The 144,179-nt window shown below is 42.1% G+C and overlaps 1 protein-coding gene and 2 long non-coding RNA genes across 5 annotated transcripts; all 3 read left to right on the top strand.

Annotated features, from left to right (window-relative positions):
- Positions 1-38,347: 38,347 nt before the first annotated feature.
- Positions 38,348-93,949, top strand: LOC123652609. Of its 3 annotated transcripts, none has more exons than XR_006742050.1 (3): positions 38,348-38,767; positions 86,240-86,377; positions 93,128-93,949. It is a non-coding gene; the product is annotated as an uncharacterized LOC123652609 (long non-coding RNA). The 3 variants fall into 3 exon arrangements; XR_006742048.1 differs by having other exon boundaries at positions 38,350-38,767; positions 93,125-93,949; XR_006742049.1 differs by lacking the exon at positions 38,348-38,767 and adding an exon at positions 54,666-54,770 and having other exon boundaries at positions 93,125-93,949.
- SOX2 (SRY-box transcription factor 2) lies at positions 51,530-53,931 on the top strand. Its single transcript, XM_036446574.2, has one exon. It carries the CDS (start codon positions 51,721-51,723, stop codon positions 52,726-52,728), a length of 1,008 nt encoding a protein of 335 aa, XP_036302467.1. The 5' UTR covers positions 51,530-51,720; the 3' UTR covers positions 52,729-53,931.
- A 2,423-nt stretch (positions 93,950-96,372) lies between the features above and the next one.
- Positions 96,373-110,672, top strand: LOC123652610. Its single transcript, XR_006742051.1, has 2 exons — positions 96,373-96,656; positions 110,288-110,672. It is a non-coding gene; the product is annotated as an uncharacterized LOC123652610 (long non-coding RNA).
- The last annotated feature ends 33,507 nt before the right edge of the window (positions 110,673-144,179 follow it).

A 144,179-nucleotide genomic window follows, 5' to 3' on the forward strand; every position in this document is an offset into this window, starting at 1 on the left:
TTCTAGTTAGTCCTTTTTCATATCCTCAAGGGTCTCACTGAAGTTATCGGGCTTTTCTAGAAAATTCTTGAAAAACCTTATAACTGTGGTTTTGAACTCTATATTCCTTAGTTTGCTTTCTTCCATTTCTTTCATTTGTGACCTGTTTCTCTGTCTCTGCATTTTGGATGCTTCCCTGAATTGATAGAGTGGATTTGTGTGCCAAGTGTCCTATAGGGCCTTTATAGGTTCAGTCTCCTCAGTTACCTGAGGTGGACACTCTTGGTGCACCTCTTTGTGGGCTGTGTGCACAGTCTTGTTGTAGTTAAGCCTTGATTGTTGTTGGTATCACTGGGAGGAATTGACCCCCAGGCCAATTGGTTGTGAGGATCAGCTGTGTCTATGATGGGAGAACTTCAGTGCAGAAAACACCCTTATGGGACAGGACTTGCTCTAGTGGGGCTTTGATGCTCACTAAGTCTGCCCCCTGAGTGTGTCCTTTATGGATCTGAGGAGTTATAATCTGGATGGTCCTATTCTGACCCCTGGGCACACTGGTTGTTGGATCTCCAAAGAGGTGCTAATTTAGCCCCTGCTTGAGGCCACCCAGCAAGAGCTACAGAGAGATCTTCAAATTCCTCTTCTTTGTTTGGGTTTTGGAGGTGCCCAGATGAGGCCCAGCTGTGAAGCAATGCAAGCTACTGTGGGGCCTTGAGCTTTTTTTTTTTTTTTTTTTTGACATTCTGGGCCTCTCTGACCCAGCTGCAGTTTGATAGGTAAGTTTAGATTTCAAAGGACCAGACCATTCATATGCAAAAGCCTCTGAGCACAGCTTGCATGGGGCGAAGTCTCAGGACAGAGAAAACAGCAATGGCTTCCTATCAGCCCTGCCTTAAGAGGCCCCCAGCTTTAGGTGCCCCTCGGTAATCGCTGCAAGCACCTCTGAGAGAAAGCCACCCTCGCGTTCTGCCTGCTGCCAGATAGTCCAGCCTCTCCCCATATGAGTCTGGGTCTCCCGAGTTTCATCCAGAACTGGAGTTCAGACCAGTTGGGCACTTGTGTCTCCCTGCAGATTGAAAAATCCAGCCACGTACTCAGTTGCCAGCCCTCTCTGTGCACCTTCATACCTCTGCACTTTACTTCCATAACTCCTCTGAGTTTCAGTGTGCTTTTCTCTTTCCTTCTAGTTGTAGAATATCTACTTATCCAGCCTTCCTGTGGTTTTGGATGATGTCTGTTTTGTCTTTTAGTTGTAGTTTTGAGTTTTGAAGTGGTTGTATGAGGCAGCAAGTTCAAATGTTTACCTATGCTGCCATCTTGCTTTCTCCTCTCTGCCACCATTTTCTGTAGTGATTTTTAAAAAGTTGTGAATTCTGGTCCCATTTCAATAAGGTATCTGAAGCCACCATATGAGTTTGAGCAAGGGTCAGAAAGTCCATGGTTATCCCAAGGGCAGCCTCTCTCAGCCAGACACTTCCTATGAGGCTCCAAACAATCCTAGCTGAGAGAGAAGCAATTCAGCTCCTTCTCAGGCAAATACAATGAAGTTTTTCCTATCAACTCTGTGTATTCAGGCCATGGACTTGGGCAGAACTATAACCTGGTCACTTCATACAAAGATCTAGCTAATAAGGATTTATTGAATATGGGGTGGCCTTAGTTTTTCAGTGAGTCTTCAGGAAGAATATGGACTTTGTAATTTTATTCAGGATGATGAGAAACAATAGCAACATCAAGAATACAAGAAATCACCTTGAGCCGAAACCGGTTTGGCTCAGTGGATAGAGCGTCAGCCTGCAGACTAAAAGGTCCCGGGTTTGATTCCAGTCAAGGGCATGTACCTAGGTTGCGGGCACATCCCCAGTAGGGGGTGTGCAAGAGGCAGCTGATCCATGATTCTCTCTCATTGATGTTTCTAACTCTCTATCCCTCTCCTTTCCTTTCTGTAAAAAATCAATAAAATATATACTTTTTTTAAAAAATCACCTTGAGATTTGATAGCATTAGGGACTCATTTCATCCAGAAATGTCTTAGTGAAAAGGATGAAATGTATGATAAAAGTGATTTATGTGACATTTTGAAAATGTTCTGAAATATTATAAAAAATATAGAATATGCCGGGACTGGTTTGGCTCAGTGGATAGAGCGTCGGCCTACGGACTGAAAGGTCCCGGGTTCGATTCCGGGCAAGGGCATGTACCTTGGTTGCGGGCACATCCTCAGTAGGGGGTATGCAAGAGGCAGCTGATCGATGATTCTCTCTCATCAATTTTTCTAACTATCTCTCTCTTCCCCTCTGTGAAAAATCAATAAAATATATTTTTAAAATATATATATATAGAATATATTATAGAATATTATAGAAATATTTATATAAAAATATTATAGAAATCATTTATAATGGCACCATCCCCAACTGACATTTGCTGCTTTTCTATAATATGTGATACAATGAAATATTAAGAAACAGATTAATCCACTGATCTCATGGGAATATTGTTAATGTGGCTAATTCCACATAATCTATTCCAAACCTTCTCTAATTAAGGAAAAAATCATTAAGAAGTCTATTATTTATAAATGACTTGGAATCAATTTTTTTTTTTACATAAATAAATGTTAAAGGTGTTTATGATATCTATTTTTCCATGGGACAGAGAAATTTGAACTCAACTTATCCAAAGATTAAAGGGTCTAGAAACAGCTTTTTTTTTTTTTAATGATTATGAGATAAAGTTCTAAGGACTTGTAGCACTACTTCACACAGCAACCAAGTGTGTATGTGTGTGTGTGTGTGTGTGTGTGTGTGTGTGTGTGTGTCTAGAAACTGTGAATCAGAGCAAGGGACCCAGGGTACAACTTATGAGTAATTGGGGAGATAGATAGGTACTGTGTTTCCCCGAAAATAAGACATCCTTCGAAAATAAGACCTAGTGCATGGAAAGATAAGACATCCCCTGAAAATAAGACCTAGCGCAACTTTGGGAGAAAAAAATTAATATAAGACACTGTCTTATTTTTGGGGAAACTGGGTAGATATCAATGAAAATTCTGAAGGCAAATTATTATTTCACAGTATGTCCTGGTGATCTGATTACATATACACATACCCACATATGTATGCATACACATAGGTCAATTTAATGCCCACTGACACCTGAGTTCAAATTCAGTCAGGTGATCTTGGGAAAGTTACGTGGAATCTCTGAAGCTAACTTCCTCATCCACAAAAGAACATAGTACCTATATTCCTGGGTTATAGGCACTGTGTTCTTTCAGAGCATTTGTGGAAGTGCATGTACAGATCCTACACGATCTGGCACAGAGTAGGCACTCGAGAGTGGTATTATTGTTGCTGTTCCTGTTCCTAAAACTCCTTGTGACCATAGCCTATCTCCCTTGATCTCAAGAACATGGCAGGAGCTGCTTGAATGTGGTCACACTCAGTGGCTGGATCAGGCTAACAAGGTTCCGGCTACTATAATAGTTCCTAGTCATTACTCACAGTACTTTCTTCATAGTTCAGCCTTGAGTGCTACACAAAACCTGGAATCTATGTGTATTTCTGTGAAAATAACCTATTGATCTGCACAAAACAAAGAAGAAACATCAAGTTAATGTATCTTTATAGCAGTATAGATCTGGTTACTTCGAAATAGTTTGGGTCTGGACTGAATAAATGAGTTTTCAGGATAGTAATTGGTATCATGCACACGTGGTCTCTGTTCCTCCTGTTGCATGTAGACCAATTTATAGCTAAGCTCATCTTGTGATCTGGTAATCCCAGAAGCCATCAGGCTGCAAAACTTGGAATGAATCATTTCCTCTCTTCTCTTTGTCCTCCTTTTCCTCTTCTTTGTCCTCCATCTTCATTTTCTTCCTTCTCCTCCTCTTTTTCCTTTTTTTTTTTCTTTTTCTCCCCTGACCAAGCTATTGAAATTTTTATTCACTTCCCTTAAAAACTAGACCTTACTCTAGCTTGTGCTGCTTAATAAATGACTAAGTCAGTTTGACATCTTATATAAATGATAAGGCAGTCAAAATAGTGGTTGTCTAATACTATCTCATAGTCCTTAATAGTTCTTCATAATATATAAAAGAAACCTGACAGTAATTTTTAAATGTTCAGGGCTCATAACGTAGGAGACATTGTGCCTTGCTATTTCTCTAGAGAAAAATAAGAAAGTATCTCATAGCCCAAAAGATTCTAAAAAACAAGAAGGTAAGGAAAAAGTCTTGACAATTACTCTTAGAGCTCAAAGTATCTGGTTTTCCAATGGATAGATCCACATAGGGCAATCCCCATATGATCAACATTGCCATGAAGTTAGGGTGATCATATACCTGATTGCTTCTAACTCTTTTAACAATGAAGGGGATGCTATTAATAATTGTAATAAGTATTAATCCAGGATGGGCCTGGGAAACAGGGATGTATAGTCATCCTATCTAAAGGCAGCAAGACTAGCCGAAACCGGTTTGGCTCAGAGGTAGAGCGTCAGTCTGCGGACTGAAAGGTCCCAGGTTCAATTCCAGTCAGGGGCATGTACATTGGTTGCGGGCACATCCCCAGTAGGGATGTGCAAGAGGCAGCTGGTCAATGATTCTCTCTCATTGACATTTCTAGCTCTCTATCTCTCTCTTCCTCTCTGTAAAAAATCAGTAAAATATATTTTTAAATAAATAAATAAATAAATAAATAAATAAAGGCAGCAAGACTAAGATTTGGGCCCAGCCAGTGTGTCTCAGTAGTTGAATGTTGGTCCGTGAACCAGGAGATCATGATTGGATTCCCAGTCAGGGCACATATCAGCATCATAGGCTCTATCCTCAGTAGGAGGTGTGCAGGAGGCAAACAATTGGTGTGTGTTCTCACATTGATGTTTTTCTCCCTCTTTCTTCCTCTCCTTTCCTCTCTAAAAACAATAAACTAAAAGAAGAAGAAAGTTATAATTTAAGCAGAGAAACAGTGTAGTGATATAGAAAAAAACACACACAAAAAACCTATTGACAATGGGATCAGAACGACCTGGTTTATAGATCTAACTCTGTCATTCACTAGCTTTGTGACCTTGGATAAATTATTGTATTTAATCCCTCCAAACATTGGTAGCACTAGCATTACCTACAGAATGCGTAGACTACCTATCTAGGGATGATAATAATAATGAAGTGTGATCATGTTTTAAAAAGTCCAGCACTGTGTCTACCATATGGAAGCAGCTCAATCAATGGAAGTTATTAAGAATAATAAAATGTTCAGTATGTTCTATTTAAGAAGAATGTTATTCTGAATGGCAAGACACATTACCAGATTTACCACATCGGGGACCTTTCCCAATGAGATGCTCACTGAGCCCATTTAGGGCAGCAGATAGTCACGGCTTTCTGAGGCATAAAAACCAACCAGGCGTAGTCATGCAAGTAAGAAGAATATGAGTAGTAGACACTCATAGACAGGCCAGAAAGTGATTGAAGTAGGACAAAGCTCAGAGGCTGAGTTCGGGCAGTAATAAAAATGCCTGGAAAACAAGGTCCTTTTTCCAAAATCAGGGCCTAGAATCCAGTGGCAAATCATTTGACCAGTACATGAGACTGATTAAAAAATAATAATAGAATAAAATGTTCTTTTGGTAAAATATTAGGCTTTGGAATTTCTTAGAGTAAAAGAATGTTTAGAAATGGGTTGTACTGCCTTAAGATGCAGTGAATTTTCCATAAACAAAAGAGCATTCAGATATATCTATAAAGCTTCTTCTGTGGGCATTGTTGAGTGGAGTTTAGCATTGTCTGGAAAACTGAATTAAATCACCTACCTAGCCGAAGCCAGTTTGGCTCAGTGGATAGAGCGACAGCCTGCAGACTGAAAGGTCCCGGGTTCGATTCCGGTCAAGGGCATGTACCTTGGTTGCGGGCACGTCCCCGGTGGGGGGTGTGCAGGAGGCATCTGATAGATGATTCTCTCTCATCAATGTTTCTAACTCTCTGTCCCTCTTTCTTTCTCTCTGTAAAAATTCAATAAAATATATTTTTAAAAATTTACCTACCTAATGATAGTCCTTTCCAAAACTGAAACAATATTTCACTTATGTGGAATAATTTAGAGATTCATAAAAATGCTAAGCAAATGAGATGCTATTGTAAATAGTGTGTTTTTTCTTATTATAAAGTGAATATAAGTTAATTTAAGAAATTCATAAGGTATAAAAAATATATACAACAAGAAAAAATAATCCTGATTCTACTGTTCCAGAGACAACCATCATAAACATTTTCTCCAATCTCCCTTCTATATATTTTCCCCCAAATAGAGATATATTGCACATACAATTTTATTATACTTTTTTTTTTACTTTATTATATCATAATCATACTTGTGAAATCAAAATTCTTTTAGACAGAGTTTTAACATTGCAAAACATTACAAACTCCTCAGCCATTTTTTGTTTGTTTCAGCTCTTTGCTTAACTAAATATAAAGCAATAGATGAATAGATGCTATTGATCTGGAAGCAATGGCTTGCTCAACATGGTTTTTTAAAGGAAAGACAATATCTATTTCTGTTGTTTTATTTCCTTTTTTATTGTGATACAATGCACATAAAATTGACTATTACTGACATTTAGTGCATTCATAGTGTTGTATAACTTCCCACTATGTTTTCAGGCCACATTTCTCAAAGGTAGTCAAACATAATGTACAGAAAAGAAGACAGCGAATAAAAAAGGTTTAGCCTTAAAATACCTTTCATGAAAAAGGAAAAATAACTTCCTCATTCTCAAATTTCATTAAGAAATCATTGGCTCCAATCACCAAATTATAACCATTTTAAATCTTTTCTGTTAATATGTACACTTATTAAAACTTCAGCCGAAACCGGTTTGGCTCAGTGGATAAGTGTTAGCCTGTGGACTGAAGGGTCCCAGGTTCGATTCTGGTCAAGGGCATGTACCTTTGGTTGTGGGCACATCCGCAGTGGGAGGTGTGCAGAAGGCAGCTGATCGATGTTTCTACCGTGTTTCCCCGAAAATAAGACCTACTTACAGGTTTCCTTCTGAGTGAAATATAAGGCATCCCTCGAAAATAAAACCTATCTCCAAACTCTTGATATTGCAATAAACAAGCCATTCAAAGACAATTTGCGCATGGAAATTAATGACTACATTGAAAATAGAATGGAGAGAAATCAGCGTGGAAACTTTGTGAAACCTAAACTGCAAGAAGTTGTGACTTGTTTAAAGAATTCATGGGAGAAAATCACTGACAGTTGCATTGCAAATACACTGCGAGCAGGCTACCTTGACAAGAAGTACTCATTTAAAGACAGTGCTATTGCTAAACATGAGAGATTTGGTCCACTGATTCTGAAAGAAATGGAGTCACAAGAAATTCACCAGGAAATTCAGGAATTGGATTGTTATGATGATGTTCCAGAAGATGATGTCATGATTGTCATTGAATAAATGAGTAAATTCTTGATACTGTAGGATTCACAGTTTGTCTGATTTGTGTTGACAACTACCATACTACCGTACCATACACAGGTAATAAATTTTCTTTATTTTCATTTAACAATAAATGTGTACTGTATTCTTCTTCATGGAAAAATAAGACATCCCCTGAAAATAAGACCTAACACATCTTTGGGAGCAAAAATTAATATAAGACACTGTCTTATTTTGGGGAAAACAGGGTAGCTCTCTATTCCTCTCCCTTCCTCTCTGTAAAAAATCAATAAAATAAAAAAGATTTTTTTAAAAAAAACTTCAGCTGCCTATATCTGTGTCATCAGGAAGAGGACAGCTGAGAGGGGACTCCCCCTCAAGGAGTCCCATTATAGTTCAGGTGCTGTGGAAGGTGGTTAATGAAAATGTAGACCCTGAGACTACAAGTGATAACTCTCATTCTCCATGTTACAGATGAGGAAACTGAGGTTTGAAGATGTACAGTAATTTGCCTAAATTTACACAGCTAAAAAGTGGCAGAGATGGGATTCAAACTCAAATCTAACTGATCCCCAAGTCCCATGGTCTTTTCATTATACCACACTGTTTTGTCATTGTAAGTGTGCAATAGTATCCTAAGAGAAAGAGATTCTCTGAAAGTTACAGCAAAAATTCCAATAACCACCTAGATTTAAAAAAAAAAAAAAAATCATGAGTCTACGAACTTGAGAATCCTGTTTTCGTAGTCTTTCTTGGTAGTTGATACAGTTCTAACATTTTGTTCTCTTCTATTGCTGTCAGTGTATCGCCTGGATATTTCAGATCTCTGAAAGGGTTATTCTGAATGGATTAGACATTGGCACTCTCAATTCTGTGCCAAAATACACACAGGCTTGTTGACCCAACAAGAAACTACTTGTAGAACAGCTTTACATAAACTGAAATCACAGATCTCAAAAGCTTTCTCTCTTCTTCTATCGCAGCTTTTTCCCCCCCCATATCTGACAATAGACATACAACAGACTACCAAGAAGAAAGGAAAAAATTTTTTCATGGGGCCACTAGAATTTAGTGATATAAATTAGCAGTGAAAAATAAGAGTCTTGTGTTCAGTCTCATTTTACCCAAAGCTTTGGTTTTTATTTGCTCTTGTTCTTGAGTTTTCTGTAATTTGCAACACAGGAATAATGTAAATGGGTGGCTTTGGAGCACGTAAAATTATATTCGTAGAGAACTTTGCTTTGAGAAGGATTAGAAAGTGAGGCGTGTGGGTATGGAGCCCCTAACACTGTGCTAAGCACAGTTAAAGCGAAATACTAATGCTGAGTGGTGCCTTATGAACATGGCTCCCCCATTTCAGCATCCCTGAGTGGATTAGTATGTGTGGCTGCCAACTTCAACTTCCCTGACACTAATAGAGCTGGGCTGCAAAAATGGCCTATATTATAATTCACTGTTATTGGAAGCAATTAAACTCCTAAGTGTCTTATATTTTAAATAGGTTGTATATTTATGCCATTCTATTTCTTTGTCCCTAAAGTTTTTATATAGAGGTCCCTTTCTGCTTCCTCTGCTCTTACCTTACTTTCATTACATCCCTCACTGCCTCACCCTCTTAAGCAGTGCATAACTTCCTTGAGATATTACTAACCTTCTTAAGGAAAAAGGAAAAAACCTTAGGGGACATCCTTCCTAGGTGACCACATTTGACACTCTACTATGTAGTCTAAACAAAATTTATCAATTTTAAGTTACCCATCAACTTTTTCTTTAGGTATTTTTATTGATTTTTTTATATTTTTATTTTTATTTATTTATTCTTCAGAAGGAGAGGAGGGGAAGAAGGAGATAGAGAAACACTGATTGGTTGCCTCCAGGACACACCCTGACTGGGGATCAAACTCGCAGCCTAGGCATGTTCCCTGAGGGAAAATCAAACCAGTGACTATTCAGTGCACAACACTGGCCAGGGCAACCTTCAACTTTAGGTGGGGTCAGAGTTCCCCACTCCTATATCAAGTTCAGTGCTTTGGGTCAGGGATCAGCATGTATCTAGAGAGCACAGTACTATTTTTTTCAGTGACATTCATCTGCCCAGACAAAATTAATTCCATCAGCAGGAACAAGTTTACAAACTGTGTGGATTCACAATGGAATCTCCATTAAAATCTAGAATCTTCTAGGGCATTTTAACCAAAAATAAAAACTGTGAAGAATTAAGTTTCTATTTCCCTCATCCCTCTCTTCCTCCCTACCCACCCCAAAATGATATCAATATTTGGTGTAACTTTTTAATGCTCTATGTGTTGTAATAGTCAAAAGGCCAGGGGATGTCACTTCAGTCTTTCCATAGATAAGGAAGATGTATACACAAGAAAAAGGAAAGTAGCAGAGAGGCATTTTATAGTTTATCAAGATATGAATACTAGTGCCCTGGCTGGGAAGCTCAAATTATTGGAGTGTTGTACCATAAACCAAAAGGTTGCAGGTACAATCCCCATGTGAGGTGAGTTGGGAGGCAACCAATCAATGTCTCTTTTTCCTCTCTCTCTCTCTCTCTCTCTCTCTCTCTCTCTCTCTCTCTCTCTCTCTTCCCCCCTCTCCCCCCGATTCCTCTATCTAAAATCAATGAACATATCCTCAGGTGAGGAGATATATTTTCCTATATATATATATATAGGAAAATAAAGCATTGGGCATGGTTATCATATAAAAAAATCTCTAAGCACTAGTTCAAATGACAGGGTGCTGCCTTCTGGATATTTGGACTGGTGGGACACTCAGTGCTCCCTGAGTCACTGCACCAAGATGGTTGTTTATTTTACCTAGGACTACAGCTTCAATCTTCTGGAATGACTACAGAATTAAAATTAAAAAAAAACTCATAGAATAGTTTGGGTCAAGCAAATTGTTAAAAAAAAAAAAAATCATTGAAACCTATCCTTTAGGTAATTTGGAAAATATTCAATATCTATCAAAATTATAGATGCATGTACCTTTAATATAACAATTCTACATCTGGAATTTATTGTAATGAAATACATGTATGTAGAATGACATATATACAAAGTTATTTATGACAGCATGGTTTGTTATAGGAAAATATTAGAAATAAATGTTCATTAATAAGGAATTGTTTAAACACATTGTAATACATCAATATAGCAGAATGTGAAGCTATAAAAAAGAATGAAAAAGCTTTACATGAATTGATATAGAAAACTCCACAAGAGCTAAATTTAAATTAGCTGTTAAGTTTTAAAAGCATAGATTATTTCTGGAAAACTACACAAGAAACTAATGTTGTGAAGAGAGGAATTAGGAAGTTGGAGGTCCAAGATGGGAGAGAAATTTTCCCATGGTTTGAATTTTGAACTATCAGAGATAGTTTGGTCAGTTAGATCAAAACAATTGATGTGCACAAGGTCTCAAAAGTAAAATATTATAATTCATGTATGTTTCAAACTGCAATGCACAGAAAGAACTGCTGAAAATATTCCTCTTATAAGTGCTTTCAGACACCAAGATTTAAAAAAAATAGTAAAAAAAAAAAGATAAATAGGCATATCAACAATAAAAAGGCTTTAATTGTATAGTTTGTTTATAATATATGCATATTCACAAACACAATGAAAGGCAATTTAATTTTTTGCCTTTCACATAGCTTAATCATATCATATAGGCATCATTATTTATTTGATCAATTAGGACAGCAATGATTCTTTATTCTCTTAAATATATTTTACACACCTAAAAGATATCAAGTGCCAGGCTGGATTTTGGAAAGTCTGTATTGAATAGGACAGTTATGGATTCTGACCTGCTAGACAGTTTTGGTACTTTAGCTCCTCAGGACAGAAGTTCCTTTTTTAGAATGATACATGCAACACTCAATAGCTGCTTTCCCAGCCCAGGAAAATAGTAAACATTCAAATGTGAAATGAAAACAGCTGGAGCAGCTGGAGACAATTTAACTTTACATGAAAAAAAAATCCCCAGACATAGACTACTTCTCTGCATACACACCAATCACTCCCATTTGGGAGGCTCAGTGTGTAAGGACAGTGGGAAAGGCCCCTCTCTTGCTCATGTCTCCATCTCCTTCCTGTGCGTGCACACCCTCCTCAGCTCAGAAAGCGGAAAAACAAGAGTGCTTTTAACAAGGTTCCTCAATCTATGGTTGGATTGAATGATAGTTTGCTGGATAGAAACTGTTTGTGTGATGTGTGCTGACTTTTAGAGTCTAGAAACATGTTGCTTGAAACTTGTGAGGAAATAAATGGTTGTACGGGCCATATTAGGGTTCATTAGCAGACTCGATCTTGTTATGGAGTTTAGACATATAATCATAGATCTCCCCTAACTAGCCAAGCATACTTTGGTGAAAGGTGGCATAGAGAATGGTCTTTTAAAAAAAGTAACAGCACTGAAGGGAGAATGGAGGGAAGGTGGTGAGAGTAACTTCATCCTCAAGTGCCTCCTTCACACATGAGAGCATGATCCTTCAAATATAAGATGCTTCCCCACCTGAGACAATCAGAGTCAGGGAGAAGCATGGTCCATAGTGAGAACATTAACAAAAGACACCAATGACTAGTTCACGTACGTGACCTTCAAGCCTGAGCAAGTCACAGGGAGGGGACATGCGTGAGGCCCACTGCCTGGGGAGTACCTGGACCTCAAGGGTTGGAGAACAGCATAATCACAAACAGGACATCCAGAACATGTTGAGTAGCTTAACTGGTCTTATTGCTGATCACTTGATCAAGTGAATTTCTTTCTTTGCTTCCATGATTCTTTTGAACAGTTATTGGACATACACATTTCTGCAGGTATGCATAAGTTTCACAAGCAAAAAAAGCCTACAGGAAAACAATTTATACTTTACAAACCCAAGTTCCTCTGCTGAATGAGAGAGATCAGTTTCTAAGTGTTTGGTGGGGGGAACCATTAATTACATACAGAAAAGGAAACAGCCTCTATTATATCATTGTGTTTCTTTTGCTACCAGAATAGTGGATATGATTTGAAGCAACTGTATGTCAGTAACTTTATGGTATAAAGAATTCCAAACTGCCTCATAGTTTGTAAGACCACACACTTGCAAATGTCTAGTACACACAATAGAAATAATTAGTGAGTGTTGTCCCTCATGCATTGAGATGGGGTAGTGGGGCATGGACATAAATATGCTAATGTTGAGATGAACTGGTGAAGACCAATTTACTCTTGAAAATTCTAATATTCCACGGAAATAGTACAGTTGTTGTCTACTTATCACATATATATGGGGCACCAAAATGTATTTATTAGAACCATATGGACTTTTGTGTATTTGAGGATTAAAACATTAAGATGCCATTGCAATTCTCTTATGGCAACAGCCCACAAAGTGGCATGTATCTCTTTTGTTTATGGGGAAATTAAGTCCTGTGAAGAGAAATGAAAGCTAGATTGTATACTTATTCATTCTTCAAAAGGCTACTATGAGAAAACAGTACATTTTAATGTATCTCATTAATGCTTATTCCTTATTAATTTTTGACAGTTTAACCACACAACTTCTAAGAAACAATAATAAGCAATTTGTTTTGATAGGTATAATCAATCTAAAAGTAGGCCTGATGCAATACAGTGCAGAAAGTCAGTAAGATCTTTGAAAAATTTGTTTGTATAAACAGGAAAGATGATATAGATTATCTTTGGAATCATTTTTCAACTCTATTACAATTTAAGGAGTTGATAATGATTTTAAGTCCATAAATATGAGACTAGAAATGAAATTCTTTACATAAAGAAAAAGTTTACTAAAGTTTTACAATTCTTAGGGGATTTAGGGCCATCTTAAGCCACAAATTCTGTTGTCTTCTAGTTATCATGTAAATGCCAGTAGTAGCAGCTAATGGCCAATACAAAATTTTTCTAAATGAATGACTTGAGCATCACCATCCTATCTAATAAAAGAGTAATATGCAAATTGACCATCACTCCAACACACAAGATGGCTGCCCCCATCTGGTCAAAGATGGCTGCCTCCATGTGGACACAAGATGGCCACCACAAGATGGCCAGCAGGGAGGGCAGTTGGGGGGGACCAAGCCTGCAGGGGAGGGCAATTAGGGGCAATCAGGCTGGTAGGGGAACAGTTAGGTATCCATCAAGCTGCCAAGGGAGTAGTTAGGGGGTGGTCAGGCTGGCAGGCAGAAGCAGTTAGGGCAATCAGGAGGGCAGGCAAGCAAACAATTGGGAGCCAGCAGTCCTGCATTGTGAGAGGGATGTCTGACTGCCCGTTTAGGCCCGATCCCGGTATAAGATGATTATTAATGTCCTTTCCCAGTGTCCTTTCCTTTTCCCTTTGGGATCGGGCTTAAACGGACAGTTGGACATCCCTTGAGGGGTCCCAGATTAGAGAGGGTGCAGGCTGGGCTAAGGGACACAATGCCCCTCCTGTGCATGAATTTTGTGCACCAGGCCTCTAGTCTATATTATAGTTGAAAAAGCAACTGTTGTCTGATTAAGAGGCCTTCAAAAATGAATTTATTAGCTATTCCTAAAATTCAACTTCTTGGGAATGCTCACAGTTTTCTGCTGCTATTTCCCTAGTAGCTACCTTTTCTCTTCTTTCATGTTCTTCATTCACCAAATATTTATGGAGCACCTGTAGGCACTAGGACCAAAGCAGCAAATGAGACAAAGATCCTGTAGTCCAGGTTTAATTACCTTTGGTCCTTCATTAATCACTAGCTACTCACTCATACCATTCCTAATTCATCAAGGTTGCCAAAGTGATGTCTCCTTTCTTAAATCCTATATTTAGTTGACTAAACATAAAATCTCTTTCTTAAAGCCAAACCTACAAAGTTATTTCAGAAGTATGTGAAGTGTGACCTTTCAGTCTGTCAGCTTCTTCCTGAGCCCATCCATCCCAGGCCAAGGTTTTTTTTTGTTTGTTTGTTTGTCTTTTTTTTATATTTTTTTTATTAAGTTATTATTTTTGTACATATACCAATGCCCCCCCTCCCGTACATACCTTCCCTCCCCAGAGTTTTGTGTCCATTGGTTGTACTTATATGCATGTATACAAGTCCTTCAGTTGATCTCTTATCTCCTCCAGATCTCCCCAGCCTCCCCACTGTAATTTGACAGTCTGCTTGTTGCTTTACTGTCTCTATATCTATCTTTTGGTTCTTCAGTTTATAATGTTCTTTATCATCCATAAATAAGTGAGGTCATGTGGTGTCTCTCTTTCATTGACTGGCTTGTTTCACTCAGCATGATGTTCTCCAATTCCATCCAGGTTGCTGCAAACGATGAGAATTTTTTTTTATGGCTGCATAATATTCCTTTGTGTAAATGTACCATAGTTTTTGGATCCAATCATCTGCTGATGGGCACCTAGGCTGTTTCCAAATCCTAGCTATTGTAAATTGTGCTGCTATGAACATAGGGGTGCATATATTCTTTCTGTTTGATGTTTCTAGCTTCTTGGGATATATTCCTAGGAGTGGGATTGCTGGGTCAAATGGGAGTTCCATTTTCAGTTTGTTGAGGAAGCTCCATACTGTTCTCCACAGTGGTTGCACCAGTCTATATTCCCACCAGCAATGCACGAGGGTTCCTTTTTCTCCGCGACCTCGCCAACACTTGTCATTTGTTGATTTGTTGATGTTGGCCATTCTGACAGGTATGAGATGGTACCGCATTGTTGTTTTGATTTGCATTTCTCGGATAATTAGTGACTTTGAGCATGTTTTCATGTGCCTCTTGGCCTTCCTTCTGTCTTCTTTTGAGAAGATTCTATTTAGATCCATTGCCCATTTTTTAATTGGGTCATTTATCTTCCTTTTATTAAGTTGTGTAAGCTGTCTGTAGATGTTGGAGATTAAACCTTTATCAGTGATAACATTTGCAAATATGTTCTCCCATACAGAGGGATTTCTTGTTGTTTTGTTGATGGTTTCCTTTGCTGTAAAAAAGCTTTTTATTTTGATATAGTCCCATTTGTTTATTGCCCAAGGGGAAGTATTGAAGAAGTTCTTTTGGCATATGTGTGAGATTTTGCTGCCTGGGGATGCCTCTAGTATTTTTATGGTTTCCTGTCTTATGTTTAAATCCTGTATCCATTTTGAGTTTATTTTTGTGTATGGTGTAAGTTGGTGATCCATTTTCATTCTTTTGCATGTATCTGTTCAATTTTCCCAACACCATTTATTGAAGAGACTGTCTTGACTCCATTGTATGTTCGTGCATCCCAGGCCAAGGTTTTTAATACATTTTTATTGATTTCAGAGAGGAAGAGAGAGGGAGAGAGAGAGAGAAGCATCAATGATGCGAGAGAATCATTGATTGGCTGCCTCCTATATGCCTTATATGAGGGATCAAGCCTGCAGTCTGGGCATGTGCTCTTGACTGGAATTGAACCCGGGACCTTAAAGAGTCCTCAGGACAACACTCTCTGCAGCTAGGGTTTTACATATATATATATTTGAAATTCACCCCATCTTATATGTTGGCCATTTGAATATTTATTCATAGGTTAATATTATACATATGTATATATATGGCTAGATTTAACTGTTCATTTAAAGCAAATGTCCCAATGCTCTGGTGAAAAATGAAATATTTGGTAAATTAAATGTTTATTTGCACTAATTTCTGATTTTTAACTCTTTAGGTAGATGTTTTAATATGGCATAAAATATGGCTCCTACATTTCTGGATTTCAAAACCAGTAAACTTCCAAAACACTACAGAAACCAGAAGACTGCCACCAAAAAGACTTTAAAACAATCTATCACTATAATTATAATAAAAGAATGAACTTTTTAACATTTAAAATGTTGGCCCAGAAAGGTACTCACTACAGACTGATTCATTTGCCTCTCAGCATAATCATATGGCTTGTTGCAGCTTAGGTTCTTACAAGGGTATTTTTGGATCACATGATCTCACACATCTAGAGGAAATAATGAACAACATAAACAGACCCAGAGAAAGAGAACCAGCGATCAGACTCTCAAACCTCAGAGGGAAAGTAAGGGAGGATGGGGGTAAGGGGAAGAGATCAACCAAAGGACTTGTGTGCATACATATGGACCTAGCCAATGGCCATGGACAACGGGTGTTTTTTGGGGGGGCGGGGGGCATATCTAGGGAGGGGTTTGGGATGAGAATAGGGGAATAAGGACAATTATGTGAGACCATAATCGATAAAAAAAAAAATTTTTAAAGTAAGAAATGACAGCCGTAGCTGGTTTGGCTCAGTGGATAGAGAGTTGTCCTGTGGACTGAAGGGTCCCTAGTTGGATTCCGGTCAAGGGCACATGTCTGGGCTGTGGGCTTGATCCCCAGTATGGGGCGTACAGGAGGCAGCCAATCAATGATTTTCATCTTTGATGTTTCTCTTTCTCCCTTCCTCTCTGAAATCAATAAAAATATATTTAAAAATTAGAAATAATATAATCTCAGTGTAAAGGGTAGTCCTTACTTGAAATGGATCAATTTAATAATGAAAACTTTACTATGTGGTTCTAATTGTTCTGTTTCACCACAGGTGGGGGAAATTTTCTCATATTCATTACTTAGGAACCACTGCTATAGATAATGCCAAGTCTAGATGTATCAATTATTTTAAGAATTTCATTTGAAAGGTATTTGTGACTTTTTGCTGCCTTTATTTTTATAATCCTCACTGGAGAGTATTTTTTACTGATTTTAGAGAGCGGGGAAGGCAGAGGAAGAGAGAAATGTTGATGTATAAGAGAAACATCGAGCCAAAAAACCGGTTTGGCTCAGTGGATAGAGCATTGGCCTGCGGACTGAAAGGTCCCAGGTTCAATTCTGGTCAAGGGCATGTACCTTGGCTGCTGGCACATCCCCAGTAGGGGGTGTGCAGGCAGAAGCTGATGGATGTTTCTCTCTCGTTGATGTTTCTAACTCTCTATCCCTCTCTCTTCCTCGCTGTAAAAAAATCAATAAAATATATATTTAAAAAAAAAAAAAAAGAAAGAAAGAAAGAGAGAGAAACATCAATTGGTTGCCTCCTGTACATGGCCCCACCAGGGATCAACCCACAACCTAAAGTTAATGTTCACCAAAAGAAAGAGGATAGTGTCCCCAGGAGGTAAGAAAGTAGAAATAAAAATGAAATTTAGCCCTCACTAGTTTGGTAGATAGAGCATCAGTCTATAGACTGAAAGGTCCTGAGTTTGATTACTGGTCAGAGGCACATGCCAGGGTTGTGGGCTTCATCCCCAATAGGAGGCGTGCAGGAGGCAGCCAATCAATTATTCTTTCTCATCATTGATGTTTCTATCTCTCCCTCTATCTTCCTCTCTGAAATCAATAAAGATATTTTTAATGTGAACATTAACTAAAAGAGTACCATTATCATAAAATCTACCTCATAGCAATACAATGTCATTGACTATTTGTTTCATTCATTAAATCAATATGTATCAGATGACTACTGAAAATAAGATACTATTAGGTATATAATTTTGATTTCTTTTCAGCAGAAAACAGATTAATTCTTTTCCTTCCCATTTTCTATCTTAGTAACTGCAAAGAAGAAATTTAATACTTGACATGTAATATAAAGACATTTTTTAGTTCTTTAAAACATTTCATGGGTAATATATTTTTAATTTCAAAATACAATATATGAAGATAAAATATACAATGAAAAGTATTTCTCCTATTCCTGCCCATAGTATGCCCATTATCATTACCAATAACTATTGAACCACTGTTATTATTTCCCTCTGCATTAAGAGTTAGTTGTTTCTACACTTTTGCAAATATAACCAAAATAAAACCAACTTTGTTTAAATGTCATTTCACATATCTGCATATGCAAGTCTATCTACTGGAAAAGTTCCCAGAAGTGAAATTGCTGGGACAAAGGATAATTTGTAATTTTTATAGGTGTTTCTAAATTGCCCTCCATAGTGGCTATACCAATTTATACTTCTACAAGCATTGTACAAGAATATCCTTTTCCCTATAGTCTTTTCAATATATTGTCAAATTTAAGGATCTTGTCAATTTGATAAGTGGGAAATGGCATTTCATTGTAGATGTAATTTGTACTTATAAAGTATAAGGTTGAACATTTTAAAAAATTATTTTTATTGATTTCAAAGAGGAAGAGAGAGGGAGAAAGAGAGAAACATCAATGATGAGAGAGAATCGCTGATTGGCAGCCTCCCACATGCCCCCCATTGGGGGTCAAGCCTGCATCTCAGGCATGTGCCCTTGATCAGAATAAAACCTCAGACCCCAGTATTACCACTTATTACTTCTTTTACATCTCAGTTCTTTAATACAACTCATTCTAATATTCTGTTGCAAAATGGGGAGTACGCATGAAGCCCTTCTGCACAACTGAACAAAGTTGCAAGCCAGGCAGCTAGCAACTTTTTTCACTTTTATTTGAAAGAATAATTGGTAAACAAGCCATGTTTTGTTCAGACTTGGGTATTTGGTACTTTCTCAAAAAATAAACAAAGTGACTCTGTAACCTCAAGGGGGGTGGGAGGCGGAATGACAGTATTATAGCCAATAACTTGCAAGTGAAATTTGAATTTTGGAAAGCTTGCATTTACCATTGTGAGCATTACCACTTCCCAATACTGGAGCACTTTTCTGATGAGAGCAACATTATGCATAATTAACAAATGTGTTTTGTGTTTTTTTAATATTATGTAATGATATGCGTAACTCAGTGAACCACTGTTTTCCAATTGACCAATGAATGAAATGTCAAAATCATGTATGGTTAAAGGATTTGTCAAAGTACAAGACATGCCACTAGATTTTAACATAGCAAACTAGAAAGCTCATTGGGAATGGTTTCAGATTTCACAATGAAAATCACCTTCAAGAAACTACCACTTGTCGAGCTTTAGTGCAATATCAAAGAACTATATCCACAATTACCTGAAAAGTCTGTTAAAATACTCCTCTCTTTTCCAACTACATGTCTGTGTGAAGCGGGGTTTTTTAGATGTACTTCAATCAGAACAACATTTCACAAGAGATGAATGCAGAAGCAAATATGAGAATCCAGCTGTCTTCTATTAAGTCAGACATTAAAGAGATTCAAACACATGTAAAATGACGCCGCTCTTTGTACTAATTGTTTGTGTTGCAAAATATAATTATTTAAAAATTATATTGCACTGTATTTTATATTTTTTATTGAATCTATTGGGGTGACATTGGTCAATAAAATTATATAGGTTTCAGATGTACCATTTAATAATACATCATCTGTATTTTGTATTGTGTGTTCACCACCCCACATATTTTTTTAACCCTCACCCCAGGATAACTTTATTGATTTTAGAAAGAGAGGAAGAAAGAGAGAAAGAGACAAAGAGAGAGAGAGAGAGGAAGAGAGAAAAACATTGATGTCAGAGAGAAACATCCATCATTTGCCTCTTATATGCACCCCAACCAGGCATTGAACCTGCAACTTAGGGATATACCTTTACCAGGAATCAAACCTACAACTTTTTTGGTGTATGGGATGACACTCCAACCCACTGAGCCACCCAACCAGACCACTGCAATTATTTTTTTAATGTTTTGTTAACATTTTATGGTTTTATGATTGTTATTTTTAAATTATTAAATATTTCAGTTTTTAAAACTTAATATGTTAAATAACAAAAGCTCTTCAGCATCCTTGATAATTTTATGAGTGTGAAGGGATCCTGAGACCAAAATATTTGAAAGCTATGGAATAGAGTTTGTCTCTCAGATCATTGAAAGTTCCCATCAGTCAGGGAACCCATGTCAACACCCTCAATGCAATGTTTGCTAGACACATAACTATAACTTTATCTCTGTCTGAAATGCCATGAGTCTCCTTTAGGAAAGAATAGGAGTAAAGGAGATGCATAGTAAAAATATGTTTTATTGTTTTTATTATGAAACTAGAGACCCAGTGCACAAAATTCATGCAGGGGGTTCCCCTCAGCCCATACTGCATCCTCTCCAATCTTGGACCCCTCGGGGGATGTCCAACTGCCAGTTTAGGCCCAATACCGAAGGTACTGTATCTTCCGGCGTATAAGACGACCCCCTAATTTTACAGTTAAAACATAGGTTTAGGCCTATATTCACTGTATAAGACTACCCCCCACTTCAAAGAAAAGACTTATTTTACCGTCAAGATCTGCAGGTAATTTTTGTGCAATTTTGGTCTTTTGTCCCTGATTTTCAGTTGACTTTTTTTGTTTCAAACGTCGTCTTATACGCCGGAAAATACGGGTATGTCCTCTTTCTAAAAGTGTCTATTTAGATCCTTTGACCTTCCATTTATCTTCCATTTATCTTCCATTTGTTAAGTTGTATCGGTGCTCTGTAAATTTTGGAGATTACAATCTTGCTAAGCTTTTGGTAGCACTCATAGTATGTTGATTCGATTGGATTTTCTGTACAGATAATCATATCATCTGCTAATAATGATTTTTATCTCTCCCATCCTAACATGCCTTCTGACTTTATCCTGCCTTAAACAAGAGGACCTCTTTCTGAGTTCCAAAACTTTCTCCCTCTCCTCATCTTTTTGGGCCTAGGAATGTTAGCAATCCCTGCCATTGCTCCTGGGATACTACACGCATCTTTGCAGTGTCCCACAGCTTGAAAATAGTCTCTTTAGTAAACCGTTCTTGGTTATCTGAATTTGAACATGCCATCTGTTTCCTCCTGGTATCCTGACTGATACACCCTTGTATACTTGTACAGAGAGAGTCTATCCCCCCAACTCTCCACATTAGTAATTAGTAAATGTTTGGTGTGCATCCTCCCAAACACAGAACATATTTGTGAGATATATAACATAAAAACATGCACATAAAGTAGAAACCATATTTTTAAAAGGAGAACCTTTTATAAAAAAAAATAAAAAAATAAACACTGAACATTTCTAGTTGCTAATGACATCACTTCATTTTTAAAACTCTTTTTTTTTTCTTGGTCTCAGTAACTCTCAGTCTGGTATCTCTGTCTCCTCTGTGGGCTTATCTTCTTAACTTTGAGTATCCAGGTTCTGACTGTGGTTCTCTTCTCTCACCATCCTCTCTCCTTTTTATTTATTTTTTTAATCTTTATTGTTGAAAGAATTACATAGGTTCTCCTTTTTCCCCCCATTAACCTCTTCCAGCCAGCTGCTGTCCCCTCCCCACCACAGGCCCTCACCACCCCATTGTCTGTGTCCAGAGTTATACATATATGATATAAGTTCATTGGTTGATCTCTTCCCATCCACCCTTCCCTGTTTCTCTCTTTTTTTGAGACCTATGCTCTGGGTAATTGCAGTTATTACAATGCAAATAATTTTAAAGTTCTAAACAACAAAATGGTAACAAACACATTCCTATCAACAATTGAATCTAAAAATCAAAATAAATGAATATGAAACCTAATGAACAGAATAAACTGGTGAATAAAATAGAATCAGAGGCATGGGAATGGAATGATTTTCAGAGGGAAGGGGGTGGGAAGTGGGAAGCGATTAAACAAAGATCTTATATGCATACTAAAGGCCCAATGAAAATTCATGTACTGGAGTGGGGATCCCTCAGCCCCACCTTCCCCCTCTTACAGTCCGGGAGCTCTCAGGGGCAGGAGGTGACCAGGCAATCATGCGAAGGCAAAGCCCCCATCACTCCTCTGCTGCTACCACTGTCAGCAGCGCAAGCCTCAGCCGGCAGCCATTGGATACGAGGCTTGCTTGCACCTCAGATGGGCCCTGGGTTGCTGAGGGGGTGAGGGGACTGGAGACTTCTGAAGCAGGCATGCCAGGGGCAGGCCCAGCCATGCTGCATGCCTGCCACCCTGGCAGGGCTGAAGAGACTGGGCACTGCCATCTTGTGGCTGTGGGTGCCTCCATCTTTGAAGGCATGGTAGTTGATTAGCATATTTCCTCCTTATTGGCTGTGGGAACTGCCATCTTTGTGAGGATGTGATGGTCAATTAGCAAATTCCCTCTTTATTAGATAGGATATGCATTACCTGTGGAAACAGACAATGGGGTGGTGAAGACCTGGAGCAGGTTGGGAACAAGGTAGAGGGGGGCAATGAGGGGAAAAAGAGAGACATCTGTAATAGTCTCAACAATAAAGATTTTTATTTATTTATTTTTTAATAAATATATTTTATTGGTTTTTCACAGAGAGGAAGAAAGAGGGATAGAGAGCTAGAAACATTGATGAGAGAGAAACATCTTTCAGCTGCCTCTTGCACATCCCCAACTGGGGATGTGCCCGCAACCAATGACCATGCCCTTGACCGGAATCGAACCTGGGACCTTTCAGTCCACAGCCCGATGCTCTACCCACTGAGCCAAACCTGTTTTGGCAAGATTTTTAAATAATAATAATAATTCTAAAATGTGTCTCTAGCTCTGACTTTTCTCCCAAGTCCCTCCATTTTCTTACTCTCTGATGGCTATCCCAACATGAATGTACTGACAACACTTCAAATCCAATAGGATCAAACCCAAATTCATATCTTTCCCACTAAACCACTTCCTCCATCTGAGTTTCCTCTCCCCATTCCTAATAGCTTCTGTCTCACTGCCTTCCAAGCTCAACAGTTTGGCACCATACTTGATTCGTTTTCATTGCTTTTCATCACTGCTATTTAGGACAGGTGTTAGCAACTTGTATAGCGACAGCATTCATCCAGTATTCATCTCCTTCTTTCAGTCAGCACAGCTAAAACCCAAGGTGATACTCCTCCTTGGAATCTCACAACACCCTCTCAACTTAGCTCCCACCACTAGTTTTCCCTCCTGTTGTACCTAGCCATCCATCAGATTAAGAGCCTAATCCTCCTATTTCTACATTCTGCATACCCAGTATTCCCTGAATTTAAGTTTAAGCTTCACAGTGTGTATCCAGATGTCTCTGTTACCTGACCTTACCCTACTCAGGCTTTATCCCAATACTTCCACCCTGTGCTAGTCATGGAGCTTTGGGATGTTCTGCTCCTCTGCTTAGAAAGTCATCCTCATATCTCTGCTGGTTTAAATTATTCAAGGTGCAGCTAATCTGGTTTTCTGTAGCTTACTCTAAAATATCATCCACTGGACAAGACCAGGAAAAAAAGAACATATAAGACTTGAGCATTTGAGTAATTTATAATGGCTACACTGTTTATAAAACTTCCATTCATTTTGGCATCATGATGACATTGCTGTTCTCAAAGTCGAAGAAAAAGCATACAGCATTGCAGGGCCTGAGGAGAACATAAGGTTGCATTTAAAAGCAAGTTCTAGCCGAGACCGGTTTGGCTCAATGGATAGAGCGTCGGCTTGGGGACTGAAGGGTCCCGGGTTCAATTCCGGTCAAGGGCATGTACCTTGGTTGCGGGCATATCACCGGTGGAGGGTGTGCAAGAGGCAGCTGATCGATGACTCTCTCTCATCGATGTTTCTAGCTCTCTGTCTCTCTCTCTTCCTCTCTACACAAAATCAATAAAATATTCAAAAAAAAAAGAGGCAAATATTTTAAATAAATAAATTAATTAATTAATTAAATTAAATTAATAAAAAAATAAAAAATAAAAGCAAGTGCTAGTTGCCTGGCCAGTGTAGCTCAGTGGTTAAGCATTGACCTATGAACAAGGAGGTCATGGTTTGATTCCCATCAGGGCACATACCCACATTTCAGGCTTGATCCCCAGGATATTCAGGAGGCAGCCTATCAATGATTCTTTCTTATCATTGGCATTTCTCTCTCATCCTCTCTTTTCCTTTCTGAAATCAATAAAAAAATATATTTTTTTAAATAAAATAAAAGCAAGTGCTAGTCATCATTATTTTCTGTAGTCAGAAGGGGAAGTGTTTGCTTACTTCCCCTCCTGACTACAGATTTTAATAGCATATTACTACCTCAGATTTCTTATCTCAGAGCTAAACATTTTAACTTCAAGCAAAGCCACAGAGAATTATTGCTCTGAATACATATTTAATTAATTGCTTATTTTCTTGGCTCTCTCTGTGAGCTTCTTTTAGGACGAAGACTATTTCCTATTCATCATCACATCTAATGCCTAAGCACAATTCCTGGCACCTAGTAGGCAATAAATACTTGTTCAATGAAAAATGTAAATTCAGACCTTTAAATCTTTACCAGCTCTCAACATTCAATTTATTTTGTGCTCTTCATTTGCACCTTTTTCTTATCCTCATTCTACCAATCAAAATAAGAATCAGGAAGGATTTCCAATCAGCCTAACATGTGGTGTATGGGTGCTTCAACAAACGAAAGCCTCAAGATGAGCCAGGAAACTTTAATTCTAAAAAAAAAAAAAAAAATGAGAGAGAGAGAGAGAGAACTCCTCATTTATATTTCAACTCAAAATTGCACACTTCCTAAATATGTTGGATATCTGGTCGATGCCTTGAGCAAATAGAAAACCATAGACATGGCCCTCAACTTCACTTAAAATGATTGTATTCATTATTTTTATTTTTCGCCTCACTTTTTTGCTGTAGTTGCTGTGAATGGCTTGGAACATGCAAAATAAGCTAAGCAAGAAACACAGCGTACCTGAAGAGTTAGCAGTTGAAAGGCGCAAAGAGGTACAATGGATATAAAAACCTCTTGAAGAACAGCCTTTTGCTGCATATGTGCCAGGCAAGACAGTATGTGGCAGGAAAAGAGTTGGGGAAACTGCTTTAAAAACCTATTAACTAGGAATGTGAAAAAGCAGGGAACAATTGGGAGAGGAGGGAGGTGCTCGCTGCTTTAAAAGGCTTTTAAATGTGACCATATTTTTGTTGGCTTTTTGCCTGCGACATAAAATGAGGATGGTGTGCTGAATGGCTAGCAGGGCCACTGGAGGTAGAGTGAATGGAAGCGAGGCTAGGAAGTCAAGGCTGAATTTTTAGACGCCACTCTGGGTCCGTGTGCAGCTGGTGAGACAACTCTCAGCAATGATTTAGTGCAGGAAACACAAGACTCAGTCAGCCCGTTCAATCACCCTTTCATTCAAATGATTTTCTTGACCCCATAAACATTTGCTTATATGATCTCTGCTGCAGATATTAAGGAGTTAATGAATTAGCCAGCCAACAGGCAGGAGGAGAGAAAAGCCACAGAACTTAGGATTGAACAGCTGACAGCGGATTCTGCAGGTGTGAGATGGGAATCAGCTCTGCATTTTCTCTGCAGCACAATTTGCTCTGTGCTGTGGCCTGATTTTCTCGCCTCTTCAGGACAAGCTGGGTTATACAGCTTGTTGCAAATAGTATGGGGTGAGGGGGTGGGGGATTCCAGAGGGTCTTGCTCTATGATCTTGAGAACTTTGACCTTTAAAACCACCTCCCTCTATGTTCACACTGATAACATTACACATTAGTGGTGGTCTTGTAGGATTTTAGTTTCATATTAGGGAAAGAAAAATACTCTAGAGGCCATCCTGCTTAAATAAGAAATGGTGGATTAAATTGCATAGCACAATAAATCAGCCTCCTTCAATTGGTGTCAAGAGATGAGCCTGCTGTGTGTGTGTGTGTGTGTGTGTGTGTGTGTGTGTGTGTGTCTGAGGTAAGGGGATAGCTGCTTGCATTGAATATATAAGTGCCATAGCAAAACAGAGTGGGGAAAGGAGAGAAATGGACTGCCTCAAAGTGCATGTTTCTTATTGACTAGTTTATCATGTTCTTCCAGTCATTCCATTTACTGCTAATGGACAGTCAAGGATAAACTCCACACTGTGGCAGTTCTTCCAAATCTTTTTGATTTATAGTGGTAAAAATACTACTTATGTAACCCAAAAATATTCAACATGATCCCTTGATTAATAAAACATTCTAGTGTTTCTCCTGTAAAGGGCTTTAGATTGCCTGCAAGAGTGATAGAGACTGACTAGAGAAAAATAATGTGATTTTTTGTATGTGTGTGCTGGTGAATATAACATGTACATCCACACCTTTTTGACCAAACCCTATTATGAGGAACATATTTGGAATAAGGGTAGAAGCACTCAGAGATCTGAGAGTTTTTCTAGATAGGTTCCAGGAAGGACAAATAAATGCCTTCAGTTATCGACAGTCAAATTGAAAGCTATTACCTACCATTCAATCTCATTTAGAATCTTCTCTTTCTCTCAGACCTATTTTACATTTCTGAAGTCCTATGTTTCCAATTTCTCCTTCTGAAAATAAAGATCCTATGTTTTAGACCATAAAAGATTGGCTAATTTCTCGCCTGAAACCTATATAATTTTTTAACCAATGTTATCCCAATAAATTATTTTTAAAAGTAAAAAAAAAAAAAAAAAAGATTGCTACCTTCAGGAATACTGGCCTTAAGAGAGCTCTGAAAAAATCCCCCCAACCTGAAAATGTCTTCTCAGACTTATTTTAAGACTCTTAAAATTCCACCATTAGAAATTTTAATACTCACAATAAGCTTTTGTCCTTTACTGATAAATTCATTTCCAAAACACAGCAAAATTAAATGAACATAAAACCCCAAAGGTGTGTGTACTACATAGTTTTTAAGTATGTGTGGGCCAAAGATCAGAAAGGAATATAGAAAATGTTAAGTTATTTATGGTGTTATGGTGGTAGTATTACAGATTGCATTTTCCTTTTTACATTTCCTTTTAGTGTTCTTGAAATAAACATCAGTAAGAAAAATATTAACATTACTTTTAAAGATTCCAATTCTGCTTGACCACTGTATCTAGCTGTTGGGACTTAAAATGTAAATACATTTTTCAAATGTACAAGTTCACTCTCAGTGATATAGATTGATGATTGATGGATGGATGGATTGATTTAGGGAGAAAAATATAAAACAACAAATAACTCACAAGTTGATGTTTATTATAGGGAAGGCATTTGTTAGGTGGCACAGATGAAACAAAAACAACTAAGGTCTGTGCCATGTCCCCCTTCTAGCATAAAGCTAGTAATTTTGAAGAAAGAACCCATTGTTTTTATCAGTCATTAGTACTTTATGGCAAATCCATTTATTAGCCATTTGTTTCAGATTTTGAAAAGCGGAAGGATGGGGCAAGCCTGGGACACTTCCTAGGGAAGATCACCCTGGATTAAGGCCCTTAATGAAGGAAGAGGAGGGCAGTGGACACAGCCGGGGGAGACACCAGCACAAAAGAGGGAAGGAGATGAAGAGCATGCTGACTGCAAACTGTATCTGTCTCAGAGGGTTGATCAGAGCCAGCTCTGACTTTTGAATATAATTTTTAACATATAAAATGATGAACCCTAACAAAGTATTATTCCTATCAGTTGAGGAGTACCACGTAATCAAGAAGGAATATTTATAGACAAATATGCCTTCACATTCACAATATAAACTCTGAAGTAGTATATATTTTCTTATAAGCCACCACTGCAGTGAAGATTGTTTTAGTCCAATAATTTTTGAAGCATCCTCTAGTATCTGATGTCCCAGATATCCTTGTTCGATTATTTTGTTCCAAGTATTTGAAACCAGGTGGATCCTGGCCCATGTGGCTCAGTGGTTGAGCGTCAACTTAAGAACCAGGAGCTCATAGTTCAATTCCTGGTCAGGGCATATGCCTGAGTTGTGGACTGGGTCCAGGGAGGGGGTTAGGAATGGGGGAAGGCACCTGCAGGAGGCAGCCAATCGATAATTCTCTCATCATTGATGTTTCTATCTCTCTCCCTCTTCCTTCTTTCCTGAAATCAATAAAAATATTTTTTTTAAATAGGAATTGTGCTAACTGTTGAAAAAATAAAAACAGGCGCGAAAAAGTATTGGAGAATGAGTTACTTTCTCTTTTTCCCCACCTTTTCTAGACATAACATATATTGATTTTTTTTCCTTGCTGGTAAAGAAATATGACATTGGCAAATATCAAATAAACCCATTTTAACAGACTTCAAAACAACACTACTTGGGTATTATTTTTAAATGTTTCACTTTCCTACACTTATTTCTTACAGCTGACCTCTCTCTTTAGAAAACAATAACACTCACAGGCCCTTAATTTTCATTTGGTCTCTAAACTCCATCTGGTCATCAATTTTGCATTCTCCCACCCCACCCCCAGTCTTATTCTCTGTCAGTTTTTCCTCACAGTTTTCTTTTCCTTTTAGCCACTTTCTTTCATTTTTAATCTGCCTTTTGGACCAAGTTGTCTGCCTTTTTATATCTACATTTACTTCCTCCCTCTTATTTGACCTTCTCTAGACCTTTAGATTATGAATGTTGAAATTTGGCTTACTTTTTTGCCATGGTGACCTCCCATTAATAAAATTTCCCTCCTCCTGAATTGTTCTAAGAAAGCATAATTTCAAGCATCCATAACTGTTGCCCAAATAGAGATTCACTTCATTTCATTCTTCACATGTGTTAAATCCAATGTGTTCAAGGATATGATTTCCTACTCCTATTTTTACTCGGTATTTTCTGTGAGTCTCCTTTATTATACCTTTCAATTGCAGTGTGGAAATCTTAGCTATCTGTGGCCGACTCTGAACTGTACATGGGACAGTGGTAATGACCTTCTGACCTACAGTTCTTCCTGGCTGTGGGTAGAATTGATAGCACTTTTTCAATTTCTCCCTTGTCTTTGCTTGAACATACTGGAATTACAACCTCTGCCAAAGGTAACATCCCTTTTGTCGTGGAAACAAAAGAAGTGTGTAATGAATTGGTTAAGATTACATTGCATGTTTAGATGATGAAATCCAACTGCAGCTCAATTCCTTTATTTTCTTGAGCTGGGCCCTGTCTTTCAATAAGACATTATTGACTGGCATCTTCCCCAGAACAGGTGCTTTGGAATATAGTCTTGCTGCTTCGAGTTCTTTAGGCTGAAAAATAACTCTAGTATATATCAAGGGAATCAGATATGCCTAGTACCTTAGGGGGAATACTATAGATGATCCATATTTAAGTGCACTAAAAGAATGAAGGGTCCTTTGATTTATATGATGTGCTAACCCTGTTAAAATTAACTTTAGTTATAAGATGTCAGGATGTGAATTATAGTTTTATATGTCATTTTGCTGCAAAATTCTAAAACTGAGAGGAGCATGGAAAAATGAGGAAGACAATTTTTTTATAACTCATCACTATAGATTTTGGTATGCTGACATTATAAAGTGAATTTTTAATCTTTATGAATATGGAATCAATTAATGCCATGATTGTGGGGTATTCACAAACTATTTTTTCATCAGAAAACATACCATGTTTGGTTGCTTCAAATAGCAAATTATTGGCCTCTCTCTACCTTTCCCCTTATTTTACATGTACTTGTATCTTTACTTTAAAAAAAAATCACTTAGAATTTTTGCTTTTCAAAATGGTATAATACTGGCATGGCCTGCAGAAAATATTTAAAATGTGTGTTTTTCAAAAAAATGATCAGATCATTTATTTGTCTTTTAGAGAAAAATTATTCTATTCAACTCAATTATTTTTGCCAAGGACTGTAACACTAATTTTACTCTTTCTAAAAATTAAAATAGCGAACAGTTTATGTAAGGTGTTGATAATTACCTATATTATTGTACTGCTGTGACATATGTTGGGGGAAAAAGCCTAAAATGCCTACAGCTGTGCACTCCATGACATCTAGTTTATACTCAGACAGAAGGCTAACAGATGTTCTGAACTGTCACTTTGCCTAAATGTTTTTTAGTCTAAGGACCTGCTTTATAATTCACCAGGGTCTGGTTTGGTTTCACAGAGGTCCTCAAATCCCCATCTGTGACAATTAATGTTAAGGACATTGATAAATCAGGTCGTGTTTTTCTCTCTTCTTCAATAAACAGGCATCAGTTCATAGATGAATTGTAGATGCAAAAGCTACTTTTATATACATCCTAGTTGTGCAAATCTTTCCTGAAACACAAATAGAATTCATGAGGATCTGTTTTGAGCTGGGTGTATGGAAAGAGCCAGGGAATTACCCATCTTTTTTTTTTTTCCACCTTGGAAGTAACATTAACTATTTCCTAATTAATAAGTTATATTTTTTCCTAGTAAATAAAGAAGTGATTTTTTTATTTGGTATTTTAGTAACTCTGTTCATAATAATAATGATTAATTGTGCAGCCTGTTAGGGTAATGGAAGCATTCGCAAAGCATGCAGCACATCTTCTCCTGCTTGGCACCCTAATACCCCCTCTTCCCAAACATACCTTCAGATCCTCCCTACAGAATGACTGCCCCATGCAAAGGCCATCAATGCCTTATTTGCTGTTGCTCTTAATTTTTAACAAGTTGGATTCCTGTAATACACTTGCTTAATAGTTTAAACATTCTGTTAACAATCAGATGTTTGGCCTATCCTGTTTCTCCTCCATTCTGTATAAAAATATAACTCCAAATAGTACATCTTCCTGCGTTTGTTTCTAAATTAGTCCCCACACTTAATTATGAGGATGAGAGGGATGCCTTATTCCTCTTTGTTATGAGCTAAGCTCTCAGTAATCCCAAACAAAAGAGCCAGTTCTGGAAGATATAGGATTTGCTAGCAGGATTATGGTCTCATAGATAATGATGTGCAGTCAGCAGAAGCGAAGCTTTATTTTAATTCAAATAAGCTAGTAAACAAACCACTGACAAGTCTGCTGGTGAGAGTAACTGGCTGCTGTTGCCACATTGGCATCTAAATTATAGAAAATCTATTATACCCTGTTCACCATATGTTTAATTTAATACAAGATACAAATTAAACTACCCACAGTGCCTATTAAAACAACAATACTTTCTTTTATATTTGAATGTCTTAAAATAATTTCTACTGACCTTTTAAAGGATGGTTTTTATATAGGTGATTATTTGGGGGAGGGGGATAGTTAATAGAAGGCCAAAATTTTTTAATTGTCTTTTTTGAGAAAATAAAAATATAAATGTTCACTGGTTTGCAGTTGTTAATAAGGTTAATTAGTAGTCGTGTGTTCTGCTATTACTATATGTCCCTCCCACTCTTTTGGTTTCTGAGGCTGGGGTTTTAAGAGTGATATATAATTTGACCTATGTGTGAAAACTGCCCTTGTGAAATCACTACCCTGATCAACTCCACCTATGGATAGCCTTAATCAGATAGCTGGATGCCAATTGAGACCTATGTTAGGAAAATTGACTTTCAATTCTAAATCCAACTTTGGTATGGCACAGGAAAAAGACGTAGCCTTTTCTATTTCTGCCCCAACTCAATCTCTTCATAGCCAGAGATTCTTTTTTTTTTAAATATATTTTATTGATTTTTTACAGAGAAGAAGAGAGAGGGATAGAGAGTTAGAAACATCAATGAGAGAGAATCATTGATCAGCTGCCTCTTGCACACCCCCTACTGGGGATGTGCCCACAACCAAGGTACATGCCCTTGACCGGAATCAAACCTGGGACCTTTCAGTCCGCAGGCTGATGCTCTATCCACTGAGCCAAACCGGTTTCTGCCATAGCCAGAGATTCTAAGGAGAGCCAGAATTTACAGGTGACCTTCCAGGGAAAGGAGAGAAGGAAAAAAAGAAAAAGAAAAAAGAAAAAAAAAAAGACCACACACTGTTCACAACCAATTTCCTCCTGTATCAACAACTGCCAGTAACCAATGATTCTTGCTTGAGTCCATTTGGACTTAGTCAACCAGATTCTAAAGACTAGGCTCAGTTTTAGAACTTCGGAGCTAGATTAGAAACCCACACCTACTATTTCCCAGCTGTGTAACCATAGATATTTAACCCAGCAGGATATTCCCCTCACTCTGTTAAATAAAAAGGGGGAGATGTTCATTCCAATTTTATAGGATTATAATGAGAACTAGATAAGAGAAGGCAACTGGTACATAATCAATGCTCCTCAAAGGTTCGTTCTTTTCTTCTTTTCAATCATCAACCAAATGGAATGTTCCTATAATATTTATTTAAGGCTGAGGGAAGAATGTGAGAAGGAGGGATGGGAAGAGATGGTACAAATAGAAATTCTCCCTAGGATCAGTTTTCTTGGGTCATTAATTTCTCTCCAGAGGCAAAACCCAAAATGGCAGGCTCCTTTTCTCCCAATACTCACCACACTATTGACTCTCCTTTAAGAATGTATCAGTAAGCCCTAGCTGGTTTGACTCACTGACTAGAGTATCAGCCTGTGGACTGAAGGGTCCCAGGGTGGATTCAGGTCAAGGGCACATGCCAGGGTTGCAGGCTCCATCCCCAGTAGGGGGCGGGCAGGAGGCAGGCAATCAATGATGTTTCTATCTCTCTCTCCCTCTCCCTTCCTCTGAAATCAATAAAAATATTTTTAAGCCCTGGCTGGTTTGGCTCAGTGGGTAGAGTATTGGCCTGCGGACTGAAAGGTTCCAGGTTCGATTCCGGTCAAGGGCATGTAACTTGGTTGCAGGCACATGCCCAGTAGGAGGTGTGCAGGAGGCAGCTGATCGATGTTTCTCTCCCATCGATGTTTTTAACTCTCTATCCTTCTCCCTTCCTCTCTATAAAAAAATCAATTATATATATATATATATATATATATATATATATATATATAGAGAGAGAGAGAGAGAGAGAGAGAGAGAGAGAGAGAGAGAGAGAGAGAGAATGTATCAGTAAGCCACCCAAACCAACTGCCTACTCCTTGGACCTCTGAGAAATAAGCAGTGATTATTACACTTCAGTATACATAACTTTTCAAACTTGTATGCACATACAGCTTTTGTACTGGCTCTACCAGTGTGTCCATGGGGCTTCACAATATGAATTTTGGTTCAAATACATGCCTATCAAATCCATCTGTGTAGTGGAAGTTACAATACTGGATGAGGTGTACATGTGTAAAATGTGCATGGTTATTCTTTTTATAAAATTGATTTCAGGGAGGAGTGGAGAAGGAGAGAGAAATGAAGACATCAATGATGAGAGAGAATCATTGATTGCCTCCTGTATGCCCCACACGCAGCATCCAGCCTGAAACCAGGGCACCCTGAACTGTGACCTTCTGGTTCATAGGTTGACACTTAACCACTGAGACAGGCCAGCCAGGCTACATGGGTATTCTTGAAGTCCAGCTAATGACAATATTCTATCCAAAATGCAACTTAATTTGCCTTAAATTGATACAAGAGGTAATTTCGGAAGCATGGTACTGGTGAGCATATGCCAGAGGGACAAGGACAAGACAAATGTCCCATGGTCCCTTCCCTCTCTCCACTCTGTTACTCCCAGGCTGAGAGACTGGAGGTATTTCCACTTATAAAACCTCAGAAATAGTGATAAAGTAAGAAACTGAGCAAAAGGGGTCACAAAATGTGTGGCATGTTTCAATGTTTAACATTTTAAGATTAATACTGTTCACACATAAGCACAAAACCTGTGGTTGCATGTATAGCTTCGTTTGAGAAATAACAAGGAAATGTAAGAGAATTCTCCCCAGAGGCCTCGCTGCCACCTCCGATTTTCCTTAGTTATAAAAGGACACCCTTCCCTTGTCCGTGGTGCTGTCAGTCTTAGCGTAACCTAAAGACTGATGGAACCGAAACTGGTTTGGCTCAGTGGATAGAGCACGGTCTGCGGACTGAAAGGTCCCAGGTTCTATTCCGATCAAGGGCATGTACCTTGGTTGGGGGCGCATCCCCAGTAAGGGGTGTGCAGGAAGCAGCTGATCAATGTTTCTCTCTCATCGACGTTTCTAGCTCTTTATTCCTCTCCCTTCCTCTCTGTAAAAAAATCAATAAAATATATTTTAAAAAGTCTGATGGAACCACCTGGCGTTCCAGAGGTTTGGACACGGGTGGGAAGGAAGGCCATGCCGGGGTATGTGGCCGCTAGGAGAGCAGGCCACCTTCCACACTCTTGCCAGATGCCCTCTGCCCCGCCCTGGGCTCCCCACTCTCCCTCCCTGAACCCTCCAGGCCGTGGGGGACACACACGACACCCTGGTTCAACCCCAGGAGCTCCCCAGTGTGGCCAGGGCCGCGCGGGAGGGGAGGAGGGGGTGCGCGCTGGGGAACAAACCTCGCCGGCCTCGCCGAGCGCGCGGAGCGAGCGGCTCCCAGGGTCACTCTGACATTGGAGTCCAGCCGGGGGCGCGGCGCGGCGAGGCGCGGAGTGGGTGGCGTGGGAAGCTGGGGGGCTGGGCCCGAGCAGAGAGCGGGAAACCCGGCGGCGCGCGAGGGCGGCGGGCCGCTGGGGGCGCAGCTCCTCCCGAGCTCCGGGGGACCCCGATGCCCTCCAGCCTCCGCTTCCCAGCGCGAGCGACATCGGGCGGGGGCTGCTCATCCCGAGGGCCCGGCAAACAGCCCCAGCTCCCCTCGGTTTCCACTGCCGAGGCCGGGATTGGGGGTGCGGGGGAGGGGAGCCCAGAGGCCTGGAGAAAGGAGGGCCCGTCCCGGCCCGCGCGCGCCCGGGTAGGAGGGGAGAGCTGGGCGTGTGGCTGGGGAGCCACCCTGCCCGGCCTGGGAGCGCGCATCCTGGGCGGCGAGGCGCGGTGGCATTCTGTCTGCGCGGACGGCTGGATGGCGAGGGGGGCGAGGAGAGCGGCCACCTGGGCTTCTGGCTGCCAGCACCCCGCGGCCCTGACGCCCCCGCGGGCAGCGGGAGCCGCCCCCGCCGGCCCGGAGCGGCCGCTCCCCTTGGCGCCTCCAGCGGGGCTGTGCAGCCGGGAGGCGGGGAGCGGGAGGTTCGGCCGCCGCCCCCCGTCCCACCCCCCGAGGCTTCCCCCGGACCCCGGCAGGCCTCCCGGGGGGCTGCGGCCAGACCCCCGGGAGCCAGGCCCACCAGAGGCTGACTTACTGCCTCGCGGGGAGGCCGGGGCGGCCCGTTGGGGAATGATGGATTGCCTAAGGAGAGGGAAGCTACAGCTTTCCCCGGAGCTGGTGGCTAAAACGGGGCACGATGCCACCTCGGGGGAACTCCCGGTTTGTAGGGGCATTTGGTTCGCTGGGACACCCAGACCCTGATAGTGCGTAGAGTGTTGTTGCCTTAGAAGCACTCGCCAGTGTAAAACCAGGGCGGGGTGCCCCTTGCTAATCACCTCTGCCTTTAGTCCTTTTGCATCCCCGTTTTGATCCCTTCTCTACCTTCCCTTCCTCCTCCCCCAGTCTTTTCTCACTCCCTCTCTCCCTTTCCCTTCCCCCCTCCCAACCTTCCCTCCGCGGCCTTGAGTGGTCCGTGCTGAAGGCCACTCCCTCACCGACACCCCAGTCCGGGAGCAGCGGGGTGAATCCCCACACCTCCCAGTGCGGCTCGCACTGGGAGAACTGGAGCGCACAGGTTGGACCCCAGAGCACTTTGGATTGGTGACGTTTCCTATCAGAGCCCATACACACAGGTGGACACGGATTTTCCCTGCCCCTCAGAAAGCCTGTTCTGTAACCTTGGGGTCGTTTTGGTTGTGTGTTTGCTCCAACAAGAAAGGAACTGACCAGCCGGCTCGTTTACGTGCTGGACACAGAGAGATGATTTTAAAGGTGGTTTTCCAGGTGCAGACAACCGATTCATTCTTGATTCCCTCACCTACCAAGGCAGATTGTCATTTTGGCCCTTCGCCTCAACACACCCCACTTTTCTTCAAGGCTCAAGTCTTCCCCCACATCGGCTAGAACTCACTACAGCTTTTGAGACAACTTTTGGGCCCTTGCCTACAAAACTCTTTCTGCTCCTTCAACCAGAGAGTAAGGCCAACGGAGAGATGTTAAACTTTCTTACGTCTGGGCCTGGACAGATTTGATTGCTAAGATGGGTGAGGTTTGCTCACCGCTGGCTACTTACTCACTGATGACTTAGATTCAGCCCCAGCCCCCTCCCTCAGTGGAGAAAGCACAGCAGTTCAGATGCTTATTTCAGGTCATCATGAAAAGGAAAATAGCTCTAAACAGGTTGGGCATCCTTTATAAGTTTTCCCTTCAGGAAATATATATATATATACATATATATATATGTATATATATATATGTATATATATATATATATATGACAAGGGAAGCAGGAAGAGAGCGTTCCATTATTTCAGGGGATTCTTTTTTAGAACAAAGTTAGAAAAACACTGGATTCAACATCTTACATTGGCCTCTCCCACTACACCTTTTTTTTACTATTGACTTTTGCATAATGCCCCTCACCTCCTTTCCTACAAGGCCAAGGTTAACAAGTGCACCTTCCTTAGCCTGCTCTCTTAGAGGTCACCCTTGATTTACACTCTTCATCCCCCCCCCCCCACACACACACACACACGCACACTTAGACAAGCACCATTTCCTTGATCCAGAGAGCAATAAGATATGCATAACTTTTTTTTTTTTTAGTATTGCCCCACTTTCATGTTTTTCCATCAGACATTAACGCATTCACCTGTTTTGTACGTGCGTTTGTTTTTTCAAATTTCACAGGAAAGGTTTGAATTGGTGTCTTAACTAATAGTCACCAAGAATCCCTTCTTAGATGCCTTCCAGACCACTTGTAAACCAATAACATCATTGGTGCCACCTGGAAAGTCGAAGCGAAGATCGGTTTTGTCAAGATATTCATTTGAGCATTCATCTTCCTTTTGATCCCGGGTGGTTTGTGGGAAGAGAGGGTAGACTGAATGGGGCAGGGGACCAATGAGATAGAGAACCGACAGAGACTTCTTTGTAAAGTTGAAGGCACTTCCCCAGGCTGCTGTCTTGCCACCAATGAAAACATACAGAGCAGAAGCCATGAAAGTGGATTGTTGTCCCTCTGGGCTACGGGAGGCCTGGAGAGCCCTGGCCTGAATTCCTAGAGAAACGTAGACAACCCTAGCCACCTTCTTCTTCCCTCGCAGCATGCTCACCGCCTAAGGATTCGGGGCTCTCTCAAAGTTACGGACCTCAGACCTTGCCTGGGTCTGGGTGAAAGGAGGCAGAAGCTCTCCATGGAACTGAGGAAGAAGGAGACTGGAAGGAGAAGCCTGAGCGGGTGGGGCGCTCTAACCAGAGGGCTGTGGCCACTGTCAGGATGGATCCAAACTAGCTAGGAGTCAAAACGAGCTATCAGCGTAATGCAAGAGAGTCAAGAGTAGGAAGACCCTTTAGGTGCTAGAGATCAAGGGTTAGCTGGTTCCACTCCTCCCCCTGGGCTCCCAACCTAGCTTTTCTGGAATTGGAGACCCATCCAGACGAGAAGGTTATGGACACACGCCTAGCTCCTGCCCAACACGCAGGCACCGTGGGCAGTCGGCGCTTGCAGAGGTCAGGAGACACATCTCAAGTCCTCAGTGATCTGTGGGTCTGGCTCATGCAGTTGTGCATCATCATCACCAGGGGAGGGGAGAGGAAAGCCTCGCTGGGTTTCCTTAGTTGCTCTCCCTGGGGCTGTTACCTCTCCTCTCCCCCCAGTCCTCTGCCTCACCTCATCAGGACCAAAGAGCATTGAAACCCTTTTGCCTTTGCCTGCACGAAGCCTAAAAATTCAGGTTTTTGATAAGATTACTGCACCATCGATACAATTGCAGATTTTTTTTTTAAAAGCCTCCTCAAAGAGACAGATGTTTGGGCTGATTAAGAATTCAGGAGAAAACCTGCAGCTGCACCAAGGAATGATCTAGTGGACAAATATTTTAATAAAAAAGATATGAAGAGATCAGCCCGACCTTGCAAGGTCTTCTGCTTTAAAAAAAAAAAAATCTTTATCAAACCTCTATTCTATGGCTTCAATAAACAGAACCCATTACCTCACGGCATCTTTTGTTGGCCCCATACAAGAGAGAACAAAATGGTTATTCAGGGGAACGCTTTCGATTTTTATTGTGGGTAGCCTGCACAAAGAGCTGTGTTATTGTATTTAAAAGAACCATCTGTAGCAGAAACAATGGCATCAAATTATCTTTGAATACCCACTGAAAAAACATAAAGCTTTTTTTTTTATTCTTCTGTACGGTTGGGGGGGGGGGAATAGAGCAGTGTTAGGATAACTGACTTTTTTGTTGTTCTCTGGGTGCATTCTTCTCGCTCCCCCTCTCTCCCCCTCACCCTCTCACTCCTCTCTCTCTCTCTCTCTCTCCCTCTCTCTCTCTTTTAAAAAATCAGCCATTTGGGGTTTTAAGCCATAAACGATTTTTTCTTGTTGCAGGGGATTGCAGTGGCAAAGCTAGGCTAGGTCTTGGAGGCTGGTGTGAGGCGAAGCGGGTGAAGGCAGGAGGCTGGTGGAGAGACTGGGGGGAAGAAAAGCTGAAATGGATTCACGGTGGTGGTGCCTCGGATGGAGGATGAGAAAGGAATTGCCAGCTCCTTCAACGGCTCTGTCCGGTGAGAAGTGATCTAGCCTGGGCTGACAAGAGGCTGAGGGAGCCCTCACGTCCTTTCACTTTTTTACCTGCCAATCAAACTGCTACAAGACAACACCCTGATCTGCCATGGACATGTAAGTAGTTTGCAACCCAACTTTGACATTCAACTGCTAGCTCCCTCCTCTCTGCCCACCCCACCCCCAACTCACTTTATTCCCCTCTCATTCCTTTTTTTTTCCCTTCTTCTTCTTCTTTTGACCTTTAAGAGATCTGGAAATATACCCTGGGTGACAGTCCTTTAACACAGGCAGACTTAAGTCTGAGAGCATTAAGTTTTTGGAATTAAACGCTAATGTTGGTTTCTTTAACAAATGCAGACGTGAAGCGGCATTATTTTTTATTCTCCTAACAGTGTTAGTGCTGAACATAACCAGCTGCCTTGCAAGGGTGTGCTTGTTTCCTTTTTTTTTTTTTTTTTTTTTTTACGAACGCGAAGAAATCTCTGAGCCCCCAAAGAGAAATGCAGAAATGAAAGATTCAGGCTTCCATTTTAAGAATGTTACATTCTAGCATTTCATCCCTACAAAGAACCTTCTCCAGGACCAAGATTACAAAGAATGGAAAGAGTGATTTGAGCCCAAAGATACATGTCCTTAAGGGGTTGGTTGCTACTATTTCACCTGGCATCTTCCTATTTTGGTAGTGGGTGGGTGGGGGGGAGTTGGAAAAAAAAAAGAGAGAAGGAAAAGGACGTGGCGACACCTCGTTCTTTAGGAGAGGTTGTCATTGTCATCTAGAGATGCAAGAGGGCAGGATGAGCAGGAAATATTACCTGAGAGAAAGAATTACAGAGCATGGGGAAGCTGGAGGCTGGAAGCTGGAGGGGTTGGGGGGGGGGGGGCGGATTCTGTGGGAAGTTGTGTGCGGGCGGATAGGGGCTTGTTCTCTGGCGCCCTCTAATGGCAATTAGAACCACTGTTTTATTAATACTTTCTTAATTCAGTACTGGGAAAAGCAGCTGGTTTTTTTGTTGTTGCTGATGTTGATGGTTTTTTCCCTCCTCAGTCTTAGACACTAGAGACTATTCGTGGATTAAATTGATTCTTTTCATCCCAGAAACTTATGCATCTGTTTTTCAATGATCAAGGTTTTCTCCCCAAACATCCCCTTCTCTCCCAAAATTTTGTTAGACTAATAGACTAATGGTAAATTGATTTATGGAAGAAGGTGGCCCATGCCCAATTAGTAACTCGGAGAATAGGATTCCTTTGCTACCTGAACATCATTCGGAGTCTTCTAGGAGGGTAGGGTGTGGGGTAGAGTGGGGAGCGGTGATTTGGAAATTGCAGATTCTGACATGGGCTCATTATAATACAATTTAAAGGGGGGCTCTTAGGAACCTCTGTTATTGCGACATGTGGTGGTCAGGGGGCTTTCCTTACCGCCTCCTTTTTCTTTTTTCTTTTTCTTCTTTCTTTCTTTCTTTTTTTTTAATTTAGTAGATAAAGGTTAATCTTGGGCTGAATGATAGAGCTATGATTGACAAGAGAAAAGGTGTTGAGGGCAGGTCGCGCTGTCTTATTTACAGCCCACTGCTTGCTGTAGAGTCTTTGTTAGGACTGGAAAGCTAATTTAGTGCTGATCAAAAGCACCACAGAGTTAAAGGACTGGTAATGACTGCTAATTTCATTTCAGCCTCATGCATTCCCAACTGCTGTAATTAAAGACACGCTATTTAAATACAGGTGAAGGTTTTTTGGTTGTTGGTGTGTTGTTGTGTTTTTTTTTATGTTGGGGTGGGGGTGGGTGGATTACAATTTTATTTAGATTTCATTTTATCCATGGGTGTTATGTAGTCCAACACCAGATTTGTTTTTAAGAGCCATTTCATGTCATCTACGCCTGGCTTTGCAGAATGGACAGTTTGAAATGTGTCAATTCATAAAAGCTCCCATTTAAAGAAAGAAGAAAGAAAGAAAAGGGGGGAGGATGCAGAGGAGTAACTGTTGGGGGGATTTCAATATTTGGGTCTTTTCCCCCCACCCCCTTCCAATTAATAGAAGGGCCTTCGAAATAGCTAAAGTATTTGAAACTTGGGTCAAGGTTAACAGGCCAGAGGGATATGTGTCAGCTTTTAAGACTTCTAAAAAGCTGATCATGTGGACAGATGGAAAAAAATATATTTTTAATTAAATAATTTCCCTCACACTGTAGCTACAGAGTCGGCTCAGAAACCGTGTAATTCCTCAACCGATAGGAGTTTCTTTATGAGAACATCAAAGCATAAAAAGCTCTACATTTTCGGAGTTGGTTAAAATTGATAACCACCCCCCACCCCCACCCACCCACACACACACCCCAAAAAAGAATTTAGTCTTTAATCTCTTTTTATCCCCAGAGACTAAAGCTCAGTACTCGACCCGGCAAGCGGCTTTCACCTTCCGGGGCTGGAACCCGGCTCAGATGTGAAGCGGCAGTGAGCCGCCGTGCAGGTTCGTGCCCAGCGCCCCCTGTTGGACATAGTAGAAGCAGCGCAGCGCCAGTCCTGGAAATCGCTAGAACCTTGCTCTGGGGTTAGATATAATTCTTTATTACTCTCCAAAAAGGAGATGGAGGCAGAGAAACAGGCTTTCATATCCTTTCTTGCTAATTTAATTTTAAACCAATAAAAATTACAAGGAGATAATACAATTTTAAGTTAGTAAAAAGTAAAGCTTAACCTCCTATTCCTCCTCTTCCTAACATCCTAGCCAACCCCTTTGGGTGTAGAGCTCTTATTAAAGATTCTGTGGTAGTAAAACAGGTAGAGAAGCATGATTTTTTAAAAAATAAATAAATAAAAAGAATTTCTTCTGTAGCAGTGGAGAATCAAGGAAAAGTTACTTCTCCCATTAAGTACACATTCAAAAAATAAAACAGACGATGCCGCTGCTTGCTGTTTTTGACGTTGTCATCAGCATCTTGAATGCCATCAGAGGTCCTTCAAGTATTGTAACTGAGCCTCGGAATAAATGAAATATGTGCTCCTTTTTATTTGTTTATTTTATTATCATAATGTAATTAAAAGGCCAGTAGGTTCTTTGAATGTTTCCCATTCCCAACCCGATCTTGATCAAACTTTTCCTTTCCCCGTTAGTGGTTAAATTCTAGATATTATTTAAGGAACAGGTGCCTGACACCTTTCTTCTTGTATCTCAGCCTTAGGATTTCAGGGAAAGTGTACCAAGGATAAAGAGTATTTTTCTTTTGAAATTCATCATTTTCATTGACCAGGAACCCAAATTATCCCAAGGGGAAGAGGACTATTTTTACACTTCCAAAAAGCTACCTGTCTACATAAGAAAGCGCTCTGGCTTGTTCTTTGGTGAGCAAATAAAGACAAAAGTACACTCTGCATTCTTTCAGAAAGACAGACTATAAAAAACGAGACATCTTTTGAATTTAAGACAATGGGGGAATATGGGTTTATTTAGGTGTTGAAAGTCAAGTTGAAATAATAATTCGTGTGCTAAATGAACAGATAAGACCTCAACGAGGTGTTTGATGATTTCAATCATCAGAGATGTGCTTACAATGTTAATTTTTAGATACAATTCACAGTAAGAAGTTTAGGGCTTGTTTCCCCAAGAAAACCAGCTAACCTTTCGAGCATAATTCCTTTTAAAGATAGTTATACTGTGGCTATGCCAATTGTTCCTGTTGATCTTTACTTTCTTCCTCTCACCTCCCAAAATCAGTGGGTCCGAGGTTATGTTTTTTTAGGGCAATTGCTGAAAACAATTTAGTGCGATGAGAGTTGCCTTCTCCATCTGATTTCCAGAATCGGATCTTGGTTTATGCTTCTCAATAAATTAGTTCGGACATTGTGGCAGGCAAAGAATCAGCGTTTTGGGGTGCTTTTGGTGTTGTTTTTTGTAATCAATTTTTTTTTTTCCACCCGGAATTCTATCGCAATGAGCAAGCGGTATTCCGCGCTGCAGAGATCCCTACACTTTGCTTTACGCAAAGACTAGTCCCAGGACTGTCATGTTAAGTTCGGGCAGCCTGAGACCCAGCGCCACGCCGGAAGGGTCACCAGCGAAGCGCTGTCTGCCGCGCTCCGAGGCCGCCGGCCGCGTGGGGAGGCCGAAGCCCGCAGGAACCGTGGAGGCGACCCACGACGTGGGAATTGCTGTAGAATTTGCAGCAGCCGAGGCCCGGAGATTCTGACCCCGTCCCGCCCCCTCGAGGATCCCCACCCGCAGGGAGAGGCCCGGGAGAGGGGTTAGGAGGCGGGCGCACCTGGCTGCGCGCAGGCTGGCGGCGGGTCCCCCGCTTCCCAGGGCCCTGGGAGCAGGCGCGACTCCCAGGGCCGGGAACGGAACTGAGCGAGTGGGTGGCCTGGGCCTGGGCACACAGCCCAGCTCTCCCAGCGCCCTGTCATCTCTGCGGTCCAGGCAGCCCCAGCCCCAGCCCCCGCCGGAACCGCGCGCCCCGAGGCCCGCCCGCAGCAGGGCGGCCCTGGCGCGCTGGGGGCTGGGGGACTGGGCACTGGGGAGTGGGCAGCGAGGGGCCGGCTCCCGGGTAGCAGGCAGAGCCTCGGCTGGCTAAGGCTGCGCTCTTCCCCCGCCGCAGAGAGCCCTGGAGGGGCGGGGCGGGCATTTTTGGGTTTGTTCGTCCCAGCGGCCAGGCCTGAGCCCGTGCCTGTTGGCGGGGCGCCCTGTTTTGTAAGGAGGCATTCTTGCCCGGCGGCGCGGAGGATGGGCAGCCTCATTTGGGCCCAAGGAGTCTGTGCCAAATCCTCAGCCCCTTCTCTCCAGCGCATCTTTTCCTGGTTGAACCCAAGCCTCATTTGAAAGGCCAACAGAGGTGGCTTGGGAGTGTATTACCTATTTTTGGAGTGGAGAAAATGACTGATGCTTAAGACTGAGATTTGAAGATGAGCCCTCGTTTACTGTTTGCTTTTTTACCTTAAAAAAAACAAAAAACAAACAAAACAAAAAAAAACACTAACTTTGAAGATACTTTAGTTTCTTGATCCAACCCTGAGACACAGCCGAAGCAGCCAGGCCTGAAGGAGCTGAGATGGAGACAGATACGCGCCTCTCCACCCACCCACCACTCAGCGGGCAGAGAAACGCTGCCAGACTCCGGGAGACTCCGGGTCCTAATCCAGGGCCCAGCTGCTATGTGGGTTGCTCCCGGGTGTTGAAACCACAAGTACAACTTGACACCATTGAGCCTACGGTGCTTGTCAATAATCTGCGAATTAGGTGCAGACACTGTCACTGCAGATCATAACAGTTTCTGAAGGACTCATTACAGCCTATCGTGTCAATGATCTTCAAATTAAGGAGGGAGGGTGGGACGGGAGGGGAACGGAGTGGGGAGCGCCTACAAAAAAGGCAAGAAGGGCTGGAGGGGGAGATAAAAGTCAGAGCCCCAGCTGGGGGGGGGGGCGGGGGGGGGGATAAAGCCTTTCAAGATTATCAGGCTAGTGATCTGAGAATTCCATGGGGATGGGTTTGGAAGCCCAACTCTATGTGAGCCAGAGCTGGAAGGGGGTGCTGGGGGGTGAGCAGAAGGGGGCCCCTGGGAAGGAAGGCCCCTCAGACATTTCTTTTGAGGCCAGAAGAGCCTTTGGGCGAGGGCTCCAGACATCCATGGGAGGCCTGGAGGATGCCAGCCCGCCCAGGATGGGTGTCCACTTTGATTTGGAGCACTTTCCAGGACGAGCCAGAGCTGCCAGTCTTTTGAGGGGGAAAAAAAAAAAAAAAAAAGTGGGTAATGGGTAATAGTTTTGTTTAGGGCTGGTGTGATTATAAGGGTGATTCCTCCTCCCCCCCACCCCCAATGGTTTGCTTTCAGCTTCTTTTCATGCAAACAGGTAAAAGAATATCTCCCTTTTCTTTTGATAATATTCCTGTCCCTTAAGCAGCTCTAATTTATTGCACCAACTTGTTTTGGGGGGGTACCAAACACCTCTGCCCTCTGAGGTAGTTGGCTTTGGTCACTTTTTGGTGGGTTTGTATCATGCCTGATTATCCTGCTGTGGGGAGAAGACTAATGTCATTGCTGCAGGTTGGAATGGCCAGGATTAGGGAAACACCATCTCCCTTGAGGGAGGAGGGGGGACTGCCTCGCAGTGAGTGAGTAGCCTGGCACGCTCTGGGATGTCATTCCTGCGCCATTTAGGCTTGTTTTTCCCACAAAAGTTGAGGTCACGACTAAATGAAATAACCGCAGTTGGAGAATTTGAGACAATCATCTTTTTTCCCCCCTAAAAACAAGGGGTAACACTGCTAGTCACTGGGAAATTAGGGTTCTAAGGAAGCCCCTCTCTTTGGTGTGATTAATTGCACAAGCGAGGGCGGTCAGTGTGGGAGAGGTGTGTATAGATTCGCAGGCAATGGTTTTGAGGTGTGAACCGGCCCGTGGGTTGGCTGGGCCAGGTGCAGCTCCTGGTGATGTTTGCCAGATCTTTGTTTTTTCATTCCCTTCTCCTAATTTGTAAAGTAAAAATCACAGGTTCTTTTATTGTTATTTTTTTTCCCCAATGCAAAAGAAAACCACTGGTGAAAATTTTGAAATGCCAGTATTTTCAGGTTGTCTTTTTTTTTTTTTAAAGGAATTTCTATTTTAAACAATTAGATCAAAAACATTATGTGTTCCCCCCCACACCCGCACCCTGGACAACAGCTGCAGAGCAGAGACAAAATTTTATGTTAAAGTAACTTGGTAATTCAGAAATGAAATGAAATTGTGGAGTGTAAATCCCCTTTTCCAGAAAACACTTGAACTGGAATCTAGGAAGGATGTGCATATATATGTACTGCTATAAGCAATATGATGGTTATTATATATAGCACTCAAGACATTTACAAGTGATTATATATCACTTCTGTTGCTATAATTTGAAGAGGAAAATATATTTAGTTCTCTAACTGCCGAATTATTTTTAAAATGTATTTATTTCATCAGTGGGAATTAGATGAAAGAGAATGAATATGAAAAGGAGTTGAATGCAGAGCAGCTCTGCATTCCTTAGGTTTCAAGGGTCCTTACAGCTCTTGAGTGAAATTATTTGGTGAAATTGGGTCCGGACTGAAATAGCATTTGTTATCGCCTTGTTCATTTGTTATGTGTAATGCCACTTCTAGAAATTAAAGGCAAGGCACTGAAGGGACAGACAAGAAGAAAAAATATGATTAAGCAATTTTTAAATTGCCAATCTGCCCATTTCTCCATGTGCATGTCTATGCTTTAGTCAGTAAAGAGGGAGAGAGGTATATGCTTGTCTTTGTATCATCTAGAAACATTTCTCATAGTTCCTGTCAATAATCCTTCCCACTTCCAAAATCTGACAAGTTTGGCAATAGGAAGAAAATGAAGGAAATGTAGATGAAAGAGCTTCCATCATTTTGAAAAATTGCTTTATAAAAATTGAAGTGTCCCCTCTGGGATTTCCTGTGAGGGATCTTTTACAGTTATCTAAAGCAAATGTAGTTTGATCCCAGTACAATTCTATTTTAATTTTTGCTCTTACTTTCAATATCCTGACTTTTTCCAGTTTATGTCTTATCGATTAATTTTTTAAAAATATGTAAAATATGTGAAGCTTTCTCAAGGAAAAGAAATCTTCTAGTACCCTTTTTTTTTTTTTTCACCTCCATTTATCTGTGTTTGTGTCATCAATCTTGGAGAATCAAGTGTTGATCATTCCGGAAGTCTCGTGGCATGTTCCAATTCGGAGTGATTGAACTGTTTTTGCCATTTAGTGGGGAGAGGGAAACATCTTAAAAATTGGCTTATGCCAATCTCCGTACTCTGTCTCAGTTTTCTTGTGTTAGGGGACAAGTATCAATAAAATCTCATTTTACCAGATTGCACCAGTATTGTCCTAAACATTGGAATTTCTCTTTATTTTTTGGCTTTTAAAAATCAGGAAATTTTCTTGGATTTCCATACTTCTCTTTTCACTTGCCTCTGACTTACCACACTGGTTTGTTCTCTTTCACAGCAGCATGATCACTGCTCTGGTCATTTTCAGGGGAGGTAGTTGGAAGGTTAGGATCCGGAGGAAACATAACAAAAAGGAAGAGAGAAAAAAACACACACACACACAAAACCTTCATTTGGCCAGATCTGGCTCCTAATACATTTAACCAATTCCAGAATTAGAAAGCCTTTTCTGTACATTTTCTTCTATTTTGCTCTCTTTTTTCCCCCTTACATAATGAAATTAAAACTTTTGGAGCCCACAGTTGACATTTTTCAGAAAATTGAGTTATCAAGGCAGTAATTATTTCACAGGGAGATAAAACTCTCATAGCCCCAACTGTCAAATAGGGCCCTTTTCAGATTTTAATTACAAAATAAAATTAGTCTGCTCTTCCTCAGAATGGTTTGTGAGTGGTTAAACAGAGCTTTCCCCCCCAATACTGGTGGTCGTCGTCAAACTCTGCTAATTAGCAATGCTGAGAAATTCCAGTTAACAAGGACATTCTCCAGGACTCTGCAGGTTCCCTGCCGTTTGCCTTCATTTCCATAAGAAGATTAAGAGAGGAGGGGAACACACTCAAATGCAGATGTAGAAAAGAAGCTTTTTTTTTTTTTTTTTTTTTTTTTTTTTTAACAAGCATCATAATAGTAAGATGCTTGGCTAGTTCTCACCTAATTACTGCAAGTTAAACCTCTATTTGCCACTAAGAAGAAAAAATAAGTCTACAGTCCCCTATCCACAAAACTGTTAGTTGGCTTCAGATATAATACTTGAGGAGGGATGAGAGGCGTTCAGGAGAAAAATATCAAGGCAAAAGGTTTTTAAATAAAATTGAGCTACACTTAATCAGTTAAGGATTTTTTGGCTGGGGCCTATGGTAGAACAGAATCAAACCTGAATAGCCCAGGAATTAGGCATTTTTATTCTTAATTTCTCATCTTGCTCTAAAGTGTGCCGCTTTTTGTGCCCACTCTTCAGATTAAGCACTTCCAATTGTCATAAATTGTGCCAATGGCAACATTTTAAATGTGGGAATCTGGAGCACCCTCTTCCAAGTCTTATTTTGATTCCCTAGTAGTCAATGGTGTGTTGTTATGAGTACTGGAGCCGTCTGTTTTAAACTAAAAACAGTACTGTTTCTATCATCTATTGTGATTGTTATAGTTATTATTATATTTAGGTGCCGGAGATAGTGCTGCATTGAAATAGAGTGGCCGGTGATCTGATTTTTTTAATGCATATGTTCTAAAAAAAAAAAAAAAAAAAAGTCTAATGAGAAAATTATTTCTGCTATCACCATCTTCCTTAATCTTACTTTCATAGCACATTATTATGCATAAACACCAGCCACAGTTAGTTCATTGCCTTGATAAGTATTGGAGGCTTAATTAAAATAAAGCTGTAAATAAATGCAACCAATGATAACACAATTGTACTGTATTTCCATGGCTTATTTATATGATAAAAACAATTAGCAAAAGACCTAGACATCCCCTTTAACCTCTTAAATGAATTATTATAGAATTAAGACACAAACACATGCATCTGAGAATGTATTAAAGCTTTTACATATTATCCCAAGGAAAAAAATTGTAACACTACCGAGAGAGAGAGAGAGAGAGAGAGAGAGAGAGAGAGAGAGAGAGATTAAAAACATTTGCTTCTATAACCATCTGTTATTAATATTTATTTTAATATACATACACCACCAATACCCACGCCACTTCTTGGTTTTGTCTTCAAACTTAATTAGCCATAAGCTCTTCCCCGCTAGTTTTTGGAATAATGCTACTAAGCACAGACCAGCACATACACAATCATAAGATGAATGCTTGTTTTGCCCTTCGTGGTGTCTGGACAATCATAATTCATTCATATGTTGAATCTCATAATTTGTACCTCATTTTTCCATGGTTTAACCTCCCACTTGTCTCGAGGTTATATATGTACGTTTCTAAGTTAAGCAAATTAAATATGACTCTTATAATTTGGTTCCATAGCTTATATGATATGTTAACTTCTCTTTTGTTTAAATTACATGTAATTAATTTGATCTTCCTCCCATCCCCCCTCCTTTTTTTTTTTTCTTCTTTATTTCCAAACACCTTTTAAAGGTAAAAGCCATAGTCTTGGGAAAGCGAATCCACCAGTAGGGGGCGCACCAGCCACATCCCAGAAACGGAGACGCACTGAAAAGCCAGTCTCCAGATCCAGGCAACCTTTTCTCTTTCCTAGCCTTCGTGTCCGAGATTAGCTTACTATTATACCTCGAATAAACAGAAGACATTGTTTTATTTTGATGAGTGGCATATTTATGCGTTTCGAGAAGCCTGTTTCTTCCTTCCCAGGTTCCCAGGAACTAAAAGAAAACAAACCATAACTTAAAGAGGAAAAGGAGAGCTACCGGAGGGGGGTGGGAGTAGGGGTTGACTGGAAATGATAATTTAAGACAAAGTCTACTGCAGAATTCTGTTTCTCAACTTTTCTGCGTCTCCAGTGAGCGAGCATGCTTATCTTGAGTCCACCAAGAGCAGAAAAGCTTGGGAGGGCAGCGATTGAAGGCGTTAGGCTGCGGGTAATGATGGTTTAGGGGAAGGTTAGTGAGGCACAAAAACAATGCAAAGTTTTGTAAGGATAATAAATGGAACGTGGCCGACAGATACTATTCAGTACGTTTTCTTAGGGTGCGTAAGGGGGGGCCAGGGGACTGAGGGGGCGGAGAGGGTGTTACAGAAGAAAGAACATAAGTAACCCCGATGGTTTAAGCCCTTTCTTAAAAAGAAATGGCATCAGGGATTTTTTTTCTCCTCCCCCTCCCTCCCCCCCCCCCCCCACCCTTTGTAGTCAAGTGCATTTTAGCCACAAAGATTCCAACAAGAGAGTGGAAGGAAACTTAGACGGGGCTTTGTTTGGCTCCGTGTAGCGACAAGAGAAACAAAACTACCTATTTGTAACGGACGTGCTGCCATTGCTCTCCGCATTGAGCGCCTACCTATTGAAATCTTTACGTCGGGACAATGGGAGCGCGGCTAAAATTACCCTCTTGGGTCCTGGGCGGGCAGGATTGGTGAGCCCCAACCCCCGCCCTCCTCATCCCCTCGGATCCCAGCCCCTGGCCTTTGCTGGGCTCCCCCTTTCCCCTAGACCTGGCAGCCCTCGTCCTGCGCGCACTGCCTTGCACCTGTGCCTGGCGAGCACCACCCGGCCTCCCAGACCTAGACCTCACCACCACCACCCCCCACCCCCCCAGCTCAGCCTGCAGACCCGGGCGCACCGTCGGGGCAATGCAATCAACTTGGGGGTGGGAATGCCAGGGCTGGTTCTGCTCGCGTCCTGGAAACTCAGCGTGGGAGGAGGGAGTTGGTGTGTGCGGGCCCCAATGCCACCTCCACAGAGCCGCCGTGGCACGCCGGGAAGCGGAGCTAACGCTCCCCATCGCCTGCACTTCTGAGCGTCCTTCGGCTCGGCGCTTTCATCCCCGGCCTCCTTTTGAAAGCGCCACAACGAAAATCCTCCTCTGGGGGCGGCCCAGCGGGAGGATGGGGAGATAGAGAGAGTGAGCACCCCCTTTGCACCGGCTGAATGGAGCGAGGCTGTGGGAGCTGTGGCTGGGGGGGAAGCTGACAAGCTGAGCTGAGCTAAGCTGGGCTGGGCTGGGCAGGGCAGGACCGAGTGTGGTCGCGGCAGCTACCCCAGGGCCTGGCCCAGCCTCAGCTCCGCACTCACTCTCCCTCCTTGTCCCAGAGCAGGACTGGTTTGTTTGTTTGTTTGTTTGTTTGTTTGTTTGTTTTAAGAGAGCAAAGTGCGTGGAAGCTATTAGGAGGTTTTTGAGGACAGAGCTTTCCACCTCCTAACTTCTTCTGGTCGGGACAGTGTGAGGACGGGGGTGAGCGAGTGCGGGCCACTGTGGAGAAAAGGGGGGGCGGGCATGGGAGAAGCGCTGGAGGGGCTGGAGGTTTTTTTTTGGGGGGGGGAGAAGCCTGCGGAGGAGCGGGAGAACAATCACACACCCACTCCGGCGCTGCCCGTTTCCTGAAACACTAGTAGGGGATAGTCGCCCTGAGCCACCCACTCGGCCCTGCCCCAACCCCCACCCCACACACCTTAGTGGCTTCTCGCGCCCCTTCCCCAGCTCATCAGCCCGCCTGCACCCAAAATCAGTACATCAGCCCTAAGTGTAAAGGGGGGAAAAGAAAAGGAAAAAAAGAAAATCTGTCTTGGTGCTGTTTACCCACTTTCTTCGAAAAGGCGTGTGGGGTGACCTGTTGCTGCGAGAGGGGATACAAAGGTTTCTCAGTGGCTTCCGGGCTGGCTGTGGGAGCCGCTACCCCCTTCTTCCCTCCCCTCCCTCCCCTCCCTCCCGCTCCCTCCCGCTCCCTCCCCTCCCTCCACCCCCCGCCTCCCCCGCGGCCCGCGGCGCCGCAGGCCCCGCCCCCTTTCATGCAAAACCCGGCGGCGAGGCCGCGCTCGAGTGGAGGAGCCGGCGCGCGCTGATTGGCCGCCGGGAACCCATTTATTCCCTGACAGCCCCCATCACATGGACGGTTGTCTATTAACTTGTTCAAAAAAGTATCAGGAGTTGTCAAGGCGGAGAAGAGAGTGTTTGCAAAAAGGGGGGAAAGTAGTTTGCTGCCTCTTTAAGAACCGGGAGGACTGAGAGAAAGAAGAAGAGGAGCTGAGGAGAGAAGAGAAAGAAAGGGAGAGGAGAAGAAGTTTGAGCCCCAGGCTTAAGCCTTTCCAAAAAAAAAATAATAATAATAATAACAATCATCCTCGGCGGCGGCGGCGGCGGCGGCGGCGGCAGGATCGGCCAAGAAGAGGAGGGAAGCGCTTCTTTTTTTTTTTTTTTTTTTTTCCTTCTTGATCCCGATTTCCAGTTTGCCTCTCTCTTGCTCTCTCTCTCTCTCTCTCTCTTTTTCTTTCCCTCAAATTATTCTTCCATCTGACTTTTTTTGCTTGCGGAGCTTTGCTGCGCTCTCGACACCCCCGCCCGCCGCCTCCCTTCCTCTCCTCCCCCGCCCGCCCGCCCGCGGGCCCCCAGAGTCCCGGCCGGGCCAAGCGAGGGTCGGCGGCCGCCGGCGGGCCGGGCCCGCGCACAGCGCCCGCATGTACAACATGATGGAGACGGAGCTCAAGCCGCCGGGCCCGCAGCAAACTTCGGGGGGCGGCGGCGGCGGCGGCGGCGGCGGCGGCAACTCCACCTCGGCGGCGGCGGCGGCGGCGGCGGGCGGCAACCAGAAGAACAGCCCGGACCGCGTCAAGCGGCCCATGAACGCCTTCATGGTGTGGTCCCGCGGGCAGCGGCGCAAGATGGCCCAGGAGAACCCCAAGATGCACAACTCGGAGATCAGCAAGCGCCTGGGCGCCGAGTGGAAACTCTTGTCGGAGACGGAGAAGCGGCCGTTCATCGACGAGGCCAAGCGGCTGCGGGCGCTGCACATGAAGGAGCACCCGGATTATAAATACCGGCCGCGGCGGAAAACCAAGACGCTGCTGAAGAAGGATAAGTACACGCTGCCCGGCGGGCTGCTGGCCCCCGGCGGCAACGGCATGGCGAGCGGGGTCGGGGTGGGCGCCGCCGGCCTGGGCGCGGGCGTGAGCCAGCGCATGGACAGCTACGCGCACATGAACGGCTGGAGCAACGGCAGCTACGGCATGATGCAGGACCAGCTGGGCTACCCGCAGCACCCGGGCCTCAACGCGCACGGCGCGGCGGCGGCGGCGGCGGCGGCGCAGATGCAGCCCATGCACCGCTACGACGTAAGCGCCCTGCAGTACAACTCCATGACCAGCTCGCAGACCTACATGAACGGCTCGCCCACCTACAGCATGTCCTACTCGCAGCAGGGCACCCCGAGCATGGCGGCGCTGGGCTCCATGGGCTCGGTGGTCAAGTCCGAGGCCAGCTCCAGCCCCCCCGTGGTTACCTCGTCCTCCCACTCCAGGGCGCCCTGCCAGGCCGGGGACCTCCGGGACATGATCAGCATGTACCTCCCCGGCGCCGAGGTGCCGGAGCCCGCCGCCCCCAGCAGACTGCACATGTCCCAGCACTACCAGAGCGGCCCGGTGCCCGGCACGGCCATCAACGGCACACTGCCCCTCTCGCACATGTGAGGGGTCGTTCGTACCCGTGGACTGCAAAAGAGGGGATTTTTGGTTTTTGGTTTTTTCTTTCAAAGCAAAACGAGAGGGGGCGGAAACAGCGAGGAGAGGACGAAGCAGCGTGGAGGGGGGGGGGGGGGGAAACACACAATCCGGTATGCTCAAAACAAAACACGCAAAAAAGTGATCACTCACCCACAGCATATGACATCTGTCTGCAAAAGGGAACACCGATCCCATCTACACTCACACACATTCACACACACACAAAGCCGCGATGCCGACAAGAAAACTTTTATGAGAGATCCTGGACTTCTTTTGGGGGGACTATTTTTGTACAGAGAAAACCGGAGGGGCGGGGTGGGGAGGGCGAGGGGATGGACCTTGTATAGATCTGGAGGAAAGAAAAAAAAAAACTACGCAAAACTTTTAAAAAGTTCTAGAGATACGGTAGGAGCTTTGCAGAAAGTTTGCAAAAGTCTTTACCAGTAATATTTAGAGCTAGTTTCCGAGCGACGAGGGGAAAAAATGTTTTAATATTTGCAAGCAACTTTTGTACAGTATTTATCGAGATAAACATGGCAATCAAAATGTCCATTGTTTATAAGCTGAGAATTTGCCAAAATTTTTCAAGGAGAGGCTTCTTGCTGAATTTTGATTCTGCAGCTGAAATTTAGGGCAGTTGCAGCCGTGAAAAGAAGAGAACTATTCAGATTTGGACATTTTAATTGTTTAAAAATTGTACAAAAGGAAAAAAAACCACACTATGTACTGGTAAAACTATCTCCGTGGTCTTTAAAGGGGAAAAAAAAAGTTTTAGATTGTACTAAATTTTTTTTAACTTACTGTTAAAAGCAAAAATGGCCATGAAGGTTGACATCATTGGTAATTTATAATAGCGTTTGTTTCCCAACTTTCCATTTTGTTCAGATTTAAAAAAAAAAAAGAAATTACTGTGTTTGAAATATTTTCTTATGGTTTGTAATATTTCTGTAAATTTATTGTGATATTTTAAGGTTTCTTCCCTCCTCCCCCTTTATTTTCCGTAGTTGTATTTTAAAGATTCGGCTCTGTATTATTTGAATCAGTCTGCCGAGAATCCATGTATATATTTGAACTAATACCATCCTTATAACAGGTACATTTTCAACTTAAGTTTTTACTCCATTATGCACAGTTTGAGATAAATAAATTTTTGAAATATGGACACTGAAATTATTCTTGAGTCTTTCATTTATTTGGTTAACACTGCTCAGACATAACTCCTCAGGAAATAATATTATGCTGTGCACAGCCAAGAAAGCAAAATAACTAAGACCTTGGTATTCTGTCCCAGTAGCATGTGCTAATGTTAACAGCAACAAATATGTGTCTGGATGATTAGTAAATAACTGGAAAAAATTAAAATGCTCTTGTCATTTCTAAAATAGAAACTAAAGATTGTAAATTCACCCCCCCCCCTCCTTTTTCTAAGCAGCATGATGGGGACTTAAACTGATTTGTGCCACTTGTTGCCTGATAGGAGTCCATTCTGAAATTTTTCGTGTAGTTTAGCAGATGGGGTATTGAGCCAAATCGGGACCAAGTTGGCTGGTTTTGTTTTCGTTTTCTTCACAGTACAATGGCCTTTTGGAAATGTGGTTACAGGGGGAAATGCTTCTTGTGTTGGAATAATTGCAAACTAGACATGCAAAGTGCTCATCTGCTGGGTGGTGGGTGTTTGGATGACTCCAGCCCTGCTATTGTCTGAAAGGAAACAAGTGGTTTGCTTTCTTTGTTCCTTGACTTCATAAACTTTCTCCTCTACGTTTTCCTGTTTAGGGGTGAGAGAAAGCGAAGAGCGTCTCGCAAAAACGCCTGACTTGCCACGGCTGCTATTATTATTATTATTATTTATTTTATTTTTTTTCCTTTCTCCCCCTCCACGAATTCCATTTCTTAAATTGGCTGCGCGGGTCCAAGCCTGTAGCCCCAAATCGGATAATCTCTGCAGCTGATAACAAGCAAAAGAGAAGCCAGGCAACAGACATAATAAAGAAGAAAACAACTCGGAGGTAGATATTTTAACTTGTCCGATCTAATCACATGTGGAGATTATTATGCTTTTGATCTGTTAACCATGTTTTACTACTAGTAATAGGGAGGGAGGGGGAGGGGAAAGGGGTGGAGAAACAAGATTGGATTTGTTGTTTTCTTTTGCCCTAGGAAAGGTTAAAGAAAGCCTATAGTTGTCCTCAGTGGGAGCGGAGAAGTCGGGGAGTCGCTATGGTCTTTGCCTTCGCGATGTTTCTGCATCACAACCGACTCGCGCTTTGGCGCTGCCGGAGAATCAATCCTGTAAGAGCGACTCCGGCGGATTTTTCTTCTTTATTTACTACTTAACCTCGCTCAGCTTTCCCCGCCGAAGGAGACCAGGAACCGAGAGTCAGGCAGGCATTCTTAAAAGCGTGGTTTTGCTTCCCACAGTTTCCAATGGGTGTGTGTGTGTGTGTGTGTATGTGTGTGTGTGTGTGTGTGAGAGAGAGAACTTGTTACAACTTTGGAGAAGTTGAAATCCGGCATCGCCTTCCAGCCTTGAGTCTCAAGTACCGGCTGCAGCCACGCAGTTAGCTCATCCGGGTGGTTTGCATCTTCTCGTTTTCCAAGAAAAGTCTTTCTTACTCGTGCTGTTGTTCATGGTTAGTTCTGGGTTCAGCTGAGGCTATCTTTTTTTATTTTCTGTATTTTTATCTCATGTGGATTGCTTTATTTTCAGGACATACTGGTTTTTATTTATTCCTTCCTTATCCTCATTTTTTTTTAAGGATAATATTGTACTGGGAAAGGAAAATTATTATGCCCATTCCCAATTCCAATTCCAAGCCAGGTATCTTCTCCCCCCCTCCCCCCCCCCTTCATTAATGCAGAGACTCTGAAAGAATTTCCCCAGCCAGGCCAGCCATTGTAATGCATATATGGATTATTCACGTGGTAATGAGCACTTTCGACAGTTCTTGCTCACACGTTGGAATAAAAGAAACTTTGAATAAAGATCCCAATGATCTGGCTCTGGGGGGCTGGGGAGGATATTCCCGGAATTTGAGCCAATCGACTATCTAAAGTGTATATACTGGAAAAATAGAGATATATTACAAATACGTATTGGGGTTTAGAGTAATTGTACTGCGTTAACCTCTTTAAAAAAAAAAAAAAAAAAAAGAGAGAGCCCACAGAAGCAGACTAAAAAGAGCAACAACTTTTTGGCAAAAATTCTGAGGTTCAAATATTTTGCAAGAGGGAAGAAAGCAATGGCTGGGGAAGTTAAACTAGTTTTGAATGGTTGCCACTGTCTGCATAAAACAAGAGAGCTCCCATTCTCCCATCCCTCCACAGTCCTTAACCAAATAAAAGCCAAAATATATTATTTGTAAATATAAATTATTTTGTCAAACTGCACTTAAGGAAAACGATTCACATTGCATCGTTCATTTGATTGGGTTAACTCATTCTCCAAGATGTGTAGTTTCCTGGCTAGATTACTATGCAACATATACTATTTTAATTATAACGTGATTCCCAAGAAGGGGGTCAACCCTTCAACTTGCCCAGAAGTGGCCATTTCCTGATGCTGAAGTTGTTCAGTGCCTTCCTTGGGGTATTATTCTGCTCACTAAAACCATTTAATTTTCAGTCGAAGGGGGTGCATTTAATGTTTTGTTAACCTATACACCGAATGGAAATGGGCAGAAGGATGAGATTATAGTGTGCTCCCCTGCCATGTGTCCTCTGGCCCCCAGCCCTCCCTCCATACTTTAAATAAAGAGCGTTAAAATATTTTTGCTGAGCTGTAGTAGATTAGCAAGGTTTCTTGCCAATGCTGGGAAGCTGGTATTACAGACGGTCCCAGGGGGAAATGGCTCACATTAACCACTAAATGAATATTTGACAAGGGCTCATTCGGAGGTATTATTACTATAAACGTGTCCCTACTGGACTTTTTCAAGGGTCAAAGAGCAACGCTTCAATTAATTATTTAGTCTGCTAGTAGATTTGGTTGTAATAGCTGTACTTATTCCTAGAACCAACACATTCTTACGGTGGGAAATCTCAGGAGGATCTCCTCCATCAGCAATGCCTTGAATTGAAATACACCCAGAGCCCTGGTATTCTGTAGCTGACTTTTTCATAAATCCTTTTCTTGGGCTGGAGAGTGGGGGGATAGTCTCTTTTGCTATTTCATTTACTGTTTGGGGTTTAGAAAAAAGGAGGGGGGGCAGAGAACACAAGTTATCTTAATTTCTACATGCCTGGCCAGGGCTTTTAGGGCCTTGCAATTTGTGACGGGAGGGGAGGGGCTTTATTTATAAACTTTGCCTTTTGTAAGTAGCTATGTCACAGGATTTCAGACTCAAGGCAGGGTGTGGATTTAGAAAGGGGGCGCATTACTGTTGACCAATACAATTTGGGTTTTTAAATGGAAGCTGAGTGCTCTGAGATCTAGTCGCCTCAAAGTAAATTGGGGTACTAGCTAGTCCCTCCTCCTTTCCTTCCCACCTATTGGTCTGAACACTTCCAGGTGTAGTGGGGGCGGGGAGAAAGAGGGGGGTGGTGACTGTTCTATTCCTGCGTGTCCTCCAGGGCCCTAGGTTAAATGGTAGGGGAATGATTCTGAGAGTAAGATTCCTTAACAATACTATAAGGTGAATGACTAAGAGATAAGCTGCAAGTGGGGGGGGTGGGTGGAGGGGGGAGATGGGATGCAGTAGTTACAAACCCAATTCATTCAGCTTTTCAGAACTTTTGTTGTGGGAGCTCCATTGATGGGATTTAAGCTGCCAGTTTTCTCACATTAAACAGAACTGATCAGTGCCTCCGGGGGACAAGAACTACCGTTTAACTGCATGGTGATGGGGTCTTCATTCAGAACCATTACAAGGAGAAAATTAAACAGCGCCTTTGTGCGCACGAGGTTTACTTTCCAACTGCTAGCAGTCTATAGCTAACTGCTCTGAGATTGAAGTTTGACTGTGGTTTGTCACCTACTAGTTGGCACTGCTTGTTTATTGTTTGTTGTCATGAAAAGAGCTTTTTCTATCTCTGCCCTCTTTCTCTCCGAGCCCCCCTCCCTCCCTTATTTCTTGCTCTTGGAGAACTTTTCAGAACAGGACCTCATATTTGGCTTTGTGGAAACATTTTCCTTTGCCATGAGCCTTAGCAAAGACTTGGGTTAAGCTTCTCCAGGACTCCTCTCACCCCACCCCCATTAGTGCCTTTAAATATTTTGCATCTCACTGTGTGTTATGCTGACTTTTTTTTTTTTTCTTTCAAAACAAAAGCTGCTTTTTAGGATGGCACTAGTGAGGTTTGGGATGGGGGTTGATTTCTTTCTTTTCTTTTTTGACTAAAGTTGGAAGATGACTGGATGGATTTCCTTTGGGACCTCATCTATGAGGTGGATCCCTAAAAAAAAAAAAAAAAAAAGCAGGAGAAGGGGAAAAATTCTTGACCTTTCCTGTGGAAAATGTGACTGAAGTTTAAAGGGACACAGCCTCGGAGTGCTAGAGTAAGCAGCTATGCAAGGAACTTTCCCAATATTGAGAAATCGCCCAAGCCAGAGAATTGGCTTGGCATCTTTCATAGTTATTTTCTATTAAAAAAAACTTTCCTGGAAACATGACCTCTGGTATCACCCAGGGAGACTTACAACCTCTCCTCCTTCTCACGATGCTGTCCAGTTTTACAGTGCTTGTTTTCAGTTTTTTGTTTTGCTTCCTGAGGCCTTTAGGAAATAATGGACTTGACTTTCTTATTTGGACGAGGAGACTTCTCTTTGGAAGGCTGGGTTATTAAGACAGGGCCACGGCTTCCCAGGGCAGAGTTCTCTTTCTGAACGCAGGTCTAGATGGATTTTATTTTTGGTGTGCTGTTTTTGGTGTGATTATTTTTTTATTTTTTTGGATTCCTTGAACAGTGTACCCCCTTTCTCTTCAAAAGCAAATAGAAGGCCCTTTCCTTTCAGGACGCAAATTTGTCTTGCTGCTTTGGGACTTTGGGACACTTTGGGTACTTTGCAAAGAGGTGTCAGTTGGTTTAAAAGCTCCCAGGAGGCCTTCGTGCCATTGCTCTCGCCTGCCTGCATGTACAGAATGAAATGTGCAGTGTTAGTAACGATTTCGGTTCTCCGGCCTATCGCTTGCCTCCTTCCCTTGGGCTTGGGTGCTGGGCTCAGGACCGTGAGCGGGCGGGCCTCCCACCTGCCTGCCCGGAGGAGGAGTGCACCGCCCCAGGGGAGTGCACCGCGCCCAGCGCCCCGAGCAAAAGCTCCTGCGGAGGGAAGCCGCGGAGGGCGAGCGCGGAGCCAGGGCGCTGACGTCACCGCGGCCCTGACCCTGGCCCCGTGCGGCTCCCTGGGAAGGTTTTGCTTGGGGCTCCAGCTCTCTCCTCCCGGATTTCCTCTCTTCGCTCTGGCCGTCCCGCGTCGGGCGAGTCTGGAAAGTCACCCGAGGTGTTGTGGGCCCTCAGCCCTCCAGCGGCCTCTACCTCCAGCGCCCCAGCCCCAGCCTCCTCTACGCTGACCTGGTGACTCTGAAGCAGTTCTGGGATCCAGACTTCCCAAAGCAGGTGTTGTCCAACTTAAGTCCGGCATCCTCTTGCCTCTCCCCCTCCCCGCCCCCTACAAGGCCTTTACTTTTAAAGGGTTGTTTGTCCCTGTGTGGGGCCGCCGGGGCTCAGCATTAGCAATCTTAGATCCTAGACACCAGAGGCCTCGGATCGGTGTGGCTGGGCTCCCTGGGATTGGACCCCCCTTGGATGTAGGATCCGGGCAGGCAGGGATGAGAGAATGCAGACTTTCTCATTCGTAAAACAGGGATCAGACATCTAATGCAGAGGATGAATGCAAAGCCCCTTGACAAAAATATAAGATTTCGTTGATAGGCATTACGCTTCTTACTGTCTAGTGTAGTTAGGTGATAGGGACGGGAAGAGATCAATACAGAAACTTGAGTCCTTCCTGTACTTTCCGGTCTTCGGTGGTGACATGCACCTCCTTCGGACCCCTCTTCCTTTCACCGCGCCCATCCTTCCTGGCGTAGGCTTTGCCTCGGAAGTTACCCAGCAAACTTGCCACCGAAGGGAGGGATGCAGGCATCCCGGGCAGAAGCAGCCCCCACCCCACGGAAAGCAGAAAAAATAATTACTGTATTAAGAGGAGCGGGGACTTCTTCCCGAGGCTCCTTATCGCTGGCGGCCAGGCCAGACCCGGGACTGCGCCCCCACCCCCACCCCGTGACGTCAGGGTCCACAGGGCCTCGGGGATAAAGTAATTCGTTCGCGTGTTCCGGAAAGGGCAATCCGAATACTTGCAAGGGCGAGGCCAGGAGAGCGGGTCTCCATCCCTCCTCCTACCCCCCCATCCAGCCTCAGCCTGGGAAGCTGTGGAGGCGCCCGCCTCCCAGAGCATAACCAAATGCAAATCTTCAGTGCGCGCACCTTCTCGCACAAACACCCCGCACCCAAGCGCCTGAGCGCCCAGGCGGGCCGGGCCCTTCCTCCATGTATATATTTAAAGTTACTCGGTTTGCTAGCTAGAGTTTGTTGTCCAGTCTGAAAGAGAGTTTTTGTTTGTTTTGTTTTGCGACGCTAAGCAAATTCCACCGAAAGCCTTTGCAAAGTGCACCGTAGCTTGCTTGCATTTTGCCCTGCAGAAGTTTCAGCGGTGGGTTAAGAATGGGACTTCCAAGAGTTTTCTGTTTCTGATGTGGAGTCATGGCTCTAGCCATTTCCGTTTTCTCTCCTTTCCCCCCACCTAATCATTTGTATAGCTTTTTATAATCTTTTTTTTTTTTTTTTTTTTTTTTTTTTTTTTAGGATTGGGTTCCAAGGAGTTCTCTCAACTCCCTGGAACCACGATTTAAACTTTAGATAAGAAGAAAGACAATTGGTCCGTGAACTGTGAGAGGGGTAGAATGATTTGGTGGTGGAAAGCGCCTCGTCATTGGTAGCAGGTGCGCTCCCCAAGTTTTCCTTAGAGAAATCTAACCCACAGCATACCCTTCCAGTGGGAGGGGCCTTGGGAACGCGGCCTTCCATTCTGATGGTGGCCCAGGACCTAATAGACTAGTGGTTTCTAATAATCAGCCAATATTTCCCATGCGGACTGTGTAGCATCAACTCACACCCAGGTGCATCGGACTATCCCACTTAACAGCTCACACCCGGGTTATTGCATAGCTTTACCGTTAATAAGTCTGCTGACATGCTAAGTGTGGCAAACCTGTGTTCTGCCCAAAGCCTCCTTCCCTTTCTTTTCCCCCTCCCACCTCCAAGAAAAAAATATCTTAGAACCAGGTTTCCCTTGTGAGAGTTTGTTTACCCCAGTTTCTGTCCAACTGCACTAGCACTCTGCTCAGCTTTCTAAACACTCTCCTCAGCTCTGTGAAACGGTGCAAAAAAACATCTTGGAAGCTAAGGTGGCAAAACAAACCTGAACATATGGAGGAAGACTTCGTTTTGGGGAAGTGTGTTTCAATGTTTAGCTCACACTTCAACCTCCATGCCTCCCTTACCACCATCTCTTGTTTTGCTCATTGGGGGGTGGGGTTGGGTAGGGGGGTAAGGGGCGGGTAGGGCTGACTCTCGGGTGCCCCACCTCTATTAGCAAGCTGTTTTCACCAGCATAAATTATGAGTGCATTTCAAACCGGCCCTCCTGATAAGATAAATCAGGGGCTTTTCCCTCTTTTGCATGTTTCTGCTGTCATTCACATGGAAACTTCTCTCTGAGCCCCTCTGCAGTGTCTCCCTACAAACTTACTATCCCTGAGTAAACTATGGAGGTATGTTTTCAATAGGAAAAAAAAAAATCAGGTAATCTTTTTTTTTTTTTTTTCCAAGAACCCTTCCAAGTGAAGGATACAAAATATTTCACGGTTGGTCATGTGAGCTTCCAAATTAGCTGCATATAAAGTATTTTAAGATTTTTTTTTTTTTTTGGCTGTCACTGTCTGGCAATACTCATTTGTGTGTGTGTGTTGGTTTGAAAAGCAGGAAGAAATGTAATGAATTGAGTGCTGTCAGAGATGTCTTCTGTTTGAACAATCTGCGATGGGCTGAATGGCAGGGACTCCCTCATCCAGTGCAGGTGCAGTAGAGCCCGGGGAAGGGGGGGAGGGGGGCTCCCTCTGTTCAGTCAAAAAGCACCATTCTCCACAATAGACCACACACTGACAGCCAGCGTGACATCAACTCACACTTTCATAGCCCCCCCACCCCCACCCCCCATCCATAGCTCCGAGTTCACAAAGTGGCCATACACTAGCCTGGGTTAGGTTCCTTTAATGAACATTTTGTGGCTCCTGTGACCAACATGGAGATCTGCGGAGCCCCGGGAGGAGCAACAACTAGATTTTTTATCACGAGCCTCCCGATCACAAAGGATCACTATACGCATTTAAAGCGAATCCGGCCTTCTCCGCTCTCTCCCCAGACCAGCGCCCGCCACAGACCCCCTCGATGACCTGAAAACTTTGAGGTGAAAGTTCCTCTAAGACTCACTTGGGTTCCAAGGCAGCGTTCTGTCAATGTCCCCCTGGGAGAGTCCCAACAAGGAAGGAGAGAAGGAACATATTCATGCATTGACTTAAACTTAAAAAGGACGGCTAGTATTTTTATTAGGCTGTGTGAGAGGCCTAATCCTGTAAATGAACAGACATTAATCTTGTGGAGTGGATTCTGTCCCCTTTTGAATCGGTCTTACCGGGGAGCGGGGTGGGAGATAGGGAAGGGAGGGGGGTAGGAAAGACAGGAACTGTTTTAAAACTAGACAGAGATGCGGCCACACTTTGGCTGCCCCCACCGCGGCCAGGGCCCTGGACCTTCCCAAGATTTCATTTTATATTTGTTTCAACTCCGGCCTGGTGGCCTCCGTTTTTAAATGGAATTATTCAAGGGAGGGACCGGTGCTAGAGAAACTATTCTAGTCAATTCTTCCCCCTTTTCCCCTCCCCTCCCCCAGGTCCCACCCTCACCCCGCCACCCCAGCCCGGCCCCACTCCTCTGCGCCCCCACCCCCTCTGCGGCTTCTGCGTCTGGGATCTGAACAGAAATGGGGGGAGGAGCGAGGAGAAGGCCGCAGGCAAAGACGGTTCCCCTCGCTGCCCCCGCGGGTGGGCTCGCCCCGGCCCCGAAGCCACTAGTTGGTTTCCCTCTGAGCCGGTACTTGCTGGAGCTCGTGCCAAGGAACATGCTCCCTGTTTGCTTATTAAAACACACACACACACACACAAAGTAACACACCTTTTCCATCGTGGCAACAACAAATAATCAACTTTCTAGCCTCCGGAGTGAAATCTTTGTTTATCATTGGCCTAAATATTGGCCTGTGAATGGGGGTGGGGTGAGAATGGGGTGACCTTCCAGAGCCGCGGCCACAGATATTCCTCCCACACCCCGGGGTGGAGGCCGGGAGTGCGGGGTCTGGCAGGGCAAGGGGTCTTGGTGTGCAGGCCGAAGGAGGGCCATGTTATTTCAAACCTCAAACAAAAAACAACCACCTCAGGAAGACGTAGATCTCACCATATCCGTGGAGCCCTTTGCCGGTGGCTGCGAATTGCCGGGTGGCCTGCCTCGAGTATGCCTACGGCGCCTATTAAAGAGCGGGCCTTAGGACGAGAGGCGCCTCCTTCCCCTCGACCCGCTGCTACTTGATAGCTGCCTCGTCTTCAGGCAGGTACACACCCACAATTAATCTTTCTTAGGAAAGCCCCCATTCTGTACCCAAGGGGCGACTCCAACCTATTTAGATTTCCTTGGTTGGCTGCACAAATTTAAGTGGGCAAAGAGTTATAAACCTAATCACAGAGGGCGAGAGAGAGTGATTGGAGTCGAGAGGAGCCGGGATTCACGAAGGGGCGGTGAGGATGCTGCGGGCCTTTCCCGCCCGGGTCCCCAGCCTCCGGGACAGGCCGGGACCCTCCACCTCCTCGCACACCTCCTCCCAGGGAGCCCCGGGTTTCTGGTAAACCCCTCCCAGAGAGGCGGGATCCGCAGAGCATCCCGAAAACCAGGGGATTTCCAGGGACCCGGAGAAGGTTTGCATTGTTGGCGATTAATTGGGAATCATTAACACTGGAGACCGTTAATCACCACTCTGCCGCTCTCGCCCTCCTTTCGGGCGAGAGCCGCAGAGCGGGGCGCGGGTGGGTCCGCGGGTGAAAGTGAAGACGTCGTCGTGGCGGTAGCTGTCACCCCGTTTTCGGCGGTCCTTTCCCCGAAGCGCTCGCATATTGTTTGATTCCTAATTTGAGTTAATATGATCTTTATGGCAACATAACAGTGGGTAATTGGCCTTTTTTCCCCGAGCAACAATGTAAATCACAATCGCTTTATTATTTAATAACGTCAGACGCTCCGTTGGATTGGCCCCGACCGGGAGGACCTTTTCTTTCCAGACAGTGTTGTGCAGGAAGAACAATGAAGATCTAATTGTGGAGATTTCATAAGTTGGCTCCCGTAAATGAACAGCTCCGATAGGGAAGTTGCAGCAGATGTGGGCGCTGCTCGCGGAGAAACCTGCCCCCACCCTCCCACCCGCAGCCCAAACACTCGATTGGAGGTTTTTTTGTTTTGTGTGTGTGTGTGTGTGTGTGTGTGTGTGTGGCGGCGGCGGCGGCGGCGGTGGTGATGGTGATGGTGGTCCTCAGATCCTAGCAACCACCTAAATCTCCCAGTAGCAATTAGAGCGTTTATAGGGCTTGCTCGTCAGCCCCTTTCTGTTGCCGGTTCAGCATGAAGGCATGGAGCCCGCGCCCCAAATTAGCGCAACTCCCAGATTCCCAACTGCCCACGCGCCCCTCCGCTCCCTTTGGTTATGGGGCATGGAGAGCCTGGGCTTGGGGCTCTTAAAAAGTCTTCTTTTGTTTTGATTTGCTTATAAAAACAAAAAAACAAAAAACCGGACTCAACCCACGCAGCGCCTGGGCATATGCTTGTTTCAGGCAGTTTTGCAAGAGACCCGAGCCATTCTTTTGCAAATGCCCTGGGAGAACAGAGGGCACCTAGAGACTCCTCCAGTGCAGACGACGACGCTTGGAGGGGACAGGTCCCCCCCCTGAGCGAATGGCATTTGTCCCCGCCAAAGCCTCCATCCTAACGGTTTCTTGTCGCGACTCTGGCTGTCTCTGGGAGGACCGCTGTCCCTGGAGGAACCCTAAGATTCGGAGTCCTTTGCAAATATGAACCCCCGCCACTTGGAATTCGGGTCAAGGAGGGAGAGGGAGGCTCCTGCAGCGGGTTTTGTGTTTGCCTGTGTCTGCCTCTCCATGGGATTCAATGTCTACTGTCTGTCGGGAGCCAGAGCCATCCGCTGCCCCCCACCCGTCGCTTCCAAGACAAACAGGAGGTGCGAAATGCTGCGCCTGCACACGCGCCCTCGGGGCCCCTCTCCCCTCACCCCATGCGGGCCGACGCCTTCCGCTGGGGTGGACACGTCCCCCCTCTCTCTTCCCAGCCGTGTTTTCAAACCATCGCCTCGACGGCTCTAGTAGTCATGTTCCCATTTTCGGGTCACCTTCCAACTTCTTTTCAGTCCACTCTCTCCCCTTTTCTGAGAACCTGAAAAGGGACAAGGGAGCCGGGACTGATTTGGCTTAGTGGATAGAGCGTAGCCCTGCGGACTTAGGGGTCCCAGGTTCGATTCCGGTCAAGGGCACGTACCTTGGTTGCGGGGCCCATCCCCAGTGGGGGGTGTGCAGGAGGCAGCTGATTGATGTCTCTCTCTCATTAATGTTTCTGACTCTGTCCTTTCTTCCTCTCTGTAAAAAATCAATAAAATATATATTTTTAAAAAGGAGTGGGACAAGGGAAAAAGAGAAGGCAGTGGATTTTCAAAACTCTCTCTCCTACCTCCCCTCTCTCCCCCATTCCCACCTCCACCCCCGGTGAAAGTGTGTTTTACCCCAGGAGCGCCCCGGGAAACTGCCTAGCAGGAGCTGGGCGCAGTGTTATTCTTCTCCGAGGGCCGGCCGGCCTCCCCGCCCCCGCCGGACAATGCGCGCTTTGAGGCCCGGTGGCCTGCAGGCAGCGGGAGGCCGGGCCCGGCGGCTTCCCTCCGCGGGGCCCGCAGCTGGGGCGGGGGGAGGGGCGCCGGGCGAGCGGGCTGCGCGGGAAGAAAAACCGTACAACTACCATTTTCTGCCCCCCCCCCCACTCCTGCTTCCTGCCCTCCACACAGGCGGGCCAGCAGGACCTGGGCCTGGGCGGCAGGAGAGGGGGATGTGAGAGATTGTGCGTTGGCTTGGTTTCTTATACCCGCCTCTACACCCTCCCCTCCCCCGCCCCAACCCAACACAGAATTGTGCCTTCTCCATTTCCCAGCCTCCCAGCCCTTCACCAGAGACCCAGCTGCCCAAGAGTGGATACTCTGTCACCCCTGGGTCCCGCCTGTATTCTCAACGCCACCCCCTCCCACCCCCTACTCGTGTCTTCGAGGTGCCACGCTACGGGAAGAGTCTCCTAGCTAGGCGCTCTGGGGCAGTCCTTTTTAGTTGGTTGGGTTTGGGGTTTTGTTTTTTCCCCCCCAAAAAAGTGACCACCACTGTCCTTCCCCCTCCAGGCAGCCTCGAGGGTAGGACCTTTGAGATCCGCAGAAGCTCTCCGGAGGAGGCGGGGGGGGGGGGGGGCCGAGTACCTTCTCGGTAAAAGGATGTGTCTGATGTTTTCAAACGTGCACCAGACGGAGCGTCCAGAGCCACGTGCTGTGCCTTCGAGAGGCCGCTGTGAGCCCCCGGCTAAGCCGCGGACACCAGGGCCGGCGCGGAGGGGACGGGGAGGCTGCCGCGGACTGGCTGCTGCAGCACCGAGGGAAACACATGCTCCGCAGCGTGTTGGATCGGAGGCCCCGCAGCCAGCCCGGGCTTTATTTGCTTGTTTGTCATCTCATATGTAGCGGGCTGCGGCGGCGGCGGCCGGGAGCAGGGCCGGCAGGAGGAGGGGGCCGCGGTGACCACACCCCTCGCTAATGAGCCGTTTCCCTACGCGCCGCCGGCCCGCGCCTTCTTCCCCGACGCCGCGGCGCTGTGCGTCCTGCCCAGCGCGGACGCCCCCGCTCCGATGGAAACGGAAAAGCTCGCGGTGGGAGCAGAAAATTGGTCTATGGATACATTCGCTCTGAGTTGTTGATCTTGGCATCCCCGGCAGTGGGTTCTCTAGCCCCCGCGCCCCCCTTCCCCCAAATGGGGCGCACCAGGATAGGTCGGGGACACCCAGGCAGGCAGCAGCCATGCCTCCTCCTTCCCCGCCCCCAGCTGTCCGACCTCCACGGTTCTTTCTTTTTACCCAACATCAGGGGTGTGTGTGTGTGTGTGTGTGTGTGTGTGTGTATGTGTGTCTTTTCTTTCTTTTTTTTCTTTTCTTTCCTCTCTCTCTCTCTCTCTCTCTCTCTCTCTCTCTCTCTCTCTCTCTCTCTCTCTCTCTCTCTCTCTCTCTCTCTCCAGGTGAGGACTGTGAGGGGCAGGGTCGTCCTGGCAAGGGAGGGGTGAGGGGAGGGATGGTGGTGGTGGTGGGAGGAGAGGGATATAGAATCCCCAAACGAATGAACCAAAAGTGAAAGTTTCCAACTAGATCCCGGTCCTGGTCAAGAAAAAAAAAATGCAATCCATCCTGCACCCGAGGGAGAGTGGTGGCCCGAGTGTGTGCACCGAGGTGGTGAGATGGTGCCTGCCGTCTGAGCCGGTTAAAAGTTGTGGCAGACAGGGAAGTTTTGCAAGAGTCCTCCTCCATCGACAATTAGAGGCGCGCTTCAGCGGCGTCTCACCTGGTTTCCTGTCCATTTGGTGGTGGTGGTTCTGTTCTGGGGAAACTGGAGAAACAGACTTAACAGTTGCTCCCCTCCCTCTTGCCCACACCACAGCACCCTCCTCGCCTCGCCTCGCCTCGCCCTGCGCGCTACGGTGTGGGCTCGGTTGGAGCTCCAAAAGAGCTTGCTTGTCCATGGCGAGCTGTGGGTCTATCAAAGTGAACTGTCCCAAGCAACTCCCGTCTGGAAGCCGGGAAGAAGCTGGAGCAGCTCCCTTTAATGGTGATTTGTAGCTCGGCGAGGGGCACGGACAGCAAACACCCCGCAGGTGTGTGCCGTAACACCGCCATCCGGACTTGAATGTAGATTACTCTGCCGATCGTTTGATCGGCCCTTTGAAACCCTTGACAATTGCCTGTGACGAACGGCCGGTCTTAGTTTTTCTCGAATAATGCCTTGAGGGTAAGTCCTTCTGGGCTTTTAAAGAGCCCTAGTATTTTTCCTTTTTTTTTTCCCCTCTTTTTTTTTAAGGGGAGGGGAAAGAAAGAAGAAAAACGTTCGATTTCAGTTTAGACCTAGTCAACTTTTTTTTTTTTTTTTTTTGTCGCTAACGGGCATCATTCAAGCCATTCAATACTTAATGACCGTTACCTTTGCTGTCCTCCCAGAAGCCATATAGCTAGCTTACACAACGCATTTATAAAAAGGAGAGCAAAGTTATTAATTTCGTTTTCTCTCCTTCCAAACTGCCCCTGCCTTTTATAGATGTTTACGTGGGTGTTTGTTATGAGCATGCCTTATGATGATCAATGCCATTGTTGATCTTGTTCTAATAATGCCTTCTCTGGATTATATCTGTTCGGTCAAGTGGGAGTTTAACTTAAACACTGGGGCTTTCTAAAGTAAAACTCTGGAGTTCAACTCCCGCCTCCCCCAACACCTTCCCACCAACCCTCATCACCAAAATGAAAAAGCAGGGGGGTGGGGGGAAAGGTGGTGTTGTTCAACCTTTACTATTTACTCAGAGTGTTTACAGAAGGGGAGGAAAATGAACTTTTGTCTGAAACATGCAACAAGCGGCACTTTGATTTCATAAAATAAATGTCAACAGTTGCAAGAGCTTATCACCCTAGGGTAGGGGGTGGGAGAGAGGGTGGGAGGGCAGTTGAATTCAAGGCCCGTTCCTGCCACTTCAGACGACAAAGGGTTACACATAAATAAGTGCCACATTTGCCTATTGCAAAAGTTTTCTCAGTGCTTTCTAAGTCACCACGGGGGAGGGGGGCGGGGGGCGGGGAGCTGTCGTTTATTATCCCGCTCTGGGCAGGAGCAGACCCGGGTACGGAGAGGCTCTTAGCGTTGGCCGGCAGAAGAGGGGCAGCCTTTTCAACAGCAGCCCCCTTTGTTCTCCCCATCTCTTTCCCAATTTCAAGCTTCACTTGCACATCCCAAGTTTGTGTGTTAATGACGCTATTACCATCTGGCTCGCCCTACTTTCCAAAAGATATAAATCTCCTAGCTCCATGGCCCGCATTATCATTTAAGTGCCACCATAGCCAGAAGAAAAAGATGCTTTCAAGGCTCCAGATTCTCTTGCACGGACGTACCCCGGACATGAATCTTCCACTATATTTATAGACTATACACTGGGTGCAGGAGAGCTCCTGGAAAGGACTGGTTCCCCAGGGCTATCATGGGAGCCAAGGCAGACATGATTCTGGGAGAAAAGAAGGCTTCCCAGGAATTTCTCCTTAAATATTTTTGTTTTTGTTTGCGGCAGGCAGGGAGTAAGCCTCGACTCGACATGTGTTTACGTGCCTCCCTTCCTTTCCACCTCTGAGCTTTCTAAAAGTGGCGGCACAACTCCCAGACGGTCCAGATGAGCCTCTTTCCAAACTCTGTTTGGAGCAGGAGAGACTGGTCTCTCTGTAGGAGTGGTGGCAAGGGTGAGGGGAGATTAAAAGAGCCCCATGAGGCAAACTTTTGGGAACTGGGCCAACTGTACCCCTTCTCTTACACCCTCGCTGTACAGATGTGTGCATGTGGGATTTACACGCTGCTGGCTGTAGCTCTAGACCCATTTCTCCCCATTCTTTCCTGAGTAGTCGGTGATTTGTGTGTTTTGAGTGCAACAGCTGAGAAACGACAACAGAAAGAGTTGGGCTGGCCTGTGAACGGCTCCACAATGACTTCATTGATCTGGCCAGGGCTGAGTGAGCTGAGCAGAACAGAGTCTAGGCATGAGCTTTTTTGGTCCAAGGCCCTAGCTCCTGTGAACAGCTAATACCCCTTGGAGGGCTTCTCCTGCTTGTGACCCTTGTCTGTCCTGTCCAGGCACCCCTTTCTCCTGGGGATGCTCTCTCTCCTTCCCAGAGCTGCCTTCAGAGGTGAGCGCCACCTTCGTCTAACAGGTTGGACGAAGAATTGGAAAGGTAAACTGCCCAGGTGCCTAAGAAGAGCTCTTAAAAATCACCAGGAGAAGAGCACACCTCTCTTCTCTCTTGAAAAATAATCTTGTCAGTCAGGGGGGAAAATATCTTTAATGAAATACATTGTTTTTGAGGTATGGGAAAAATCGCATGATACATACAGTATTACAGATACTTTGAACTGAGCACAGAGGGTGCCTACACGGTGATTAATGTATATAGTACCAGTGCACCTGTTCGCATGCCAAAGGCACTTTTTCTTTTTCCAATTCACTTTCCTGCTTTTCCTCCCAAATTCTAGAAAGATCTTGTTTAGAAAATGTGTATCCCTTCTTTTTCCTTTGGAGACTATTGATTTGCTATGAACAAACTGCAGAGGATATACCATTTAAGTGAGATGCACTTTTAATCACTGATCATTAAAATGGTTATGTTAAATATACTCGATTACATGCATGAGTTAACTCTAACAGTACTTCCTATTCTCCCAGCTGCTCACGTATTCCTTAACGATAGTCTGCGGTAGAAACTTGATTATGCTGAATTCATACATTTCGATGGATTTCATCAGCCTAATTAATGCCTCAGTGTGGTCCTGGGGTCTGAATGAACCCTTCACTGCATCTGAGGTTAAAGGCAGTGTTGGAAAGCAGGTTTTTCTCTCTTAGTTACTCAGGAGGTACGTGATGATTCCACTGAGCAAGGTAGGTCTCAACTGTTAAACAGGAAGTCTGCAAAACAAGGAACCCGATCCCAATGGCAGCAAAACTAGGCTGATTCTTCGTCCTTCCCACCCTGTCAATATTTTTGGATTCGATACACAATCTCCAAACAGTAACGAGGAAAGGACTACCTCTCCTTCAGACCTTAACACTGCACTGAAAAGGAAAGCTTGAAATAGGTTTACAACCGGTGGTGAAAGTAGAGTTCCATGAACTCATCCGGGCTGTCCCCATCCCTTTCCTTCTGCTCCCCTAACTTTCAGACGTACTGTGTCCGTCCATTTCAACTTTCATCTTTCCCAAGCAAGCACTGGGGGGGGGGGGGGGGGGGGGGGGCAGTATGCATGAGAAACTCCCGTTGCTCCCTCCTCACCCTTGTGGGTGACTGCATTCAATCTTTTCAGGTGTAAATTAACATCTGAATACATGGCAACCTTACTGACCTTTACTGCCACCGCCATCCCGGCCTCTGCAGAGTTGCCGCTAATCTGCACCTCCAACCCTGGAAGGGCCGCCGGAGGTCGGATTTCCCCAGCCCCACCCCCAACCCAAGCACCCAAAAGCGCTTCTATTGCCTGTGACGGGAGTCCTGACATTTGCCCACGTCCAATGAGACACCTGTGGGAGAGTAGCATTTAAGACATATTTTCTTGGTGGTCAAGGGAAGAAGAGTACAGAAAGAGGGAGGGGGGAAAAAGAGAGATGGAGGCATCCTGGTTCGTTATAGAAATGTCCCAAAGTGAGCCAGGTGAAACTTGAAACTTGTACCTCCTGCTGAGTTCCCAAAGACAAAGTGGTTACCGCTCCCCTCACTCCCCACAACCCCCCTCCTGCAGGAACTCCCTCAAGCAGGGACTCCTGGGACCCAGATTCTGGCCGTTAAAGTAGCAGGGGCAACCTCATGCCCCGACATCGATCTGATGGAGCAGGAAGCGTTTCAGATCTATAACCAAATTACCACCTTGGAACTTTGTGCTTGTTATGCTAATGTAATGACTTTCTGCAGTAAGAGTATATTTCCAGGGTTGGAAATTAGCTTTTTAGAATGCTTTGTGTAATGACAGACATTAGACAGGAGAGACAAATGTGCCAGCAACAGTGGCACAATACTCCTGGCAAACACCCTGGGCTATTTCAACAGATAAATGGAGACCCAGAGATGTTTGTAAAATTAAGCTGAGAGCGAGCTGGGGGAACTGGGTAAGAGGCGGCTGCTGGCAGCCAGACCACTGCAGTGGGGAAGACGCTCTGCCACCCTCGCCTGTTCTGTGAGATCTGCTTGAGTAGCAGCACAGTGAAGAAAATGAGGCAACGTTGCTTAGTCCCTGGGGGTGGGTGCTTTAGCGAGAAAGAAAAAAAGAGAGCAGTGTTTCACAAATACCCCTGCTCATGGTCTGTGAACCTAGCAGTTACCTTTAGCTCACCGTTTGTGAACTATTAAGTTTAGATTGCAGAGAGTAAGGGAGAGAAATACCTCCTGGGGGAGAAGGGGTCCTGGCAGGTATATGCAAGTCTGGAGAAAAATGAACAACTTTGGTTTTACAGCCATACGGTGGAGTTGTCCAGCACATCTCCTATGTCCAGTGTATTGTGTGATCAAGAATTCAGGCACATCCATCTGAAACTAATATAAAATAATGCTGAATGTAAACTGTAATTGGGGGAAAAATTACAAATTCAGGCAAATCCTCGAATTTGTGGTGTTGACCTCATGTGGTTTATGTCTTGGGAATCAAAGGTGAGATCGTTTAATGCACCATATTTCTAAAAAAAACATAAGACTCTTCAGTGTATAGGGCTGGAATGGGGTTAGTCATTTCCTATCGTTGTAAACAAGGTCAATTCACACACTGATAAATTATCCAGGAAGAGAACTCTTTTGATCAGTTATCTGCCCTTGATGGACACAAGAGCAAAGTCACAAACCTGGCTATTGTGTGCCTGGTCCTGCTCCCCCCCCCCCCCCCCCCCCCCCCCCGTCCCTGCATACTCTGGACAGTTACTTCGGAAATGAGTGACTTGGTTCCTGGATTTGTTTTCACCCCTTCTGCCTTACGCAGGTTCCACATGTCAACCTGCCGCTATGGAGGAGCCTGTGAACTATGGTAATGGGTAAACGCCACTGTGTTCACAGTCTCGTTTGAGGCCAGAGCAAGGTTGCCAAGACATAGTCTGAATGAGTTGGGGGCTTCTGAGGTGTAAAATGAGGCCAGTTTGAAAGGTTGGCATTGAAAGCTGAGCTTTTTTATAATAGCCCACGTTGTCTCATTTTCTTCTCGAGTTGAATAGGAGCAAAATACCTGGCTTGATGCAGTGGTTCTTAATGACAAATGAACTAATTAGAGTTTCTTAGTGCAGCCCAGGGATCTCAGCCATGGAAGATGTGGGAAATGCAAGCTCCAACCACTTTAGGATTTAGGAAAGACAAGATCTATGATCCCATGCCTTAAAGTTATAAACCGAATTTGTCTCACCTAGCTTGCTACTGTCTAGCCCCCTCTATAATTTTTCATATAGATGGGTCCAGCTAGGCCAAGGGTAACTAATATTAGGCCAAGGGTAACTCACTGACAGAGCAAATTCAGGAATCAGGTTACCTTTCACCTTTGGTATGTAAATGATTGGTACCATACCAAGGTGATGAGGCTTTTTAGCATGGCTCTTCTGAGATAAATTAACATCATCTAATCTATCCCCCAAAAAGGTAGATTCCACGGTAGGTCTGTCCAATATCACTATTTTAAAAAAAATCCCCTCAGTGAAACAAGTCATCGAGTTAAAAGTACAGAGTGGTGCATCATAGAAAAAGGGGAGAGAGAATACAGATAAGGAAGCTTTGCTCCTTCTTCACGCTCTGGTACGATAGGGAAGCATTTGTACATGGCAGATTGCGAAGAGAAGGCTGAGAGTGCAACAAGAGACAGTGACGCTGAGGCAGAGGAACAGCTTGCCTGAGGTTTACAGGGTCACATTACTGGTGATAAGATGCCGTTCCCTGGCTCACTTCTGAGCTGGAGGATTTATATGCTGCAGAAACCCCGGTCGCCTTGATGGGAACAATCTAGGACTTCAAAGGATGGGTTTTGAAATCATTGGACGTGTAGCTGCAACTCAAAAACCCAGCTCTGAGTTGCTTACTGGATGTGGGGAGGAAAAGGCCTCATTTGAAATTCTGTCATAAACTTTATGAGAGCTAATACATTTAGGTGAACTTAGAAATAGCTCTGAGTTCCAGCTCCCCATGCTGTTGGGATGATGCTACTTGTTTAGGGGAGGAAAAGGGGAGCGAGCACCTGGTCTCTAACCAGGAGAGAAGCCTATTTGCAATATCTCAGCAGATCTCAGCAGGTTGGTCCTTAGCGGGTTCGTAGAGACCTCGAACATTGAAGCTGGCTGGGTCGTTCTGGCCTCCTGTCATCTGAACATCACACTTCTCAAACTCAGAAATGCCAGATCGCGTTATTTCTGTGGCAAAGGGTTGCTTCGGATCCGTGATAGCGGAATCTTTCCCATCGATTATATGACACTGCGGCTCATTTATAGAGTTCAGGGACATGAGAAAAGCCTCTAGTTTAACAAGAAGATCCTTCATTCAAGTGCTGGGTTGTATTTAAATGCAGAGATTAAATTCAAGTTGGAGAAAGTGGGAGAGTGAATTAAATTGGGAAGCCAAACATTTGTAGCTACATCAGCCTCCCGGGGGGGGGGGGGGGGGGGCGCTTGCCTGATAATTCAATGTGAAGCCTCGTCATTAGGTAACTGGATTTGTAAGACACACACGACACCATGTCTCACGCAGAACACTCATATGTAGATCAATGCATGTGTTTAAAGTCGTTCCTAAGCATGAAACAGAGTCCAGAACCTCGGAACCTCAGAGGGAAGGCAGGGGAGGATGGATGGGTGGGAGGTAATCAACCAAAGACCTTGTATGCTTGCTTATATGCATAACCCATGGGCACAGACAATAGGATGGCGAAGGCCTGGGGAAGGGGCTGGAAGGGGTTAATGGGGAAAAACAGGAGACCTATGTAGTACTTTCAACAATGAAGATTAAAAAAAATAAATTAAATAAAAACAATAATGAAGTGGTTCCTAACCTTTTTAAAACTAGAGTGAGAACCAAAATGTAAAAAACAAATCAAAGGTTACTCTTGTGAATGTGGGGGATGGGCAAGGGCATGCCGTTTATAGAGATGCTAACCTGCGAATACTTGGAGAGAGCTTTTCCAGATGTATCAAGTCCTGAAATTATTTAATATGCATGCACTCTTCTAAAGCATCTGCAGGTTAAAAAAAATCATTATTATTTATCTTGAGCATCAAATCCTAATAATTTTCTGTGTCACAGGATACAGATAGGCACGCAGAAGTAACTAGATGCCCAACACATGCCAAGGTCTTGCGGGCCCACGATTTCAAACCAAAAGGAATTTGGGTATCATGGCTGTAAACCGAGGGCCCTCGAGCGCACAGACAGGCGCACCCAAAAGGGTTAATTGGAGAACTGGGGAGGGGAGAGGTTCCTAGGTACAATCTGTGCGACAGGAAGAAAAGGAGGCTGGTAGGCACCCTGCAGTGCCCCCACTGAGCACATTCCCTTTGGGGGCAGGTGTGTCTCCTGGGGGCACCGCTGAGAAGGCCCTGCCCAGCCCTTCTTGCATCTGCTTCTCTATTGCCTGCTAGCCACCCGGCTTGGGGAAGGCAGGCTCCGTGACAATTGGTCAGCCAGGATTTGTCGCTGGCAGTCACTTTTTGTGCAGTTTTACTCGGGGGCACCTGAGTTTAGGAGGCTGGCATCATCCTGTGGCTTCTCGTTTACACACAGCCCAGGGAGGCAGGAGAAGGAAAAGGGGCATGAACCCAATCATCACGCCACACAAGCCATGGGGACCCAGCAGAGAAACTGGCTCCTTCTCCAGCAAAGCCCTCCCTTCTTTTTGAGGCCCTTCAAGCCTCGTTGTCCAGGCTTCGCCCCCTGTTCCTTGTGGGTGAGACACGAGGGGGCTACCATAGTCCCCTCCCACCCAATAGCCTCCTCACTCATCAAAATGTGTGTTCTTGGCCTCATGATTCATTTCAGCAATCTGGGACTGAGACCCTGAAGCTTTAAGTTTTGCTTTGTTGTGCTTTTTTTTGTTTTGTTTTGTGTGTTTTTTTGTCTGTTTGTTTTTGCCTTTTTTTAAAGAAAAATATTTGTGGGTGTCGATGGTTCTCAAATGCTGAGGGCCAGGACCCTCACTCTAAAGGTGAAACCTTCACCTTTTTGCTCCTCCTTTTCTCTTCCTGTTGCGGGGGGTGGGGGGTGGTGGGGTGGGGGGTGGGGGGTGGGGGGTGTGTGGAGTGCTGCCCAAGAGGCTGGCTGCCCCGGGGGAGGGAGCAGCTGGGGCAGCTGCCCTGGAGCAGCTGCTGTGTCTCAATCCTCTCTTCTGACAATCATTAAAATTCAATTTCAAGTCTCCTGTCTTTAACCATTTCCTAAGGGGCCTATGAAAAGTGCCCAAAGAGTGAGCCTTTTTGCAAGCGGAAGTGTCTTGGCAGCAGGCAGGCAGGCACTGGTCCAGTTGCCCTGGCTGGGTCCTTGTGGGTGCTTTGCAGTGGGTAAGTGTCTAGATCCGAGTGCTGTGTCTACCTGGGCTGAGGGAAAAACTCTGTGGAAGTCTCAAGGCAGGCGAAGAACAGACAAAACAGCCAGCTTTTCTCTCATCCACATTATCCTGAATGGAGGCCAGCCTATCTGATCCTGGGGCCGGAGCTCAGAACCAGGCAAAAAGTTCTCATTATTTATTTGTTTGTTTGTTTGTTTGTTTGTTTTTATTTAATAATTCATGGTATAGTTGATCCAAGCAATCGTTTTGTTGTTTGTTTTGTTAATCCTCATCCAAAGATATTTTTTCCAATTGACTTTTAGAGAAAGTGGGAAGAAGGGGAGAGAGACACAGAGAGAGAAACATTGATGTGAGAGACACACATCCATTGGGTGCCTCCTGCAACCAGGGCCGGGGTGAGAGCCTGCCACCGAGGTACATGCCCTTGACCAGAATTGAACCTTCAGTCTGCAGGCTGATGCTCTATCCACTGAGCCAAACCAGCAAGGGCTAGTTCTCACTCTTTAGCCTCACCATTCCTCACTTACTTTGTCTACCTTTCAGCTCACTGGCCTCTCCTCCTTGATCCCAAAAAGAAGAACATCTGTGCATCAGAAAGTTCCCTTCCCAAGAAGCTTCCCTGAATAGCTTCCTCCTTTGGGTAGAAAAAGCTGCTTCTGGGTCAAGGGGAGACCACTACAGGGTTTTGAGAAACAGAAGGATCCACACACATCCCACGTGAGGGAGGTTGCTGAGTTTCACCAGGAGCTTTGACAAGAATTGCCAAGCAAACATTCTTCAGTCCCAGCCTCAGAGCAGTTTTTCATTCCCTGCTCCAAAACGTTAGCAGGTGATTAGTACCCAAAATGCCTCCCTTCACTAACACCCAGTGGAATCTATGGAAAGGACTCATATTTTAATAGATTTGAAATTCTAGATGGGGGTTAAGGACTACCTGACTACAAGTGCCTTCGCCTCTTAATCACATATCTTCCTAAATGCAAGGTTCCTTCCCTATAAACCCATTGGTCTCTCAGCATACCTAATATTTTCCCTCTCCTTTTAGATTCTTACCCCTTACTCTTCCCCCCCCCCCCGCCCCTTCTGAGGCCCTAAACCGAATTCTCAGAATTAAATTATGATCTTCTCCCAAATGACATGACAAGCTAGAAGGGCAATTTGGGGACCGCTCTGAAAATACATGGTGAAGAAAGTAAATGTTAAAGCTGAGTGCACTTGACAAGTGGCAGTTTGAGGCATCAGCAATGAATTCCACTTTTTCTAAAGGCTTTTTTCCTTGTACTTCATTTTTAGGATCTATTGATCCTAACAGATAAACGTTAAAACAAAAAAATAAGTGAGAGAAATGTTAAAGAAAGACCAAATTAAGCTCTTTCTGGACTGGCAGCCATGGTAACATCTATAGCTCAGGGCTATTTGGACAGATTCTTTCATACCACTGGAAACAGAGCAGGACTAACTCCAAACCCTGCTTCTTGGTATTTAATTACAAACTTGGCAGAGTGGAGACTCTGTACCGATGAAAAGAAAATCAATCTGTGCTTATTAGCCATAACAAGTCAATAAAAACAGTCAGCTAGAGAAGTAATATTAAGAACACAATGTTTCTTTTTCTTGTTATTGATTTCAGAGAGGGAGCGAGAGATAGAAACATCAATGATGAGAAAGAATCATTGACCGGCTGCCTCCTGCATGCCTCCAACTAGGGACGGAGCCAGCAACCTGGGCATGTGCCCTTGACCAGAATCGAACCTGGGACCCTTTGTTCTACAGTCTGACACTCTATCCACGGGGGCAACACTCTCTTGTTACTGTCTCAAGCATAAGTCCCTGAGAATGTTTAAGCTTCCACAGCACATATTATTTTATGGTTTCACTGCTTGATTTTGGAGGAGTTTTTGAAGTTGTTTCCTGGCAGTGCAACTTGAATGAGTTTTACACTCATTTTATACTCTGGTTCCAGAATAATTTTGTTTCCAAAGTTTTGAATATATTTACCAGGATGGGCTTTTCATTGCTTTGCCCCAGTGAGGAGGGCCTCCTATTGTAGTGGAGAACACTCTGAGCTAGAAATGTGAGGCAGGATGTAAGTTCCAGGTAAGATGTGTAATTAATAGTGTGCATGCTAGGCAGTTCATGTTTCTGGGCTTCAGATTTCCCATACGTAAAGAGAAAAGACTAGACACTCTCCTAGGGCCCTCTCAATCCCTACATCCTGTAGTTCTATAGTATACTTGTAAATTTTCAACATAAGAGAAGATTTAGATCTAAGAGTTACTGAATAAAATATCTATTAATTTCCTAGTTCTTTCAGTAAGAGTTTACGCAGAAGACTGACAAATGATTTTTTGGCCTTTTCCTGGGAGAGATCCTAAATTTGACTAGAGGAAACCAAGCTAAGAGACTTGGCCTTCTGTTCTGGAGGACAAATGAACCATTGTCTTACCCTTGAACTTCTTTTCCTTTACAGATCCAACTTAGACATAATGTTTCACTCAAGATCAGGCTTGTGGTTTTAGGAGATTCTGGTCTGGCTTGCCTCATTTTAAAGTCTTCTATCATCTCTTTTCAAAACCTGAGGAGTACCTCATTTCCTGTTTGAGAGTTCCTTGGGCTTTGCCAGCCACCAGCCGGGCCTTGCCAGGAGTTCCGGATGGGAAGGACAGTCTGAGTTCATGGTGGAGAACAAGCTGGCACCCAGTTGCAGTGACTCACCAACCTGGCTGCCCACTTTGCCACAGCAAGGGCCGCATGGTCGAATAGAAAGACCTGCGTTTCAGCAAAGTGCAGTCGGATCCCGTGGCAAAACCATCTCAGCCTCTATCTCTGACCTTCCCTGTCACTGGCTGCTTTGGACACAAGACGAGAAAGGAAATTTTATCCTGAATTATGTTTTGTTTTAAGATTAATTAACAGGTCCTTGGTTTTATGTCCATTCTGTGCTAGGAATTTAGGGGTGATTACAAACCAGTGAACATAGGTCACAGCAAAATGAACCTTCAAGATTAGATGAAAACACCCCTCTGGAATGTCAGTATTCATTTTTGGGGTGTCAGTTGCTACATTTCTGTAATTCATCATTTCCCCCCCCCCCCCTTGGCTTAGAGTCAAGATGAGAAATGATATTTGGACCAAAGACATTGTTTTGTTATATAGCCACTGCTTTATAAAATGCAAATATACTCTCCTCTCTCTCTCTCTCTCTCTCTCTCTCTCTCTCTCTCTCTCTCTCTCACACACACACACACACACACACACACACAGCACCCAAAATCTGAAGAAAGTCCTTTCAAGACCTACAGGAGAAAATTAACGAAGGCTAGAGCAATGGCAATACTAAAAGGCAACGATTTCATTTTATAAAAAGTCATTGTGCAGCACACAGGTGTTTTTTAAAAGCACGCATCGTTATCATTAAAGACTATTACATTTCTAAATTATTACAATTCTCATCTACTTTCAAGTCATATATAGGAGCCATTTAAATGTACTTTATAATATAATCTGTAACCAAATCCAACTTGTAGAAATTTATAATGTGCAGAGGTTTACCTCATAGAGAATTAAATTTTAAATTATAAATCTTGTCCTAAAGTTATGGAACTTTAGTACAAGATAGCTTCTGGTGTTAACATGGAAGAATCTTCAATGGCTATTTTAGCTTTAATGTGCATTGCACTGAAATAGAGTGCACATTGTATTTTTTCCCTCCAAGTGTTCTTTTGTTAAATATGGAATATTTTTAGCATGTTGTTTTTAATGTATACATTATTTTTATTAGGTCATTTGGTAAAAGATAGAATATGTAATAAATAATGGCCTCTTGCTTTTTCCCTAATTTTATTATTTCACGTCAAATAAAAATGGATAATTTTCTCTTGGGGAAAAAGAATATGAGGGTGTTGAATGCAAAAATTATTATTAGTTACAGAATTTTTCCCTGACAGATTAGTATTTATGATGTATCGTATTTCAAAGCTGATTATTCTCAAAGAACAGCAGAGGGATATTAGAATTTCCAAGTATATTGCTTTGTTTAAAAAGCATTTTGATACATTATTCAAATTGTTGTCAATTATTGGTTTAAAGAAAAGCAGTATCTGTTGCAAATGTGAAATTTTGCTGTTTGGTGCACCTTACCAATTCTAGTTTCTTTAGGATAAAGGTGGAAATTATTAATATCAAAGACAGACAATTTAGAGCTCTGTCAATTTTTTTTTTTAACTTTAACTGTGATAGGCATCTCTGCAAGGTGGGTTTTACATATTTTTTTTTTCTAATTTTCCCCCCTCCTTTCAGTAAGAAGGATAAGCTTTTAGAGTACCCAGTCACCGTGGCAACTGCCAAAAAAATTCTCCTGAAGTTTGAAGAGGTCAGCTAACAGGGTCAACAACTCTGGCCTCTCTCTGCGCTTGGTCTAGCTGCCCCAGCCTGCGGTTGGAGTGTCAGACCAGCTCTGACCCTGGGAGGTGGGCTATTCGGGCTCTGATATAAATTTTTTGAGTCAGTTCATGGCCTGGACTCTCCAGGTGGCCTCCAAAATCGATTTTGACCCCCTGACCCTGTCTCACGGAGGCATAGCATTCACCCTAAGTAAGGATTTAGCCAGGAATGACAGCTTTCCACTGAGTGTTATTGGGGACAGTCTAAACAGTTTGGAAAGCAAGGAAGGAGGTCTGAGTGCTAGAAATCATTAAGAGCACATTAAAAAACACTTTTAGAAAATTCTTTTTGTGGAAAAAATGTTTAAAATGTATATTTATTACAGAATTTTTATTGGACTTGTAGGATTTAAAAAACAACAACAACAAAGAATAATTTTGAATATATTCAGCAAACCCACACATCTTTATCTTTTTATATATTTTGTTACAAATATGCAAATAAGATAGTCTGGAGCAACAAAATAGGTATTTTTGTACATGTCACAGGGATGTGACATGTACAGAAAAGGAAAGCTAGTTATTAAAATAATAGACATTTTAATATTTTAAATACTAAATTTTGTGTGTCTGTTGAAATGTTTAAAATGGAAGAATAAGGAATCTTTAAAAAAACAAAACAAAAAAACACCCAGCTTGGAATGAAAATAAGCTTGTGCTGCACTCCAAGTACCTTACTACTTTGTAAAACAAATAACCAGTGCACTCCTTTGTATGTAAATGAGATAGAAATTATAAACATAGAAAGTTAGACCTTGTATAGATCAAAAGAGGAGGAAACAGGAAATTAAAAGTCTTTGAATTAACTTGGAAAATGAAATTAATGTAGATAGATCATCAGTGACTCTTTTTTCCTTCCTTCTTTCCTCCTTTTTTTTTTCATTTTTTTTCATTTTTTTTTCTTTTTTTTTTTTTTTTTTTTTTCAGGATGCCACTGTGAATGTTTTATTTTTTCCAGGGAAGTAGAGTTCGCTTTGAGAGTTCTAGCCTGTGAGCTCTGTATGCAAATGTGGTCATCAAGCAAGCCTGGCCTACCAAGAGGGAAGATTTGGAATGTTTCAATTTCTTAAAACCCTTCAGAGCATCCTTCCTCCTGTGGTACTTTATTCAAAGTTTTTCCCTTCCCAGAATTGTTGAAAATGGCTCCAAAGCAACAGTGCAATAGCTCAACCGATTGCACTATGAAGTTGTTGAGATGACATTTTATTGGAATCTTTTGTAAAAATTAGATTTTAAGTAGGGTGATTGTCCTTTTAGAAGAGGGGACAAGAACGAGTAGAAGCAAGTGTGTCGGGGGGAGGGGGGAGGAGGAGTGGGGAGGACCAAGCTGTTCATATAAGTGTATATACTCTTTGTGTTGGAAGGCCTCTGTGTCTTGGCTTCTCACTATGTTAAATCCCTATTATAAAACTTATCTGCACAAAGCCTATTATAGTATTCTGAGAACAAATTGGACCATGAATAACTGAGTTGGAAGTGTAGATTATTTCCTACTCAGGGAAAGTTAGAGATGACAACGGCTTAACTAAAAGAATAGCGATTAATCTCAAATAGATGGATTTCAAAGTTTCGTTCTTGATAAAGAGTACCTTTGATATTTCCCCTCTTCACACTCAAGTTTCCAGTTTCTTTGTGCTGAGAATTGTCCTGGTGATTACACTGTCCACCTCATACAGCACGGCTCTAACGGTAGACCGTTTCCTTCCACATTGTTAACCTGTCAGAGAGGAGGCCAGAAGGACACTCCACTTCCTAGAGGTTAAAAGGATGGTTCCAAAGTGGAACCTGGGCTTAGATGTCAGATTCATGCTTAGGAATGATATCTTACATAATCCTAATTTCTCAATTAGATAAAGTTATTATTTTTTAATCTTAATTTGTTTACTTCCCTATAGCTTGCAAAGAACTTCTCAGCTCATAATTTTGTTGTATCAATAGAATAATGTTTATAAAATAAATATCATTCATCCCATTTTGCCAATGAAAAAGCTGAGTTATTTTCATATTGTGATCTGGTTGACAAATGGGAGAACTGGAACACCAACTCAGATTTTAAAAAGATTCTGTTTCAAGTGTTTAACCTGTAACAATAGTCCTTAAAATTATTTTTTTGTGTATTACATACCTGAAAATGAAGATTTTTTATTAAAAAGCAAAAGTCTTTATATTTCACAGACAAAGAAGTTAAAAAACGTAACTGAAAAAAATTATATTCACTTAAAAGTGAATTTTGTCAACTATTGTTTTCCTTTGTGTATATACATATATTTCAATAGTCTTTCCTAGTTGAATATATTAATTTCTAAAAGTCAAATATGGACAGCCCTATATACATTAACTAACTACTTGGAATTTTTAATGTACACGAGAACTGTAGACTATATGTTTCAAAATAAAATATAACAATAAATAAGCCTTTAGAAGCAGATTCTGCAAGTTAAGTAATTATTTGAGAACATGCAATTGATTTTTATAGAGTGCAATGGGTGAAATTTTCCTTTTAGTGTTTTCTCCCCCAGATATATTGAGGTATAATTGGCAAATAAAATAGTAAGATTCTTAAAATGTACATCATTTTGATTTAATACTCATATACATTGTGAAAGCACTTCTCCCTTGGAGTTAATTAACCCATCTATCACTTCCATATTTGTGTGAGTGGGAATATTTAAGTTCTAGTCTCAACAAATTTCAATTATTTAACACAGTCTTATCAACCATAGTCACCATGTTTTAACTTAGATCCTCAGACCTTACTCATCTTATAGCTGAAAGTTTGTACTCTTCCCAACTTTCTCACTTCCCAGCCCTGCCCTACTAGTTTTTAGGCTGGTATCTTTATAAGTTTGGGTAAACAAAGTTGTATAAAACTACTTTTTTGTCTCTTGGGTTTTTACTCTCAATGTTAAAATATAGTTTTCGAAATACTCTAAAAAGGTTTAGTTAACCTGATATTGATGTAATCTACATAAACATACAGAAATCAAGAAATACAAAAAGATAGCACAATGTGATTCTCTTAGGTTTTTCATTACATTATTTTAATTGTATGTAATGTAGGTTGTGTGGATGTTAATGTGGAAATTCTAAGCTTTTTATTTCTTAAATTGTATAGAATGAAACTAGTCATTTTATATATACTAAAATTAAGGCTTTTGACCCTGAAATGCTGGCAGCCAGACAAATCCGATCAAGCTTTTTCGGATTAGAAAAAAATGAAAGAGTCTAGAAAAGGAAAGTCAACTGCTCTGGTTGGAAGTTGCATCTGTGAGGTTGTATCAATAGTGACATATATCTTGACAATTTTTTGTGCTCAGGTTTTTCAATTACAATATGACATTAGACTGAGATTCTTGATTTTGATTTGGAGGCAAATGATCAAGCCAAAAATTCAAACTTCTAGGGTCTTCTCTACTAATTGTCAAATTAAGAAATGCAGAGCCCTGGCTGGGTAGCTCATTTGGGTCAAGTATCATCTGGATCTGCCGAGATTATGAGTTTGCTTTCCAATCAGGGAAAATACAAGAAGCAAATAAGTGGAACAACAAATCTCTCTCTCTCTCTCTCTCTCTCTCTCTCTCTCTCTCTCTCTCTCTCTCTCTCTCAAATTAATTCAAAATAAATAAAGAAATGCAAAAATAAGGACTTACATTAACATTGATATGTTTGTTTAGATGCTCTGAAATTTTCTTTTTACTACTAACTGCATTCATTTTGTTTATGTGTGTGTGTTTTTATGGTGGGTTTTATTGTTGTTTAAGATTTTTTTTTTTATTGATTTCTAGAGAGAGGAGAGAGAAACATGGATGTGAGAGTAAAACATCAATCAGCTGCTTCTTTCATGCCCCTGACCTCATAACCTGGGCATGTGCCCCAACCAGGAATTGAACCAGCAACCCTTCAGTGCTCGAGACAATGCTCAAACAACTATGCCACACCAGCCAGGGCCATGTATGTTTTAGTAGGTGGCAAAGAATGTTTGTTTATTTCATTCTTTCTTTTTTTTCTTCACTTCCTCCCTCTCTTCCTTCCTTCTTTCCCTCATTTTCTCCTTCCCCTTCTTCCTGAGATTTTTAGGTAGTTTTTTTTTTTTAATGTATTATGCTAAACTGATATGCTACACACCCACAAAAAACAAAAACAAAAAAACACTCACTTCAGTTAAACTTAAAACAAGTCAGAGAACCCGCAAGTATAAGACTTCTCAACAACCAAAATCCAATCCTGAGGTATCAACTTTTCTTTTAATTTACATTTTTAAATTCTTTTTTCTTTTACTTTTTTCTATCATCATTTATCTCTTCTATACTCTCAGGCATCAACTTTTTTATTTTATTTTTTTCTTTGTTAAGGTATTATACATGTGTCCTTATCCCCCATTGCCCCCTACACCCTACTCTCCCTCATGCCTTCACCCCGCTGGTATCTGTGTCCATTGGCTAGGCTTATATGCATGCATACAAGTCCTTTGGTTGATCTCTCCCCCTTATTCCTACCCTCTCCTGCCTTCCCTCTGAAGTTTGATGGTTTGATCCATGCTTCTCTGTCTCTGGATCTGTTTTTGTTCATCAGTTTATGTTGTTCATTATATTCCACAAATGAGTGAGATCATGTGATATATATCTCTCACTGGTTTATTTCACTTAGCATAATGCTCTCCAGTTCCATCCATGCTGTTGCAAATGGTAAGAATTCTTTCTATTTTACCTCAGTGTAGTATTCCATTGTGTAGATGTACCACTGTTTTTTAATCCACTCATCTGCTGATGGGCACAGGCTGTTTCCAAATCTTAACTATGGTAAATTCTGCTGCTATGAACATAGGAATGCATATATCCTTTCTGATTGGTGTTTCTAGTTTCTTGGGATATATTTCTAGAAGTGGGGTCACTGGGTCAAATAGGAGTTCCATTTTTAGTTTTTTGAGAAAACTCCACACTGTTCTCCACTGTGGCTGCACCAGTCTGCATTCCCACTAGCAGTGAAGGAGGGTTCCTTTTTTTCCACATCCTTGCCAGCACTTGTGGTTTGTTGGTTTGTTGATGATAGCCATTCTGACAGGTGTGAGATAGTATCTCGCTGTTGTTTTGATTTGCATCTCTCGGATGATTAGTGACTTGAGCAGGTTTTTATGTCTCTTGGCCTTCTTTCTGTCCTCTTTTGAAAATTATCTATTTAAGTTCATTGCCCATTTTTTGATTGGGCTGTTTATCTTCCTTTTGTTAAGTTGTATGAGTTCCCTGTAAATGTTAGATATTAAACCCTTATCGGTGATAACATTAGCAAATATGTCCTCCCATGCAGTGGGCTTTCTTGTTGTTTTGTTGGTGGATTCTTTTGCTGAATAGAAGCTTTTTATTTTGATGTAGTCCCATTTATTTATTTTCTTGTTAGTTTCCATTGATCTAGGAACTGTATCGGTGAAGAAATTGCTTCAGTATATGTCTGAGATTTTGCTGCCTGTGGATTCCTCTAATATTTTTATGGTTTTCAGGGATCAACTTTTAATGTAACAGATTCTGGCAATTTTCCTTTTGTTGTCTTTATAGGTCATCTAAACTCTTGGTTATTTTTCATGTAAACTTCTTATATTGTGAAAGAAGAAAAAGAAGAGGAGAGGAGCAGGAAGAAGAGAAATTATTTTAGAAATCTGAAAAGAAATGTCAATTGCTACATATAACTTGTATGTAAGTACATGGAAGCATCATGTTAGCAGGAAAGGATAAAGATCAATGATTCTTCATTTTTCTTTAAGTCCCCCCTGCCCGATACATTGTCATATCAAAGATGTTTTCTTTCCCTACTTGATTTGGCTTAATGGATAGAGCGTTGGCCTACAGACTTACGGGTCCCAGGTTTGATTCCAGTCAAGGGCTCATGCCTGTGTTGCAGACTTAATCCCCAGAGTGGGGCATGTAGGAGGCAGCTGATCAATGATTCTCTCTTATCATTGATGATTCTCTCTCTCTCCCTTTCCCTTCCTCTCTAAAATCAATTTTTAAAAAAGTTATCCCTTAAAAGTACACAAACAAACAAACAAACAAACAAAGATTTTTTTTTCTCTCTCTCCTGAAGCTATTATAAGTGTGGAATGATTAATATAAATTTGGCAAAATAGAACTTCAAATAGTACAATAATTTTTCTTAATGAAGTTTTTAAGTAAATCAACCATGCATAAATATTTTTTATTCTTTTGAAAGGAAAAGTATATATCAATGTCTATTTAGGAAATTACAATGCATAGTGAAAAATTTAGTCAACTATTTTGGTATATTTTCTACAATATTAGATTTTTCTTTGTTCCTCTATCTGGTGACTATATCAGGTATATTTGAGTGCAGATAGATACATTTCATGATTACAGGACTTAATATATTTAATATACAAGAGTTGTGCTATTTGTGTTGAGTATTGTTGACAATTGTCGAAAGAGCACAATTGGCTACCTCCATAGTAGGTCTGAGGCATTCCTTCAAGTTCTACAAAGATGAAAAGACCAAATCCCTGCCATCCTGGAATTTCGTGCTAGGTCTTAGGAAGAAGTAGAGATTGGGATTAAAAAATACAATAAGATTTGAGATTTGGGCCCAGCTCCTCAGAAAAGAGAAATTAGCATGTACACAAATGTCTCTTCAGAATAAACTCTGGTAAAGGTATGAACAAGTAGCTAGGAAAATATGGAATAGCCTGGAGAAGCTTGTTGGAGAAAATAAGACTTGAAGAATGGCTAGGATTCTGATAGACACATATGGGACCATATTCCAGGTGGAAGCAGAAATAGAGAAGTGAAATTGTATAGTGATACTCAGAGCTCTGGTGTGGGGCTTTGCTGGGACAGGTGACTTTCCTCCAACTGACCTCCACTTCTGGCTCCTCAAAACCGTGGGTGGGCAGTATGAAGTTTTTCCATTTCTCAGTGACCAGATTGTGAATATTTCCAAATAGGCTTTATATTATTAATGTTACTGTGGTTCTTCGTTTTGAAATAAAAATTCTGAATGTAAAAAAAGAAATTGTATAGTGTACCATCGAAAATTATTTAATGGACTTAAAAGGAAGTTTCTAGAATAACACAAAATGGGGCCTAACATTGTCTATTTTAATAGGCAATCCAATAATTTTATTCACTCAGGAAATACTGTCATTATAAGTGCCATGAGAATATTTTACTAGTAATAAAAAATCTTCTTTTAAAGATAGTTAAAATTCAATAAAGAGAAAAGTAAGTGTGAGAAATGTAGTGTTTCTCATACTAGATTATTCCTGGATCTGGGTACCTCTGTGTTTCTCAGTATCTTCATCTAGAAATCTATTTCTCATATTTATTAAATAACATTTCAATTATTAAAATGAAGACTCTTGTGGAAAATTAGTCATTCTTTTTCAAAGATAACCCGTGGGTCACTTTTTTTTTTTTTCTTTTTTCTTCTTTTTTATTCATGAGTCACTTCTTATGTGTCACTTGCTCCAGGGGTCCATTATAGAGTTACAAATAATGACTGCATCTTTAAAATGTACTTTTAAGTGAATAGAAAATGTCAATTTTAAATTTTGCTATTCATTCTACATTTATGTTTATGCAAGTAAATGAAAATCTAGAAATATATTTAAAAGCCCATAGAGATATTCTGAAATCAGAAATTATCAGCCAATTGTATGAACAACCTCAGAATTTCTTATTAAAAAAGACATAAAAGGCAAATAATCAGGGAATAAAGGCACCCTGTGTAAATTCTAGCAGCATCAGAGTCATCCTGTAATAATCAAAATAGTAAACTCATACAAAAGTATTTTTTTCTTAAAATTTTTTCCAAATATATTTTATTGATTTTGTACAGAGAGGAAGGGGGAGTGAGAGTTAGAAACATAAATGAAAAAGAAACATCTATCAGCTGCCTCCTGCACACTTTCTACTGGGTATGTGCCTGCAACCAAGGTACATGCCCTTGGCCAGAATTGAACATGGGACCCTTGAGTCCTTAGGCTGATGCTCTATCCACTGAGCCAAACTATTTAGGGCTTGTACAAAAGTTTTTGGTGATGTAGAGCACAAGAATCCAGTGATAGAGTGTTTGTTCTAAGTGTCAATTTTTCTAATATGAAACTTCAAGTCAAGTGGAAACTAAATCCTAACTCTAAAGCTCAGAAATACAGGCCCAAGGACTATTTTACAGGGGAAATGGGTTGAAATGTATTGAACATCAAATTAGAGGGAAATATGAGCAAATAATGTGGATGGATGGAAGTGTTTGCAAGGGTAAAAGAAACACTCCTTCTTATCTGTGGCTGGTTAAGCATGTTGGATAAAGCACTGGTTAGCTGTCTGGAACCATATCTTTAATTTCAGTTTGCTCTATTATAATACATAGTCTCAAACTGTTGCCCTGACCTAATAGAAGTCTTTCAATTATAGGTTCTTTCCAGTAAATAAATAGAACTTTTGAGTGCTCATGGAGATATTGTAGGTGTTATTGAAAGAGAAAGGTGTTAAAATTAAAAGGAAAAGATGTCATGCCTTCTGCTCTCAAAGATAAGAACAATATTCATATTTAAGGCTCCACCCAAAGCAAATTATTGACATTGCTTTCAGCACCCACTTAAGGACAACTCATTTTTAAAGCTTTTCTTTTATAACTCTTGCAGCTGTATATTAGATATCCCCAGCACCAGTGAGTATGGCACTGCAAACAATACAAACGTTTATAGAAGCAGAAGTGAAAGTGATATGTAGAATAAAAAGAGAAAGTGCTCTTTATCAGTTCCCCAGAAGTATACGTATATCCTTCCAGATCTTACATAAAAAGAAAGATGTTTAGAAGGATGAAAAGATAGATAGATAGATAGATAGATAGATAGATGATAGATACCCTGTTTCCTCGAAAATAAGACAAGTGTGTTAAATTAATTTTTTCTCCCAAAGTTGTGCTAGGTCTTATTTTCAGGGGATGTCTTATCTTTCCATGCACTAGGTCTTATTTTCGGAGGATGTCTTATTTTCGGGGAAACACAGTAGATGATAAAATGTATACTAGTTAAGAACATAGACTCTGAGCCTGGCCAGTGTGGCCCATTGGTTGAGCGTCGACCTATGAACCCAGAGGTCACAGTTCAATTCCTGGGCTGTAGGCTCAGTCCCCCCGCCCCCATGAAAGGTCCCAAGTTCAATTCTGGTCAAGGGCATGTATCTTGGTTTCAGGCACATCCCCAGTAGGAGGTGTGCAGGAGGCAGCTGGTCGATGTTTTTCTCTCATCGATGTTTCTAACTCTCTATCTCTCACCCTTCCTCTCTGTAAAAAATCAATAAAATATATATATATATTTTTAAAAAAAAGAAATAAGAATTAGGCAACTGCATGTTTATGTAGTTGCCTAATTCTTATTTCTTTTTTTTATGTGCATCCAAAGGGGACATAGGTCAAGAAAAAAAAATGTGCTAAAAGATGAAATAAAATAGTAAGCCTGGCACTGTCCTATGTTTTAAAGAGAATATTAAAATCATGACACCAGCCGAGACCGGTTTGGCTCAATGGATAGAGCATCGGCTTGGGGACTGAAAGGTCCCGGGTTCGATTCCGGTCAAGGGCATGTACCTTGGTTGTGGGCACATCCCCAGTAGGGGGTGTGCAAGAGGCAGCTGGTCAATGACTCATCGATGTTTCTATCTCTCTATCTCTCTCCCTTCCTCTCTGTACAAAATCAATAAAATATATTAAAAAAAAATAAATAATAAAAAAATAAAATCATGACACCAATCTTAGATGCTTAAAATGGTTTGAAGTCAGGATACATCATACATGGTGGTAGAAGGGGAAATAAGGAATTAACTCTGATCTGGCTCTGTTAAGACTGATATTTATGCTCTCCTATACCTACACTCTCTAATTCTGCCACATTCTATTAAGTAGTATTAAGATAATAAAAATTTCACAAACTACAAATATATATATATATATATATATATATATATATATATATATATATATATAAAAGTCAATTGAATTGACTTTAAGTTATTGTATCTCAGGACATATAATTCTTTTATATTCAGTGACACTTCAGCCAAGTATAGTCCTCTCTCTTTCAGACAAGAGACTACTGTACAATGGCTTCAAAATGGGCAGGACTCATTGTGGGAATAGCTTTTCAATAACCTGTGTTTCTAATTCCAGCATAATTTGGGATCCAAGAACAGAAGGGGGGAATTTAATATTGTAATGTATTTGTTGTTGTGCTTGTCTTGCTATGCTGCCAACATTGGGAAAGAATTTTATTGTCAGCTAGATTATTTAGTGACTTTGGGACTGGGGCAAATGACTTCTCCAAGCTGAAATGTCCTCCTACATGAAACAGAGTTATTGGGAAATGAGCATATTCAGTTTGTTGATATTTATCTGAATGTTAGGAAAAGCATAGGTAATGCAAGTTGTAACATTTTAAAAATGTTATTGATTGATTAATTTGAGAGAGAGAGAGAGAGAGAGAGAGAGAGAGAGAGAGAGAGAGAGAGAGAGAGGGAGAGAAATAGCAATTTGTTGTCGCATCCACTCATCTATCACTGGCTGATTCCTATATGTCCCCTGACTGAGGATTGAACTCGTAACCCTGCTGCAACCAGATGATGCTCCAATCAACTGACAGCCAGAGCTCAAATTGTAAAACTTTACTGCCCTGAGAGAAATACTAAGATTTAGAAACGTCAGGACATAGTGTAACTTAAAAGCAAAGGATGGGGGCTGGGGGGAATCACCATGGCCTTTTCCAGATATATTTCTTAGATAGCACCTAAGCCCACTTACTTATCAGACATTTGTTTACCGTCTGCCTCTGTTTCTGAGTCATGGTAACATCTAAGAAGCTTACAAAAATACTTACCAAAATCGGTGGGACATAATGCGACACTTTAGATCCCAATGACAGCTACCTCTAACTACGAGTGACACAAAATAAATTATGTTTGAACTGGATTTTTCAGCTGCAGATCTTTATTCTGCCACCCAGACGGCCCTATAAAGTTGCACTTGTGGCCTTAATCCCACTTGGATGTGTGCCCCGCTGCCTCTACTCTCCATCATTCGGGTGCTTTCGTCTTCTTGAATCAGTGAACAATCTTTGTTTCTGTACCTTATTAGGCCAAAGACCATAGCAGCCAGTGATGGCATCGGCAAGCCCCGCGGGCAAGGATTCTCCGCAGACCCGGCCAACCTCCAACAAACCCCTTTTTATGCTCCTGTTTCTAGGAAGAATTATGATGGCGGTGCCCTGCTGTTGATCAGTCAGATCTGTGGTAGGCCCAGAGATAAGTCCTGTAAGTGTGGTGTACTGTAAAACAGCGGCTCCCATTCATTAGGAGCTTGTGTGTAATAAACCACCAAAAGGGGGAGGGGGGGAGCGGGGAGGCAGCTGCAGTGTGCGAGGGCAAACAAGGCGTCTCATTCTTGGGAGCCAAAACTTTTGTAATTTGCTCTTGGGCAGCCTGCTCGTGCTGACATTCTTCCTGATAAACAGAGTGGTGGCCTATCTATATTTATCGCTGGACTACTAAACCCAAGAGATGGTAATGGGTAACTATGTATATACTTATCACAACAGCTTTGTTATGAAGGAAGAGGTGAAAGACACTAGCAAAGGGCTGGCAAACAGAATTGCTGGGTTAAAAATGCTGTTTTTCCTCTGCCAGCAGTTAACCTGACAATAATTGATGCTAGCCACTGCCGTACAGTATATACTGGCTGTATAAGGACGGCACTTCCAAAGATACCAGCTAACATTCACACGGTGTTTCTTTTGTAGTATATTTTCTAGCCATAAAAGTGTTCATTGAATAGAAAGGTATGGGGTGGGGGAAAAGCTTGTCTTTTTTTTTTTTTTTTTTTTAAATTAAAAGTAGGAACAAGCCGAAACCGGTTTGGTTCAGTGGATAGAGCGTCGGCCTGCGGACTGAAGGGTCCTGGGTTTGATTCCAGTCAAGGGCATTTACCTTGGTGGCAGGCACATCCCCAGTGGGGGGTGTGCAGGAGGCAGCTGATCGATGTTTCTCTCTCATCAACGTTTCTAACTCTCTATCCCTCTCAATTCCTCTCTGTGTAAAATCAATAAAATAAAATAAAATATTAAAAAATGTCTCTCTTTAAAATAAAAAAAAGTAGGAACGAAATCTCATTGTTTGGCTATCAGGTATGTAAGAAACACTACTTTGAAATTAGTACTGCAGGTTATGCATCTTCCCAAAACCAAATGTGGAAGGCAATTTAATCATGAAAAGAAGACCATATACCTGTGTTGGAGGACTGGGGGGAATCTCAATAAGCCCTTTTAAGTCAGGATGGGTAAACCTAATAAAAGGGAAACACTTGAATTTCTCAGGACTATGTAATGAGATGGGGAAAAAAAAGTTGCAATTTCTGTAATAAACTCTTTCTCTTTACACCCAAAGCAGGTGCATGGCATTGTGATCCCAACACCCTACTCACTCCTCATCAGCCCCCTGCCACTCTTCCCAGTGGGAATGGAATACTGGACATTCTAGGCATTTTTCCTTCCCCTCTCAGGGTCAGGAGAGGGGCTGTGGCAACGTGGAAGGCCTGCCAGTTGTTTTGGAATTCCTGCAGGTGTTTAAAAAGTGAAGGGTTCTTTAGGGAGGCACATCTGCATTTGTCATGTGCCACTGGTGCTAAAGCCTGTGGTGTTTTTGTTTGCTGGTTTGACAGATTGACATGTAATGGCCGGGGCCCTGGAGCGGCTGCTCCCAGCAAAGTCACTCTGATCGCTGGAGTTCTCCAGAAATCAGCTGGCCTGAATTCGCCCTGATTTTTCTCCGCCCTTCAAAGGAGAAGGCACTGTTCTAATGTTCCTTTCGGCTTTCACAATCTTTTCCTTTTTGTTGCATTGTTTTAAACTCTGAGTTAAGACGAAACAGGAACTTTGATAGGTTCATGACATCTACAAAGAGTTTTCAAAACCAACCAGCCCTTCACATGTACTTAGAAGTGGCTAAAGAGATTGATGGCACTAGCATAAATATTGGGATATCATAAAATTCAAAACTGGAGAACCTAACTGTGTCAGCGATGAATGGGGGAACAGGACTAGAGGCAAAAACTGCAACATTAAAACTTTTTCATACTTTTAAACACTTGAAGTAAAACTCTCGTTTTAAGTTATTTTTGAAATCTCTTTTTTTCTTTTTCATCTCAGAATTTATATGTAAGCTTGTATCTTATCAACCCTGTTACCACAAGTAAATATGTGTGAAAGCAAATCTTAGTATGGTGTCTTTTGTTGACAAAGTGAAATCGGAAATCTTTATTAATGTTCTCCATAAATAGGGAGCTTCTCATGGAAGGGTTCAAAGCTCATGTTTCTAGTATTAACTTTATTGTCCATGTAACTTTCTGAATTTTATGGCACTGTGATAGGCCCCATCCTGTCCCCACATAACAAAGGAATATCGTGTGTTAATTAAGCAAATGCAAAATGTCGTACACATGTTCATTAATAGCATTCACTTCACATCAACCCAAACGTAAGTACTCCACTGACACACAGGTCTCCTGGCCACGTACCTTTCCTCACCTACATGTTGCCTCCCCACTGGAAGGGGCCATTCCTTTCCACAAAGCATCTCAGTCTGGGTGTCTTATTTGTCGGCGTATTATCAGCTCCACAGTCCATCTGCACCACCAGGTTTCCATGGAGCCCTGTGCTGGAGAAAGAGAAAAGGCAAAACAAAACTCCCTTCAGGCCCAGGAGTGGTCCTTCGGCACTGGCCACGGGAGCCCAGGAACAGCTCTGCCGTGGTGTGGGTGAGAGAACGTTAAAAGCAAAAGGCCACTTCCTAACTGTACAGTGGAAAAATGGCTGTTGTGTTTCCCTCTTCTAGTGACAAGTTATGTTCTAGATATTTAAGTTTTTAATAACATTTACTCGTTTTTAATGTGTTGATTTTTTTAGAGAGAGAGAGAGAGAGAAAGAAACTTGGATTTGTTGTTCCATTTATTCATGCCCTCATTCGTTGATTCTTGAATGTGCCCTGACTAGGGATCGAACCCACAACCTTCGTACCGGAACAACGCTCTAACCAACTGAACTACTTGGCTGGGGCCCTCATTTATTAATAATTTGTAAAAACCTTCTTAAATAACAATTCCTTCATGTTCCCTCAGTAGGACTTGAATGTACTCAGGTCTTTACTGTTTGTAGTTAATTTGCCAGATTTAGAAAGTAAAAGAAAGCATAAACAGGATGACCAGTTAAAGTTAAATTTTGGATAAACAACAACATTTTTAGTGTAATGTTGCATGGGATATACTTACACTAAAAAAAAAATCTCTATTCATCTGGTATTCAACTTTGTGTGTCCTATTTTATCAGGCAACTCTATTGGTAGCAGAGGTTGATTAATGGCCAATTCATGATCAGAAGCCCCATGGTCTGAAGGGATTAATCTTTTTTATTGTTTTATTTTCCTAGGGTGGGTTCACAAAGATTATCTACTTAGAGTGATGTAGTTAATGATAGTAACTATGATGATTGAGCACCTGTCCAAATACACAGCCACCGGAGGACACGGAGGATGCTATCCCCATTTTGCAAATGAGAAAACTGAGGCCCAGAAACAATGAACAATTCTTCCTGAGTTAGACAGATCACAAGAGCATGAGCTGGGGTGGGAAACCAGGTCTACAGAGTCCAGAGTTGGGGCCCTTCCTCTTAGCTGCACTGGCTTGTGAAACATGAAGGGTCATTAACATCACAAGTGCTGTAATCCGCTGATTGCAGCTCATATAAAACAGTGTCCTATTGCCAGTCACCTTTGAGTGTGTATGGGTACTCCTTTTCTTGCCAGCCCCAAGAGCCATGTCAGTGTCTCACACTGTTTGGTCTCCTCCCTTCGACAGCCATCACATAGGTTACAATATCACTTTACAGTAATGTCACATTATTATAGAAGATTACCCGAAGTTTGTCTTTGGACTGAACCAAGTGTGCTTTCATTATTATTCAGCTGTGAAGCATGTTGTCACAATAGCCCTCAGCTGCTACACAAGCCCTGACTCCATTTTTTTTCACTCTGCATAATGTGCGTTGCACTTCCACAGTTTTATTTGCTTTGCTAGTGTGAACCACCACTCACCAAACTCCAACAGCAGCATTTCCTTGCCGGTACACCAAAATAAAAACAACTATGGCTTCCATGGCTTACCCTTCCTTGCTGTCGGTCAGGCCACAAAGTACTGAATTCTGGGCTCTTCTCTCTCTGGAAAGACTTCAACCCCTGGTTTACCTTTGCCTGCGGCGCCCTGTCTGATGGAAATACTATTCCACAATGGCTCCTCCCCCTGGTCCTTCTATGGTTCTTTGATATTACTTAGAAGGTGATTACACAGCTTAATTCATTTCTTTGAATGCACAGGTTTCATGGTCATTAAAACAATCACAGACTCATCAGTTCTCCCCAGGCTTAAATAAGATCAATACAAACCAGAACAGGCGGCTTCTCCTCTCCTCTGCTCACCAGATTTCTCGTTTCCTTCTCTCTGTCACCCCCCTTTCTCCCTCTACTTCTCTCATTCCTTCCCCTCTATCCCACCCTCAAACATGGTACGGAAAAAGAGCACAGTCATTTTTTTTTTTATTAATTTTTACAGTTCTTTCTGTAATAATTCCTAAGATTTACTCTGCCGTTATCCCAGACTTAGAGCAGTGTTTGCCTTTATACAAACTGTCAGAGGCAGCTGTAGCAAGTTTGGTGTTTACTAGAGGGGAGGAGAAAAAAAGAAAAAGAAAAGAAAAGCCTGCTGGCCCAGCCTCCAAAACCAGTTCAGCGGCGAAACGGTTAATAAGAGGAGTAAAGGCTATTTTTAAGTCTGGCTCCCCTCTCTGAGGCACTCCTGAAAACTCACCCCTGTACTGCAGAAATCCTAAATTGCAGCGCCCTGCACCCCACTGGAAGTCTTCAGTCTGCTGTAAGTAAGCCTCAGCATGGGCAAGATTGGGGGTGAACAGCTGGAGGAGGGGCTCAAGCCCTGCGCCTTTGTGATGGAGGGGCGAAACACCGGGGTCCTGTGGAGAAGGAACACAGAAGCCCTCAAGGCGCGGAGAAATAGACCCAGACAAAAGCCCGTTACATGGTTGCAAATCACCCCACTGCTGTTATTTTATTTACCGTGATCTGCAGGAGGATTGTTTTCTCTCTGCAAAATTTTTAAGCTTCCTGGGCTTTTTCTCCTCCACAACAGCGGTCACTTATACCACAGTGCCACACAGAGACAGCCCTCACCTTCAGCTTTCTTAGGGGAAGGGGAGAAAACACACAAACCTGCTTAGTCAGGATGCAACAGACAGGAAGGACATCGGTGAATTTCCAGGCACAAAAAGATGGAAGTACTGTGTATTTTAAATATGACTCCAATGGCTCCACACCCATTTATTCCATATTTTTCTGGCTTTAATTATTATTATTATTATTGTTGTTGTTGTTGTTTTTACAGATGACACCTACCTACATGCTTTGGGGCCTGGATTTATTTAGATGTGGGAAGGAAAGAAAGAGCAACACAAGTTTTGTACTGAATCCATTGGAGACATATAAATAAATAAATAAACATCCTTCCTCAGTCATAATCCCCGCCCGTCCCCCCCCCCCCCCCCCGTCCCCCCCAGTTTCAAAACTGATGGATATATCACCCTATCACTATGGCAAGACATAATGCTGTGAGTTGGAGGGTTTTCTGTCGGAGGGGTAAGAGAGGGGGGAAGGCTCACAGAAACAGCTCTTTTAAAACCTGAAGGGAAGGTACTGCCTGCAAGTCTCTCTGGTACAAGTTTCTCCTGGTGTTTGCACAAGAGGGACCCTTGCCTCGCTGCGAGGAAGGGAGAGAGGCCTGTGGAGGGAAGAGCAACTCCCTCCTCCAAGGCAGCCTGTGGCTCAGGTTGGTAACCGTCTCAGGCGCTGCAGCTCCGCCTTGGGGGGCCGAGGAGGGAGCGTCCCTGTAACCAGGGCGGCGCAAGGCTCTCCTGGTCACCGCGAGGAAGCTGAAAGGGCAGCTCGCAACGAGTGAGCTCCCTGTAAGAAAAACTAAAAAGTGAAATTGTCTAGGACAAATCCGCGGGAGGTAGGCGCAAGGTGTTTGCGCGGGTCATTAGCACCCAAACCAGGCTTCAGGAAATAGTTCTGGTCCCCTCCGATGGAGAATATATAATGAGCTGAAGAGCTTGATTTTCAACGGATGATTGACCCCGGACAATAGCCCCCACAGAACCGGGTAAAGAGTTTACAAATGGTAACTGGAGAGGCAGTGGGCTTTTCCCCCCTCCCCCCCCTCCTCCCCTCCGAGCTTACTTCGGTCCCCTCCTGAGACCCCGGTCCTTCTCTGCAACCCCTCTCCTTTCATCACTTCCACAAAATGCACACATACTTGAAAAACTGAACTTAGTCCTTAAGAAAGAAAAAAAGATTCTGTCAAAGAAGCATAAGGAAGGTGCAGGGAAAGGAAGTAAAACGTCCCGTAGGCACCTAGGCCTTACTCCTGGGATGTTTCAGGCTGAAACTTTCGTGTGTGTTTAGGTTTCCTGGCAGAGGTTCATTGTGGAGTCATCTCCTCACGGGAGTTTCTCGTGCTGGTAACAAGCAATGATGAAACCCTTACCCGTTTTTTGTCAGTCGTCTGGAGAAGGCTAACCACATGGAGAACTCGAGATGACCAGATAAAAAAATAGTCTGACATTGCTCAATTGGCAACTTTACGTAATTTTGTTGATTTAAGAAAGGCTCGGTACCTGGAGGCACTATGGTTGGCTACCCTGCAAGCATTATTATTTCTAGGAAGCTAATATCCTATGTGCCATAGTAACTCTGGTAACCAAATGAAGAATCAAAATTAACATTCACCTGCTGAGCCTCTTGTAAGATGAGTGTTGCTGTGTCATAATCTAAAATGTTTGCATGGTTCGTATTTTGCTCACATACAGGGAAGGCCCTCTCACACTGCACCCCACCCCCAATTGCCTTGGGTACACATTTAAAACTAAAAGGGACTTATATACTATTTTGCAGAATAGAAAATAGCTTCAGAAAGTTCAAATAATCGTCTAATGCCACTAGTGTCAGAGTTTGGACCAAAACCAAGATTTCCTAATTTCTCATTTTGGCTGTTCCTCTCCCCCCCTCCCTTATCCCACAGTGCATTAGACCATCTTCTTATGCGGTTAATAATATATGAGAGCTGCCTCAGAATGCCAGTTTCTACTGAGGCATGCTCTCTGTCATTAAGTGCTCCAGCAAACTGTTAATTAAGATTGTTTTGAGCTGTTTACCAATTTAGGTGATGTCAGATACTTCTCTTGGATTCTGTCAGCCTCTTGGGATGGCAGGACATTCTGTTGATTCTGTTGCCTGTGGCTTGACCATCTGTTCTGAATCAGGATTGTGCTGCCATTTGGAAATCCATAATCTGACACCGTTACCAGAATTGTACGTTTAAAATGCATTAAGTTCTTTGTGGGTCACCAGCCCTTCATAAGCTCCCGTTCATTTTATAGGCTGTCCACAGAGAGCACTTAATTTGGGAATTGAAAGGTACAGGTTGAAAGACTGAAGCAGTCCCACTCCTGTTTTCTCCCCCCAGGCGGTATAGAAGCTGTTTTGTTACAACGATGTGAGATGGAAAATAAAACACTGGAAAGTGCAGTGTGAGGACTAACCACGGAACAGTCGAGAAGGATTGGGAGTAGGAATGAAATCATAGGGTTTTCTAGTCATCCTTACCTAGTTTCCCTCAGGGCACATCCAGGAAATGATTGGCACGACTCAGTGTACATAGGACTACAGAAGACCTTGTGGGAAGACATATTCTGTCCTAAGATAAATATTTACTTTAAAAAAAATGTGTTTGTCATGCTTTGCACTTTCCAGAGTTACTTTTTATTTTTTTATTTTATTGTTTAAAGTATTACAAATAGTAGTGAATTTATCTCCATTTTTTTCCCCATTGACCTCCCCTGGCCTCCCTTACAGAGTTGATTTTTAGTACCGTAATGTCCCTACTATCCTTTAGGCTATATGTCCCTACAGGCTCATTTTATTTATTTTTTAATATTGAGTTAGTCAACAAACTCAGTAAGTACTCTGTCAATGTTTGCCATCACTACTCATTCGTTTATGTGTCATTCATTGAGTGCGGGTTCTAGCTAAAGGTGAAGGTCATGGGTCCTACCCACAGGGAGTTTTTAGTCACCTGAAGGAATCAGATAAGTAAACTGGTCATTACAGAGAGATAACTGTAAACTTACGTAGTCGATGTTGTGGGAATAGTGAGGAGGGTAAACAGATCTCCTGGGCCCACCCTAATCTACTAAATCCCAACCACGTGAGGTGATGTGGCCTAGAAATCTGTATTTTCCAGAAGCTCCACAGGCAATTCCAAAGTGGCCCCCCGAGGTGTTTGTCTAATCTGGTCTGGAAGAAATTTCTGGGAAATGGATACTGAAGTTGGAAGTGGGAAGAAGGAAGGGTATCTTAGGTTAAGAGAAAATTGAAGAAAGGTGTGATAGAGCCTGTCCTGTTCGCAGAGGTGCAGACAGATGGCTCTGGTTGGAGTGAAGGCCCTGTGGAAAAGGGTTATCCTACAGGGGGAGTGACCATGTGTGCCATTACGCAAACCAGAACACTTCTGAGAGTGAAAGGCAGTGCTCTAAACCGTGATGCAGGGGAACAGGTATCTTCCATGGGAGATGATGCTAGGGGCCTGCAGAGCTCTGAAGAGATGCCGAGGTCCTTCAGCGTGGAGCTGTTACTTAACCTCTTTGCGTCTGTTTCCTTATCTGTAAAATGGTTACAGTGCAGCCAGTCTCAGGGCTTGGATAAGGCTTACATAAAAGACATTCGTGAAGCTCTTTGCCAGTAGATTGCAGATGTGCAATACACACTAGACTTCCTTTCTCTTGCAAAAAAAATGTTGTTGGAGTGTTAGAGTTAGGAGAACAAGGTTAAGGTTGAGATACGAGGATTCCCTCACCCTCTCTCCTCAAGGAGCCCACACTCTACCAACTGTAGGACTCAGAAAATAGGAATGAGGTAAAGACTACGTCATGTGAAGCCTTGTAAAGCCATGCTATAGAGTTAGGACTGGCCTGATCAAAAAGAGATTTGAGGTCTTCTTTCTGTTTCTTCTGCTCACCAAGCTTGTTGCTACCCCAGAGCCTTTGCACTTCCTCATTCCTCTGCTTGAAACATTTGAATCTTAGATGGTCACTTGGCTCACTCCCTCACTGCATTCAGTGCTACTCCTTCAAAAAGGCAGTCTTTATCTGAATTAATTAAAATACTATCTCTCCAACTACTAGTCACTCTTCAACCTCCTAACCCCAAATCTTGATTGGATTTTTTGGTCAACACTTACAAATAACTGATATTATATTACACTAGAGGTCTGGTGCACAAAATTCATGCACAGGGGCAGGAGGATGTCTCTCAGCCCAGCCTGTGCCCTCTCCAATCTGGGACCCCTCAAGGGATATCTGACAATTAGACATCCCTCTCACAATCCAGGACAGCTGGCTCCCAACTGCTTGCCTGCCTGCCTTCCTGTTTGCCTCTAATTGCTTCTGCCTGCCTGCCAGCCTGATCACCCCCTAACCACTCCCGTGCTAGACTGATTGATGTCTAACTGCTCCCCTGCCAGCCTGTTTGCCCCCAACTTCCCTCCTCTGCCGTCCTGGTCACCCCTAACTGCCCTCCCCTGAAGGCTTGATCGCCCCCAACTGCCTTTCCTTTCAGGTCTGGTCCCTCTCAACTGCCCTCCTTACAGGCCTGGTGCCTCCCAACTGCCCTCTCCTGCTGGCCATCTGTGGTGGCTATCTTGTATCCACATGGGGGTAGGATCTTGGACCACATGAGGGCAGCCATATTGTGTGTTGGAGTGATGGTTAATTTGCATATTACTCTTTTATTAGATAGGATAGAGGCCTGATGCATGGGTGGGGGCCAGCTTGTTTGCCCTGAAGGGTGTCCTAGATCAGGATGGGGGTTCCCTTGGGTCATGGGGTGGCCTGGGCCTGTGGTGGTTTGTGGGCTGGCTATGCCCCCTGGCGACCCAAGCAGAGGCCCTGGTATCTGGAATTTATTTACCTTCTACAATTGAAACTTTATAGCCTGAAGCGGAGCCAAGCCTCCTGCTCGCTCTGTGGCAGGCAGCCATTTCTATTGGGACTTATGTATGTTCTATAATTGAAACTTTGTTAATCAGCTTAACAATAACCCACAACCTTCAGACCAACTTATAATTGAAACTTTGTAACCTTAAGCAGAGGCCTGGGCTGGCCAGGGTGTGTGGAAAGCTTTGCTTCCTCCATTGCTGGGGGCAACCCTAGCCTGCTCTCTCTAGCTCTCCGTGGCTGCCACCATTTCTGTTTGGATTTATTTACCTTCTATAATTGAAACTTTGTAGCCTAGAGTGGGGGCCTAGGCCTGTAAGAGCAGGCAGAAAGCTTGGCTTCTTCCATTGCCTGGGAAACCCAAGCCTCCCTCCTGCTCTCTGTGGCCGTAGCCACCTTGGTTGGATTTATTTGCATACTCTCTGATTGGCTGGTGGGCGTGGCTGATGGGCATGGCTTAAGGATGTGGCGGAATGATGGTTAATTTGCATATTACTCTTTTATTAGGTATGGTATTTAATTATTGTCAATCTCTGCTAGAATGTAAGCTCCATAAAGACAGGGGCAGCCCTAACTGGTTTGGCTCAGTGGATAGAGCGTCGGCCTACAGACTGAAGGGTCCCAGGTTCAGTTCCAATCAGGGCATGTACCTTGGTTGCAGGCACATCCTCAATGGGGAGTGTGCAGGAGGCAGCTGATCAATGTTTCTCTGTCATTGATGTTTCTTACTCTCTATCCCTCCCCCTTCCTCTCTGTGAAAAAATCAATAAAAAATATGTGGGTTTTGTTGTTGTTGTTTTTAAAGACAGGGACATTACCTGCCTTGTTCACCGTGTTTCTCCAGAATCTACGGAACACGTGATGGATGTAGGGTGTCCCCCTGCCTCCAAGAAAAAGAATATACACTTAAACAGCTGATAGCTCAATTAATTTTTCCTTCTTTTTAGATTTAACCTATTGGAATTAATAATTATTCAAAGTGTGTATACATTTTTTGGGGGACACTGTATTATGGCTGTATTCTACTAAAAGATGATTTTAGCTCTTCCACTGCAAAATGTCTTTCATTGCCTGGGAGGCATAGGTCATATTAAATAATACATTTTACCTAAAAGTCAGTACCTGAAAGCAGCTCAAGGCACAATTTGTAGAATAGTCCTTTTTTTTTTTTTTTTTTTTTTTTTTTTTTTTTGTGAGGAAATAACAAAGACTAGGATAAAAACTGTTATGACCAGCTGGGAACGGTTTGGCTCAATGGATAGAGTGTCGGCTTGGGGACTGAAGGGTCCCGGGTTCGATTCCGGTCAAGGGCATGTATCTTGGTTGCTGGCAGATCCCCAGTAGGGGGTGTGCAAGAGGCAGCTGATTGATGACTCTCTCTCATCGATGTTTCTAACTCTCTATCTCTCTCCCTTCCTCTCTGTACAAAATCAATAAAATATATTTAAAAAAAAAATAAAAAAAACCTGTTACGCCCAGACTTCGTGATCCCCAAGGACCACCAGTGAACTTCGCCAAGCCCTGGGGTTTTACTCCAGTCAGTGGTGATGTCACTGCTTCAGCTGACCCTGATTGGTTGGGTGAGGGCTAGGGTTCAGTTACAAAATGGAGGATAACTCCGCCCTGCCCCCCAGTGGAGTCAGGAGCTTGTCCTCGCCCCGTCCTGCCCTCTCATAAACCTTGAATATAGTGTAATTAAAAAAAAAAAAGTCTACAGCCCACGCTGGCTTGGTTCAGTGGTTGAGCTTGACCACACTGGAAATCCAGCCTACAACCTGGGCTTGTGCCCTGACTGAGAATCAAACTGTGACCTCCTGGTTTATAGGTCAACCTTTAACAAATTAGCCACACTAGCTGGGTCAGAACATTCTTATAATGTATTTGACCAGTAACAAAATGCAGTTTGAATGATGGGTTCAATTTCTGAGGTTTGGAATATTAAAACACACAACTATTAGAGTGATAAATAACTTTTCTCTGTTAGCTAAACAAGGTATTTTCAACCTTTAGTCTTTTTCATTCTAAAACTTTAAAGACTGTAGGTAGAGGGGATTAGGTGCAGTTTAGGTTACTACCAAGTGAAATGAACCATGGAATACCTTTTTTTAAGGCACTAGGAAAAGAATAGTTATTTCAAGAAACTAAAAAAAAGGAGACAGAGAAGGAAAAGAAGGAAAAATGGAGGACAGATATAAGAAAGAAAACTCCATTTCATGTTTGGCCACTGACCTGTGGAGTGAGTTAGTTTGTTAGGTTTTTTTGTTTGTTTGTTTTTAATCCTCACTCAAGGGTATTTTATCATTGATCTTTAGAGAGAGTGAAAAAGAGAGGAAAGACAGAGAGAAATATCGATGTAAGAGAAACACATTGATTGCCTCCTTCAGGAGCCCTGACCAGGGCCCAGGCCAGGAAGGAGCCTGCAACTGAGATACATATCCTTGACTGGAATCGAACCCGGGACCCTTCTGTCTGCAAGCCGATGCTCTATCCACTGAGCCAAACTGGTTAGGGAAAGTGACTTGTTTTGCCGGGACCGGTTTGGCTCAGTGGATGGAGCGTCGGCCTGCAGACTGAAAGGTCCCAGGTTCGATTCCGGGCAAGGGCATGTACCTTGGTTGCGGGCACATCCCCAGTAGGGGGTGTGCAAGAGGCAGCTGATCGATGATTCTCTCTCATCGATGTTTCTAACTCTCTATCCCTCTCTCTTCCTCTCTGTGAAAAATAAATAAAATATATATTTAAAAAAAAAAAAGTGACTTTTTTTAATCATGTGTTTTTGACCAGTTGTGGCCTAATGGGCTATAGTGATGAAGTAGGCATGGCATAGCAAAACTCAACTCCTCAACATCCTTAAAATCCTAATGAGCTATCTACTTAGGACTGCCCAGCAAGGAAGACTTCAGTAGGCACTTGTTGTTTTTTTAAAAACATATTTTATTGATTTTTTTACAGAGAGGAAGGGAGAGGGATAGAAAATTAGAAACATCGATGAGAGAGCAACACCGATCAGCTACCTCCTGTACACACCCTACTGGGGATGTGCCCACAACCAAGGTACATGCCCTTGACCAAAATCGAACCTGGGACCTTTCAGTCTGCAAGCTGATGCTTTATCCACAATTAGGGCTTCAGTAGGCACTTGGACCCATAGAATGAATTTCCATATGCTGTCACCTTTGCTCTGCTGTCCAGGAAGGAAGGCTGAACTGAGAGTAGAACAGTTCGCTTAGGAAGAGTGAAGTTTCTGGAAGGCTGTGAAAGGTAGAACTAATGTCGAAAGATCGTTTAACCTGAAGAGTGGCTGTAACCTTTCAAAGCAGGGTCAGTACTATGGTATATAACTTTCCTAACTTTTTGATTTACAGTTTAGTTTTAAATTTTTGCATGGTTTCCTTCCCCCGAAAAGCAAAAGTGCTATTGAGAGAAAGGAGAATCAAAGTTACCTAAAATGTCCCTGTCAACAGTAATCTTTTAAAACTGAAAAAGAAAGGTTCTACCTAGAAGAGTTTAAATGGAAGATAAGAACCTCACTGTAGTACTACTATTCAGAAAATTGAACAAGATATTCATTACTGTAACATTTTCCTCTTTAAAAATGTCTCCTACTTTAAGAAGATTCCAAATATTTCTTGTGTTTTCTGGTAAGGATTCCAGATTTCTCCCCATAGGACCTAGCACAGTGGAGGGGCAGCTGGTAGTGCCGAACAAGGGCATGGGCTCAGAAATCCCATTACCTGATTCAATCCCATCCTCTCCTCTTCCTACCTCTGTGACCCTGGGGAGGTCACTGATTCTCCTTGAGCCTCAGTATCTCCATCTAGGACGTGTGACTATTAATGCCTGCCTAGCTATTAGAATTTAATGAGATTTCAGTGGGAACAAAGGTGAAAAATAATTGAGATCTCACATGTAGCGAGTTAATAAGTGTTCATTCCTTTTCCCTTCCTTCCTTATTTGGCAAAACAACCACTTGTTCTTACAAGTCAATAAATAGAAAACATACGTTGATCTGTGATTTGCGCAGCTAAATTTGTGTAGCCTCCCAAATTTTAGCATCAAAGGACGAAAAAAAAAAAAATAGAAGCTTTAGAATAATAATTCATAGGCTGTAGGGAAGTACTTCCCCATAGCTTTGGGAAGTACTTTTTTATTTTTGTACTTAAAAATTTTTTTAAAAATAATTTTAGAGAGAAAGAGAGAGAGAGAGAAACATCAATGTGAGAGAAAAACATTGATTGGTTACCTCCTACTCACACCCAGACTAGGATCAATCCCACAACCTGGGCATGTGCCCTGACCAGGAATCAAATCTGACCTTTTGATTCATAGGACAATGCTCAACCAACTGAACCATACCAGCCAGGGCTCATGTTTTTATATAAAGCCATTCCTTCGGTGTTTACTATGAGCCAAGAACTGGTTCTAAGTGATTTGTATTTATTCTTTCACTTAATTTTCGCACATCCTAAAGTAAAGGTCTCTATACCCATTTTAGTGGCCAATAAATTAAGTCTCAAGCTCTTCTCTAGCACTGCACAGCCTCCTCGGAACCTCATGTTTGGTAGACACTCAATAACGAGTTGATGGTGGAAGGAATACATCGACCTGTTACATCTGCAGAGCACTTTCAATTTGCACACCCTTCTCATGTGCCGGATCTTGTTTTATCCTTTCTTCTGGCAATCAAATCATTCTTCTTTTCTGTTCTGAATTGGGAGGAACATGATTGCTTTTTGATACAACCAAGAGCCTTAACATATTATTATTTTTGAACAGAGAAAGAAGTGTTTCCCAGTTCTGTCATTCTGACTGGCAAAGCCTTCCAAATGGAGGAGGGAGACATGGACAGGAGCATGCCCAATTCCAAACAGTCCAAACCTGCTGCTTCCTGTGCTCGATCCCTCGCTCTGAGTGGGAAGTCAAATGACAAGACAAAAGATGAAAGTCCGTTTTGATGTCAAAGTCTGCTTTGGTGCCCTTTGGTGTCCTTGTAATCCTGGTCACAGATCATTTCTATTAATTTGATATAATTACTTTCATAGTGATGTGTATTATAAAATAAACTAATCATCCTAAATGCAAACTGTAAGAATTAAATTAAGTGTTTGGCTCAAAGGGTTTCTTTTTAAAATTTTCTCCTCCTCTTCGTCATCTTCCTCCTCCTCTTCTCCTTCTGTGTCTCTTCCTGAACACAGGCAGCCAGAGCTTCAGGCCCCTAGATTTCTCTCTGCAGAGTGTACTTTACCTTTTGGATGGGACTTTAAAGACTTTAAACAGCTTGAGACTTATAGTTTGCCACGGGAGCATGTAGCACATTCCCGTTTCTACTTTTTGAACCTGGAGCTGGAGTCTAAGAGCCCCGCGCAGGAAGTCGCAGGTGGTGGGAAAGGGGAAACAAGGTCATTTTCCACCATGTACATTGAGGTTGTACCTTTAAAGTCAATTCTAAATTTAATTGAAAGCCGAGGGCAGAGAAGCCAAGATCGGAGCAATGTGGTGATTTATTCTGAAGCCTGTAAGAAGTCATGCGGCTGAATGTGGGATGAGCTGGGGCTTTAATAAAAATGGCACTGGGGAAGCCAGCGGGAAGAGGCACAAGAATGGAACTGGGTTAGATGAAGGATCTCCAGGCCTGAAAGGGAGCGGGGGTCTTGAGAGAGCAGTGTTTGCCCAAACTCTGCTGTTTTTACCATGATGGATGCACATAAGTAATTCGCATCAAAAGGAAAAACCAGGATCAGACAGAAGCCACCAAGACTCTCTAGACAGTGAATTTTTTTGCATGAAATCATTACGGTGTCCAAATTGCAAAAAGGCGACGTGATGAATGGCAATGAGAACTCATCTAATATTATTTCTAGTTGAAATTTAGCTGAAGAAAAATGACATGTTTCTTTATTAAAGCACTACAGGACTTGACAGCCAAGCTCCCACACATTTCTATGGGTGTTATTGTCTACTAAATTATATTGGACCATTGCTACAGAAAATCCATAACGTTCTCAGAATCAAATCTTCTGTGTTGACAAATGGTTTAGGAACAATCTTTCCAAGCTTAAAAGAAAAGAAAAGAGAAGAAAAGAAAAGAAAGAAAGAAAGAAAAAATATATTTTTAAGGCAACAGAAGCTTGTTAGCAGATGTTATATTAGAAAGAGAACTGGACTGTGCTGGAAGTTGTACTTCCTGGGCTCTAGGGTCTTTGACCACAGAGAGGGGCTGCTTGTCCCTCCAGTGGTAGAAACCACATAATTTGTTCCTCTGACTCTAGTTTTTATAGGCTCTTCTCTTTAGATCAAGTTCTCATCCTAGTCGGCATCCCTGTTATTATTCGTTTTAATCTTATTACAAACATATTACATATTCATTGCAGAAAACTCAGACAATGAAAGAAATCAAAAAGAAAATACACATTGCTTGTAATCTCACCATCCAGAGATAACCACTGTTAACATTTTGGCTAATATACTCAGATTAAGATAGTATTCAAAGGACTAGAAAGGTTCTATATCAAATAACTAGGCATTGCTTCCTGTTGAGGAATAATTGTCACATATAGAATGTGGATGTGGTAGCGGTGACTCTTTTAGATGAATGATCACTAGCTTTGAGAAAGTCTTGCCCTCATTGTATCTCTTCTTTCTAGTTGCCTGGTTTATGATGGATGTCAAGGTCTGGGTGTTACAGAGAAGGAACTACACCCAAGGCTTTGCTTGATTCTGTGACTCACTCGAGTGGCTACTAACTTTTAATCACCACCAAGTTTTGAATACTTTCCTAGAGGAATTTAAGTGTTTGTGTGTATGTGTTTTTTTGGTAATATTTGGATAAGGACTATATAGCAGTGATTAAAAAAAAACTAAAAATAATTGATATGTTGGAGTACTGGATATATCAATAAACTTTCTTCTAATTATGTCCCTTATTTTTGTTACAATATTTGTGCAACAAATAAAAATAGTAAGAAAAAAAGTGATGGTATAGAGGGGGTGGATGAGGAAGAGAAAGTGGGGATGAGGCAACTCTTTAGAGTAGGGGTGTCGAACTCAATCAGAGAAGGGGCCAAAATCTAAAATCCAGCCTAAATCGCGGGCTGAATGGTTTACTGAACAGTCATAAACTGTCATTGTGATGGAAACGCAGCGGAGTGCAGTGATGACAGCGCGGTGTGGGCCACATTGCAAGGCCTGGCGGGACGGATTTGGCCCGCGGGCCTTGTGTTTGACACATGTGCTTTAAAAACAAGCATTTCTGCATATGGTAGATTTTCAGCTTCTGGGGTCAAGAAACTCACAATAAAAATGCATTCGCATTTAACTTGACTAGATTAAAAAGTAAGGACCTGGAGTCCAAACCCATTGTTAGTTAGGGCTTCATTTCCCTGAGCTTCAATCTGCTTGTCCATGATAATTCTCTTACTAAATTTATTTTGCAAAGTTGTAAAAGGAAAGTCCAAGTGAGGTATTATGTGAAGAAAATGAATCAGAGAGCATGTCTTTGGTGTTTGCCCTGTGTATGAGATAAATGTTGTAATATGTATTTTTGAAAGAGAAAGCACATTTAAAAGAAAAAAAGAAAGCAAACCAAGGACCCATCACAACCTGAACCATAGGATGAGGAACAGTTGGGTATAGAAAAGAAGGGCATCTTCATTACAGCTTACCAAGGGTATGGTAAAAACCTAGTGAAACCAACTGTTTTGACTGGACCTCTTGGAGAGGATGGGCAGAGATGGGAAGAGACAGATAGTGCCTGCTGATTGGGAAGGCCTTACTCTTAAAAATAAATAAATAAATAAATAAATAAATAAATAAATAAATAAATAAAATAGCAGGGACCGGTTTGGCTCAATGGATAGAGCGTTGGCTTGAGGACTGAAGGGCCCCGGGTTCGATTCCGGTCAAGGGCATGTACCTTGGTTGCGGGCATATCCCCAGTAGGGGGTGTGCAAGAGGCAGCTGATCGATGACTATCTCTCATTGATGTTTCTAACTCTCTATCTCTCTCCCCTCCTCTCTGTACAAAAATCAATAAAATATATATTAAAAAAAAAAAATATATATATATATATATATATATATATATATATATACTGATTTCAGAGAGGAAGGGAGAGGGAATGTTAGAAATATCAATAATAAGAGAGAATCATTGATTAGTTGCCTCCTTAATGCCCCACACTGGGGAAGGAACCCCTAAACCCGGGAATTGAACTGTGACCTTCTGGTTCATAGGTCAACACTTAACCACTGAGCCATGCCAGTAGCGCAGGAAAGCCTTACTCTTGACTTTGGTTTAAGGCTTCCCAGGAGGCCTTAACCACCAGAGTTCCATTCAGAGATTTTCTAGTTTTCCATGATAATTTTTAATTTAAGGTTTTCCTCTAATTTTGAGTCTCTGTTTATAATTCACTTGGTACTAAATTTTGTCACTTTAATTACCCAGCTAACAAGAAAGGATCATGAATAGACCTGAAGCCTAAGAGATGTCCTAGAACCATGCCAAGGCTGAGGGGTCCTACACCCAGCAGTGCAAGGAAGATTCATAGAAAAGCAGTGAGAAACTGAGTCATCAGCCAGCACCCAGTGGCCTGGGCATGGGGACCCATGAGAACCTGCTATGAAACTTTGTGTCAGCAAAATGTCCTAAGATTTCATATCAAATTAGCATTCATTAGAATTCTATTTGTGTGTGTTTTTTTTTATTTGGTTTCCATTTAAATGTATTCTTATTTTATTGTTTCTTTAGTTCTATGTATGTAAGGAGTTAATGCGTATATAAATAAAAATACAATCTTTAAAAGCATTATAATAAAAATAGTCTGAGTCAATACTGGGTCCCTAAGAGTTTGGGTTTTATTTTGTTTCTCTTTTGAAAGTGGTTTTAATTCCCATGAGTTATAAAAACATGTAACAAACAGGTTTTGAGCTAAAAATATCTGAATTATTATTATTTTTTTTTAAAGAAAAATAGCAAAATAGAGAAGAAAAGGCAGGAAACCTTGTTGAAGAGAGAAACACTTATCTAAACTCTCCCATGTCGCCTGACTGGGGTCGACCTATAAACCTGGAGGTCACAGTTCGAATCCCAGTCAGGGCACATGCCTGAGATTGCAGGCTCGATTCCCAGTGTGGGGCATGCAGAAGGTAGCTAATTTCTCACTCATCGTTGATGTTTTTATCTCTCTCTCTCCCTCTCCCTTCTCTGAAATCAATAAAAGTATCTTGAAAAAAAAAATAAAATCTCCATTGTCAGTCAACTGGGCATTGGTATAATTAGAACTCTGCTCTCAGGGCAAAAACTCTGCCTGCTAGTCTCCTCCATGGCCAAGTGAGAGGGTGGGAGGCTCAGCCAATTGGCATGGAAACCCCCTTTAACTGTCCAATAAGGGCAAAGGGCCTTACACATGAAATCTCACTTAATCCTCACAACTACCATTTGTCCTGATTTCACAGATGCAAATGTATAGGCTCAGAGAAATCTGAGGAAGCTAATTTTAGCACGGTAAGTGCTAAAGTGGGATTCCAAATGCGCAGAGCTCTAAAAGCCAGTTCCACTCTTTCTCCTCACATTTTTTTAGGTTTTGCTTCTATTCTGTATCAAAGTTATATAGGCCCATAGTTTAAAGAATGAAAAACGGTTCCCACGGGTTTATAGTTCTCTGCCTCCCTGTCTCCCTCCTCCAAGAGGCTGCTTTTCATATTCACCTCCCTGTTTCTTTATGACAGGCTTATGTTGATAACACCTTGACTTTTCAGGCGTAGGTGCCCACAGATGACTTTTCCCTGCAGAGGAGGAGGTGTAGCTCTCTGCCTCGCTGCCTGGCACTAAACATGCCACTCTTCTCATTCCCTCAAACTAGGATTTGCATTATAATGACTATTCATGGACGAGCCATTTGTAAAAACAATGACATTGTATTTTTGAGGGGCCAGAATTTGAATTTGTTAAATTCTTGAATAGACCCAAAGTAAGCATTTAATAAATACTTATTTGCTGAGTCAGAATCCAGTCTGGGATTAAATTCCTAAAATAAGAAAATGGAGGCACCATCCCTGCCCTGGGGGCGAAGGAGTTTATTAGGGGAAACAGACACAATCTCCCAGCAGGGAGATAAGTTTTGGGGACGTGAGTGAGTGAGCTAGCACTCAGAGTTGGAGCTCTAGGCCGGGAGGAAACGGTTGGCTGGAGAGGGGTGGCCAAAAGAATTGAGCTTTGAAAGCTGACGAGGAGTTAGCCACCTGAAGGCGAGATGCAGGAGAGCCTTCCTGGCCAGAGGTTGCAAACTGGCAGCTGGCTTTTGGTCGGCAGATGTGTTCTGATTTTTCACAATTGAATTACTTGCCAACATTTAGAAATGGTGAGATTTCACATGAACATGAAGATTTCTGAGTTCTCCCGAAAAAACTGGAAGATCTGGAGGCCCAGGGCCCACCTCCTTCCTGCCTGACTACAAGTGCTGGACCTGGGTGAGGGCTGCCCCCTCCGATGGGACAGCTCACTGGTTTGTGGGGAGAGAGTTTGCGTCTTCATCTAAAGCAGAAGGGCTTGAGCAGCAAGGAAACAACTTGGTGTTTGTTCTGACAGCTGTTTGCTGTTGCTCAGATGTAAAGTTTCTGACACGGGGCCTCTGAAAGAGACCAAGTAAACATCTCAAATAGATGGCCATTTGATTATATTAAATGACAACAGAATAATATTGAAGCATGAAGATAGTAAAAACTATTTCCTCCTGCTTTTTGATTGATTTTTTTCACCTCACACAAAGGGGAGTTTCCTTCTCCTTGATTTACCTATGTCCTAAATGTGAAATTTGTATCCTTTAAAACAATGACCCTTAAGCTTTGCTGCTTTGAAAAATACCGAGGCCCAAGCCAGTTATATCGAACCCAGACATCTGAGTGGTTTTGAAAACCCCAGGCGATGATTGAGTAGCTAATTTTGAGAACTAGAGGTCCAGCGTCCGCCTTTTCCTCTCATGTCAGCTCCCAGAAGCACTAGCTCACCTCCAGTGACTTGCAAGTCCAGGGCAATGAGGTCCTTCACGTGTCAACTTCCAGACTGTGGGAAAGAAGCTCCCGCTTGAGGGCCACGTGTTGGTCCGTCTGACTCAGGAAAGCCCAGTTCTAAACTCCGGGCAGGAGCCACGGCTCTGCATGCTGAAGAGACGTGCTGCTTTTTGGCACCTGAAGCACTTTACCTGGGGCTTCTGACAATGTCAATGATGGGTATGCTATAACTATCCTGGCTGGCAGAGTATGGTGTAATGCCCACGAGTTGTAAAAACACATAACAAACAGGCTCAGAGCTAAAGATATCTGAATTATTATTATTATTATTATTATTATTATTATTTATTATTATTATAAGAGAGCAACATAGAGAAGAAAAGGCAGGAAAGCAGGAAGGAAGGAAGAGAGGGAGGGGAGCTATCTCCTGCTATTCTACTGTCTTGTTTAACATTTTAATTAGGTTTCTTCCTTGAAGATAGCAACTCGGTGAATTTGGCCACAGTGTGGTATGTCTGGGTTCTTTTGGATGACTGACTTGTATAACACTCAGTATGCAGAATACTTGTTTCGGCATAACCTAAAACAACTTTTCATAAAATTATCTCTGTGAAAAAGAATTGCTGAAAAACATCTCCATCTATTGAAGTTCCATCTATACATTTGATGAAAGCACTGAATTCTTTAGTCCCCAGGAGGAAATATCTGTGAAGATCGTAGCCTCTGCCTGCGAATAGTAATTTATTGTAACAATACTTGTTGGCCAACATACAAATGGATCATTGACTAAAAATGATGAAGAGTGAAAACTTCCTGAATGTGTTTTTTTTTTTTTTTTTTCCTCTCTCAATCATTTCATGTCTTGGAACCGAAGGTGTCTTTCTGTGAGTTTTAAAACTGAAAATGTATGAGTTCCAAATTCAGCAGCTCTAACTTCTCTGCTTAAGACAATGTTTGGATGTAACTCATTTCTGGGGCAGGTCACATACTTGTTTGATACTGGAAGAAAATGAGTCAAGGTAATGTCTTACGTCAGGGAAACTTACAGTCACTGGTTGAAGAACTTTTGGAGTGAATCAGAATGCTGAGTTGTCTTCAGCTTTAGAAATGGTTTTGTTTTAACATACGTTAGCTGAAGCAAAAAAATAATACAGTAGGAGCTGTGCGTCTATCAGAGTGACTGACAGATTGAAATTCTCTAGAAAAATAGATTATTTTCCCTCAGAGAGTGTAAAGTTTTGGTTTTTAAAGTCAATCAGAAAACTAACAATTTGGACAGAAGAGGAATCAGCTTCCCTTTTTGAGACAGTATACTTCAAATGATTTTTATGGAGACTATAATAAGGATCAAGAAAGAAAAGCTTGATATGGACATGTTTTTAGCTAGCAGATTGAAAAGAAATAATGGCATGAAATAATTTTTTTATACTGACAAAGTTCTCACTTCTTTTATATTGTCTGAAGTAAAATTGATAAATGAAAAAATCTGTAACACCTCATTTCTTCAATACTTGCTCATGTTTTTTGTGGTTAAAACTTTATCATGGAAATATTCATATGCATTTTTGATATTTTTAAAAAAGATTCAGGTTTATATAGCACTCTTCTAAATACTCAGTATTTATGACATATGTATATAAGTATTAAAAACTTAACTTTTAATGATAAAATTTCCTGATATCAGATGTCAACACAAAATTGAAATGTGATAGCTTATCCTACCAATGCTGTTTTCAAGATTATGTGGCAAACATACTTGAGATACTTTAAATACTTATATTTGTAAATATCAGCAGGTTTTGATAAGGAAATGGAAAAATCCCTCACACATCTGCCTGCCTTAGTCTTTTTTATTTATATATGTTTTACTACAAAAAGCTTAATTGTTTCCATTTGGTCCAGTGCATGGGAGAGGGCTCCGGGGTAATTCAAAGAATAGCTAGTGGTTTTGGGGAGAGGCTCAGGCAAAAGCCAGACACCAGGGGAATGCAAAGGGGCCCCTCACAGCCTCTGGGGACCAAAAGCTCCTAGTTGTGCTTGAAGGTGAGCCTTTCAAGGAGACACTGGTCAGCCCAGCCTGGGGGCGGGCCAGCCTGGGGAAGGTGAGTCAGGTGTCACCCATCTTTTTGATGAGTTTCACTTGCTCATCCAGGAAGTCAAGGAGCTGAGGGTCTGCTTGGATAGAACCCAGGGCCTGCAGCTCCACAAGGGCCTGGGTCAGGTTCCTGTTCAAGGCCAAGGCAGCTCTCATGGTGTCATGAGTTTTGCCCACTCATCTTGGGAGGCTTCAGCACGTCCTGAGGAGAGTGCAGCCACTGGCCTGGTTTTGCATCAGCTTCTCCTCTGCTAACTCCTGGAAGAAGAGGTCCTTGTCCTCCAGAGCCACATGGACGCAGTCCAAATAGAAGCCAGAGAGAGGTAGGTGGGGTAGGCCCACAGATGCAGGTGGGCCAGGGGGTTGATGGCAGCCTCTATCCCAGTGGAATAATTCTGATAAATTTGAGAGCTCATGGTTGTTTGGCCATAAGGAATTTAGGTCAAAAACGGGGGTTGGCTCTTCTTGGGCTCTCAGGTGGTTCCGAAGGTGATGCTGGAAAAAGAGGTTGGAGGGTACTCAGAGGTTGGAAGGGGCATCCCTGGGTCTGTTCCGTCTAAACACTGCTGAAGCCAGAGGCAGATCCGGGGTCCACTGAGGGCACTGCTTGCCTCGCGGTGTTTATTTCCTGTCCATAAAAAGGCACTTATGAGCTGTAGACAAAATGGGCCAACATGGGAAGAAAGCTTCAGGTGCAAACAGCTCTCTTTCTCATCTTTCCTCTGGATGTGGACTCTCACCGAGGTGTTCTCTGGAGAACTTTTTGTTGGAGCTTCCATAGCATCCTTCTGTAGGGTTTTTGGGGAAACTATCTTCTCTTTCATCCCTAAGAGAAACATGAATTTTCTAATCAGTGATACTGTTACTCTCATTTTACAAAGTTCTTGTCACGTCAAAACTTAAAGCCACCCTTCCTTGTCTTGCTGGTTAACTCCAGGCTCAGTTCAGGTGTCATGAATCCTGATCAGCTCTCCCCTGATAAAGTCTAGATTAGTGCCCCCTCTCTAGGCCCTCACACACATGTCTAATCAGTGTTACAGTCAGTACTTGCCTATTGCAACTTTTTGTAATTGATCTTTTTTTTTTTTACAGAGAGGAAGGGAGAGGGACAGAGAGTTAGAAACATCAATGAGGGAGAAACATCAATCAACTGCCCTTGACCGGAATTGAACCTGGGATCCTTCAGTCTGCAGGCAGACGCTGTATCCACTGCGACAAACTGGTCAGGGCTATTGTAATTCTTTATTACTCACCTTTCTCTCTAGACCACATGTGTCAAACACAAGGCCCGCGGGCCAAATCCGTCCCGCCAGGCCTTGCAATGTGGCCCGCACCGCGCTGTCATCACTGCACTCCGCTGCGTTTCCATCACAGTGACAGTTTATGACTGTTCAGTAAACCATTCGGCCCGCGATTTAGGCTGGATTTTAGATTTTGGCCCCTTCTCTGATTGAGTTCGACACCCCTACTCTAGACTATCCATGAAGACTGCTGTATTCACAGTGGCCCAAACGGTGCACTCCATTATTACTAGAGGGATGAAGAAATAAGTGAAAGGTCTAAAAAGGGATTCTCAAATGATAGACCTGAAGCAGAGCCACAGATAAGGAAAACCTGAGTGAAATCAGTTAGCACTTTGGTTAGCAATGCCAGGGAAGTGGGGAAGAGGACGCCCATGGTCTGCACATTTCACTTTGGAAGAGACTTCCTTTGAATGTCTCTCTCTCTTTCAACTCCGTTCAAGAGCCTCCCTGGATCTAGAATAGACAAGAATATAAAAGCATCATTCTCTTTCTCTTCCCATCCTGTTTACTCAGCAACCCCAGTCCCCCGCCTTCGCTTCAGCCCACATGTTCCCTATTAATAAAAGTTAGGAAAGACCAACCTCACCCAGCGGGCCCCCTCCCCCCTTCTTTTCTCCTCCAGAAGACCTCAGCCAACTGCCTGTACTCAACCGCCTGCTCCTGGGAGCTCCTGGGGGAGGTGAGGCAAAGGTGACCAGTGGGCCTCCAGGAACTCTGAGACCCTAATGACCCCAAGTGGCTTCACATCACCCAGCAGCAGCTCATTTAGAATCTGGTGTTAAGCCGTGCCCCTCATTTGGGGAGATTCAGAGGCACACTTTAAGGAGCAAACTTATTTACTATAACTGGAAATAGGGCCAAATTCTGTGCCTTCGGAAAAGGCAGAGAAGCAGACACACCCTGCTGCCTTCTAAGTGAATTAATGTACTGTATTCCGTCTGAGAGTCATTTCTGTCTTCGTCTTTTTAATTCCTGCCCTGAGGAGCCATCTGTACTTGGAGGGTCTGTGCACAGGATAGCTCCCTGTGGATGAAGGACCTTCGTCCTCAGCCCTCCATGAATGACCCTTTCATACACTGGGGGCTCCCTCTGGCTTTCTGACTGACCAGAATCTAACTGGGTATAGTAACTTCTAACAGCAGAAACGTTTACACAAATGCAAAATCAAAAGGCAGTGAATGAACTTTCTACATTTTCTTGTTGTTGATAAGGAGCTTGTTTTAATGCCACATAGTAATCCACAATATAATATTTTCCCAAGGGTCTCATATTTACCCTTGAAAAAGACAGATTTTTAGGGCTTTGGGACAGGTTGTTGCATGAATTCTTCCATCAGTGGAGGCAAAGTTTCAGAGTCCAGAAAGAGTTCATGCCTTCATATGGTGAATGGCATATGTCCTTATCAAAGGCTGAGGTCCAGTGCTTGGTTAAAAACAACAACACAGCCGAAACCGGTTTGGCTCAGTGGATAGAGCGTCAGCCTGTGGACTGAAAGATCCCAGGTTTGATTCTGGTCAAGGGAATATACCTTGGTTGGGGGCACATCCCCAGCAGGGGGTGTGCAGGAAGCTGCTGATGGATGATTCTCTCTCATCGATGTTTCTAACTATTCTTCTCCCTTCCTCTCTGTAAAAAAAAAAATCAATAAAATATATTAAAAAAAAAAAAAGCAACAACACATAAAACACCCCCCAAGACATCAAAATTCAGTAGCTGGAGTATGCTGTCAATCAATATGATTATCAATCAACTATACCAATCAATGAACTTATTTACATTTGAATTTCTTTCTGATTTTTATAGTCCTTTGGAGACTCTTTTTCTTTTAAGATTTTTACTTTACAACTTCTATTTGTATGTTATATATGCCTATTGTAGAAAAAAAAATCAGAAAATATAAAATAAAAGCATAACGAAGGGCGGAAAAAGCCCACCCTGCTACCACCGAGAGACATACAGAGACAATTAACATAATGGTCTGTTTCCTTGGAGAATTTTTTTCAAGCCTACTTTTGATTCCTGCCTGCCCTATTTCAGAAATGCTTTTCTCCTTTTTTCTTTCCCCAGTATTTTTGCCAACAAAAGAAAATCCTTGTCATGGCATAATTTAAATGTGAATAAAATGTCCAGCTGCCGGTGCTCATGTGACACATAGTAGGCACACAGGAAAATCTTGTTTATTAAATATGACTGATTATTTCCAGATACCCAGTGAACTAATTCTTTCTTTTCTTTTTATTTTATTTATTGATTTGAGATATATATATATATATATATATATATATATATATATATATATATAAAGAGAGGAAGAAAGCATTTCTTTTAAAATTTATTTATTGATAAATTTTTTTCTCCAGTGAACTAATTCTTGACTAACTGGTGCTATTCATCAGATAGACCACAGGGATATGAAACTGAATGCTGTTAGAAAGAACAACGTGCTACGAAATGTTAATAAGTATGGTTTTTAATGGCTGCTGAGCAGTTGGGATGAAGAAGCTATATTTAAAAAGATACAAATTACTGAACTCCTCTATTCTTGCCAAAACATTACAAAGAGTATAAACTCTGAAAAGTCAGGGGACCCCAAGCTATTCTAAAACTCCAACTTACATATTTGGTTTCTATATTATATATCACCTAATCTTATTCAACATCTCTAATAAGGACCGAGAAAATAGCCCTTATTTTATAAAGAATAAAATTTGATGTTCTGAGTTTCTTAATTTCTAATTTATGCCTCTTATTTAAGTTCCCACACAAAACCTAGCATTCAGTTTTTGCAAGTACCTCCAATGTGTTTCAGCATATCCTTTTTAGATCATTCACCAGACAGCATCCTACAGCTCTCATTCATAAAGTCCAATTATAAGACAAGAAATGTCAGGAATATACACTTTGAGAGTGGGAGGCAAACAGAACAGTACATTGTGACTTTGTAAGAACAGCCATGCATTTCCTCTGGGCTTGTTTTCAGTTCCTTTGTCAGCTGATTACATGGTCTTTTATAATTTCTCATCTACAGAATGGAGCTATTTGCTTGTGGATTATTTGAAAGACACAGGCTTATGCAAAAGAAAAACGAAATCATCATGAGGTAGAGTGATATTTCTGGCTCGATGTTTTTGCTTTTCTTTTTTTAACATAATTGTGAGAATGTAATTTATAATAGGGATTCTTTAGAGGTATAACAAGTAAATATTCTATTAATTCAGTCTTAGTGCATATGCAGTGCTATATATGTATTTGCTATTTATGTAATGGCATTTATCAATACTTTTTATTTATTTGCATATAAAGAAGAAAAATTCTATCTTATATGCATTTTTGTCTTCTAAGCACACATGTTTTCAAAGCATATACATCGTGCTCCTAGTTCTTTTAGTTTGGACAGTACTTAATAGTTGACAAAGTGCTTTCATTATAGTACATTACTTAATTCTTGTAACTTTTCCCAACTGTGCAACTGATCACAGTACTTTGGGCTTTAAATCCTCATTTAAATCTACCCTTCTTCCATGGCTGCATGGCTCAGTTGGTTGAAGTGGCATCCCATACCCCAAAATGTTTCAGTTCGATTTCCAGTGAGGGAATATATCTAGGTTTTGGGTTTGGGGAATGTATTGGAGGCAACTGATCAATGTTTTTCTCTCACATCAATGTTTCTCTCTCTCTCTCTCTCTCTCTCTCTCTCTCTCTCTCTCTCTCTCTCTCTCTCTTTCTCTCTCTTTCTCTCTCTTTCTCCATTCCTCTCTCTAAAAAATAAAAATAAAAACACTTGGGTGAGGATTAAGAAGAACAAACAAACAAACAAATCTACCCTTCCATCCATCCCCACAATTTTCTTTTCTCTCTGCCTTCTATCTCTTTACTTGCTAACCTTTTCAGACCTAGCTCAGGGTCACCTCCTCCATGAAACCTTTCCCCCAATACCTTAATTTGAAGTGATCTCCTTTCCTCACTGTGTCCCTTCATTTTTTAAAGAAAATCTAGTTATTTTTTAAAATTCACATAATACGTGACTATAACCTTGTAAAATTATTATAAAACTCTCTTAACTTTATAAGTCCATAACCACTTAAATAAAAGTTAAAATGAGCAAACAACTTGTATCCTTCCATGTCAGTGTACATATTTTGGATTCATTTAAAATATAGTATACTATTTCATAGCATGAGTATTTGATAACAGCTTTGTTAACAGAAGATTCTGTGCTGATGGAAATGTACTATTTCTGCATTGTGCAATATGATTATCAGTAGTCCCATGTGGCAATTGAGCACTTGAAATATGACTAGTGAGACTGAGGGATTTTTCGTTTTATTAAATTTAAATAACCATATGTAGCTGCTTGTTACTATGGTGGACAAGGCAGATTTATATTTTATATTAACATCTATTATTAGTCATTTAGATTTTTTCCAATTCCCCCCAACATAAATAAACTAATCTTATAGACTAATTAAAGCATAAAAACAAAAAGGAATTTTGCTTTCTTATATGTATGAATTCCTGAGAAGCTTGCATTCATTCCAATGTTCTATAAAAAGTTATTGCATTAAATAGTAAAAACAAACAAACAAACAAAAAAAACCATTTACATTGAAGGCATTTTCTATATGAAAAATGTACTGCAAATAAAAATATTCATATCAGTGTTTGTTAAAATAGTGATATATTGGAATCAACACTATATCTAACAGTGGGAAATTGGCTCCAGTATATAATCCTTGTGTAATGAAGGGCAAGGCAGTCATTAGAAATAATAGTGAAATTTCCCAGCTGGTATGGCTCAATGGTTGAGCATCGACCTATGAACCAGGAGATCACAGTTTGATTCCCAGTCAGGGCATGTGGCCAGGTTGCCAGCTTGATCCCCAAGGTGGGGCGTTCAGGAGTCAGCTGATCAATGATTCTCTCCCATCACTGTTGTTTCTATCTCTCTCCCTCTTCCTCCCTCTCTGAAATCAATAAAAATAAATTAAAAAGATAAAAGCTTTAGCCAGTTTGCCTTAGTGGATAGAACATTGAATCTCAGGTTCAATTCTGGTCAAGGGCACGTACCTTGGTTGCATGGGGGAGGCAACCAATCCATTTGTCTCTCTCACTCAGTGTTTCACTATCTCTCTCTCTCCCCTTCCCTTCCTCTCTCTAAAAATCAATGGGAAAATATCATCTGGTAAAGATTACCACCCTCCCCCATCCCCCAAAAAGGAAAGAAAGAATGATGAAACTGCCATTTATTGATTTGAAAACAAGTCTATGATATATTTTTAAGTGAAAAAGAATAGGCTATTGTAATATGCATAATAGGTCTCTTTTTTATAATTATACAATATATATACACATATTTATACCAAGTTTTGGTTTAGTGGTAAGTCAGATACCTGGTCTTTGGAGTTAAGTGGATCTGGGTTTGAATCCAGGTTCTGCCACATATTATCTGTACAGCTTTAGTTAAGACTTTCACCTCCCTGAACTTTGGTTTTTCTCATTGCTAAAATGGGATGATAATATTTACATCTTAGGGTTGATGTGTTCAGGAATATATGTAAAGCACCTAGTATACATATATTAAATATGTTTATTTAATAAATGGTAGTTGTTGTCTTTCTAAGACTAGTAGGTATAGGCATAGAAAGAAATCAGAAATGATACTCTAAGATGATATTGCAAGAAATAATGTTTCAATATGTTGAAAGTGGCTATTTCTCAGTTGGAAGGTTATGGTTGATGTTGTCAATTAATTGGATGGAACACTGAACTCTTGAATATGAAAACGTCCATTAAAATCATGTATATGATACTAATAAAGTAAATAAATTCTATATGTAGTGTAGAAATATGCCAAAATCATAAATTGCAGAGTAGTATGGATAGTATGATAGCCATTTGTGTTCAACTCTTAAAAAAAACAACACCACTAAACACCAAAATACCAAGTTGCTTTTGGTAAGTGACTCAGGATGACCTAGCAAAGAGGGGTAGAGAAATCTCTTAACTTTTACTTTATAGCTTCTGATTCTATCTTAAATTTTTACATGACTTATTTACAGTTTCCATTAGTTGTTAAAATAAGTGCTCTGAGATTTTTCCACATAAGAGAAGATAGAAAGAGAAAGAAAAAAAATTGCTTTTCATTCAAGTCCATCTTTGCCTACTCTGAAAAAACATGATTTTAAAAGCTATATGAAGTACTTTAAATGTCTTCAATATTAGCAACTCTTCAATTCAGATGAAAACAGTGATAATTCTGCTATCTATATATATAAAAAGCCAGTGATTGGAATGCCATAACGATCGTAATGACTGGTCACTCAGATGCCCACTGTGGACTGATCAGGGGGTGGGTCCTGTTGGCCAATCTCCAGTAGCCCCTCCCCCCAGCCCGCCTGCTTCTGAACGGACTCTCCCACTCTGATCGAGGGTGGGGCAGCTGGCTAATCCCCCCTCAGCTTTCCACCCAGCCAGCCCCACCTCCGATGGGCCCCCACCACCCCAATTGGCTTGCAGCCCCTCATCCCAGCCAGCCCCACCCCTGATTACCCCCCCACCCCAATAGGGGGCAGGGCCACTCTGGCCAACATCATACAGCCCCTCCCTTTGCCCAGCTCTACCCCAGATTGGCCTCCCCACCCCAATCAGGGGCAGGGCCAGTGGCCAACAGTCTGCAGCCCCTCCCCCTCCTGCTGGTCCTACCCCTGATGGGCCCCCACTCTGATCAGGGGCAGGGCCAGCCAACCAACCTTCCATGGCCAACTCTCCTGGCTTCTGACCCCTAATAGCCCCCCAATCAGGGGGTGGGGCTCACTGGCCAATCATCTGTGGCCCCTTCCCCCCTTTGTCTCCTCCTCCCAACAGGCACGGCCCTGATCTGCCCTGATTGGGGCTGGGCTGGCTGGACTCCACCCATGCATGCATTTGTGCATTGAGCCTCTAGTTGTATTATATTTCTATAATGTGTTATTTTCTCTACTCCAATATTACTAATAATATTGAGCATTGATTAAGATAGAAAGATGAGAAAAGGAAACTTTGTTAAGAAAGAGATCTAACCTTTCACTCTTTTCTTTTTTTAATATAAATTTTATTGATTTTGGCCACTGTTGGCCACTGGCCCTGCCCCTGATCGGGGTGGGGAAGAGAGAGAAGAGAGAGAAAGAGAGGAAGAGAGAGAGTTAGAAATATTGAGGAGAGAAACATCAATCAGCTGCCTCCTGCACACCTCATACTGGGGATGTGCCCGAAACCAAGGTACATGCCCTTGACTGGAATTGAACCTGGGACCCTTCAGTCCACAGGCCAATTCTCTATCTTCACTGAGCCAAACTGGTTAGGACTCACCATTTTCTTGTATTAAAAAAATTACAGAAAAATGAATATGGTATTTTATTCATGTGTTTTTGGCCTTTTTCCATATATTTCTACCTTTTTTCTTTAATATAGCATTCTATAGACCAAGCTCAATAGATTAAAAAACAAACAAGCATTATTTTTTATTAATATAGGAGTAATAGGTGTTCAATATATAGAAAATAAAAAGTAAATAAAAATAAAAAAGGAAAGAAAAAGTAAAACACTTATATGGCCACTCCAAAAACAATCATTGTTAATATAATATATTGGTGTGAATTGTATCAGTATTGTTATATGTATATTATATGCTCTAATAAATTATCTTTATTGGTTGTATAGTATTATCTTTCTTGAGTTTATATAACTAATCCCCTATTGCTAGACATCTAGATTGTCTCCAGCTTTTTGCCTTTGTGATAAACATTCTTATAGTTGGATATAATATACAACATCTTAGAATAAATCTCTAATGATGTAACTGCTGAGTCAGAGTTCAAACAGGAATTTAAGATTTTGATATGTCTCAATAAATAAGTGTTGAAAAGAAACAGTGAATGTCTCCTTATGACAAAAAGGAGACATCGTGAAGGATATAGGAAGTTGTGTTGGTGAATGGGCTAACCAGGGAAGTTCTTAAGACATTTTTTGGGTCAGGAGAGTAAAAATGTGGGAGAATCTCCACATTCTTATGAATACAATGCACTAACTGCTCAAGAAAGAAGGCTTAACCTTCTTATTACAGCCAGCTCCTGGTGCTGCTCTACAGCATATCTTGTGAAAGAATATTTAAAACAGAAAAGAACAAGTCTTTATCTAGCCTCTCTTCGGCAATTGTGACTACTCAGAATCTACTCATCTTTCAAGGAGTAACTTACCTTCTTCATGAAGCATCCCTGACTCTCAAGGATTTCTTCCTTTATTAATGCATAGCACTTTGTGAAGGCACTATGCTTGTTTATCACATTAATCTTCACAAATATCATGTGAGGTGGTTATTATCATTCTCGTTTTACAGATGGGGACACTGAAGCTGGGATAGATTAACAATGTGCCACTGTGGTACAAAGAAGAGGCTAACCCAGAATAAAACAAGGTCTTTCACTCTCTCAACTTTGTTTAAATGTATTTTTCCTCAGAGGTAGGTGAAGGCAGAAAGAGAGGCATGTACAAAAGTAGAGGGAGAGTGAAAGTGAAAAGGAAGAGCAATTGCTTAGGGCAGTGGTCCGCAAACTCATCAGTCAACAGAGCCAAATATCAACAGTGCAACGATTGAAATTTCTTTTGAGAGCCAAATTTTTTTTACAAAAATATATATTTTATTGATTTTACACAGAGAGGAATTGAAAGGGATAGAGAGTTAGAAATGTCAGTGAGAGAGATACATCGATCAGCTACCTCTTGCATACTCCCCATCGGGGATGTGCCCTTAACCAAGGTACGTGCTCTTGACCAGAATCAAACCCGGGATCTTTCAGTTTACAGGCTGACGCTCTATCCACTGAGCCAAACTGGTTTCAGTGAGAGCCAAATTTTTTAAACTTAAACTTCTTCTAACGCCACTTCTTCAAAATAGACTCGCCCAGGCCTTGGTATTTTGTGGCCACTCAAGGGGCCAAAGAGCCGTATGTAGCTCGCGAGCCGAAGTTTGCAGACCAATGGTTTAGGGGATTGCTGGGAAGGGGCTCAGTGTGTCCACTGGCAGAGAAGGTCATGGGTGAAGAGACAGGAGATGGAGCTGGTAAGAGAGGTTGGGACCAGGATTCTTATGAATGCAGAAGCACATAGCACACCTCTTGGATCACAGTGGAATTCAGTAAAGGCCGTTGAATCTTACAATATGTCAAGATTTAAACTGTCCTTAAATGGTTTATCTTTCTAGCTAGACTGTGAGCACTGTGAGGTCAATGGTTGTTCCCATTGAGTTCATCTTCATATCTGTAACACCCAATACAATGACTGGCATACACTAATGATGCATAAGTCTTTGTTGTATAAATTAATCAATGCATAAACATTCTCTTGGGAGGCACCATAGACAAAGATGAACAAAAATAAAGCAAAATACTGCTTTTAGAATCAGAAGACCTGATTTTAAATACCTTCTCTCTAGCCTACAGATTATGTGACATTAGATAATTTACATAACCTCTTTGAATAGTCAATTCACCTGATAATACTCACCTCAAAGTGTTATTATGAAGATTGAGATTATACTTTTGAATCTCTTAGCACAATACTTGACAAATTGTAGATATTCAACAAACATCAGTTTTCCACTTTCACCTTCCGACTATCTAGAATTGAATTGTTCACTAGGAAAGCTTATATCCAGATTTAAAGGATAGCCTATTTCAAATATTTGGTCCTCTTATCAGACCATGGGTCTCAATGTAATATTTACAAAGATTACTACTGCCTTGGCCGGCATGGCTTAGTTGCAAAAGGTTATAGGTTCAATTCCTGGTCAGGGCACATACCTAGGCTGCAGGTTTTATTTCCAGTCTGGGTGTATACCAGAGGCAACCTATCAATGTTTTGCTCTCACATCACTGTTTCTCTCTCCCACTCTTTCCTTTTTCTCTAAAATCAATAAACATAAAAATAAAAAAAAAAGATTACTACTGTTTTAAGCATGTCACAAATAGGTTCTCAATATATGAATGAATGACTTGAATTTGATCAAATACAAGTAGTCCCTCTTATCCATCTGTTGTTTTGCTTTCCGTGGTTTCAGTTACCTGTGGTCAACTAATGTCTGAAAATACTAAAGTGAAAATTCCAGAAATAAAAAATATATAAGTTTTAAATTGCATGCTATTTGAGTAGTGTGATAAATCTCATGTAGTCCTGTTCTATCCTGCCTGGAACATGAATCATCCCTTTGTCCAGTGTATCTGTGCGGTATATGCTCCCCGCCCATTAGTCACTCAGTAGCCATCTTAGCTATCAGATCAACTGTCCCGATATTGCAGTGCTTGTGTTCAATATTTCTCTTAATGATGGCCCCAAAGTGCAAGAGTAGTGATGTTGGTAATTCGGCTATGCCAAAGAGAATCTGTAAAGTGCTTTATTTAAATGAAAAAAATATATGTATGGGGAAAAACAAATATATATATGGTTTGTTACTATCCACAGTTTCAGGTGTCCACTGGGGGTCTTGGAATGGATCCCCCATAGATAAGGGGAAACTACTGTACTCAGAATTTTGTCAGAGTGTCTATAGTACTCTCAGGATTCAAGATATAGATATACCTCAGGCACTACTTGATTGGGTTGGTCTTTAGTGGATTTGAAAGACCCCTCAAAACCATTAAATATCTTTTGTTTTCATTCTGTTTGCATTTAAACAGACATATGATGACAAAATCAATTTCCTAGATATTTGATAAAAGATAAAAAGGACCCTGGAATCAACTAAAAGAAATAACACCCATTAAAAACAACAACAGCCTGTCTCCTACCTTAAATGTCACCTTCTTTTTTTTAAAAAAACAGCTTTATTGAGATGAAAATCACATACCATATAATTCACCCATCTAAAGTGTACATTTCAATGGTTTGTAATATATACAGAGTTATACAACTATCACCACGATTCAGTTTTAGATCTTTTTCATCATTCCCCAAAGAAACCTTATGCCTAGTAGCAGTTCCTGCCAATCCCCCCTCTCACCTTCCCAGACCCAGACAGACACTGATCTACTTTCTATCTATAGATTTGCCTATTCTGGACACTTCATGTGAATAGAATAATACTGTATGTGGTATATTATAACTGGCTTCTTTCATTGAGCATGGTGTTTTCAAAGATCATGTTGTAGCATGTCAGTTCTTTATTGATGAAAATATTTCATTGTATAGCTAGGCCACATTTTATTTATTCATCATTGACAGGTATGTTGGATTGTTTCAACTTTTGGCTGTTATAAGAACACTGATATGAACTTTTTTCTTTCTCTGGGGTACATACCTACTTAACATCTAAATTCACCTTGCGACAGCATTTGACTCTCATTAGTCATTTCTTCTCATTGAAACATGTTCTTAGTTTGACTTCCATGATGTTACATACTTCTCATTTTATTCCCTTCTACCTGAGAACTCCTTCTCAGTCTCCTTTAAAGATTCATTCTCCTGTACCTGGCCATTAAATGTTGGCATTTTGTAATAGGTCCTTTTCTCATTCTGTAATCTTCCCAAAGGCAACCTCACCCCTACTTATAAGGCCAAATTTACCGCCTCTATGTCAATGACTTCCACAGCTAGGGTCAATCTCTCTTCTGAATCCAAACCCATGTATTCTAATGCCTACTTGATAGCTGTGTGTTGTTATCCCAATGCCACCTTAGTCCTCATGTGTCCAACCAGGCTTATAATCTTCCTGGTCCTCTTTCATTTGGTCTTCTTCCCATGGTCTTTTTCTTAATAAATACAGATTGCTGGGGCTCATATTCAGAATTGCTGGAATTCTTAGAGCTATTCCACTACTTCTTTAGAAACTTACCCCATAAACTATTTCAAGCATTGTGGATTTTTTTCCTACAATATTTGTTGAATCTATCAGCTTTTCTCCATCTCCGCTGCTATTGGCTCAGGGCAAGCTACCATTATCTTTCATCCAGACTCCACTGGCATCCCCACATCTTCATGGATTTCCTTCAACAGTGTTTCATATATCAGTCAGAGTGATGTTTGTACAACACACAATATTTAACCTCCGCCCCAGACCCACCATGCCATGTTTAAAAATTTTCAGTGCCTTCCTATTGCTTTTAACATAATGTTCAAAGCTCTACATATGACTTTCAGTGCTCAGCAAGTTTTGGCCCCAATGATTGCTACAGTCCAGTCCCATAGTCTTTACCTCTTGTTCTTGTCTCTGTCCACATCATCATTCTCTTCTTCAAAAGAGTACCCCAAGCTATTTGCATGTGTTCTTCCCTATTCCTAGAAACCACCACCTCTTTACAAACCTGTCTCCTCCCCCACTTAGTTAATGGCAATGGCTCCTTTTTATCTGAATTTAAGTATTTTCTCAAAGAAGCACTTTCTGGAATTAATGTCCTTGTCCCTTCCCCACTTGGGTTACATTCTCTGTTTTATTCTCTCTTAGCTCCATATTCCTTTATCTCAAAGCATGTATCTCAGTTTGTAGTTATAGTTATGTATGTGTTTGTGTGATTATTTAATCAATAGCTATTTTTCCATGTAAACGGATTGAAACTGGTTTTGTCCCTATTGCTTGCCTACCAATAAACACAGTACCTAGCCTTAGCAGATAATATTTAATAAATAAATATAAATAAAGACCACCAGATTTCTGGCTTGGATAACTGATGGATCATGAGGCCATTAATTAGATTAAGAAATGCAAGATGAAGAACATACCTTAGTGGAGACAAGAAAAGAAAGACCTAGCCTGGCTGGCATGGCTCAGTGGTTGAGCATGGACCTATGAACCAGGAAAGGTCATGGTTTGATTCCTAGTCAGGGCACATGCCTGGGTTGTGGGGGGTGTGCAGGAGGCAGGCGATTAATGATTCTCTCTCTTTGCTGATTCTATTTCTCCCTCTCCCTTTCTCTCTGAAATAAATAAAAATGTGTTGAAAGAAAGAAAAGAGGGATCTTAGCACTTGAGGAAGTCCCATGAGCAAGCCAGCAGGCAGTTGGACTATGGATGTAGAGTTGTAAAAGAGATCTGGGATGAAAGAGTCAGACCATACAATTTTTGTTTAAGATCTTGGGAGTGGCTGAGCTTGCCCAGCTTAAAATGAATAAAGACACCCATATTGCCTTAGCCAGGTTGGCTCAGTAGATAGAACAGTCAGCCTGTGGACTGAAGGGTTCCTGGTTCAATTCCAGGCAAGAGTACATATGGTGGTTGCAGGCTGATCCCTGACCCTGGTAGGGATGAGTGTGGGAGGCAACCAATCTATATGTCTCTCTCACATCAGTATATCTCTCTCTGTGTATCTCCCCCTCCCTTCTACTCTTTCTAAAAGTCCATGGAAAAATATCCTCAGGTGAGGATTAACAACAACAACAACAGACAGTCATATTAAGAAACAGGCAAAAAAAGTTTAGAATAAAATTTGGAATGAAAAATCAAAGATATGGATGAAGCATCCTGTCAAATGCTTCAGAGGGAAGCTTTGAGTTTGATCATTTGGGGAAGGGATTTTTATTTTTATTTTTATTTATTTATTTATTTATTTATTAATTTTTTTATTTATTAAATTATTATCTGTGTACATATTTTAACATTGCCCCCCCCACATACCCTCCCTCCCCAGAGTTTTGTGTCCATTAGTTGTACTTATATGCATGTATACAAGTCTGGGGAAGGGATTTTTAAATATCCTGTTCCTCAACAAAGATTTTTCACCTAATGGCTTTATCATCCATAACAATCCTTAACTGAACCAATTGTTTCACTGGGGAGAGCTGAATGGCGATTTTTAAATTGCATCTTTCCTTCAGGAAAAATTCCTATCCTCCCCGTTCTGTCTCCTTTAAAGAGTTCCTATGTCCCTCTCAGGGGAAAGGTTCCCTGAGACTTCACTCTTCTACTGACTCATTGCTGGGATATCTCACCCATGGACCCTGGACAATAAAATGGCTCTTTTGTGAGAAGGTTGTAAAGGAATGGAGAAGATGCTGGAGTGAGATTTGACAAACCTTTGGAGAGCATAGCTAAAGAGATGAAGACTCCTTTGGGTAAATATGATCCCTTCCAGCTTTATACCTCAGACACAGAAAAAAATGCAGAGGTGTGTGGTTTGCCCAAGATTGCACCCATATCCCTTTAGACAGCTTTCCAAGACCTTCCAAATCTGGGTGAAATGCCCTTTTCTGTGCACTCCTAAAGCACCTGGCCCTCCCTCCCTCTTGCATCCCTTAGGACCCAAGATTGCAATGGCCACTTTGCTCACCTGAACTTTCACTAGACCTCAGGGTCTTGGACAGCAGGGGCTGTGTCTGTCTGGTCCCCTAGTTGCATCCTAGTTGTATTCCCAATATTTAATTGAGAGCTTTACAAAAAAGGGGGTTCAGAAAACTTTTTTTTTTTTTTTTTTTCTGGATGAAGGAACAATTAAAGGAGCCATAAGCGAAGACCACCGTACTTGGGGAAAAGCTTAGTAGCATTCTGTGGCTGGAGCTGGGAGGGTGAGGGAGCCTGTGGGAGGGTGTTGGAGAGGCTTCCCAGGGGGGTTGGATTTTACCAGGAAGGTGCAGAATTGCCTGGGGCCTCAGAGTAAAAGTGAAAGTCAGCCTTCTACTGGATTTGTGATTCAGAGAGATCGGTTTTAATCCTTCTTAACAACTTGATGAGATAACTATTCCTATCTCTAGTTTACTGATAAGAAAATGGGCCTGTTCAAGGACACCCAGCAGGGAGGTGAGTGAGTCGAGAGTCCTAAACTCCTTCCTCTTTCTGCCTCAGCCTGCCACCTGCCTCCTGTAGGAAAGAGCATGGAGTCAACCGGAAACTAGGACATCAGCTGAATTGGTCAGGACTTCACCAGCCCGGCTCCCCAGTACTTCACCTGGCTCCCCGGTACTCAGCTCCTCAGTGCATCAGAAATGAAAACAGGCATGTGTGATTGCTTCCCAATAATATATATGTGCTTGGGGGACTGCTGACTATTTTAAAGGTTTTTTGTTTTTGTTTTGTTTTTTCAATATTTGCATCTTGTCCTAGCCAGTTTTGCTCAGTGGATAGAGCATCAGCCTGTGGACTGAAGGGTCCCAGGTTCAATTCCTGTCAAGGACCCATGCCCGAGTTGCGAACTCTGTCCCCAGTGTGATGCGTCCAGGAGGCAGCCGATCAATGGTTTTCTCCCATCACTGATGTTCCTATCTCTCCCTCTCCTTTGCTCTCTGAAATCAATAAAAATATATTTAAATTAAAAAAAATAACGACACATGTTTATTTGAACATAGAAAAGGAGTGAAGGAATTCACACTGAACTTTAAAAAAAATCAATCATCAATCAATATTTGCATCTTGTTGAGATCACAAGGCATAGATAAGACTGACCTTGGCACAAGGTCAGAGGCAGAGGTCTGTGTGGAGCCATGATAGGGCCCCACAGAGGTGGGACCTCAGTTCTGTACCAGAGGAAAGGCCGTCTCCTCTTCCTGAAACCCCCCACGGAGGATGCTTTAGGAAAAGGAGCTACATTTTTAAAAATGACAATTACCTGCCAGGCTTCCCATTGTTATTTCACTGGTTGTGGCTCCACCACTTGCAAGTTGTGTGTGATCACTAAGCTAAGGTGACCAGACATCCCGCTTTTGGCGGGACTGTCCCGCCCAAAGCGGGATGTCTGGTCACCTTACACTAAGCCTCAGTTTATTCAACTATAAAATAGAACTCATACCGCCTTTCTGAGAAGGTGGTGTGAGGATTAACCAGGAGAAGTATATGTAAGGAATTTAGCCCATCAGAAGTACTCAATGCTTATTCACTGTTATTATTATTATTATTATTATTAGTGTTTAATCCATAATACAACCAACTCTTGAGGCAAATGGTATTATTACTCCCTTTTACATAGGAGGAAAATTTGACCAGCTAAGAAAGCAACACTGCTAGGATTTAAATTAAAGTATGATTCCAACACTGCTATTTATTTATTTTTTTTAATGACTATATTTCATCTCCCTTCAGGAGAACAATGATAATGGGAAGTGCTCAAGGATTCTTGACTTGAGGAAATGCAATGAAATAGCCCTAAGTGTCTGATTCAGAGTCTCTTGCTTAAATTTCTGAGACTTCTGACAGACTTGCCTGGGCTTTGAACCCCCGTGTGGCTCTCTCCCCGCTGCAGGAGGAAAAGGACAGAGTCCACACCCTCCCGGATTGGAATCTTTTCTCCAACACTTTGAAGTAAGTCATTATTTCAGCTAAAATGGGTCTCTGAAAGTATAGCATTAACTTTCAATATGCCCCTTCTGTTAATACAGGGATGAAGACGGAAAATGCAATCTAGTTCCTTGTCTAATGCAGCCTAACAATCTAACCAAGAAAATATGTGTTTTTGTCAAATAGAGATTCTCGATATTACCAGGGTTGCCCTTGCTCTTTATTTTCAATTTTCCCCTCTCATAAATAGCTCATTTTCCCCCTCTTTTAGCTTTAGTTGTTAATAAAAGTAATAGAAGCAAAAACTGTGTAGTCCATTCCTATTTATGGAAGTGCTTTCACACACATAATTTAATTTTACTCTTACAAAAACTTGTGAGGTGTTTATTACCATTTATTTCAATGGCTATATAATATTTATTTCAGCATTATCTTACAATGGGCACTGAAATAATTTATAATTTTTGTTATTATGATGAAATCTGTGAAGCATTCAGCATGTTCTCAATAAATGTTGAGGAATGAATGAATGAGCATACTCTATGAACTTATTTTTAATCCAAGATCACTTGTTAAACCTAAATGAAAGTATCCTTTTCTAAGTTAGCTGAAGGCATTGACATATATAACAATTATGAGTTTAAAAAATAAGTCACACTGTCCTGGCCAGGTGGCTCAGTTGGTTGAAGCATACAGGAGGCAACCAATTGATGTTTCTTCGCTTTCTCATTTTCAAACATGGCCATCCTAATGGGTATAAATGTATTTCATTTTATTGTGTGTTTTTTTTTAAAATTGTGTTTCTAATTTGCTTTTCCCTAATGACTAATAAGGGTAAGCATCTTTTAATATGCTGGTTTGCCATTTGGATCTTCTCCTTTGGAGAAATGTCTGTTCAGGTTCTTTACCCATTTTATTTTATTTTTAAAAAATATATTTGTACTGTTTTCAGAGAGGAAGGGAGAAGGAAAGAGACAAACATCAACAATGAGAGAGTCTCATCCATCCTGGCTGCCTCCTGCACGCCCCCTACTGGGGATCGAGTCTACAACTCAGGCAAGTGCACTTACCAGGAAATGAAGCATGACCTCCTGGTTCATAGGTCAATGCTCAACTTCTAAGACACATCAGCCAGGCTGATTCATTTTAAAACTGAATTATTTTTGTTGTTGAGTTGTAAATGTTCTTTATATATTCTGGACCCTTATCAAATATATGATTTGCAAATAATTTCTCCAAACCTGTGGGTTGTTTCCTCACTCTTTTGGTAGAATTCTTTGATGCACAAATGTTTTTAATTTTGATTCCTATATATATATTTTTTATGTGTCACTGAAGATGTTTTTGGGTGTTATGCAACTAAACCTTATTTTTTCATAAGCCTTGTGGTTTTCAATTGCACAATTTTGCATAGCATGGTGGTTTTTAAGGCACACATACATTCTTTAGAGCAGAACTGGGAAAAGGCCCAGTGGAGGGAAAGCTTGGCTCATTTGGATAATTGGAAGGGGTTCAGCTCTTACTGTGTGTCAGGCAGTGCTGGAAGCGCCAGCCACACCCATTAACTCTAATCCTCAGGATAACACTTTGAGGAAGGTCCTATTTAAAAATTTGTTGAGATCAGAAATCGAGGTACAGAGATTTGAAGGAATCTTTTCAAAGTTACACAGGGTAATTGGTAGAAGTCGGAGCCCAAGCTGCCCCAAGTGCTTGCTCTTTGCTACACCCTAGGACAGCGAATGCTTTCTTTCACTTTTCTTTCTTTTTTTTTTCTTTTTTTTCTTTTTTAAAATATATTTTATTGATTTTGTACAGAGAGGAAGGGAGAGAGATAGAGAGTTAGAAACATCGATGAGAGAGAGTCATCGATCAGCTGCCTCCTGCACCCCCCCCCCCCCCACTGGGGATATGCCTGCAACCAAGGTACATGCCCTTGACCGGAATCGAACCCGGGACCCTTCAGTCCCCAAGCCGACGCTCTATCCATTGAGCCAAACCGGTTCCGGCTCACTTTTCTTTCTTACTCTTAAGATTGTGATGCTAGGGACTACAGTGAGGGGATTAAAAGAACAAAACTTCTACTTTTGCTGTCTCTTCCCATATTATTTGCACTTATTTTCCAATTCTGCCTGAAAGAAATAATTAATAAATCATGTATATGAGAAGAGGCTGCTTAGCTTAGCTTAGTACTTATGAATCAGACGGGCTTGGGCTTGGGTGGTTTTAACACTTGGTACCTGTATACCTGTTTTTCAGCCTTCGTTTCCTTTTCTATCACTTAGTTGTTTACCAATCCTTGGCAGCTTTTATTGGATGTAGAATAGAAATCTCCAATCAAAACAGACTCCTGATTCCTAGCCTCTCCCTCAACCCACCAGGCAAATCCCAGTCCCAACAGTTTCCTCACCAAGCCTTTATCAAGTCAATCAACACCACCAAGTTCTGCCCCGATGCTAAGCCAAAACATCAGGGTCAGCCTTGATTACTACATTTCCATTGCCCCTGCCCCTGCCCCCAGCTCCGCCGTGCTTGGGCCTTTTAATTTGACCTCCAAATGACATGTCTACTTCTCTCCATCCCTCTCCTGGGCTCTTTTACCCCCAGTCTAAGTAATCATTATCTTTGGTCTAGAATCCTGGGATAACTCCTTACTCTGTTTCTTGATTTCTCTTTAATTCATTCTCTATATGGACTAAAATAAATGTCTTAAAATTTAATCCTGATCAAGCCAACTCCCCTGCCTGCTTAAAACAATTCAGACGTCTAGCTCAGAGTAAAATCTAATCTCCTTACTGTACCGTAGAGGGGAGGGTCCTATATACTGGGGCCTATTTTTCTAATTTTACTTTATAGCATGCAATCTTGATCACTATGCAACAATTGGTCTAATTTCTGTTCTCCCCTTCTCATTTTTCAGATCTCAGCTCACATGCTATCTTCTCAGATAGGATCCTCCTAATCTTCCTAGGAGTGAGGGAGGATTTCCTCCCCCAGGCAGGCTCAGTCTGTTTACTTGTAAGTTCTTCAGGGCAATGATCTCAACATGTAATTATCTTATTTATTTACTTGGTTTTGTTTATCAGCCCCTTTATTTGTTTTCTTTCTCTTACACGTGACTTTGTCTAACTATATCCTGAGAGCTTGAAATAAAGTGATTCCCAATAGATGAATGAATAGATGAATGAATGAATGAATATCTCAACTCATACTTTTTTTAAAAAAATGTGGTTTTTTTTTGTTTTTGTTTTTATTTTTTTATTGATTTCAGAGAGGAAGGGAGAAGAGAGAGGGGAACATCAATGATGAGAAAGAATCATTGATCAACTGCCTCCTGCATGCCCCACACTAAAGACTGAGTTGTGCCCTGACCAGGAATTGAACCATGACCTTCTGGTTCATAGGTAGATGCTCAACTATTGAACCATGCCTGCTGGGCTGGATATGTTTAATGGGATAAATAATTTAAAGAATAGTCTGTACTAGTAAGTTCTAGCCAGGGTAAAAGATGATGCTGTTAGACATGGAAGTATGATTACAGTCCAATGTACACCCCCAGACCCCCATTATAGACAGATACTTATACTCCTTGAGAGGAAGGAATTATCTATACAGATAGTTGATGAAAGAACAAGGCTAGAGAGCCCAAGACACCTGATTTTTTTCTGGTGCTCTTTTATCTGTCAGTGTTTCCCAAACTGTGGTTAATCCAGACCTTAAAATGAATTTGTTATAGGTTGGAAAGGGTCAATGGGGAAAAAAGAAAAAAGGACATCTGTAATACTTTCAACAATAAAGATATATTTTTAAAATGATTTTTAAATTCTTAGTTGATTTGTACTTTTATAAAATAAAATACAAATGAATTATTAGAAAAACACTGCTTTAAAAAAAGTAAGCTTAATTTATTATTAGATATAAAATTACACTGTTGGATTGCTATAAATGTCTCTAAAGGCTTACTTCACAATTTTATACTTGTGGCTAACAAGTAGCTATCAGATCTCGAACCAGCACTGGTTCCCAAACCAATATTGAGGTCTTTGTTCCACACAAATCTGAAGAAGTGGTATCTGAATTTACAAGGGTTATGAGACTAAACAAAGTTGAGTTTAGCTCAATTGGGCTATCAAAGAGAATTATACCACTATTTTATTTTATATTTTAAATGTTTTTATTGATTTCAGAGAGGGGGAGAGAGAGATAAAGATAGAGATAGATAGATAGAGAGAGAGAGAGAGAGAGAGAGAGAGAGAGAGAGAGAGAGAGAGAGAGAGAGAGAAAGAAACATTGAGTGGCTACCTCCTGCATATTTCCTACTGGGGATCGAGCCCACAACCTGGGCATGTGCCCTGACTGGGAATCAAACCAGTGACCTCCTGGTTCATGGACCAATGCTCAACCAACTCTGCCACACAGGCTGGGCACCAATTACTATTTTAATCTCTAGTAAAGTGTCCTTTGCACTGCTCTCTCGAGTGCATGGGAAGTCTTACTAATCACAAGTGGACTGAGAGGAGCCCCTTGAAGAATTTTCTTCATAAAGAAAAAAATTCCAATAAGCCCTGCCAGAACAGTTAGTGGCCATCCTAAATTTTAGGGCTAGTCTATTGGATATGTTCCATAGATGGCCTGGCAGTTTGGCAGTCTTCTTAGTTCAATCTTCCTGCCTGCCAAGAGAAAGACAGGTATGACTCTTTGCTTGCTCATTCTATCCCTCTGTAAGGAAGTAAAAAAAAAAAAAAAAAAAAAAAAAAAAAGACTTCAAACACTGCTTACTGTATTAGCACTGGAGGGAAAGAGCTAATATGCACTTACACAACCCAAGGTATGCTTGCATAATCTACTGGAGGAAACAGCAGAGTGACATTTGCACCTAATCCTTCATGGGGCTGTGACTAAGACTGCAAACAGCAGAGGGAAAGCACATAGTTGCCTGGAACTTGGGGGCAAATGAAAGTTATTTGGTAAGTAAGGGGCACGTAATAATAATACTTTTTTTTTTTTACTTCTATAATCCTCAAATAGAGACACAATAATAACCCAATTAATTGCAGAGCTGGGATGTAAGGAATAGGACCCAGGGCTTTAGAGGAGATATAACCCGGGGATTGGAGGAGCAAGAAGTTAGAGGGCAGAATGTCAAAAGGGCACCAAACCATGTGGACCTGGCAGAATAGGGCTGTGCTTGTTTTAACACAAGTGATGCCGAGGCTTCTGTACTGGCATCCTGTCCCATCTTTATGTGGTATTTCCTTGTTCCTTATTCAGATGAGAGAGGAGGAGGGCAGTGGCCCGTGTGCAACTCAGCAATATGAAAAGCAGATGCTAGCAACTCATCACACTGGTATCCTTATTCTGCCTTTAGCTATTTCAGTTCTGAACTGCTCCGTCTTCTTCTTGCTGCTCTCTTGAATGCCCACATGCTTTAATGATAGGATGATGGCATTATGGGGACAAGCATTAAGATTTTGGCTTTCTTGGTATTTACCATTAGTGTCCTTTAGGCTTCTACTGTGTTTCCCCGAAAATAAGACCTAGTGCATGGAAAGATAAGACATCCCCTGAAAATAAGACCTAGCGCAATTTTGGGAGAAAAAATTAATATAAGACACGGTCTTATTTTTTGGGAACGATAATATTTGTGTATTTCTTGTATAAACCCAAGTTAGCTGTCACTCACCAACTATTTTGACTGGAAGAAACCTCTTAGGGACTCCTTGTCTGCCATTCCAGGCATACCTGAATGGATTGGGTCATCATCATTTTCTTGATCTTCCCCAATCTACTCCTCTAAATGCAATGTTCTCACACCAACCACCCCTCCCCTACCCCACCCTATCTATCTGGTTACCCAAGACAGAAACGACATAGGGGACACCATGACTACTTCCTTTTATTCATTCTGTTCTCCATATCCATGTTCAATCAGTCTTATCAACTTATCCTTTATGTTTTTGATTGCTACTGCCTGATTTCTTTCCTTCATTATGTCTTGCCTGAACAATTATACTTCCTTCCTTGTCCCATCCCACACATCTGTTTCACCACCTCCCTTCTTCTCCCCCTCAGATCCACCATTTTCATAGTTACAGAGAAAAACATCTAAAGCAATAGCTCTGCCCTAGCTGGTTTGGTTCAGTGGACTGAAGGGTCCTGGGTTTGATTTTGGTCAAGGGCACATGCCCAGGTTGTGGGGCTCGATCCCCAGTAGGGGGCATGTAGGAGGTAGCCAATCAATGATTCTCTCTAATCATTGATGTTTCTATCTCTCTCTCCCTCTCTCCCCCTCTCTGGAATCAATAAAATTGAATTAATAAAATAAAATAAAATAAAATAAGGATCAGCTCTGACCAGGTTGCTCTCAAAATTAAAAACTTTCCAACAGCTCCTCATAGTTATTAGAATAGGGCCCCAGGTTTCAGCATGGTGATGAAGCTTTCTTAAACCAGTTTTCTGTTCACCTCTGTAGAGTCTTCTCTCTTCTAGACGCTTTGCTGATGCTCTGTGACACAGGGGACTTGGAATTGCCTGGTGCACCTGCTACTTCTACCCCTCCTTTGCATATCTTATCCTTTTCCTGCCAGGTTGCTTTGGCTCACGTGTTGTCCCTAACATCTTCAGACTGGGTGTGGGAGCTCCATATTCCTTTATTTTATATATACTTGTTTTTTTTTATCCTCACCTAGGGATATTTTTCCATTGATTTTTAGAGAGAGAGTAGAAGAGAGAGAGAAATATCAATGTGAGAGAAATACTTTGATTGGTTGCCTTTTGCACGAGCCTCAAGCAGGGCCCTGGCCGGGGAGGAGCCTGCAACCAAGGTGTGTGCCCTTGATTGGAATAAAAACTGGGCCCCTTCAGTCCATAGGCTGACGCTGCATTCACTGAGCCAAACCAGTTAGGGCCCTCTATTATATTTTAAAGAAATTATTTGTACGGGGCTCATCTATCTGGTAGGCTGTGAAGTCCTTGAGGGCAGAGTTTATGTTTTTTATTTTTTATTTTTTCTCTGTATCCTTAAAACATTGCTTAATATTCAGTGCTTACCAGGCTCTCAAATAGTATTCACTGAGGTGAGTGGAATCCACATTCCTGTTTTTCCTCATTTCCTTATTTTATGTTTATTCCTCTGCATGAGCCAAGTAAACCAAGATGGTATAGAGGAGAAGCAGTTGTAGTGAAAATAGTATGTGTGTTTGTGTGTGGGGGGGGTGGGGGGGAAGGGAGAGTGAGGGGGTAGGAATGCTGACAGAATGAGTTTACAGGGAATCTGTGTGCCCTTAATAAATGTAGACATCACCGGAGACTTCAATTATTCTGTGTTATTTTGGGTTTATTACTAACAACTAACAATTATATAATATTTTTAAAGTATTTTCTCTTTATTATATAATTTGAGTTTCACAATAGCTATGTAATGTCATTCTCCTCATTTTAGAGATGAGGAAACAGGAAGATTAAATGCTTTGCCCAACATCACTTAGTTGGTTGAGTACTTGTCTAAAGTAAGATCCAATGCTTTTACTGCTCCATGATCCTGAAACCTCTTTACAGTTGGGGCTAGAATGATGAGAACTCTGCCACTTGGCATGTGGAAAAATCATAGGGAATTGAAGTGAGGGAATATTTTTGTCTTGTTCTTTTTTTTTTTTTTTTTTTTTTTGACTGTTAATAACAAAGGGAGGCCTTAACAGCATGCATTTATAGATTACCTCGCACAGTGTTTGGGACATGGTCATCGCCTAACAAATGACGTCTCCATATAAATTTTAGAATAGAGTTGACTCATGAACAACTTAGGTTTGAACTGCATGGATCCACTTATACATGGATTTTTTCCCCAGTAAATACTGTAAATGTAATTTTCTTATGCTTTTTAAAAAAATATATATTTTATTGATTTTTTACAGAGAGGAAGAGGGAAGGATAGAGAGTTAGAAACATCGATGAGAGAGAGACATCGATTAGCTGCCTCCTGCACCCCCTCACTGGGATGTGCCCACAACCAATGTACATGCCCTTGACTGGAATCAAACCCGGGACCTTTCAGTCCGCAGGCCGATGCTCTATCCACTGAGCCAAACCGGTTTTGGCATCTTATTCTTTTCTTAACAAAATTTTCTTTAAGTTACTTTATTGTAAGAATATGGAATATAATACATATAACATATGCAATAGCTAATTGCATCATCCTATCCACCAAAAGGTAGCAGGTTAGATTCCCAGTCTGGGCCTTGACACTTTCTTTTTAACTCATGGATTATGTAGTATTTGGATGTGTGTTGTGTTGTTTCCAAGTGTTTGGAGAATTTCCTGTTATAGTTTTGTTATTGATTTGCAGTTTGATTACATTTTGGTTGAAGAACACTTTGTATTGTTTCAATTATTGGGGAAAATGTAGGATTTTTTTTTTTTAGGCCCACTATATGGCCTATCTTGGTATGGGCATAAGAAAAAATACATATTTTGCTGTTGTCGGTGGAGTGTTCTATAAATGATGATTAGAAACTGTTGGGTAATGATGTTGTTGAGCTCTTCTGTATCTTTGCTGACTTTCTATATATAAGTTGTTGAGAGAGAGGGTTTTGAAGTCTATAATTGCAAATTTGTCTATTTCACTTTTTGGTTCTATTAGTTTTGTCTCATATATTTTGCAGCTCTGCTGTTTTGTGAATATACACTTAGGATTGCTATCTTTTCTTTGTGGACTGAGCCTTTATTATTATACTAGAAGCCTGCTGCACGTAGATTCATGCAAGAATGGACCATACTTCCACTGCCTCCTGCATGCCCTCTACTGGCGATCGAGTCCACAACCCGGGCATGTGCCCTCGACCAGAATCAAACCCTTCAGTTCACAGGTCAATGCTCTATCCACTGAGCCAAACTAGCTAGGGCTCTGGGTAATTTCTTTTCTTTTTTAAAATATATTTTTATTGATTTTAGGGAGGAAGGGAGAGGGAAAGAGAGAGAGAAACACCAATGATGAGAGAGAGTCATTAATTGGCTGCCTCCTGCATGCTCCCTACTGGGGATGAAATCTCCAACCCAGGCATGTGCCCTTGGCTAGAATCAAACTGGGACCCTTCAGTCTGCAGGCCAACACTCTATCTACGGAGCCAATCAGGTAGGGAAAATTGGGTAATTTCTTTTTTTTTTTTATAATATATTTTATTGATATTTTATAGAGAGGAAGAAGGGAGATAGAGAGATAGAAACGTCGATGAGAGAGAAACATCGACCAACTGCCTCTTGCACACCCCCTACCGCGGATGTGCCCGCAACCAATGTACATGCCCTTGACCGGAATCGAACCTGGGACCTTTCAGTCCGCAGACCAACGCTCTACCACTGAGCCAAACCGGTTTCGGCAAAATTGGGTAATTTCTATTCTTATTTCTTCCAGTTCCCTAATTCTTTCCTCTGACTCTTCCATTATACAGTTGAACTCTTCCTCTGAGTTTTTAAATTTTAATTTTTGTTTCTCCCATTTCTTTGCTCAACCTTTCTAATTTCTCATTTGTTTTAAGTATGCTTGTAATTGTTCCATGAAACATTTTAACAATGGCTGTTTTAAAACCTTTGTCAAATAATTCTACAATAATATTTCTGTGATGTTGGTGTTGCCAGTTATGATCATCTTTTTAAATTTGTTTCAAGACATTCCTGGTTCTTGGCATAATTTTTAAAAAATATATTTTATTGATTTTTTAGAGAGAGGAAGGGAGAGAGATGGAGAGTTAGAAACATCAATGAGAGAGAAACATTGATCAGCTGCCTCCTGCACACGTCCTACTGGGGATGTGCCTGCAACCAGGTACATGCCCTTGACTGGAATCGAACCTGGGACCCTTCGGTCGGTCCACAGGTTGATGCTCTATCCACTGAGCCAAACCAGTTAGGGCCATACTTTTTTATTTAAAACAAGATATTTTTATGTTATGTTTTGAGACTGTATCTTATTTAAATATCCTGTTGTAGTTGGCTTTCTCTGATACCTCTCTTGCAGGAGAAAAAAGAAGAACCACCTTATTACTGCCAAGTTGAGGTAGAAATTCAGGTTATTCATTCATTTCTATTGTCAGAGGATATTTCTTGTTACTAAGCGGTAGAAAATTCCAGATCCCCAGATAGTCTTTAGTGATATAGCAGTGTGGTGACCTCATTACTACTGGGCAGTGGTGAAAATTCTGACTCTTTATTAGGCCTTTCCTGACCCTACCTTGCTGGGGATGGCAACGAGTGCCTTGTTACTACAAGTGGAAATGAAAGATGAAAATACTAGCTCCCTAGTTGGCCTTCTCTGATATCATCCCAGTGGTGGTGCTGGGGTGCTCCCTATAGACTCATGAAGATGGAATGATGGAATTCTAGGCTTCCTACTTTGTTTTTGCTGACCTGGGTAGAGATGGAGCCATAGTTGTTCTTTTCTTTTTCCCCCTGCTGTGATGTTTGGCTGGAGTAGAGCAAAACTTTTATTGTCTAAAAGTTTTCTGTTTTGGTAGGCTGTTCTTTTCCTGGTTCTTTGGCTAGGGTTTTGTTGGTGTTGTTTTGTCTGTACCCATTGACATTTCTCAGTTTCCAACTTCATCTCCAAGTCTGAGACATATGAGGCAAAAAAGAAAACTCAGGGAATTCACCACTGTGTTTTCTTTGGGTTGCAAAGTTCCTAGCCATCTTTCTTCACTTTTCAGTCTTTTTATGTTTCTTTTATGTACAAGATCCAGAGTTTTAGTTGTACTTAAACTAAACACACCTCCTGTATTTAGAAATAGTAGAAAAAAGTATGCTTACTTTATCTTCCCGGAAGTGGAAAATATTATTAAAAAAAATATTTGAGATAGATGTTCTTTTTTTCAATGAGAATAATCTATAATAATAAAAGTGTAGCCGAAGTTGGTTTGGCTCAGTGGTAGAGCGTCAGTCTGCGGACTGAAGGGTCCCAGGTTCGATTCCAGTCAAGGGCATGTACATTGGTTGTGGGCACATCCCCGGTAGGGGGTGTGCAAGAGGCAGCTGGTCGATGTTTCTCTCTCATCGATGTTTCTAGCTCTCTCTCTCCTTCCCTCTCTGTAAAAAATCAATAAAATATATTTAAAAAAAATAAAAGTGTAATATGCCAATTCACTGAACAGCCATCCGGACGACCTTCTGTATGAAGCTATGGGACCAAGGCAGTCACTGAGGGAGAGATGGAGGAAGCTGCTACATATCTGCGAAGGCCTATTCTTAGCCGAATTTTATGCATAGGGCCTCTAGCCCTATATAATAAAAGTGTAATATGCAAATCGACTGAACTGTCAGTGGGAGGTGGGGCCGGCCAGCAGGTGTCTCCAGACCAGCCAAGGTGCCTGCCAGCAGGCAGAGGAAGGGGATGGCAATGGGGCGATGGTGACCAGCGGTGGCAGAGGAGTGATTGGGGGACTGTCCCCTGATTAGCCCGCCTGGTTGCCTCCTCAGAGGGAGGCCACCAGTGGCAGCAGTGGCAGGGTGATGGGTGGTGGATCCGACCGCTTGCCAGCTGGCACCGTCCCCAGGTCAGCCCACTGGGGTCACCTTCTGCAGAGGGAGGCCACCAGCAGTGGGATGATTTGGGGCAGGGCCTGCTGGCACTGTCCCCAGATTGGCCCGCCTGTTTGCTTCCTACAGAGGGCTCCTGGAGGACTCCCGGACTTTAAGAGGGTGCAGACTGGGCTCAGGA

Source organism: Pipistrellus kuhlii, unplaced genomic scaffold, assembly GCF_014108245.1.
Source record: "Pipistrellus kuhlii isolate mPipKuh1 unplaced genomic scaffold, mPipKuh1.p scaffold_m20_p_2, whole genome shotgun sequence".
Taxonomy (NCBI): domain Eukaryota; kingdom Metazoa; phylum Chordata; class Mammalia; order Chiroptera; family Vespertilionidae; genus Pipistrellus; species Pipistrellus kuhlii.

Excerpts from the sequence above, each read along its gene's own strand:
- SOX2 (XM_036446574.2), top strand. The coding sequence starts at position 51,721 with ATGTACAACATGATGGAGACGGAGCTCAAGCCGCCGGGCCCGCAGCAA.